General features: G+C 30.0%; 2 protein-coding genes and 1 long non-coding RNA gene across 5 annotated transcripts; 1 reads left to right on the top strand and 2 right to left on the bottom strand.

Annotated features, from left to right (window-relative positions):
* Positions 1–17,785: 17,785 nt before the first annotated feature.
* Positions 17,786–30,343, bottom strand: LOC129980668 (uncharacterized). Its single transcript, XM_056091049.1, has 10 exons — positions 30,195–30,343; positions 28,328–28,449; positions 23,379–23,542; positions 23,078–23,176; positions 22,895–22,997; positions 21,615–21,690; positions 21,445–21,496; positions 21,322–21,344; positions 19,162–19,234; positions 17,786–17,968 (listed from the first exon to the last, which is right to left on the bottom strand). The coding sequence occupies exons 1-10, from the start codon at positions 30,341–30,343 to the stop codon at positions 17,786–17,788; spliced, it is 1,044 nt and encodes a 347-aa protein (XP_055947024.1).
* Positions 30,344–45,290: 14,947 nt separating this feature from the next.
* Positions 45,291–121,223, top strand: LOC129981070 (solute carrier organic anion transporter family member 74D-like). Of its 3 annotated transcripts, none has more exons than XM_056091716.1 (9): positions 45,291–46,032; positions 96,697–96,783; positions 101,774–101,968; positions 102,989–103,153; positions 104,268–104,463; positions 106,612–106,795; positions 108,520–108,695; positions 112,529–112,593; positions 120,138–121,223. In XM_056091716.1, the coding sequence occupies exons 1-9, from the start codon at positions 45,396–45,398 to the stop codon at positions 120,479–120,481; spliced, it is 2,049 nt and encodes a 682-aa protein (XP_055947691.1). In that variant the 5' UTR covers positions 45,291–45,395; the 3' UTR covers positions 120,482–121,223. The 3 variants fall into 3 exon arrangements, with proteins under 3 accessions (XP_055947691.1, XP_055947690.1, XP_055947688.1); XM_056091715.1 differs by lacking the exon at positions 45,291–46,032 and adding an exon at positions 87,369–88,084; XM_056091713.1 differs by lacking the exon at positions 45,291–46,032 and adding an exon at positions 94,601–95,461.
* Positions 60,169–60,705, bottom strand: LOC129981071 (uncharacterized). Its single transcript, XR_008785287.1, has 3 exons — positions 60,624–60,705; positions 60,339–60,437; positions 60,169–60,261 (listed from the first exon to the last, which is right to left on the bottom strand). It is a non-coding gene; the product is annotated as an uncharacterized LOC129981071 (long non-coding RNA).
* Positions 121,224–121,870: the final 647 nt, after the last annotated feature.

Raw genomic sequence — 121,870 nt, 5'->3', positions numbered from 1 at the left:
ATGAAGAATAACAGTGGCTTCGACAGTAAAAACAGAGCATGATGGGTGAAGTTGGAACAAGAGAATGGAATTGATAAAAACACATTCAAATGAAGTATTAGAAGACCATTTTGAACCGTGTGCAAAAATAGGAATAAAATTCATATATTCTTCCCTGTGGTGCGTAAAAAGTTGTTCGTAAGCTGTAGGAGTCATATTAGATTTGTCAAAAGTTTTGAATGGATTTAGATACATTATACTTAAGATTTCCATGGGATGAGATGATGTTTTAAAATCGGTATAACATGAATATTAGTCATACCTAAGCCATTGAGAATGTTTGTAGCTCTTGAGAAAAATGAAGGAATGATTCTTGACCTTGCATTTTGCAAGCGATGTTTGAAACGATTTTGTTTGTAGTTAAAAATTGGATGTGATGGATGCAAAGTCTGAGAGCAGAATGATGAACAGGATACAATTTTTTTAGCACATTTTGTCTTGCGGAACCATAAACCACACATCCATAATCGATTTTAGAGAATATGGCTGCTCTGTAGACTCGAAGTAATGATGTTCTGGAAGCTCCCCCCCCCCCAAGACATATTTGAAAGGACTTTCAAGATGTTCAAAGCTCTTTCAAGTTTCTTACGTAAATGTAAAATTTGTGGGCGGAAAGTAAGTTTTTTTTTTTTTTTTTTTTTTTTTTTTTAAAATCAAAAATCAGTCCTAGGAATTTAACCTCATTTTCAACACTGATGGGTTGACCGTCAATCTTAATCTCAGGTTCCGGATGAAGTCGTCGCTTGCGACAAAAGTGCACACATGTGGTTTTAGTCGTAGAAAAATTAAATCCGTTAAAGTTGGACTATTTTTGTATCTTATTTACTGCTAACTGCAGTTGTCTTTCAATAAAACTCATATTATCCCCTGTACAAGAAATTTACAAGTCGTCAACATAAAGGAAACCTTTCACAGAAGAAGGAAGATGTTTTTTAAAATACCGTTTATTTTTAAGGCAAAGAGTATTACACTGAGAATACTGCCCTAAGGTATGCCTTCCTCTTGAATAAAATAGTCGGATAACTGATCCCCAATTCTGACTCTAAATTTTCTAAGTTCTAAAAATTTTTGTATGAAAAGGGGCAGGTTACCTAGTAGATTACAGTTGTACAGATCGCAAAGAATGCCAAAACGCCAAGCGCGATCATAGGCTTTTTCAATATCGAAGAAGATTGATACTGTGTGCTGTCTACGAATAAAAGAATTACGTATTTCAGTCTCCAAAGCAAGCAAATTATAAATTGTGGAGCGTCTCTGTCTAAACCCGCTTTGAAAGGGACTAAAAACTTTATTGGTTTCCAAATAATAAATTAGACGCTTATTAACCATTTTTTCAAGGAGTTTACAAAGGCAGCTAGTGAGCGCAATGGGTCGGTAGTTGCAAGGGTTTGACGGTTCTTTTCCTGGTTTGAGAATTGGCACTATAATAGCATGTTGCTATGAGGTTGGGAAAGAGTGTTCATTCCAAATTCTGTTATAAAGTAATAATAAATCGTGTAAAGATGTGATTAGAAAGATGTTTTATCATAAGGTAACTGATGTTGTCAGGACCTGGAGAGGTTTTATTCATTTGGGAAAGACAAATGTTTTAGTTAAAATAAAGTGAAATGTGTGTTATACGGGGCGTATGAAAAAGCATTAAAATTAAGTTTTTGCTTTTCTGCTGCACTTTTGTGGTGTGAAAAAGGAGTAGAATAATTTCTATTTGAGGTATGAGCTAATGCAGATGCAATACAGTTAGCGATATCTTGTAGAGATGTAATTGCTAGTCTATTATTGTACAATATTCTGGTATTTGAAGATTTAAATATACCACATGTTTTTTTGTCACTCTTTCCCATAATTTTTTACTGGTTATGGAGGAGTGTATACTGCTGATATATTGTTCCCATGATTCTCGTTTACTGCGCCGTTGTATCCTTCTTGAATTAGCCATTGCTTGCTCATAACTGACCAAATTTGAATTTGTTGGGCTGCGTCGAAAAAGTTCCCAAGCTTTCCATTGTCTCTTATATGCTTTTCGGCAATCATCATTCCACCAAACTTTTCTATGTTTTCTGAAATTATTTGAGATTTTAGGTATTGAATAATCGGCCGCGGCAGTTAAGTTATCGGTGATATTTTTAACTGCAGTATCTATACTTTTATTAATTACTATTTCTTTTTTTATGTTTGCCATAGATTGAAATTTAAACCATATCTTGAAGTGTGACTGCCAGATGGGGTTTATCGTCTGCTATCAAATATAATCAAAGGAAAATTATCGCTATTGTATAGGTACTTGTCAACTTGTGAGGAAAAATAAGGCATGAGGGGTGGACTGCATATAGCAAGATTAACAGTGTGAAACGTTCTGGTCGGTTCGTGAAAATAAGTGCATTGATCGTTATTTAATAAACAGAGATTGAAATCGTTTAAAATCTTTTCAATCTGTAAATCTCGATCTGTAATTAACTCCTTCATACCCCAGAGTGGACTGTGACCATTCATGTCACTAGGACAATAAAAGGTTCTGGAAGTTGAGAAATGAAGTTATTAAGACTCGTCTGATCGACAGATGTGTTCGGTGGAAGATAAAGGCTGCAAACTGTAAATAATGAATGGGTGTGGATTTGAACAGCTATTGCTTGCAAAGGAGTATTTAAGGTTAATGGAGATGAAAGGAATGAGCTCGAAATCAGCAAGGCTACTCCTCCCGAGGCCAATTTTGTGTACAATATTATAATGCTTTAGTGAAATTGTATCTCCTGGGTTTAGGTACGTTTCTTGAAGTGCAATGATGGAAGATTGATATGCGTTAATTATATCGCTTAGATCTGAAACCTTATTTTTAACGCCACCGCAGTTCCAAGAAATCAGCTTTGATAAATTTTGGTACATCAGTAGTTGAAAACGTTAAAACAACATGCTGCGTAGGAATTAGCTGATCATTACGTTTGATGTAAATACGGCGTTCTGTACAAACTTTTTGTTCAGACAATTCCTGAGCTAGTTCTGACTCAGTGTGGTGTTTGAGACCACGCTCAGAAATAACTCCGCGAAAAAAGTTTAAATTTCTGTGCACAGAAGCGTTAGCTTTTATGTTTCCTAATTTAGTAAGTTTACTTAAAATTATTGCTTGTGAAGAGTTCGATACTTCTGTTAATAAGTCTCCAGATTTCAATTTTTTAACATTTTTCACTTCTCCAATATGTGACTAAATAAGCTTATGAACAAAAAATGGTGAAATTTCTTGAAATGTTTCAATAGTAGACATGATAAAAAACTTTGAATCATCAGTAACAACGATGTGATTAGAAGAGCCCATGCAAAACAAATAAGAGTTCGAGTTCCAACGGCACCGCCCACTATGCAGCCATACAAGGGAAGGCAAGTACCGCCTCTGGGTATTTCCAGCCTCGGCATCCACCCTAGTGCTGGCCGGAACCTATACGCTAAGGGGCATTTCCGGGAACGTTGACCACCCTTAACGCCAAGCCCCAGAAGTTGACCACTTTCGCTTGATCCCCTTAAGCAAACCAGTCAAATGTCTCGGATACCAGCCAATTGATACATCAGGAACCGAAATGTACCACCCGTCTTAAGGGTCACCACGCTCAGCAAACACGTGGGGTTTTTGGCTGTCCATGAGAAGCAAGAAGCAAACAGAGCGACGACCACTTCTCATGGAGAGCTCCCTCGTATACCGTCGAGGAATGAGAGGATGAAGTAGAGAGAAGGGGCGGGGGGGGGTAGGAAGAGAGAAGAAGTTGAAGGGGAGAGAAAAAGGTTAAAAGATCCCTGGGTACCTCGGCAATGGGACACCCGTACCCACCTAAAGAAGGAGAGCCCCTGAGGGGAGAGAATTTAAAACAATAGGCCATGTTTAAATTATTATCTATCAGAATAAAATAATAAATTATTATTTTGAATTCCATTTTTAAAAATTTTAATTAGGTGCAATTTACTGTTTGAAATATTATTATTTCATATAATTAGCAGAACAAACTATTTCACGCATGTGAAGTTATTGTTTATTTTCAAAATACTGTTGTTTTTTTTTTTTCTTCCCATAATTGCTAAAGTATTCTAATTTTGACAAATCCATGTGAACATGTAAAAGTCACAAACCAACACTCTTGAAATCAGTTATACTAAAATATTTATTAATTGAAAGATTTATTTTTTATGGGATATATAACATAATTATGAATTGATTTTGGATGGAATGTCATTTTAAATTATTCTCTTTGATTTTCTAAATTAACTTTCCAATAAATAAACTTTCTAAAACATTTGTTTGAATTTTCGACATATTTACAAAGGAATGCCCAGCTAGCTTTCCATAAATTCACCAATGCAGCTAAAACAATTTACATTTCTGTAGAGATGAACAATTTTTTTTCCTTTTTTTTATAACAGTATGCAGCTAAAAAGTGTTAAAACAGGATTCACTAATTTTGTGGTATAAGATTACTATATTTGGTTTGTAACTAATGAATGCCATTCTTGAGAGACAAATGATATTTTTGTTAAATTTCATGCAAACAATTAATATCAGATTAATGAAAAAGTACCAAAAACAATCTAAATTGTAGAACAGTAATGATGCAGATTTCACATGTGATGTACAGAATGAATTAATCATTTTATGGCAATAATAATGATCATTTTGTAGGGATGTAAAGGCAGGACGTCCTTGATTTTGGATTTTATGAGTTATATATATTCAAATTTTATATCCTGTATTATTTGTATTAACAAAATCTCTTACGACAAGCCAAGTTAGATTTATCTTGAGCTTTTACCTCATATTTTTTTTTCTTTCTTTTTTATCATATAGAATGTTTAATAACTTTTCAGCAGTTTTTCAAACCAACAACACTTGTTTCTGGAATGAGATTCCAAAAATTGCTTAGAAATGTTTTTGTGTGCTGTATTGCTGATTTCTGTTCTATGAGTTTTTTAAAAGTATTTTTTGAATATTTCAATAATGATAAATATTATATGGTGCAAAACGATATATAAATGATACAGTGTACCATAAAAAGAGTAAATTCTTTAGAATTGTGCTGCCATAGAAAACTAGACAAACATTGTTATTTATCTAAATAGTTGAAATATGAAGTTATAAATGTATTTTTTAATTATTAAAATGAAATAAAATTTCCATAAAAATCAAAGGCAAAGCAATAATTGGTTAATGTATAATTTGAATTATCCAAGACCTAATAAAGAATCATATTCATATTTTAATCATCAACTGTGCTTATAAGAAAAAACAAGCAAATAAACAAATCGTCAAATTATTACAGACAGTAAAGCAATAAATTATAAGGTACTGTTATAAATATGTGCTAAATTTGAATAAATAATTTATCTTAAAGTAGCATTTTTTCCATTATAAATCTATTAAAACACTGATTATACTGCAAACCTAAGTATTTAAATATTTTTTGATCCTGAAAAATCACCAGCTTGATATGCATCTTAAAAAGTCTTGATTCTTAAGTTTAATAGTTGCTGAAAATATTGTTAAAATTAGCTGTATCATAGTGAATGTGTTTTGAATGAAATATTGTTCTGAATTTTTCTTCTGACTTTTATTTTCAAATTAATCTTCTGCCATATAATTTTCTTGAAAGTCTTTTCACTGATGCCAACAAATGGCCATACAGAGATACCAAGCCAACATCCCGTTAGACCTCCAATGTAGCTAAAGAGTTTCTATTCCTAATTGGGGCAAAAACAAGAAACAATTTAAATCCTAAGAAATATATATTTTTTCATGAGATGCATTACAAGAAGTGTTCTTATTTTGTAATAATAATATACTAAAGCAAATACACAGCATACTTTATGATCACAGATGTTATTCTCAACTTTCTAGTATACACAATATAGTTTTTCATATAAACTGAAATTAAGGCTCTTTCTATGTATACTTTCAAAATTATTTTTTTATAACTTACATTCATATGCTTTCTTTCAATATTTGTATATCATTTTGCATTTGCAGAATATTGCAGGATATTAATGCAATAGTAAAAATGTCACAAAGTGGCATTTATTATTATAAATTTATTAATAAAAAATATTTCTGAAAATGCAAATAAGAAATGTGTATTTTAAGTATTCTGTTTTTAATATTAATGTGCACTAAGTGTTTTTGTACTAAATTGATAATATGCTAAGCTTTATTATCAATATTAGACTATTAGAATATTCTGTTGAAGAATTGTAACACTTTATTTCGTGAATCAGGAAGATAAATATTCTTTAAAAATTTATAACAAAGACTTTTTGTCAAGTCAAAATGAATGTTAATTTATAAAATAGGCAATTTAATTGATTATTAGAAAAATAATTATATATCTCAAAGATTTCATTTAAAGCATTGATTCTTTAATTTTTGGATATAAAAAAAAGATTTATACATGTAATTGTGTAATTGTAATTGTATAAGATTTGTAAGATCTTCGTTTTACTCGTTCAAGGTTGAATATTTTTAGCATTTAGAATATACTTTGATTTCTTTTAAAAAAAACTTATATTCTGTGAAATTCTCTATTTTTCATTTTATTTCTGTTTTTTATCGAGTGTTTGACTTTTAGGTTTTACTATTATGGAATGACCACATTTTAAAAGAAAGCACAAGAATAAACTGACTGCAAACCATTTCAGCTTCATTTGCACAATTGATTATATTTATTAATTATTTCTAAAAATAAAGAAAATGCTTAGAAATAATGATTAATTTTCAAGAAATGATTTTAGAGAGACATCTCTTGGTCATTGTTAAACTAGAAACAAATCAATGCGCGTCATCCAATGCAGCCAGAAGTAATTAGGAGGAGTTTTCCCAATGATACCCTCTCTGTATCAATCAAACTTTCTACTCCGATTTTCCCGAAGGGCACACGAATAAAACTGAATGACTGGGCCACCGTGACAGCAACCATGGCGGGAATCGTGATTGAGTCTTAAGAGCCCTTGCCTTGGGAAGTACATTTCATCATCAATGGGAAGTAGCCAATCTTCACTTCTTTTATACCCACCAGGATGACGTGAACCAACCACCATACCGGAAGCTTCTTATCCTCATTTTCTAGGTGTCTGCGCACTGGGAGCAATACTTCTCTGTAGTACATCGAATACTCTCTAATAAAGGTCTTATTTCTCTCCCATCCTCAAAAAATTATGGATCTTGTGCCGTGAACGCCTTGTATGTCAATGACGAGCATTAGTTACGAAATATAGATCTTTAATATCTTAAATCTAACATTTTTTTACTAAATCGAGCATGCGAATATGTAATTTGGATTTATTTTTTCCGACTGATTGTAACTAAAATGTGACATGTTGTACATACATTTGTTGTTCCATTATACCCGATTCCATTGATTGAAGTAATTTCGTTTACATATATATCAAAGTACAGACCGACAGATTATCAAACCCTTTGACATATTTAGTTCAATCATTTTAGATGTTGAGCCATGTGTTTCAAATTTTATACCCCCCCCCCGTGTAACTAACCTTTTTAATTTTGAAGTTATTAGGTTCTCTTGAATTTGAACAGCGGATCTCCTTTGAATAAATTTCATGAAAAATTGCCAGAAATCTATAAATATGCTCTAAATTCCATATACCAAATTTCCTCCATTTATATCAAAGCCTTTCTGAGAGTTATCGTGTTTACAAAAAGACAGACAAACATGAAACCAAAAAGTGGTTTTCAATTTTAGAAAGGCATAGCAAGTGGGGATTCATCAAAATCTCGAGTTCGAGTTATTTGACGTGTTCAATACTTTCTCTATACAACGTTTGCGAGGAAATCAAAAGAAAGCATACTCTGACAACATCTTGAATTATTTGATTATGCCCTTATATTTACTTTATTATTGATTTTATTCAATAGTCTTGTATGAAGATTTGAACAATTAATCAATGGGTGTGTTTTCCCAAGATTTTCTCGCATATTTTCTAATAAACTTGTCTTACCAGAGAACACCTTACATGGCATTGGCGTACAATAGTTACAAAAAAAAAAAAAAAAAAAAAAAAACTTTTGGCGACTCTACCCTTTTTATTGAATCTATCGTGTCATCCTTAGTAAGTTATACCTGGCATGCGTTAATAATATCCAAAAATCAAATTTGTTGTACACGCATTTCTCTTAATCGATTGAAAAAAAAAAAAAAAATGGCACAAAACTGCACTTGTAGCCACAAAATCCCAAAACAAATTTGATATATTTAAGTCGTTGCATTTTTGAATTATTGCGTTGATATGTTTCTGAAGACCGATAGACAGTCAACCCGTTTTTAGATTTGGTTCAAAATTTGACAGAATTTGAATTAATATGATAAATATTAAATCTGTGTACCAAATTTTATCTATCTAGCTATCTTTCCTTTGTAATTATCGTGATAAATTATATTCTAACAGCCAAACAGACGGACTTCCTCTGAACAGATTTTACTCAAAATTTGATAGAAATCTGCAAATTTGGTGCAAAGACCGTATATCAAGTTCCCACTATCTATCTCAAAATGTTATTGAGTTATTTTTGTCACAATGCAAATAGGCATTTTCCAAAAAGGTGTGTTTCGAACTGAGGGAGGTCTCAAACGTGGAAATTCGACAAAATCTCGAAATGGAATTTTTTGACGATAACTATACCTTCTATATACTACATAAACGAGAAAGTAAAAAAGAATGTCGTGGAAGCATGGCTTAAATAAAGGAGATGTTGTCATTGATTATAAGAAATCGTCAGTAATTTGTCTAAAGGTAGTTTTAAGGAGAACAGAGGCATAAATGGAGAAACTATGATATCATCATCACTAATAAGATTTTAGTTTGGTTAATTACAAAGTAGGAATACTTTCATTATTTTTAATCGGAGATGTATGGATGGAACGAAACTAAACAGAAAAGGAATTTTAAATTGCTTCTAGTAAAACAATTTGTAGATTTACGTAACAAATATTGGAAAACATCAAAAGCATTTATTTATACAGCAAAACACACGCAATGTAAATGATTTACTAAGAACATGAAGGAAGGTTAGTAGCAACATAAGAAGGATCTACAATTATAATACATATGACGTAAGCGTGTAACATCTGGCGCATGCGCAACTTTGACAGCTTATATAATAGCAAATTCTACTTCAGGATAAAGGGGGTGAAGGAGAAAATAAGCATTGATATCTAACAAAATTTATCTTAAATAAAGATATAAAATAGTTTTTTGGAAAAACAAATATGGATACATCGTTGGACAGGTAAAATTTTTTAAAAAATCTACTCATATATTTCTGTTGCATATAGTTATTGCAGGCATCTTTATTTTCGGAGTAGTTATAGAAAAACTTGTGGATAAATATGATAATGCCAGTAAAACTCCCAGACTTGATAGAAGAAAAGCACCATACATGTGATAAAGATAATGCATTGCAGGACTTTGCAGAATACTTGCGCTATACAAAACCGTCTTTTATTCTTTTTATCCATGATTGAATTTTCAAGCTGATTCAAATTATCACTGAAATCTCTTTTAAAAGAATATGCAGTATTCTCAAATGATGCAATTTTATTTTCAACCTCCATCTGGGAAAGAAAAAGAGAAACATGAAAAACAAATGTTTGCAGGGGTGTTTGTGCTCCGGGGAAACCCCGGAATTCCGGGGATTTTGAACTTCGATACCCGGAAATTCCGGGGATCGTCGTTCAAAAGGAAGTAGGAATAATAATGAATTATTTATTTTGATCTGGGTAATTTTGTTTGCTTTGAAAGCAGAAAACGCAAGGTCAGTGTGTGTGGTGAAAACTTTTCCTTTCTTTCTCCAAAGGCAGTGATAATGCGTGGAAAGGGGGGAAAAACTTCTTTTTTGTTCTTTCCTTATGCGAGTTATGACTCATTCCCCCGGTTCTCGGACATTCTCTTCTGGATTCTTTTCGGCAAGTAGGCGCGGCAGAAAAAAAAGGGAGAGACTTCGTTCGACCAGATGTGCGATCACGTGACTTGGGTTCAAAGGTCTTAATTTTGCAAAAAAAAGTAATTCTTTGAACTTTTATAATTAGGTCATTCAATACTTCATAATCGTAATTTTTCATTTCTCCCCCCCCCACCCCCTTCTCGAAACTCCAAAATGTCGGTAGTAAGTCCGTAAAAGTTTCAGGGGATTTTTTGGGGTCCCACAAACACCCCTGTGTTTGAAAATCTAGTATTCTATAGAATACTTTGGTAAGGTATGAAATACTTGTTTAATGTCACTATATCGTATGCATTGTATATCGTAAGTGTAGTAGTATTTGAAGATGCTAATTGCATGAAAAAAGAAAATGCAATCCAAAATGTTCAGATTGTAGTATGGGTTTCAGCTACAAATAATCAAAGAAGAAATTTTTAGCTTTTTTGAAATTTTTTTATATTTTTGGATTTTTAATATGTATATTTACGATAACAGCCATTTTAAATACTTTTTTTCATCTGATATTCTGGATCTCCCAGTCTTATCCATTTTTTTAATGTCACCGAAAAGGCTGGAGGAATTGTTAATGAATTTCAGATTTGCAAAGAATAAGATTAAGCTCACATTTTTCAGAGAACATTTGGTAATAAGGGCATTACAGGAACCGGGCTGAAATCGACAAAGAATAAATTGATGCCAGCCTACACCATTTCACGGAAGCAGATTTTGCTTTGTAACTTTTATTAGTTACTTTGCTTGCTATACATAAAACTTGCATAAAATTTCGTAAAAAAAGTGCTCGTATGTGGGAAGATATAAATATTTTTTTTTCAAAAATCACGAATTTTCCCACATGTTTTTTGCTTCTGATATCCAGAATTTTCAATCAAATTATTTGAAACTTACACAATAAGTGAAAATATACGAATATATTACTTTGTTTAAATCTATACTTATTTATTATAAGATGAATGTATATGTATGTGTATGTGTTGGCACTCTACAAGTCCGTTTAGCTGTAGGTCATTTGACCTAAAGTTATTTAACTTGACGCATGTATACCTTGACGTCGAAAACGTGCACCTCGGTGTGATTTTTTAAAATTTTTTTAATTAGAATCCTAATTAAAAATTAAGTGAAATTCCGGCATTTTTTTGCGATATCTTCCGAAAATGTAACCGTGATTTTTACATCAAGTCAAAGTTAAAAAAAAATTATATTTTTAATGACAACAATGTATAAACCTTGTTAATTTAATATCTATTTTCAATGAATTTTTTTAAAAAAATTAATTATATTTTAAAACAATTTATTTTCCACAAAATAAAAATAAAATTTAATCTTACGAGCACGTTTTGAGTGTGCAGGAGAAAATAGCTTTTATCAGCACGTTACCATCACGTTGACAAAAACTCAAACTGAAAGATTAAATTAACTCTTACTGAAAACTAAATCTAGGAAAGTTCAATGTTCAGCAAGTGTTTGTATGAAATAGAATAAATATAAAATATGATATTTTCTTAAAAACAAAACCCTGAAATTTTTTCTCTGACATTTTAAAATGTCTGTATTATTAATTCAGTTTTATTTAAGGCATAAATAGTTTTATATATATAAGATATCTACTCTAATCAGGGCCTAACAGTTTATTTCTAAAACTTTATATATATCTAATAAAAGTGATCTAAATGAAATAAATAATTACATTTTATGTAGTTTGAATCAATAAATGTTCTGATGAATTGCTAATTTCAATTTTTAGATAGATTCTCTATTCTGTGAGTCACATTGCATAAAAGATTGTTAGATTGCAGGAAATGGATAGATAAAAGAATTTCGAGAATGATTTCATTTTGCATTCACAGCGAAAATTTACTTCGGACACTTTATGCTGCAAGATATCTGGAAAAACCTCTCAAGACAAAGGAATGTAAATTACAACATTGATAAAGAACTATGATACAATATGATAAGATCGGCAAAGTTTGTTAGAAAAACTTGGAATCTCTCTCTATTCATAATGCTTTAAAAAGGAAATATGACATAGGTTCGTTGATCCTTAATTAAAAGAATTGGGGAAAAAAATTGAGAAATATTGACTTTTGGAGCAATAACATGAAAGATAAAAATATGTAAAAGGATTTGCTTAAACTGATTTCTGTCAATTTTGTTACACAGGCCATATTAGTGATAAGAAGTGCTATCACAACTTTTAGAGGATACTTTGTTCTAAACTTGTCCGAAGAACAGAAATTCATACGACGAAGTTTTGGATAAATTCTGCAATCTCTCATAACTATTTAACCTTTTTGACTCGTCTTTTTCACGATTAAAATTTTAAATCTTATGTAAAAATAGTCACTTCTACGATTGGCCATGTAAAAGTAAGATTTATTTACCCAATTGTAAATTGGGTCTATTGGTTATGGGTTCAGTTTTGCACAAAAATTATGCAAAAGCGAATTTCCGAAGGTGGTTCTGAATTTTTTTCCAATTATAGAAGTTTATAATAATACTTACAAAAAAAAAAAAAAGAAATATTACTCAAGTATACAGATATCCGGTGTGTGATAAAATTAAAGTTACTATCATTTTATTCAATTACATTCTATGAAATTTTGCTACTCTTGGATATATGTATGTACTAAATTCATTTTATTGCATGTTTGAATGTGGCCTTTGTTTCTGCACAAGAAAATTTGTAAAGTTCTAAAATTCATATATTTTTTCTTTATTCGATATTTTTTTTGTTTGAATTTAATTTTGTAGTTACAGTTCTTTGATCGATTTCTTTTTAGATTATCAAGTTTTTGATTATTTGATATGTATATTTGATTGATATTTCATTCTAATGGACCTATTTAATAATTATATTATTCACAACAAGTTCACTTCGCCAATATAATTTTGTTACTTATTTTACATCATATTTGTTGCATTCGCCACAGTAATTGTAAGATTATAATTGATATATTTATATTTATCACGTGACTATGTCTTACACTTGAATTGACCGAATTGATACCTAACAATCAAGAGTGTACTCTGGAGAATCAGAATCTCTCGCAATTCAGAAGTAACTAAAGAAAGCATGAGTCATTGATGCTGTGTTGGAATTAATAATCTGACAATTACTGCTTTATTTCTTTAAAATATTGCTTTTTCCATTATTTTAGTAATCTTAATAATACTTAACTTTTATCCTCAAAATAGGGCTAATATAAATGCAAATGTTTAATGTAAGAACACTTTTTAAATGTAAATTACATATCATGAAACGAAATCTCCTGAAGATTTCAAATTTATGGTTAAGTAGTTCTAAATTCCATTTCTATGTATTTTATTAAATAGTAACTCTTTTTTGTTGTTATCTAAAATGTTATTTTAATATAAGTGTGGTGTGCAAATCTTAATGGAAACCTGGTTATCCTGTCAGGGAGCAAAAAAAAAAAAAAAAAAAAAAAAATGCTGTGCACATTTTCTCCAGGGAGCAAAAAAATTGCAATTTTTATTAATGATATCGAACATGTAGCATCTTTTTTTGCTCTTTACCTTTTGTTTAATAAATAGACTTTACAAATAAGTCACATTTGTTTTGCTTCTGACTTTTTATTTTCCTGAACTTGCATTATCCTTAATTTTTGGACATGAGTGTATTTAAAAATTTGAAAATTAGTTTGTTTTGTTCCTAAAACATATGATTCGCTCAACAAAGATAAAGAATTTTATTATCTGCCCTTATGCATAAAATTGTTCCATGAATGAAAGAAAAATATGCCATCATAGCTTCGCTATGGGGATGCCGAAGTGTCACGAACTCTAATGAAAAATTGGTGTGGGTTTTTTATTTTCGCTTTTGGCAACAACAGATCTTTTCGATTTATTCTTTTTTATCCTTCCTTTTTTTCTGTTTACTTTTTTCTAAATGACTTTTCTTTCTTTTTTCTAGATAAGAAAAGAGTGGCTATTAAGAGAGAATATAGTTTTTGGAAAATTAAATGTTATTCGTAAACTCTTAGGCAGAGGAGACGAATGATCTTACCTCAACAGCATATAATGATAGAGTGAATGAAATATCTTATGAAAAATGTTGGTCATGATGAATATTGCTTTGCATAGATAGGGGAAAATAGTTGTAATAAGTACAGAAAATTTTAACCAGGAATTTATGAAGATCAAATCATATTTGTCCACATATGATTTTCTTTCCGTGGATTCTTTAACGAGAAAGAACGAAAAGTACGGATCTCATTTGTTGTTTTCTAAAACATTTTGAGTTATAATAAGACTAAAAATTATGCTGAATTAGTTAACAGTGTATTCAACAGTTTTATTGACCGTTGTTGTATTAGTATAAAAGTTCATTACTATTATTTACTAAATATTTACATCATTTCCGTTAAAATCTTGTAATATTAGTGAAAAATAAGGTAAGCGATTTCATCAAGACGCTAAGATGATGGAAAATTAATGCATGGACAAATGGCTTGCTTATATTATGGCAGATTACACATGGAATTTGCAAAGAGTCTACAAAAATTGTCTCAGGAAAGTAGTGATAGAAAGCTTTTGGAATGGAACAAAATAACTTTAACTTTTGTTTTTATTGGATTATTTTCATTTCTAATTTTTACTTTAATCTATACGAAGCATTTTAATTTACAAAAAATAAAAACATGAGATTTTAACTAGTCTCAGATGTCCCTGAATCCAAAATATGCATTTCTGGCATTGCGTCTGTCTGTCTGTGAACACGATTACTTGAAAACTTTTCGAGATGTACCGCTGAAACTTGGTATATACTCTGGTGTGCAAAATTTAAGCAACAATGTAAATTTTAACAGGTAACCATTAAATTTCAGAAAAGGGGGTTATTGCGATCAGTACAATAAACACGTAGTACAATGAACACAAATGTCAGGAACAAAAAAATCATAGGTGACGTGAGTGTACGCAAAAAGTGTACAGTAGGCACGCGCAGCTCAAGACTACAAGGAATGGAAGGACGGCGCAATTAAAGACATTCGCTGCAAGTGCAAGTGAGTTCGTTCTGAAATATGGTTAGAAGAAAACACCTGGACGACTTCACACGTGGAAGAATGATCGGAAAGCTGGAGGAGGGGCGTAGTTTGACCAGTGTAGCTGAAGAGTTCGGAATCAACAAAAGTGTCGTTTCGCGCGCTTGAATAATTTTCCAAACCATAAGTACAGTTTTAAAAAGGTTGGTGGTGAAAACCATAGGAAAACAGCTGTAGTGGATGACCGATATATCGTCCTGTAGGCGAAAAGAGCCCGATACTAGTCAGCAAGTGCCACTGCTCAGTAACTGTGTACAGCAAAAGGGCGACAATTGTCGCGGTTTACTGTGGTCAGACGCCTCCACAAAGGTGACTTATTCGCCCACCGTCCTGAATGCTGCATCTCTTTGAAGGTTGACCATCGGTGGCATCGTTTAGAGTTGTGTAAGGAGCAAAAAAACTGGACATCTCATCAATGGAATTGTGTCCTCTTTACGGATGAGAGTCGTTTCAGTGACACAAGTGATTCTCAACGCCATTTGATTTAGAGAGAGGTCAGGACACGATTTCAGCCCAGTGACAACACTGAAAGAGACAGCTATGGTGATCCTGGAGTTGTCGTCGGAGAGGCATTATGCTGAACTGACGGACTGAGCTCCATGTTTTCGACGGAGGTTCTGTAACCGGAAATCGCTATTGTAAGGAAGTGATCTTTCCCCATGTGCATCTGTTGCGAGGTGCTATTGGACCAGACTTCATAAGCAGTTACTGGAAAGTGGAGATATCACTCGAATGAATTGGCGAGCATTCTCTCCTGATTTAAATACCATAGAACATGTATGAGGTGCTCTGGGGAGACGCCTTGCGGCACGATGACTTCCCTCCTGGGAACAACCCAAAAACTGAAACAGATGCTGATTGAGGAATGGGCCCTCTTATCTCAATAACTGTTGAACAATCTGGTGATGAGTATGAAGATACGATTCGAAACAACCACTGCAGTAAGGGGAAGGCATATCCCATACTAAGAAACATCTCCTTGTTATTCTTCCTCTTGGACAGACAATCATGTGTAGCGATACTATGAATTCAATAATGTCTTTTTTTGTTTGATTCCATATTATATGCATTGTATTCATTTTTGCACAACTATACTTTCATCATCGTTTAAATAAAAAAATTCTGTCTCTCATTTCTGAATTTCATATCTCTCAGATGATTTCTCGTGGAGTTACGGTAAAAAAAAGCACCTGTTGCTTCAATTTTGCATACCACTGTAGAATTACCATCAAAGTTTTAAATTTCAACCAAATTGTGAACGAAATCCGTCTAAGAAGGTGTTTGTCTGGCAGTTAGTACAAGTGAATTCGATAATTACAAAACTTAAAGATCTAGGTAGATAAAATTTGGAACAAAACACTGTTTATCAAATTTTGAACCAAATTCTTCAAATGGTTGACTGTCTATCGATCTGTACATTCGCATGCAAAAGTAAGTAAACGCAATGTTTTAAATCATTGAAATTCATCTTAAGACTACAATTGTAGATTTGCGTTATATTATATTTAGGTATCAATCAGTCAACAAAAAAGTATTCAAAATGCATATTCTGACAATAGATTTAATAAAAATATTAGATTCACATCAAAAGTCTATATTTTCTAACAATTTCTCACCAATATCATGCAAGGGACTCGTGCACTTACCGAAGGCCCTAACATTTATGCGAAGGAAGGGAAATGAGATCATTATTGAAAAATATGCAAGAAATTTTCGGTGAGACCAGTCTAGCTATTTAATCAAAGTGCCATAGCTAGACTGGAATGTTACTTTTTGTTCCTCTTTATAATCGAATAGAATTTTCACAATATTTATTAAGGAAATGGTTTTAAACTAACTCATACATTCTAATTCTAATTTAATGTATAAGCGTAGAATAAATACTACTGTCTTATTTCGCAAACAAGAAGAGATGATCAGAAAAAATGATGTCATATTTATTTCAGTGCATAAAATATACATAAATTCAATCGAAAAATCCAGGTACTAAAATATTTGTCCATGCTATTTGTTGTGAATATCATTTTTTTTGTTTTAGTTAAAATAGAAGTAAATTAATATTTTAAATAAACCATTGGAGTTTCGTTTAAAAAAATGATATTTCGCAAATATGAAGTTGTAGCTTAAATTTGATTTCAAAATATAAAATTTTCCAAAATTACTCCGAGATACCTAAATCTATACAAATTCATATAATGAGGTAGAAAAAAAAAGCTGCTATTTTTTTAAATGAGTTTCATTTGAATTATTTATTAATTTTGAATTAGTTTTGAATGAAATATGATTTCAAATTATTTTTCTTGATTTTCTTCTTTATCTTGGTTTCCAACAGAAAATCTTTCTGAAAGAAAAGATAAATTCATATAGATGTCTATTAATATCTCATCTAATTTCCAATGCAATACAGCAATTTAATTTTTACATGGGGAGAAGGTATGCCCCCTTTCTTGTTATATCTATAACAGCCCAAATGTGCATTCTACATCAGTCTTAGGCCACTCCATTTTATGCATTAATAAACTATCTTTTAATTAGGATTTCTTTGTTTGGTAATTTTCATAAATCAGTGAAGATTATGGGACAAGCAAGAGTATTTAAATCTTTTGTGAGCCTAAAATTTTTCTGCTTTGTCTGTGTCTTAAGAAGCATTTCTTCATAAGTAGATTAGTGGATTACTGGTTGGAAATATTTAAAAAAATAATCTGTATCATAGCGAATGTGTTTTAGATGACATATCGGTTCGAAATGTTTTTCTGAATTTTCTTCTTAAGTTAGGCTTCCACCAAATGATTTTTCTCAACGTCTTTTCACTGATGCCAACAAAGGCCCACACAGAAACACCAAGCCAGCATCCCATTAGACCGCCAATGTAGCTGAACAGTTCCCATTCCTATGTTGAAAAAAAACAACAATTTAGAAATTGGGAAATATTATGGAATGTATTTAAAAATACTTTCATTTTGTATTAATAATGATGCAAAACAAATTAAAATATATTTCAAATTCTCAGATGTAGTTTTGAACTGTTTAATACCTTGAATCTAAATCCCATATTAGTTTAAAAAGAAATATATTGCTTATGAATTTTGAAATCCAACTATCTAATATAAAAATACATTTTGTATAATTTATATAAATGTGCATAATTTGGTATTGCATTCGTATTTATAGAATATTATTATCCGAGGAAAATTTTATTAATAATAGTTAGGGGTGAATGTTTAATATATGAATATTATTAAAATATTTTGAATTTAAAAGTTACTTTAAATATTTTTGAATTGAGTTTGATTTAAGAAAATAGATTCCTTTAGCTTAGAATGTAAAAATGATTGTATTTCTTTTTAATTGGATTGATTAGTGATTAACTAACAAATCAAAACAATTTCGTTTTGGTTTGATATAAAAAATTATAGCATCTAGATTTTTATTTTATCAAAACATTTTCGTGAGATCTTTTTCCCAACCTTCTTTTGAAATTCTTATTGTTAGCATATTTTGTTTAAAAATAAAAATATGAGAAAACATATTTGAATGTGAGATCCATATTATGGTTAAAGTGTTTATTAATGTTTTTTTTCTAAAGTTATTAAGCGATAGTAATTTTAATTAGAAATACCCAAATAACTAAACATGGAAATTTAAAATTGATGAATTTATTGGCAAGTTCATCAATTTTACGTCTCAATTATCAACATGTCCTTGTAAAGAGTTAAAAAAAGTAAAATATATATATACACAAAATAAAAAAGAAAAAGCGTCTTTAAAAATTACAATATAGTTGCCAGAAATTTTGACATAATGTAATTTATTTAAAACTATAGTCATAATCTAAGATTTTATGAATAAAAACAAATTCATAAATTATTTTTATTTCAGAAAAAAGTTATTAACCTAAAAATTATAATAATTTTTAATAACTTATTTTTCACAGCGTATAAAATTCGTTTCTTAATTAATGAAATCTGTCTCTAAAAACATGTTGGATATTGATGTTTACTTTAATGCTGTTCATTGCTTTTGTACATTCAGCCTGAAATGTTTTTGACTATACATTACTTAACATTGAAGGTAATTACTCACATTGTACAACGGCAGATGTGATACAATTGTAACATCGCGATCTCTGATATAAAGAACAACTCCAATTCTATCCCTGAAAAATAAAGAATATTATTACATGAAGCAATTTTAAATTTTAGATTAAAAAAATCTTTTTTAGTTTGAAAATTTTCAAAATATATAACTGGTTATTTTAAAATGTAGTTTAAATAAAGTAATTTTTTATTCATTAGTGAATTTCAATTGTTATTTCAGATGAAAGTAATTATTTATGCAGTTTGTTAAATATTGAAAGAAATGCTCAGAAATGGGATGAAACACACTTTAATCATTATAAAAAAGCTCAATGTGTGTGTGTGTATGAAGATTGACGCTCTACAGGCCATACCGTTCGATCTACAGCTACCAAATTTGGCATGTGTACACCTTGGATGTCCGGAACGTACACCTCGGAGCGAGTTTTTTGAATTTTTTATTAGAATTTTAATTAATTAAAAATTAGGGAAATTTCAGCGTTTTTCCACTATAACTTTCAAAAATATTACAACACAAAATTGAATTTTATATTAAATTAAAACTTAAAAAATTATCTGTTAAATGATACCAGTGCTTTAACCTATAAATTAAATTTCGAATTTTAACGAATTTTTAAAAAAATATTTTAACCATATTTTTCAATAATATATTTTGCTTAAAATAAAATTTAATCTGCATGAGAGCACGTCAATGGGGGAAAAAAATCAGCTTTTATCGGTGTGTTTATCATCACATTAACAGAAGTTCAAATTAAAAAAATAAATCAACTATTACTGCACATAAATATATATGAGTGCAATTTTCATCACTTGTCTGTATGAAGTGAAAAACAATGTGAAATATGATATTTTCTAAAAAGTAAACACAGGAAAAGTTTTCTACGATCTTTTACAATATCTATATTATTAATTTAATAAGACAGTTTAATTTAAGGCAAACCTGGTTTAATATATATATATATATATATATATATTTAATCACTCTAATCAGCACCCATCAGTTAATTTGGGGCATACATCTGCTAACAAAATGGTCTAAATGAACCAGAGAATTGTATTTTATGTAACTTGAGTCAATTAATGCTCCGATGAATTACAAATTTTAAATTTTCACATAGCTACTCTGCCCTTTGAATCATATTTAACAAGATATTCTTGAGACATATTTTAAATAAAAATTGTTGAACAATCAACTAAATCAATGATTAAAACTGAATAATATATGAAATTTAAATAGCACTCTTTTATAAAAACTGGCTATTTTGGACCATTTCATCGACCGTTTCAAAGAAAATAAGCCAATCTTCTGCCAGGGTTTCTCGACAATGATTGGCCTATGATTATGAAAATGTTAATTATTCTAAAATTAATATATAAAAACTTCATAAATCGATCAGATTTGATTTGCGTTAGATGATTAAAAACTTTTTAAGATTCGTTTCTAGCTGAAGCCCAAGAATGAAGATATTTTTATTACAGTGAATAAATTTCGTGTTGCGAAAAGTTTTGACAGGCCAGCTTCCAATTTATACTTTTTCTGATGTGGATGAGAAAATTTTTTGACTGATTAATAAAGAATTTTAATTTTATTAAAATTTCTCAGTAACTATAATTAAAAAAATTTTTTACTCATCATAATTAAGAAATTATAAAAGAATTTGTTTCCCACAAAATATTTGGAAGATTCTGACGTTTAGTTCTTTTTCTTTAGAAAGTTTTTAAAATAATTTTCTTAATAGTATATTCAAAATCTGGTTTCATTTCCAGTTTATTTCCGAAGCATCATATTATTTGTCCATGAAAATAAGTGATGGCGCATATATATATATATATATATATATATATATATATATATATATATATATATATATATATATATATATATATATATATATATTGCAACATTTGAAAATATTTTGCTGGAAAATTTGGTCAAGCTCAAATATTTAATTAAGAATAATAAATTTCCTTCAAAAAATTCTATTCGCATTAAATTAACATTTTTCAACCTTATCAATAAAGGCAATCTTTTAAATGGTTTTGGTTTTCTTACGATAATTCAATGGGCAAGAATGTTAATATTCCAGCTGAATGTTAAATTAAAATTATTCGCAAAAGGCTGCAAGTAATAAAAATAAAATCTTACCTGACTGTATAAAACTTTCTGTTCTGAAAAGTAGAATAATACCATATAATTGATGATGTAAATTCGTGTAAATGCGTTAGATGAAATACTAAACATCTTAAAAAAAATCAAATATTCCCTTACCGAAAACGGCGTAAAAAGCGTTTCTTTAAACCTGTATGTATATTTCAGTTTCCTAAATGAAAAAAAAAAATATATATATATATAAAAGAAAAGTTTAATTACAGCGAACGAAAATGTGAAAAATATAAAAATGAATAATAAATAATATTGCTTTAAATTGTGAATCTTACATGCAACTTGGTTTGCAATTTTCTTTGCAGAATTCAAGACTTTTCTTAAATTCTTCATCATAACAATGAGGTGTCCCTAGAAAAAAAACTTATAAATTATTCATTGATTTGAAGAAGTTAAATTTTTATTAAAAACTATTTTTACTGGGAAATTATTATTGAATTTTTTATCTGTTTATTTCAAATTGCAGTTCATCAAATCCTTTAAGAGGGAATTCTGTGGGCAACGAAATGATTCATCTAACTGATATTCATAAGTGTTTTTTATTTCGCTATTCTATATAGAAGTACATGGTCTTGTTTAAAGATTCATTCCTATTGATTCAATTATCATAAACCATTCTATCATTTCCAAGGTATTTTCTAACGAATTCATAACTTTTTAGGTTGTCAAAGATATATTAAATTTCAAGCCATTTCTTATTATTTCATAACAAGATTTATATTGTCATTGATTTTTTTGGAGTATAAAAATTATATTAAATAGACATAAACTGTTGTATTGGAAATTAATTCTCCCAGTTCAACAATTGCAAGAATTGTATGCATTCGCTTTAATTGTTTGATTGTGTAAATTTTTTTCGATACAAGCACTCATCAATGAAAATTTTTAAATAGTATTTTCAAAGACATTATCAATATATATTTTAGCGAATTGAGATGAGTGAGGATAGAACATGGGCCCTTGTGGCTCGCAGTCCAGTAACATAACCAGGATACATAAGCAATTACTCGTGACGCATAGTGGTTAACTGGCTTATATGCTATTCACTACAGACTCTCCCTCCACTGAGTCGATCGATATGATTGTTGAGTGATGATCTATTTATTGACTGTTGAGTATAATGCGCCTGTACCCATTTGAGTAGCGCCAAGAGTGTGTGTGGGTGAATGGTTGCTGATGCTGCGTCAAGTGAGTCTGACGACTTTGGGTTGCTGCGGCCTTTTGGTGTTGCTGCGTCAAGTGAATCTGACGACTTTGGGTTGCTGCGGCCTTTTTGTGTTGCTGCGTCAAGTGAATCTGACGACTTTGGCTGCGTGTAGATGACTCCCCAACAGCTGTGCGAAGGTTGAAGGTATCACGTCCGGGTCACCAATTTAGCGAATTGAGATGTGTGAGGATAGAACCTGGGACCTTGTGGTTCGCAGTCCAGTAACATAACCAGGATACAGAAGCAATTGCTCGTGCAGCATAGTTGTTACATGGCTTGTATGCTATTCACTACAATACTTAATAAGTTCCTTAAACACTATTAGAAATTACAACTTCATTAACTTACCTTTCGGACATAAATTTTTCCACTTATAAGAAAACATCGTCAGATACTTTTCACACCCAAGACATTGTACACTATGAGCTTGCTCACAAAATTCTCTACACATCTGAAAGATAAGAAAGAACTGTGATTGGTAAATCATGTATATGATTTCAAGAGTGACTGAAAAAATGTGATCTAACTAACTTCCTGTGACCGAGGCCCAGTTTTATTGTTCTTTTTCCATAAGGCATCATAATCGGTACAATTAGTAGCATAAGGATGTGGAAGTAGATATTCCTCTTCCTGAAAGATGAAATTGGATTTAAAAATGCTAATAATTATTTTCGTAGAAATAAATTTATTGCAAAAGCATTGGTGAAATTAGTAAATAATGATAGTAAATGGCCTATTTTAAATGAATTGAGATTTTTTGTACACCTTTTAAAATAGAGATAACTGGCAAGAATGAGAACAAAGCATAAATATATGTAAAATGATTTCTTACAAAACGAAGAAATATCTCGTATTTGTACCCGCTTCTTAAAGCGTGGCCATACTGAATAGGATTTTCCGGCACTAAAGGAGAGTGGATTGAGAGGAACACCTGGGATTCAACCCAAGGATAGAGCGTCTCTTCTTTCTCTTGAGTCATGATGGCTATTATCATAGCTTGAAAGAAAGAATTGAAAATATTTCTTAAAAAATAAATATAGTTCAAAATCTTAAATACAAAGTTAGAAAAAAAAATAGTATCAACTCATCTGTATGGAATGGTTTTCTTATTAAATTGTTATGTTCTTAAATTATTGATTGCATAAATATGACTCCACCTCTTTTTAATTTAAAAGAAAAAAATATTTGTTTGTCATAAAATTAAATACTGATTTTTGTTCAAAAATATTTCGTTTCGGATATTATAGCATTTTTCCATCTTTCGGGCAACAAACGAATTCTGAGAAAGCAAACGTCTGGCTGTTCAGATGCAATAGATTTATCAAGCCATTTTTTTAATCTGTGTGGAAAAGGAGCCGCTCTCTAAAAAGGGCAATATACATGGAACTAAAAAAAAATAGCAGTGTGAAAGAGCAATATCTGGTAAATACGGCATGTCAGGCAAAACATTCCAGCAAAGTAATTCTAAATTTTCTTTCGCCGGTATAACAGCATTTGGGGGAGCATTGTCTTGGTGTGTGGATGGGTGTCTTGTGTGTGTGTGTGTCACACACACACACACACACACACACACACACACACACACACACACACACACACACACACACACACACACACACACACACACATCCATCCCATCCCATTAGGCATAATTTATGTAGAAGCAAGAATCATCGCCGAGGTAAGTTAGTCCACGATACAAGAGAAGAGCGAAAGAGCGCGAAATATTTTTCGCCAGTGATTTTATACTATGAGATTCTGATAGGGATTTCTTTGATATGTGTCGATTTAGGTAAGAGAAATATAGGTATCTTTTAAAAGATTTGCTTAGCATGACATATTTTTATCTCTTCATTCGGAGCGTGGGAACTTGCTGATTAAAGTCCTTTTACAGAGCTTCTGTAGGATTAATTAAAGAAAAAAGGGGGAAATTGTAACTGGAAATAATGTGGCCATTTTAGCAAGAAGTTATTATGTGTTAAATTAAGATAAAAATTCGGAAATTAATTAGAGATTAAATTATATATATATATAGTATATATATATGTACACACACACTGCGTAAAAAAATTAGAAAGACGCTAGATAAAAAAAAAAAGGATTTTTTTTTATTTTTTTGCAATTATTTTTATAAGAATTATTTTTTAGATCATTCGCCAAAAAAAATCTGAGTATCATTACCATGATATTTAAAAATAAAGTATAAATGACAACAAAAAGGGTTTCTTTCATTTGAAACCGTGTAAAAAAAGTAGCAGAACAGTTATAAAAAAAAACAAAATATAAGTGGTTTTAGTAAAGAGTACTCTTTTCATTAGATTTTATGACTTCGAATATTCTGTTTGGAAGTGAATCATGCAAAGATTGGATTCCTGTTTAACAAAAATTAATCTACGAGGTATTTAATGCCACTCGAAGCTCAGAGAGCGATTCAAACTGCTTCCACCAGCGTATACTCTTCGAACAAGTATTGCCAGACATTTTCTACTATATTCAGAGCGGGGCTTTTAGCTGGCCATGGTAAAATCTGCAGATTTTTTGCAGTGAGCCAATTTTTAACTCCCTTTACGGTGTGGATTGATTCTCCATCTTGTTGAAGCATCCACTTTTCTCCTCCTAATTCGGAGAAATGAGGAAGAAGCTCAGAATTCAGAACATTAATATAGTCTGTATACTCCTGCCTAGCATTGAGAATGACCAAACTTGTTCTTCCTCCATAACCAACTGCTAACTAGACCATCAAACTTCCTCCTCCCATTTGTCTAGAGTAATGTTGTTCTGCATTCTTCAGACAATGCCAATAGCATCGATAACTGTCTGGACCATCTAAGTTAAATCTCTTTTCATCTGAAAATATCACGAAGACCATTCTGTGGTCCATGACATGTGTTTCTGAGCTCAAGAGAAATTATTATTAATATGTGTTTGTTTCCGCTTTGGATGATGCCTCCATTTTTTGTAAACGAAACTTTTGGACGTTTGGATGTAGTTGTATATTGTTTGCTTGGACACATGAATAAGTCCTACTTGATTTCGAGCTTTTGCAACACTTCCACTACTCTTTTTGACCTCATGTGCAAGTTTTCTTTCATTACGAGTTTTTAGGTCTAACAGTCTTCTTTCTTATTCCGTTTCTGTATGGATTTTTAATAAAGTTAGAAACCGTAATTGGGCTGACGTGCAGTATACGAGGGATCTCTCTAATACCTTTACCTCATTTTTGCATGCAACAACGGGATCCTTTTGAAAAACTTTTAAGGGTATACCTCTAAGCATTCTGAAATGAAAGCATCAGTGAAAATTTTAAAGAAATATGTTTTTTCTGAGGAAAAACAGTTTAAAAAAGTATATACTTACTGTTTTACTCGTGCACATTCCATCAAATAAAAAAAATATAGTAGATGTCCTTCTACTTTTTTTGCACACTGTAAATCATATATTCTCATTGTTCTAGTTATAAACAGTGGTAGCTGTTTCATTTTTAAATGAAAAAAAAAACATTGTTAAATGAAACCTACATAGGAATCTTTTAGCCAGAATAAAAATATAAAAGAAAATTTACAAAAAATGACTGTCCTTCTCCTTTTTTCATGCAGTATATATATATATATATATATATATATATTGGGCATTGATGAGCTATGTCACCAGGACGCATCATTGTTTTCAGTTGCTTAGAATTTTCGTAATGAATCCATTTTTTTCTATCACATGTGACAATACTATTCAGAAACTCGTTTATTTTCTGTATTTTAAGGAACAGTTTGAATACATTTTTTCGATGTTCCATATCCCTTTTCCTCAATCCACATGAGACACACTTTGCTTCTGAATAAGGCCAAATGCATGCAGACGTTGTGAATGCTTGGTTGGTATAGCAGCTTTCATATAGCAGCCAGTACCGGTTGCATTTGACAAGGATCTTCACCATGCAATTCTTTCAATCTTCATCTTAGATTTTTTTTGGTGGTTTCCCATGCTTCTTATCACCCGTATTGAAATTAATATTTTTAAGTTCCCGAAACCAGTAAAAGGTTTTTTTAAAGGTTATTTTCAAACCTTTAAAATACAATTTCCCATATTTATTTGCAAGTAATAAGTACTACTAAAGCCATTTTTTAAAACTGGCGAAATCATATTTATAAAACCAATATATAAAAATTTATTATATCAAAAAGTCATTTGAAATAATCATACAAAAGTATTGTTAAATGTCTACAAACTCTACTGCTATGAAAATATAAGGCTTATATATTTTATAAGAGAAAATAGCCGGACAGAAATTTTATATCTGTTAAAGTTGCCATATTAGTCTCAAGGAGTATCGTGAAATTAGGATGAACAACAACATGAGCTTTTGAAGTAAGTTATCATTATATTCTTATGAGGGACCGATAAATAATCTTTTGCTCTACGTATTGAAAAGAAGAGTAGTAAAATTAAAGCCAACATAAGGATTTTGAAAACAAATTAGTAAACAGATTGGTTATATTTTTAGAATTGGAATAAAGAAAAATAGATTGCAACACCTGCCAGAACAAACTATTTATTATTCTATAGAGTATAAATTTCTTTTTGTTTGCGCAATTGTAAATGGAAATTAAAAATTTAGACATATCATGATTGCGTTTTATATCTTCATCATATCGGCAACTAGAGAGCATTTTTTTAAAAACAACAGTTGTTCTGAAGAGATATGTCATCTTCTTCTCATAATTTTTAGAAGAGATTATCACGTTGTAAATGCGCAATTGATGATTGGAGAAAAAAGGCAATTTAAAACTTAATGGAAATTGGAATATTCGAAACGAACTAAAAGAGTTTGCTAGTTTTTCAACAAATTTAAGAAAAATATTAATGCGATTATTAATACGAAATTTAAGAAAAAAAATATTAATATGAAATATTAATACTTCGGAAATGGCTATTTGATATTCATTCATGATGTTCAATAAATGATGTCATGATAAATGTAAAATGAATCGCGCCAATACAAATTGCATATCATAATTATATAAGAATGTTATTACGACATGAAATCTCATTACTTTTAACGCTAAGAACAATTCCTTTGCTTTGTGAATTTTTTTTTGTATTTTTGCTTTACATTTTCTTTAATAAAATAATTTTAGTTCTACAAGAATTTTCATTATGTTTTTCATAAATGTATTAGGGACTTTAGTGTTTTAAACATTTCCTTGAAATTTTTAATGGAATATTATTTTTTGATCAGAGGGTACATAATTCTATATAGCATTTGGATTATTCCTTGCTTATTTTCCTTCTATCAACAATAACTCAAATTTCTGGACATAAATGGACCATAAGTTAAAAAAATGAAATACATATCTAAGGTAATTATTATGCAATTTGCGATGGAATAATTTTTTAAATATTTGAACATTCTTTTAATGTTGTTCACCATGAGGCAATGTTTCGACATTTTAAGTTAATGGAGACTAAAAACAAGTTTTAGGGTTGTGGAATGTTGCCAATTCATAATCAAATAGATAGTGGGCATGGATAAACTAACTGCCCAATTGTAACACTTCTTAAAATTGACTGAATTCAATAAATTGAAAGAAATAAGCGATAAGGAGATTTTATAAAAATAAACAAACAAAAAACCTCTGACAAAATAACTAATAACTGATGGTAAATTTCAGATATGATTGCATTTTTTTCTGTAAAATGAATAATGAGTACACATTCGGCATTGATTGAATTATACTAAATTCAAATGCTTGAATTGGCTTTATTATTTATTAGGTTGTTACTTACTATCTGTATCAGTTGCACCCAGTTTGTTAGGTTCTTCTTTACTGAAGATATGAAGATTATAAGAGTAACATCTTGCATATAAAGCGATTTCCAAAGAGTACACGTAAGTTACCCTCCACGTCCTGAAAGATAAAAGAAGGGTACAAAATAAGAAATCACATGATTATCTGATATTTTGCATAAAGTCATATTATATTGCAATCATATCAGTCATATCATATTAGTTTACAATTAGAAAATAGGGCCAGAAATTTATTTAAAACTAAAGGGTTACACCCACTGCTCATTACACTCGCCATATATTTATGCATTTCTGCTGGTAAAAAATTATAAATACATTCATTAAGGAAGAGTGGGGTGGGGGGATTCGGCATATCTAAGAGAGTTTTTTAATAATAAATTTAGTAAGGATTTTTCACTGACCAGTTTTAAATATTCTTTTAGTGCTACCATTAAGTGTGAAGTGAGAGCAATTTGTTTCTTTTTACTTTCTCGTATCCGAACTATAGAGAAAGTACCATCAAAAAATTCGAATCCGAGATTTTGACGAATCTCCACGTTTTAGACTGCCCTGAGTTCGAAAAACATATTTTTGGAAAATGGCCGTCTGTCTATCTGTGACAAAGATAACTCAAAAACTCAAAGACAGATGAAATTTGGCATCCAGGCTTTAAAACCAAATTTGTAGATTTCTATCGAGTTTTGAACCAAATCCATTCTGAGGAAATATGTCCCTCCTGCTGTTCGAATACAATTTAGCATGATAACTACAAAACGAAGAGAGCTAGATATATAAAATTCGATAACAGATTTAGAATCTTTAACATAGACGTCTACCAACATTGGATTGAACGTCTGTCGGTCTATACTTTCAGAAACATACAAACGATCTAACTCAAAAACGAAATGACATAAATATATCAAATTTGGTAAGTGATATTGTGACTTTCATTGTCGTTCTATGTCAAATTTTTGTTTTAATCGGTTGGAAAGAACGCTTCTGAAAGCGAAATTTGATTTTAGGATACTTTTGACCATATGCTAGAGATTAATCGCCAAAAAACTCGCCAACGATGGAACGATAAATTCTGTAAAAGGGCTAAATTCCAGTCACAGGTTGATATTTCTTAGCTATGGTACCTCAATGCCATGCAAGACGTTCACTGGAATAACATCTTTACTAGAGAGTATGCGAGATAGTTATGGGAAGACCACTACCGCTGGTTTGTTTTTGTTACTTTTTTCAAAATAATCAATTTTAAAAAAAAAAGTTTCTTTGCGTTGTTTCCGTTTATGGCTGGTAATTCCACGTGTTGGTTGAGGGAATTCCATGCTTTTGCCTTTGAACTGAAATATTATGAATTAGAAGTAAAAATACTATTTTTTATGAACTCTAATGGGTACAGTTCTAGAGACGGGTACCATTTGGCGATTTCCCGCCAAATTTTTCTCGCCAAGCCCCGCGGACGCTGTAATCTTCAGAATTGTATTTCTCAATATTGACTGTTTTCCAAGAGATTTTTTTCTGAAGATTACAGCGTCCTTGGGGCGATGACAGGAGAAAAATTTGGCAGGAAGTATACAAAAAGAACAAAAATAAGAATAATTATATTTAATAGAATATTATAATATTATATTTATATTCAGAATATTATAGAATAGTAGAATTTAGAATATTATAATTATAAAATAAGAATAATTATATAAGAAATAATTAAAAATAGCACAATTTGAACAATGTTAAATTTAAAAAAATGCACAAAAATAACAATACAAATTTTTTTAACTCACCCGATTTAACGATGTGAATTGCGTTAATTTACAATAATGCCCTTCTCTTCTACAAACCTTTCCTTTCTGTTAATACCATATCCTGCCCGCATTCACCACACTTCCATCAGCAATTAAATCCATTTTCATGCACCATTCAACACACGCTTTCGCTACCAAACGTTCTAAATCGCAAAAACCCCTCAATTTAAGGGATTCCTCATTTGTCACATTCATACCAGCCATTTTACACCAGAAGAAAAATCGACGAAAGTAAGAAAAAAAAAATTTACAAGCAGAAGAAATCCAATCGTCAATTAATTGAAGAGAAAATCTTTAAATTCCCCACGAAAAGCTGCCAGCACAAGAGAAATCGAAGAAAGTAAGAAAAAATACGTTACAAGACTTTGGGAGCAGTAGAAATTCCCCGCGAAAAGCTGCACTTATACCTAATTGGTTGATATTCAAAGTCAATTCATACCTGATTAGTTTATAATTACATCACCCCATTCTCTTCACAGGGTTGCCATACATTGCAGGCGTAGAGTGGTTGCCATATTGGCAACTTTAGCTTTAAAATTTGGCGCCAAACTTGGCGGTACCCGTCTCTAGAATTTAGCCCTCTAATGTATATTTTACATTACATTTACTACATATTTTGCGTATATAAAAACACATTATAAAATTAGTGACCATTATTAAACAAATATACGATAGAAAGCATCATAAATGTCATCATAATGTAGCAAAGCATGATGAAACATAATTGCATGTTTGACTTCCGATATTCATTGATAAATAAAGAAATCACGCTCTTCTCTTAATAAATCATTTGAATCTCCATGTTTTGTCGGTTTTAACAGAGCATCAAATATATACGGTTATTCACTCGATTGCGCTTCAAGATACAGTGGCAGTCAAAAGTATTCGTTCACCGAATTTTGAAGTGGTCATCGCTTCATAGTATTTTATTTATTATAATGCGCCATTAAACACAGATACCAGGCCTTGTATCCTTTATTTTTGAGCAATTTCACCAAAAAAAGTTTTCTTGTAAAACAATTACAGAAAAAAAAATAAAAAATAGAAATTAATTATCAAAACTTTTGTGTCAAAAGTATTCGTACACTTAAGAAATGTCCCTAAAATTATATAATTTATCACATTTTAATACTTAGAAGGATACCCCTTCGCCTTAATTATTGCTTTCATTCGACTTGGCATTGAATCTACTAACTTCTTTGTGATATCTGGTGTAATTGATGCCCATTCTTCCAATATGGCGGTTTCCAGCTGATTTTTATTTTTTACTTGTCGATTTTTGATTTTGTCGTCTAAAATACTCCACAATTGTTCAATAGGATTCATGTCTGGTGTTTGTGGAGGTGTGTTGAGTCTTTCGGGAGTGTTATATAATACCCAGAGCTTAGCATTATGAGCTGTATGCTTAGGGTCGTTGTCTTGTTGAAATATGTAGTTAGTTTGAAGACCCATTCGTGAAGCGCTAGAATTCAAATTACTTTTTAGAATGTCAATGTACTTTTTGTGATCCATAATTCCATCAATGAGGTGCAATTTATCCACTCCATGTGCGCTCATACACCCCCAAACTAGAATGTTACCACCGCCATGCTTTACTGTCGCACTCAAATTTTTTGGTTGTAGCTCTGCATTCTTTTTACGCCACACTATTTGTCTGCCATCAAATCCGAACACGTTAAACTTGCTCTCATCCGAGAATATAACCCTGTTCCAGAAATCAGGATTTTTATTAACATGTTGTTTGGCGAAAAACATACGTTTCTTTCTATTAACTTCCGACACAAAAACTTTTTTCGAGATACTCGACCATGGAATCCTGATTCGTTAAAAGTGCGGCGTATAGTACTTACCGAGATCGAAATTCCCTGTTTGAGGAGTTCTGCTTTAACTGCCGGGGCACTCAATTTTGGATTTTTCTTAATCAATCTTACGAGTAAGCGTCTGTGCTTACTGCTGAGTATTTTTGGGCGTCCACTTCGTGGAATATTTTCAACAGTATTGCGTTGGCAATGTCGATCTATAACACTCTGCTCTGTAGATCGTGGTCTTCCAATAGCAAGTGATATCTTTCTTAAAGAGTTACAGTTATTATGTAGTTTCATTATCAGTTTTCTTTCAGCAAGAGAAGTTTCTTTTCTCTTCCGAGCCATCTCAACTTAAAGCTGTATGATTTACAACAAAAAATGCAAGTGTTAAAGCTAGTAAACATAAGAATGAAACAGATCACGCGGTAAAAGTAAGAATAACATAACATCTCGCCAAATATATTCCCACAAACGATATTTGGCTCACAAATTGTCTTAATTTTATTATTTTACAACTTGAAATGTGGATGTATGAATACTTTTGAAGCACGAGGTTTAGTGGTGAAATTCAAATTCTCACTCTATCAAGAAGCTCTTTATGACCAAATTTAAAAATTTCCTTTTAAAAATTCAAATTATTCATGTAACAACTTGAAAGACATTAAGAGTTTTTGAAGATTTCTATTAATTTTTGCGCAATTTCAATTTTTATTCATTTTTGAAGTTAGTAATTTAAGTGTAAGAATACTTTTGACTGCCACTGTAAATAATGAAACAGTTCTTTCTTTCGGTTTCAAATAAGAGTATCGTTTCTGAGTATGAATATATTTAGTTAAAAAAATAAAATAAAAGTGCGAATGGTAAGAGAAAAAAAATTCACTCTATTCATCAAGAAAAAGCAACCAGATCAAATTTATTTGGGTATACGCATTAAGTATTTAATGTGTATCGGCAAATTAAGGCAGAATCAGACCTTTATAAAAATATCTTTTTACTTTTTCGTATAGAAAACTGAAAAAAGAAAGATTCATCAAGATTTTGATGACTCTCTACTTTTTAGATTTCTCTGAATTTCTAATACAAATTTTTGAAATTATGTTATGTTTCATTTTGTCCATCTGTGAATCCAATAAATCAAAACTGATTTCAGTTAGACAGATAAAATTTGGTATGTGTTTAATAAACTAAATTTGTAAATTTTTTAATGGAATTTTCTGCGAAATCCATTCACAGGAATTTCGTTGTTGGCTGCCCGAATACAGCATATTTACAAAATGCAATGAGCTTGTGGTGGAACCTTATAAGCCAGTTAACAGCTGCACTACTCGAGCGATTGCTTTTGTATTGTGGTCATGTTACTGGACTGCGAACCATAAGGTCCCAGGTTCTATCCTCGCTCATTTCAATATGTTACATTGATGACCTCGGAGGAAGAATCTTCAACCTTCGTACAGCTGTTGTGGCGCCATCTACCCGCAACCAAAGTCATCAGACGCACTTGACGCAGCAACCCAAAGTCGTCAGATTCACTTAACGCAGCAACATCATCAGCAACTACACGCTCTTTATAACGCTTGGCGCTACCACAGGCGCATTAGAATCAACAGCTAATACATCAGCACTCAACAGCCATATCGTTCGTCTCACCTCCGACTCACTGGAGGGAGAGTCTGTGGTGAAAGCTTATAAGCCAGTTAAAAGCTACAGCTTATACAAAAGCTACGCGAGCAATTGCTTTTGTATTGTGATCATGTTACTGGACTGCGAACCACAAGATCCCAGGTTCTATCTTCGCTCATTTCAATCCGTTACAAGCTGGATGAAAAAGAAGCCTATCTGTCTAAACTGTGTACTTTCGTCTAATTTTGAATTACATTTTTCTGGACGTCTGTATTTGAGCCGTCTGTCGATCTGTACTTTCGCATGCATGTTAACAATATAATTCAAAAGCACAACGATTTTGATAAATAAAATTTGTTAATTTTAATAATAAAAAATTAATTTTAATAAATAAAATTTATTAATTTAAATAAATAAAAAAAAGTTTTAGCATTTTAAGAGTAGAATTTTATAAAATTTTGCATTAAATTTCTCAAAAGGTCGCTGTTCAGCTTTTGCTTATGCATATAAACGAGCAAACTAAAAAAAAAAAAAATACTTGGGTTGAAATGAATGAAATTTTACATATAAAACTGTATTTTTATGTCAAATTTTGACTTCAGTCGGGACAGAAAACGAAGGCATCCAAGATGTTTACTTAATTTTCTTCATTATGCTGCAGAAGCACAAAACTTTCAAGTGTGGATCCTTGAAAATAAAAATGTGAGCACTAGTAGCGTGCTTGGATTTACCCAATATCCACGATTTTTAAAGGGAAGAAAGGCGGAGGAGGGAAGGGAAGCAGATTACATGATTGTTAGAGAACATGCGAGAAATATACAGGGTGATCATCCCCGTTGATTTACCTTTTTGATCTTTATGGATCCATGGAAGTCCATTTGAAATATTCCATACTAGCTTCCTAGATTCTTGCATTTCACTTTCAAAGAGATATATCTACTTTTAACATTTTAAATGTTTTTTTTTTGTTCATAATCTAATTCGATGATACTCTTCATTTTGGAAATATGCTGTCTTACTTATTTAACTAAGAATACTTGAGATGTTTGCGGATTATGTGTAACTTTTTGTATAGAAGTATATAAAAATCTAATATAGAGAAGCTTTTAATGATTTGATTCCAGCTTATAATGATGAGAAACAAAAATTCGACTCCGTATGACGCATGGGCATGATGATTAATATGTTAATTTTTTTTTAATACGCTTTGTGTATTGATATTTCACCAACTTTGAGTCCTATTAGAACGAAACATTATCAAAGAGACAATCAGAAGACTCCTGCCTTTATGAAGATTTACCTGCATATACGAAAACGGGTAGAAAAGTTTCCGGTCTAACAACGAAAATTAAAAAAAAAAATCTGTTTAAGGATTGCTTTATTTTTCAGCGTAGTAGCGGTGTGACAATGCTTGGATCCCTTCTTTTCAAGAGCTTTCGTCTAAGGCTTTAAAGTAGACATTCGTAGCCGAAATGATCTGGTATCAGAATAGAATTTCTTTTCAGACAGAATTTTTTTCTAATTGGAAAAGAGGCTGTAGTCTGAGGGGGCCATATCAGGAGATAGGTTGAATGAGGAAGAATTTCAAGCTTCAGTTCATGAAGTTTTGCCATCACAATGACAGCCTTGTGGACGGGAACATGGTTCTGGGGAAACAGGACTTTCTTCTTGGCCAAACAAAGTCTTTTTTTTTTGTTTATTTCTTGACCAAATCTGGTTTTCTTTCTTTGACTTTGGTATGTAATTTATCCAGAATATTAGAATAATATTCAGCATTGATGGTCCTGCTTTTTTAAACGTAATCCAATAGTGAAATTCCCATAGGGTCCCCAAAATTTGCTGCCATAACCTTTTTAGCTGATGACGCACTTTTTGTTTTCTTTCGTCGTTCTCTATCCAACATTTTGATCCCTGCTTCGTCTCTGGAATATAGTGATTGATCCATGTCTCTTACACAGTAAAGAAATGCCGCAAAAAATCAGTTGGGGTTGAATTGTACAGCACGAAACATTGTTCCGATATCGTCATGCGCTGCAGTTTTTGATCCAAGGTTAACAAATGCGGCACCCATTTTACTGACAACTTCCTCATACCTAAAATATCCTGTTAAAATATGATGTGCTCGTTCTTGGGTTATAGCCACAGACTCAGCAATGTTTTTGTGAACATTTCTAACGTTTTATAGTGGCTGATTTTAGTCTTCCAGAATGTTCCATATCCAGAGTGTTTGTATGACCAAGTTTAAAATCTACAACCCATGTTTGAACAGTTGTGAACGAAGGAGCAGATTCCTCCAGTGTAACATCTAGCCCAGTTTTAATATCCGTTGGAAATAAGCTGTTCATATAAAAAAATATTTTATCACAGCTCGCACTTCAGTTTCTCCCCATATTTGGCTAAAAACCAGGAAGAAAAATTTTAAAACAATATAGAATAAAAACAACCAACTCTTTCGAAATACGTAAGAAGTATTAAACAAAGACGGCAATTTGAAGTGCCTTAGTCAAAGTAACTCAGGAAGCGCCACCTCTAGGCGAGGCCGAAAACTTTTCATCCCACCCTCGTAGATTTCATCTTTTCGTATCTGATAATCATTTTGAAGGGTACAATTCGGATGATTGCAATTTCTCTATTTAAAAATAAAAAAAGATTTTAACATTTTGATATTTATTTCTGCGTTGCAGTACTAAATTGCCAATTTTCATCACGATGAAAACGAAATATAATACATACTTTGTGTCATAAAAGAAAAACATATCGTTCTTTCTACGGCTAATTTTGAATGTAAGTTGTTGGATTGCATCTTGTACCTCTGCAGTAATATTTTCTGATGAATTTGTGTAATATCCAAATTTAGGAATCTGGAATAATAAAATAAACAATTCTCAGATTAATATTACACTAACATAAATACTTTGCATTGAAAATTAGATTTGTTTGTATTACTTCTAATTAATATTTTACTGCTAAGGATTTGGAAGAATATAAAAGTAACTTTTTCATACTATTATTGCTCTTCTCCTTGTTGAAACTTTAGGAATAAAACACAATTTGCATGGTAATTTAGTCGACTTATTATTACCAAAAGCGTATGACTTAGTCTATTTCTAATTTCACAAGAACTCTTTATCTTGGAAGAAATCTACTTGCCTCCAGTTCTGAAATATTGCCGACGCACATAAATGGATGCTTCTGACAGAATTCTTCTAAGTCGTTCGGTTTTTCACACAAATGAGGATAACGACGGCAGAAATAGGTTCTATTAATCCTGGAAATCATGATAAAATCAACAGAAATATAAACAACAGAATCAACAGAAATGTCCTAAAAAAAATCTCAGTATATTTGTTAGATGTTAAAGTATTCACAAAGTATCACTTGGGTGAATATCATTTGGGTAAAGTTCATTTTTGATACACAATGAACTTCACCCAAGTGCTAAGCTACTAGTCGTTGCAATATTAATATATTTTAGATTCTTTCACCCATTGTCCATTTAATTTCAAGTTTTTAAATGAGGATCTTTTATTTAAAACTTGTAACTTCTTTTAAAATTCCTTCCTCTAAATAAGCAATAAAAATTAATTTACAATAACAGAACTAAGGCTCTAACTTTGACATTTTTGTAAGTTTTTAAAGATTTCAAAAGCATACGAATGCCAGACCATTATGACGACATTTAATATTTTTCCATACTTCTTTTAATTATTTCAAAGAATTCTACAAAACATGACTGTATTTACAATTTTAGAGTCGTGTACGTTTGAATATTTAAAAATACATTTTAAACTAGAATAATGTTTTGTGGTAAAACTGATTAAAAATATCTGCTTTTATAGTTTTATACTTTTTTTAAAGTTTTCCTCTGATTGAGTGTGTAAATAACACTCGATTTTATGAATTAGAATGAATGGCATATTTTTTTAAACATAACAACAATTAGTCTACGAATTCACTCGATGGATATAAAATGTTTAAAAAGTCGTCATAAATGCTTTAATAACAAATTGTTTTAATTGAAAATGACTTCAGACCCATCTATATTTTTGATACACTAGCATCCATCTAAGTGAAACCTTTAAAGTCAATTCGGCTGTATTTTTTTCTTCTAAGTAACTTTTCTAAATACTATATACAAATACATAATATTTCATAATGACGCACAGGCCACTAAAGATAAATACCAACAATGTTAAAAATTGATGCCTGAGATTTATTGATAATAACAGCAAAAGCTGATTGAAATGGTATCCGACTCTTTTAAAATATAGAGCTAATTTAATTTTTGATGTTAGTTTGATTTTCTCAGATCGGGTAATTCATTTATTAGAGCAATTTATGCAAAAATTCCGTGTATCTTTCTCAGTTAATCAGATTTTATAATTGTATTTAGTGTCTGAATTGAGTTTTCTAATTTATAATTTCTAAGAATTATTCATCAGCTGAATATCTTCAGTACAAACGCCGTTTCGAAAGAAGAAAGGACTAGAAAGCGTTTTAAGACTCTTTTTCAGTCTTCAGCACCATCAACAGTACATATCTTTGGTTAATGACTAATGAGGAAACAATATATATTTATAATGTAAAACACATATTACTTGAATCAGAGTCGTGGCCGAAGAAAGACACTTTTGTAATTTTAAAACTTTAAAGCTTTTATTGCATCCCGGAAGGCATAATCTATATACAACAGGACGAGTTGTCTATCTACAACATGGCAAAAGAGCGAAAAAAAAAAAAAAGGCAGAAAAATTTATCCCCGGTCATTATATACCATGAGATTCTGATAGGGATTTCGGTACACGTGTCGAATTAGGATAGGGAAATCTAGGTATCTTTTAAAAGAATTTCTTTAGATCGACAAATTTTTATCTCTTCATTTGGAGCTTGTGAACCGCTGATTTAAGCATTTTTACAGAGCTTCTGTTGAATTAATTAAATAAAATAAGGTGGAATTTAATTTGGAAATAAGAGAACATTTTAAAATAAATATGGGTTAAATTAAGATAAAAAATTAGGAAATTAATTAAGTTTAAGTTAGATTTTAAAAATATTATTACATATATGTATATGTATCTTCAAAATTAACAAAATAGAACATTTTTAGCATAACAGTTAAGAAGAAAGTAAAGGTTGTGAAGGCAACGAAGACATGTGTATTTACACTTACTAATATTACATACACTTTATTTACAGGATAATTACTCTTAATGATAGAATAAAAAAATTATTTGCAAGCATATTATTAAAATCCGTTTTTATTTAATTTTTCCTTACTTTATAAGATCTGAGATGGACACCATTACATTTAATTGAAGAAATAATTTTTAAGATATTCACTGATATTTTAAAGTGGACATATCTTTTGAAAGAAATAACGATAATAAATAAAACCAGCGGCAGTGGTCTCCCCAAAATTTTCTCACATATTCTCTATTAAAGTATGCATTTACATTAATTATTCTTTTGATTAATGCATTTGATTAACATTACTTTAATGCATTTGATAATGCATTTGATTAACATTACTTTAATGCATTTGATTAGCATTTACTGAATCTATCGTATCATCTTTGGTGACTTTTCTGGAGATTAATTCCTGGTATGTGGTTAGTAATATCGAAAATCGAATTTATATATTAAATATATAGATACGTCTTTTCCAATCGATTGAAACTAAAATTTTACACATAACTACAATTGCAGTCAGAAAATTCCACCAAAATTCATATATTCAACTTACTGCGTCTTTGAGATATCGTGTTTACATTTTCTGAAAATACAGACCGACAAATGGTCAATCCCTTGTTGGATTTGGCTCACAATTTGACAAGCGTTTAGATTGTAGATGATAATTTTGTGTGTCCAATTTTATCGACCTAGCTCGCTTCCTTTTGTAATTATTGTGCTCAGTTATTTTCGAACAGCCAAAACCCTTCCTCCGGGAGGGTTTTGCTGAAAATTCGACAGAAAGCTACAAATTTGGTATTAAGACCATGTACCAAGTTTCACCCATCTAGGTCAAGGTGTTTTTGAGTTATCTTCGTTACAGATAAATGGAAATTTTTCAAAAATGTGTTTTTCTAACTTAGAGAGATCTAAAACGCGAGATTTGACAAAATTTGTTCGAATTTTGATGATTATTATACTTTCTCTATACTACATATATGAAAAAATAAAAAAAGTAAGATGTCTAAAATGGTCACATAATATCTCGATTTTATTTTGCAGACACGCTCTATTGGATTTCTTTCAAAATCCTAACGAAATCTATAAATTTGAAGTAGATACCAAATAATATGTTTCATTCTTTTTGCTCAATGCGAAGTCCACGGTGGCCTGGTGGTAAGGTCTTGGCTTGTGAACCATAGGGTTTCAGGTTCGAAACCCGATTCCACCAAAGAATCGTCGTGTAAGGGGGTCTGTTGCACGTTAAATCCGTCATGCCAAACGTTCTACCGCTGATGTGGTGTGCGGATGCCAGCTCAGGTGTCATCCTCGTCATCTGACCGCGGTTCAAAATTACGAGTTCCGTCCCAAAAAAATAGCCCTAGTTGTTGCTTTACAACGAGACGTTAATATAACTAAACTAAACTAACTTTAGCTCAATGCATTTTAGAGTTAATGTGTTCACAGATAGATTTATACAATTCCAAAATATGTTTTTTTGTACTCAAGAACGATGAAACTTAGAGATTCATCAAATTCTTGAGCTCAAATTTTTTTGATGATTTCTATATACTTTCATTTTGTATATTTCATGTACGACAAAGTAAAAAGAAATATAACTGTATCAGGTTTAATATTACAATCAAACATAGTGTTTGAGTTTGATTAATTATATTGTGAACATGCCTGTTCTATATTTAACCAAAAATCAATGGAGCGATGGAAGTCGAATTAAGCAGATATTAAATTTTTAGCTGCTTTAAGCGAAAATATTTATCTCAAGAAGTTTAAAAATATGAAATAATACGCTAGAAAAATCTTTAATATAAATACATTATGGAGGAATTAAGATACTTTTTTAAAGTTCAGTACTTACATATTTCTGTTGCATATAGTTACTGCAGGTAACTTGAAGTGGCTTGGTGTTGTAACAGCGATATTGGTTGTTGTCGGATATGTATAATAATAAGAATAAAAATCCAAAGATTGATAGAAGAAAAATACCATACATGTAAGGAAGATTATATACTTAAAGGCTCTCCAGAGAATTCGTGTTAAAGAAAATAATCTCTTTCTCCTTTTATTTTTAGCAGAATTTTCACTATTTACTGTAATGGTTTTATATGGATCTGTATGACTCTCAGAGAATGGAGATAGATTGTCATTTTTCACCTGTTAAAAATATAAAATATAGGTTATAAAATATAGGTGCAGAATATAGGTATTGATTAAAATAAATTTCAGTAAGATAATTAAATACTGGTTTTTTTTTCAAAACAGTTGTTCAAGTGGCTATAATTTTCTTATAAAAAAGAATAAGAGGCAAAGATTTGAGCTTAGCACAGAAGACGGATTAAAAATTTGGTTGCATTTTAATTGACTCTCCTCATTTTCATATAATATTCATGCGATTTTTATCTCGGTATCGTGTAAAGTATTCTTTATGTACACCTTGAATTCATTTATTGTTGTACGAAACGGGATCGTTAAGGTAATTTTACGACGCGTTTAAGCGAAAATACATTATTATGACACATTTAATGATTGAAATGAAAAAATGATTTTAAAACGATTAACCCTGTTAACTCAAAAGGCTTAACGATATTAATACGAGATTTTTGCGAAATGTTCGACATTCAGAGTATCGAACAACATTCAACATTGAGAAATATGTACAATACTATCCGTTTCAGGATCCCAAGACTGGCACCTTTCGACGATTGTACTTCATTAAGAGGGGTTCACAGAAAGATGAGCAGCTATCACGCTTCCAATTCTGTCAATAATCTGAATTCACTTTAATGTTAAGTGTAAACATCTCCTTCTTTCTTTTGTCTCTCATTTTTTTTTGACGAAATGTCTCCTGACACATGCGCAAAAACGCGCATTGTTTCCGAATCTGAAAATGAAAAATATCATGTGTTCATACGGAAATAACGATATGCAGAATATAATACGACTATTAAACCCACATGAATGGCTAAGAACATGCTTCACTGTATTTGGTTTGAATATTTCTTAAGACGACAGAACCTTTAATATTACTTATAAAAATTTCTCTACTGAAAAGAATGATTGAGAAGAGGCATAAGAATTGAATGTATTCGAAAATAAAGAGACTACCCTATGGCTATGCAGAATCTTAACCGGCCGGATCAACGTGGACGCCAATATAGGCTGCCACGAAACAACCGCACCCAATATCTAGGTACAATAGTGACCCATAGATAATCAGAAAGACCAATTGGTGATAATCAATCAACGCCTCCTTCACTTTAAAACCTTTTGGATCACCACATAGCAGAATAATTTCTTTAGAAAGATTTACTTTGACTTACGCATTCACCGGCAATTCCTCAGTTACATTGAAAATACATTAACTCTTTCTAGGGCTGTAGGAAGTATGCTTCCCACCAAATTTATCAATTTTTATATGAAATTATGTAGGTTGGCATAAGTTCTGACACATTTTTTTAGAAAGACAGAAACTTAGATGCTTCAGTTCTTTATCTCACACAAAATGATGTGTCTTGATTTGTTACTTAATTATTAATTAAATAAATTAATTAATTAATCAAATTAAATTTATCTAATAAGCTAAATAAATCCCTTTTCTTATTCTAATTTCAAGCCTAAAATATTTTAACATAATATTTAACATATATTTTAACGTAATATTTATTATTAACATAATATTTAACATAATATAGAAAAAAATGGCCCTTTAAATGGTTAAATTAAAAAAAAAATCGCAATATACTGAAGATAATTAAATAATTTCTTTCAAAAAATTGGGCAAATGAAAAATTACTTATCTAATTCCAGGTAAATAAATGCAGAAATTATTTTTTTTGACCAAAGAGATGACAGTTGAATATTATAATAAATTTTTAATTGATTGTTTTTCTCAGTTTATTGATCATTTACGACTTTTGCAATGCTAAACTACACATTTTTTAATTCTATTCTGGAAGTACGCGATAAAATAAGTTGAGAATCACTGCTGGAGAATTAGAAATCTCAAAAAAATTATGACACTTGAAGACGCCCTAAAATCTCAATAAATTTGTGGCGATAGAACAGAGAATTTAATTTGCATGTTTTAGCAATTTTTTGAGGAATATGGGAAAAATCACCAAGAAATAGACATTTATGGCAAAATGATATTCAAAAACAGAAATAATTAATGGAATTCTCAAACTGGCATTTGTGGTTCATTTCAGAGTCTACTTTTCCCAAAGTCACATCTATAATTTCCTAAATGATTGGACTATTATAGATGTTTATTATATAGATGTGTGTTAATATTACTCGAAATGACAATAATTCGTGTGATAAGACCGACCTTAGACACATTATACATAAACCTTAGACACATGACTTCTTCATGTCTTCATAAAAGTTTAGGGATTTTTAAGACAGAAAAATATTGTTGGTTTTAGGCATATATTGTGTTTATGACACATAGTTTTGGTTGCTACAGTTTGCAAAGGCCATAAATAAGTTTAAATATATGTTGTTAAAATTTATAAGAAAGCATTGATAAAAAGATGGTTATGTTTTTCATTCTAGAAAGATAAAAACAGAGGATAAAATTCTTACATTTTGAGCAGCTGATCTCCAGGAGTTATTCATTCTGAAAACTTGCTACAAATTTTGCAAGAAATGAATTAAATAAAATGCACCAAAAATGCAGATAAAAGTAAGTGAATCTGAGATAAAGTCTCAGAACTAGAAGGAAGAATTTCAGTACTACATATAGTGTTGACGAAAACGAAGTTAATACGAGAATGGTTTACTTATTGTCTGTTTGGCATAAACGTTATTTATTTTACATTAAAAGTAGTTCGTAGCACTCTCTTTCATCAAATTTTAACCCTAATTGACTTATTGCGTGCGTTTCATCTAACGCTATTGAGTTCAAATTTTCATTTAACGTTATTATTTAAACAGTTTCATGAAATAATACCGCTTTTACTGAATTCAATATCATAAAAGATAGAAATGGACAGTTTTAGTCCAGCAGAACAACGCATTATCATGAAAAAAACATGTGAGCATTTTTATTTCTTTAATTAGTTGGGATGGTCAGGAAAATATGCACTATATGATGCAGCCGGACATTGATCCGGCTAAGGTAGAAAGGGGATGGGGGAGTGCCAGTTGGAAATTCTTTTCTCGAATTTAAATAAAAGGTTATTATTCCAGGAGAAAAGTCTACATTAAATAGATATTAAAAATATTTTCAAATGAATCATGAAGAGTTAAATTATTTTAATACGGCCCGAAGAAAATAAATAAAAATACCTACAATTTTTTATTTGAGTGAGATTATTGAAATTATTATAATTCTCAACTAGTAACTGAGGAGAGAATATTTGATAAAAATTTGACATCGAAATCTACATTATTTTTCTGTAAAATTCAGCCTATAAGTTTATCTGTTTATAAGTTTATTTGTTTATAAGTTTTCTGTTTATAAGTTATCAAAAACTTTTGTTTCACAAATAATGTTTTATAATAATAAATGGTTTCTCTAATGTTACTATTCTGAAAAAAATTATTCAAGCTACATATAAAATTAACAATTTTTAATGCTTTCTGATATTTTTTAAATTTTATGTATACTTATAAAGATAAATATAAATTTACAACAGGCATTAATTTTGATATAGAAATTATTATAATTCTCAACTAGTAACAGAGGAGAGAATATTTGATAAAAATTTGATATCGAAATCTACATTATTTTTCTGTAAAATTCAGCCTATAAGTTTATCTGTTTATAAGTTTATTTGTTTATAAGTTTTCTGTTTATAAGTTATCAAAAACTTTTGTTTCACAAATAATGTTTTATAATAATAAATGGTTTCTCTAATGTTACTATTCTGAAAAAAATTATTCAAGCTAAATATAAAATTAACAATTTTTAATGCTTTCTGATATTTTTTAAATTTTATGTATAATTATAAAGATAAATATAAATTTACAACAGGCATTAATTTTGATACAGAAATTATTATAATTCTCAACTAGTAACAGAGGAGAGAATATTTGATAAAAATTTGACATCGAAATCTACATTATTTTTCTGTAGAATTCAGTCTATAAGTTTATCTGTTTATAAGTTTATCTGCTTATAAGTCATCTGTTTATAAGTTTTTAAAAATTTTTGTTTCACAAATAATGTTTTATAATAATAAATGGTTTCTCTAATGTTACTATTCTGAAAAAAAATTATTCAAGCTAAATATAAAATTAACAATTTCTAATGCTTTCTGATATTTTTTAAATTTTATATATACTTATAAAGATAAATATAAATTTACAATAGGCATTAATTTTGAAACACTTAAAGACAAATGCGAAATTCAAGCAAAAGTTATTTTTTTCCTAAAAAAAATCGATAAAAAAAATAAATATTTGATTAAGATTACAAGCGAACTTCCTTATCAATCAACTGTCGTAACTATCGCATTTGACAGATAAAGAAGTTGATAAAGCATGGTGCAAAGAATTTTCGGGCAGAGTTTCATTAAGGTTTTTATCAGTTGTACTAGCGAAAAGTTTATAATATTGTTAACAATTGACTTCAGATAAAAAAAAAAGCTGTATCTGCCCTCTCATTCATTCTGTGAAAAGTTATTTCTTCCATTTGAAAAATGAAATTTTCGCCGGTCCCTACTGAAGATAATAGTAGCAATGAAAGTAAAAATTCAGAGGTGAACTTGTGTGGTATTGGAAGATTCAAGCCAAGATGGTTACAGAGATTTGCAGATCCAAAAGTATATCTTGTCATCTTCTGTATAGTTGGCGTCTTAGAAGGCGCATATTTTTCGTACTTTGTTGGTGTGTTAACAACTTTAGAGAAGCGTTATGCTTTTGAAAGCAAAACATCGGGTATTATTTTAATAGCTGACAGCATCAGTGCTACTTTGTTGAGTTTGCTTGTAGGCTTTTATGGTGGGAAAGCACACAAGCCCAGAATGATTGCTATCGGAATGATGCTGGTATCCGTCAGTTGCTTTTTAACCACCGTGCCTTATTTTATCTATGGACCAGCTCTTCATTTTCTGGAACGAGAAACTTTGGGCACGGATCAAAAGAGAAAAGAGTTTTGTGATTCTGATATGAAAGAAGAAAGATGTGACAGCCTAAACAGTTCTCCAACAACGCCAGTTGTCTGTATTTTATTTCTGGCGAATTTAATATGTGGATTTGGATATACAGCCTATTACACTATTGGGGCTCCTTACTTAGATGACAATGTGAGGAAGAAAAATTCTCCTATGTATTTCAGTAGGTATAGTATAAACGTTTAAAAATCAAATTTGCATATTTGATTGCATTGTTTTCATTAAAACGGTTATAAATTTAAACAATGTGTTTCAAATTAACATACAGTATAATTCCTCAGAACCATTGAAGTAATGGTGAAATGCACAAGAAAAGGTAAATACTGGGTAGTCATTCAGAATTTACCTTTTCAGGTAACAATCAGAGTTTACCTTTTATGAGAAATGCAAGAAGAAACGTTTAATCAGCACTTTATAATAATATACAATTTTTCACACTTATTCCTTGTATTTATTTCGATAAATTAATTGATATTAATTAATAATTGATATTGATATTATTTTATTTTCATAATTATACTTATCTGAAGTTTTGGAAAAGGGCAATTGAAATAGTGTATAATATTTTTTACTGTGATTATTATTCAAAGCATAGATATGGATTTTAATACTATGCTTTTCCTCCACATGTAACCTTGAAACTTTATAATAAGTATTATTTTATAATATTAATAACGTATTTATTCCAGATGTAAAATGCAATTACCACTTTTTAATGACATATGCCTTACAAAATAGATTTATGCTTACATATTTTGTTCTTCATGTCTTCTATTTATTCTTCAAGTTAATGAATATTGTTCTTGAAGCTAATATATTCAAGTTAATAAATTTTCCCTCCCTCTGTAGATAATTCTGAGAAGTCTCTGGCCCTTGCGATGCTGTTATTCTTTAATTGTTTTGTGTGATGTAAACGATGGAAAACATAAAGTTTTATAACCGTAAATCAGGCCAAAAAATTTTATAAGATTATTTTGATACAACAGCAAATTGGTGATTAGAGAAAGTGTAGTAAAATACATTAAGAGCACACTGAATGTAAGGAAACTAACAAAAAGTGTTGTAAGAGCCTTTTCATACATCGAGAGCATACGAAATCTGCGGGAACTAATTAAAAACGTTATAAGCAATAGAAAAATATTATATATAAAAGTATAGAAGTGGGATAATATAGTCTTGGGTCTTTTTTTGGTTATAAATAAGTAAAGAACAAAAAAATCAATTTTGGAAATTTAGGAGAAATTCCTTTAATATATCAATATTAACTTATATTACTTATGTTAATACTATTATTAATGTTAGATCAGTATGTATACATGTATTTTTAATTAGAATGTTTTAGAATAGAAACTAACAAAAATGATGCATAAGTCTTTTGATATGTTAAGATAATACAAATTTTGGAAACTAATTAAAAGCGTTATACAGGGCCGGCCATCTGGGGGGTGCGGCGGATGCTATGCACCGGGGTCCGCGATTGAGGGGCCCCGACATGATCAAAAACTAAAATTATATTCTGAAGGGTAATAGCGGAATGGAAAGAAGGGATTAAGAAATTTAACTGGAGCAACAGATGGGTTTTGAACTATACGAAGTTTACAGATATATTACAGTTTAGTGTAAGTGTGCAACATCTTATAATCTTAAAGTAAACATTATAAGTTTACTTCACCTACTGTTAAATTGCGTTTATAAATATAATTATTCATACTATAAAATATTTAATATTGTTAGATATAATCATGTCAATGCCAAGGAAGTATCCATCTATGTGTCAAGACTTGACTTCAAAAAAAAAAAAAAAAAAAAGAAGAAGAAGAAGAAAAGCTAAATTTTAAAAAATCATGAGTATGTGTCTTTTCTTATCTACAAAGTAATTCTGGCAAAGAAAATGCTTCGATTTCAGAAGTTATAATTCAAGCTTCAACTGGCGAAAAATGTTCCTCACACACTACACAATCTTGCAATAAAAGAGTATAAACTGTGAAAACCTTTGAAGAACCATATGTGTATGCAAATATGATTGAATCAGAAAATAATGACAAAAATGACATTAACAAATGTGATCATGTGCATATAAGTGATTCAGGTTTATGACCAAGCACTATAACTGTTATGTTAAAAATGTTTTCTGTTAAAAACAGACCTGTGCGACACAAAGGAGTTTTTGCTAAGAGTGCTGAAGGTAGATTATTTTCAACTACTTGTTACTTTTTTTTTAAAAAAGTGCCAAATGGTGAATTGCAGCTTCGCAGCTGGTTGATTTATTTAAAAACGCAAGACTCGGTATTTTGTTTTTGCTGTACATTATTTTCCAGAAGAAATGAAATTCCTCTATTTATAGGTTCCACGATTTATAGGTGTCTATAATAATTGGAGATAGTTATAAATTGTAATTCAAGATCATGAGCGTTCTATCTGTCACTTAATTCATTTATTGCTTGGAAATAATTACTGAAATGACTAAATTTACTCTCGATTATTGATAAAACAAATCAAGTTAATATAAATAATGAAACGGAATGATTTAAATTGTTATTTCAAAGAATTGTAGATGTAATTCTATTTTTAGCATGTAATAATCTTCCTCTTCGAGGAAACCATGGAATAATAGAAACGTCTAATAATGGAAATTTTTTATTCGAATTATTAAGTAAATACGACTCTGCTTATGGATGGATCATGTACAAAAACAACAAAAAATAGAATTGCGTATGATTTAGCATATACATTACAAGAACAAATTATTCCTACGTTAGGAAATGAAGATCTTAACAAAATTAAGGACTATATAAAAAGTAGCCATATATTACAGTATCCAGATAGATTCTACAGTTGATTTTCATCAGAAAAAACCAACTTCCGGTTTTATTAGGTATGTCAGTTTTGAAGGGAAAAGATTAGGCATAAATGAGACATTTATAAGGTTTATTGAAGTTACTGATGTGACTGGAGAAGGACTAGCAAAAGCTCTATTAGAAATATTAAGTGAGGTTGATTTAGATATTATGGATTGCATTGGACAGGAATATGACAACGGTAGCAACATGAAAAAGAAATATAAAGATGTACAATCTAGAATAATTGCTCTAAACTCTCATGTAATTAATGTGCCTTGCCTATGACATTCTTTTAATTTATTAATTTGTGATTCCGCTTCCAGGAATAAATATTGTAATTTTTTTGGATATTGAAACGTTTATATTGCTTATTTTCTGCATCTACAAAAAGATGGGAAATTTACATTACTCTTAAACCATTATATGACACTCGTTGGAAAGCCAAAATAGATTCGGTTAAAGCAGTGTATATACAGTTTGAACAAACTTGTAATGGATTTATTGATGCAAATGACAAAAATACAGAGGTATCCGGAGCTGAAATTCTAATGGATTCAATACAAGAAATGATATTTATTTTTTGTTTAATAGTATGGTTTGCAATAATTTCCAGTATAGCACTATCAATAAACTATTTCAATTAAACATAATTATTCTCGACTGGGCTTTTAATTTAGCCAATAAAATTAAAACTAAAATACAAGATTTAAGAACAAAATGTATAACTCATTTTTAGACGAAGCAAAAACGATAGCACGTAATTTGAATATTCCAGAACATTTTTCTGAAAAACGAATTTGAAAAAGTGAAAAATTATATTTCGAAACAGCAGAAAATGAAATTATAGAAAACCCGGTTGAGGAATTTAGACGTTATTTTTTTTAACTCTGTAAATGATACTGTTATTGTACAGATAAAAGATAGATTTTAAAGTATTTCAAGTTAATCACCGATATAAACATTCTAGAAAAACACGAGTTAGAAAAATGTGCCCAAAACTTTGTAATGTTTTATGATAACAATGTAGATGAAAACCTAATCCAAATAATTGTTTTGCTACGGGATTTGATTTTGAATGAAAGAGATTTAAATAAAGCTCAACACATATTGCAATATTGACTAATTAATAATTATAATTATTTATTTCTAAATGTATTAACTATGTTAAACTTTTTTTTTACATTGCCAATTATTATAATAAATGCTGAGCGCTTTTCCAACAAATTAAAATTAATAAAGAAATTGTCTTAAATCAAGCATATGCGCATAACGTTTGAATTCACTTGCCACACTAAGCATCGAAAAAGAATTGAAAAAAAAAAGGCAAAATTTTTTCTGTATCTATTTATTTTTTAAAACATTAAATAAAATAAATAGAGGTAAAACTTAGTAAGTAAATAAACTAAACTAAAATCAACAGAGTTTTATAAAAAAACTTATTTTTTTGCAAAACTCTATTTATTTTAACTTGGATTTCTTTTGTGTAAAAAAAAAAGTTTCTGATACACTCATATTTATTTTCTGTATCTTCTAGCGTTAAATGCATAAAAATGTCATATTTTGCGTCGAATACTTTTTTAAAGATAAAAAGTAATTGTTTCATTAATTTTGTTCCAAAATTGAAAATGAAATTATTGTTAGTTATTGAAATAAAAAAAAACATTGGGTTTATTTGGATCCGAACACAGTGTGTGCATATTAGAAATGAGTGCATCAGTAAGCTTAAACTGACTCAATTGCCATCTAAAAATGTGTGAGAGAAGATGACGTGTATTAATGTAGAAGAATTTTCCACAAATTGAAATGAACTGATGTTGTCTTTTGAATAAATAATCTGTTATTAATGAATTTACTTTTAAATTAGGATAATATTACTTTTATTTCATCCAAAATATTGATTTTATTGATGACGCTATAAATCTTAACACTAATTATTACAAATTAATTTTATCATTAATAATTAACACATGTGAATTCTAAAGGCACGAGCATTTTTAAAAATGTAAAATTATATATCGTCTATTGATTTCTTAGTAAGATTTTAATTAAGAAGATTTGAAAATATAATTTTGATACTTTTTACTTTTCTGAAATACTAAATGTTTTTGCTGCGACTTAGTATAATGTGTTCAATATCAATCTTGAGTTCAAATTCTATTAGAAACTATTGCCCTGTTGTTTGATAGTTATTACTCGCGATTAATAAGTTCGGTTTGAGTTTCTTATTACAATTTAAAAATAAAATGTTATTTAGTTTTTTATATAATAAATGTTTCTCATTATTAATTTATATAATTGTAAATTTTTCTTAGAAAGAAGCACAACTTTTTGACTTTTTTTACATGGTTATGAATGGTTTTGTGTTTTATTTCCTGTTGAAGAGAATGAATAAATAAAAAATCAGTTAAAGAATATGTAATTTAGGTAGGTTTCAAAACCACACATCTTCAAATTCTGATAATATTTGTGCTTTCAGACATTATTCAAACATGCATAATGCATTTATTATTTTATAAAAGTATTAATAAATCAAGTATATCAATATGTAAATGAAGAATAACACTAATGTCTTAGTTCGCAAACAAGACGAGATGAGAAGCATAATGACGTCGTATTTGTTACAGTGCACGAAATATACATAAAGTCAATAAAAAAAAATTCGGTACTAAAATATTAGTCCATGTTATTTGTTATGAAGTACAATCTTTTGTATTAATTAAAGTAAGAGTAAATTACTATTTGAAGCAAGCGATTGGATCCTTATTCTTTTAAAAATATTATTTCGCAACTATGAAGTTACAAATTAAATTTGATTTCAAATTCTTATAAGATTTTCCAAAACTTCTCCAAGAAACCTAAGACTTTACAGAATCATATAATGAAGGGGGGAAAAACTGCCACTTTTGGAATTAGTTTTATTTGAAATATTTATTAATTTTGTGATTAATTATTTGTTTGGAATTAAATATGATTTCAAGCTATTCTTCTAGATTCTTTTCTTAATCTTGGTTTCCAACAGACATTCTTTTTGAAAGAAATGTTAAAGTCATGAAGTTTTCTTAAAGAGATGCCTACAACATCGCATCCGACCTCCAATGCAGAGAAGCAATTTATTTTTCTGCATTGGAATAAAGAATAACACGTAGTTGCTAGATAAATAGCAGCCAAAATGTGCTTTCTACATCAACTTTCGGTCTTATATTTTATGCATTAACTTAATAAAATATTTTAAATCAGTATTTCTTTTTTTATTTGTAACTTTCCCAAATCTATGAAGATTATAGGACAGGCAAAAGTATTTAAATTTTTTGTGAGCCTAAATATTCTTCTGTATAGTCTACATCTTAAGAATCATTTCTTCATATGTGGATTAGTGATTGAAATTTTTTTAGAAGTAATCGATGTCATAGTGAATGTGTTTTAGATGACATATCGATTCGAAATGTTCTTCTAAATTTTCTTCTTAAGTTAGGCTTCCACCAAATGATTTTTCTGAAAGTTTTCTCACTGATGCCAACAAAGGCCCACACAGAGATACCAAGCCAGCATCCCATTAGACCGCCAATGTAGCTGAACAGTTCCCATTCCTATGGTGAAAAAAAAACATTTTAAATATTGGGAAATATCATGGGGTGCATTAATTTTAATTAATAATACAGTCATTTTATATTAATAATACAGTGAAACCAATTATATAAATAATATATTTAAAATATATAAGAAACAAATTAAAAAATATATAAATAATTTAAAATATATTTTCTATATAAATTTCTATATATAAACAAATTTAAATAAATATATATTTAAAATATAATATAACCTCAAATGCAGTTCTCAACTATTTTGTACTTTGAATCTAAATTCTCACAATAGTTTAAATCAGAATCTATTGCTTACGAATTTTGGAATCCAACCAGCTAATAATAATAATAATAAAAAACAAAAAACATTTTGTATAATTTACAAATATATCCACAATATAGGCATTGTATTTATATTTACAGAATATTATTATTCGAGTAAAATGTATTAGTAATAGTTAGTAGTGAATGTTTAATATATAAATATTAAAATATTTATACAGATTTTTCTTGTGATTGTGTATTAAAATATTTTTGAATTGAGTTTGATTTAAGAAAAGAGATTCATTTAACTTATTATGTAAAACTGATTAGATTTCTTTTCAAATGGATTGATTAATGATTAACTGACAAATCAAAGCGTTTCGTTTTGATTTGATATAAAAATTATAACATCTTGATTTTTATAATCAAAAATTTTTCGTGAGGTCTCCTTTCAACTTTCTTTTGAACTTCTTATCGTTAGCAAATTTTGTTCGAAAATAAAAATATTCAGAAAGTTTATTTGAATGTGAGATCCATATTATGGGTTTAAGTGATTATTAATATTTATACATCGCTTATGAAATTTTTTTAGTAATTTTAATCAGAAAATCCGAATAAGTAATCATAGACTTTAAAAATTGACGATTTTAAATTAATTTAGTGGTAAGTTCACTCCCCACACAACATTATAGAGGGTTAAAAAAGTTAAATACATATATAAGATAAAAAGAAGAAACAGAGATGAAAACTATAGCGTAGTTGCTAGAAATTTTGGCATAATGTAATTCGTCTAAAACTATAGTCAGTATCTACGCTTTCATGAAGGAAAACAAATCCATGAATTATTTTAATTTTAGAAGAGAGTTATTAATCAAACAGACTTAATAATTTTTTAAACTTTTATTTTATTTATTTCCCGTATCCCATGAAATTCGTCTCTTATAACATGTTGGATACTGATGTTTATTTGAATTTTTTTGGTTGCTTTTGTGCAACTAGCCTGAACCGTCTTTGACTATACACTACTTGATGATCCATTGATGATAATTACTTACGTTGTACAACGGAATATGTGATACAATTGTAACATCACGATCTCTTATATAAAGAACAACTCCAATCATATCCCTGGAAAAATAAAGAATATTATTATATGAAGCAATTTTATATTGTATACTTGAAAATTCTTTCTTAATTTGAAAAAATTTCAAAAACATTTCAGATTTTTTAAAAATGAGGAGTAAATAAAGTGATTTCTTTTTCATTAATGGATTTTAATTATTATTTCAGACCAAAATAATTATTTATATAACTTGTTAAGTATTGTAAGAAATCCCCAGAAATGGGATGAAACACATTTTAATAATAAATCAATGTTTGCTTTAAATCTGATTTGAAGCTAAACTTATTAATACAAAATGATGGAAACACATTCTTTATGTCATTATTAATTCAAAATGCTGTTTAAATACTTTATTTTAGTCATATTGTGGTTTTTATTGGTTAAATATACTTTTGGGGGTCTGATCATAAAATTGAGAATAGAAACTGGTAATTTTCCCTTACTTAGATCGATTCTTTCATTTTCCGTGAAATGTATGTGAAATATGAAATATAAGAATTTGCAAATTCAAATATTTTGTAAATTATACAGCAATTTTATTAAAAAGAGATGCATTCCGTATATTAAATATAAGGGCAAAATTTGACTATATATACGAAATAATGGCAAAGAAAGAGTCAAAAACATAGTTTTAGATATTAATTGTCTTAAAATGTTTTATAGTTACTATAAGTATAATCGTAGCTTGCAAAACGCGATGATAAACTGGCTGTCAACGTAGTTTTTCACCTTGTTCTCTAAAAAGTTGTAGGTGTTGTGTGAAAAGAGTGAGTTTTAGTGATTTTGCGTGTAAATAAATACAAAAATGTAATTACTTTTATAAATTCCCTACCGTAAATATTAATTCTATTAACTTAAAACCACGAGGACTCCTATCTTGCCCTATTCTCCCTATGATTCTACAATAATGAAGATATCATTGGCGTTTCATTTGAAGAGTATTTGAAGCAAATCTTTAGTAAAAAGAATAAAAAAATTCTCGAGGGTTGATGTTACAGATGTATAACTCCAAAAAATAGCCAACATTTAGACAATATTATTTTATAGAATGTTTCCGTTTTCATAAAATGTGATGATTTTTTATAATATAAATATTTTTTGATTAAATCTGCAATTTTTAATGATACACTTATTAATAATAGTGCTTTAAGAAACATTGGCTTCAGAAATCTTGCTTAGAATTAGAAAATTACATCTTAAATAAAGTTGGTAATCATATAATCTCTACTAATAATAAAGGCGAATTTGTGTATGTCTGCTTCAGATCAAACTTTGGATCTTGAAAAATAAATTTATTAAAACACTCACTACAATTACACTCACTACAATTTATTTAAAATTTAAATTAATTAAAAATTAGTGAAATTTTGATGTTTATTTACTATAATTTCTATAAATATTACAGCACAAAATGATTCTTACATCTTAAAATTCAATGAATAAATTTTAAAATATTTTTTCTATGTAATCTGTTCCAATATATTTTTATTTTTGTAATGAAATTCAAAATTTCATTTTTTACAATTATTCTATTCCAAAATTTCATTTATTGCATAAAATTATTTCATTTTTTTAAATGTACTCAATAAAATTTTACTTCCCTTAAGACATTAATTGCAACATATTTTTTGCTTTTCTTCAACTGGATATCATAGTGTTTTTAAGATTCGTTTTCAGCTCAAGTCCAAAGAAAGGATATTTCTATTACAGTTAATAAATTTCGTTTTGCGTGAATTTTTGACGTATTAAATTTCAAAACTTTATGATGTGGATGATGACATTGTTTTTTTAATTCAAAAGTAAAAAATATTAATTTCTCTTAAATTATACTATTTAAAAATGTTTTTTTGGATATTGCAACTAAGAAATTATTAGTATTTTCGAAAATGTGGTTTCATTTTCAGCTTATTTTCGAAATATCATATTTTTTCATAAATAAAGTTTGCCGTTCTTCTAAATATTTTGCTTAAGGTCGGTCAAACTTAAGTATTTAATTCAAACTAGATAATCTTAAAATCTCTGTTAAGAAGTAGGTAAAACTCTTTGGATAAAATTCCTTTTGCATTAAATTAATATTTTTCAACTTTATCAAAAAAGGCAACCTTTAGAATGTTATATTTACCTTGCTATGATTTAACGGCAAGAATGTTAATATTCTTGGCGAATATTAACTTTAAATTAAAGCTTTTCGCAAAAGGCTGCAAGCAATAACAATCGAAACTTACCTGACAGTATAAAACTTGCTGTTCTGAAAAGTAGAAGAAATACCATATAATCAATAAATTAAATGAAATGTTAAAAGTTCTAAAGTAAAAAAACATTCAAATACTGTCTTACAGAATACGGCGTAAAACGTGTTTCTTTAAATCTGTATGTATATTTCAGTTTCCTAAAGGAAAAAAAATAAAAAATAAAATCCTTAGAAAATTTTTAATTGAAACAAAACAGGATATAAATAATATAAAAATGTGAAAATAGATTTCCAATTTCTTTTGTTTTTCAGTGTTACTTTCCTCTGTCATGGTTTTACTTTGATTTTGAAAATATAGTTCTTTTTCTGGTATTGTTTATTTACAGCTAAATAAGCAAAAATAAATTCCTCTCTGGATGTAAGAATGCTTTGCTGAGATTCTAAAATTAAAAGAATCTCTCTAGATTAAGATTTTATTGATATCCATATTTGATCAGTTTGCAATTTATAAATTCAATGAATGCAGAATTTGATTTGTAGCAATGCTTTTATCATCTTCAAAGTATGCATTGTCGAAGAAATTGTCGATGATTGGTTGGCAGCTCTAATTGTATGTAAATCTAGAATATTTGCACTATCAAACTATTAAAAAATTCTAGGAAAAGATACAGGAAATAAAATGTCATCAAAATTTTCTATAGTTTAAGTAATAAGTAAATTGTGAAGTTTAGATATTTTACAAAAACATGCAGAAAAAATTTGACAATAAGCACTGTTAAACATAGCGTTGTAATAAAAACTACACCCGTTCCAATGCATTGCAAACACAAGGAATTTATGAATATCTCTCGTTTAGTATTATCGTTAAAATCCATTAGATTCTAAAAACATTTTTAAAGGGGCTTATTTCATTAGAACTTATACCACAGGGGGGGGGGGAGCACCTCGAAAAGAGGATGAGATGCTTCCAGTATGGTGACTGGATCTAGCCACCCTGGAAGATACACAAAAAGGTGGGGGATCTGGCTCCTCCCATCGATGACGGGACGTACTTCTTTCGGGAAGGATTGTACCTTGGCCGGTGATGGCCCTTAGGATTCAACCACATTTCCCGCCAGTGTTGCTGTTGCGGTGGCTCGGTCATTCAATTTTCTTTATCCGTGGGCCTTCCGGCGGGTCGGCGAATCAGTGATATGACTTCATTAGGACTTAACTTTTAATATGTCGATGTTTATAGGCTGCCATACTATTTGTAAATTACAAATAGTATGTCAGCCTATAAATAACATTAATACGTAATTCAAAAATTATTGAAAACGCTCTACAGGATAAATGATTGGATCTAGAATCATCAAATTTGCCATATAATTACTACTTGATTCATAGATACTCAATAAGAAAGGGATTTTACATTTTTTTAAATTTAAATTCGTTTAAATCTCAACTTTTTCCATGAATAGTTTAAGAACAGTCTATTGTACAAACGTTGTTTTTACTTAGCAATAAAATAAATATAAAATTGCTTTTAATCATACCTTTTTATTTTTCTAATTATAATAAATTTTAAAATTGATTTTAAGAGATTTTTCCGCTAAATTTTTCATCATTTTATTATTAAATTTATACGTTTGTGCATTGCAGTGATATTAAATATACTTTTTTTGCGCGGTATCGTTGCTATTTTTTTAAAGAAATGTTTAAATTTAAAATTAAAATAGAGGAATCGAGGCTTATATATTATTATGCTAAGAAGTATAAAACTAATGACTCGAATATTTTAAATTTTTTTAAAAAAAATTTATTGCTAGTGTAAAGGAAGCTGACTCATAGAAATTCAATAGTTTGCTTTTAAGACTGATTTCCACTTTTAAAAGGAATGAACTTCAGTTACTTATGTGTCTGTGCATCACTTAATTTTCCCTTTTCTAAATTAAGGATGCAGCTGTTATGGTAATGGATTCAGTGTCTACTTATCCCATGTAGGTTGGTAGACATTGAATTCAGTTGAATTCTAGTTTTGAGTATATAATTCTAATTATGAATGGATCTTTCTGTTAAAATTCTGGCATTAAAATTGGTAGACATTTTAGACTTTGGTAGATATTTTATATCCTAACACTTAACACTACACCACACTATCGTTTCTAGAGCTCAAATGACCGTTTCAGGTTTGATATAGATGTAGGTGGACTGTATTTAAAAAAATTACAAAGATATTTTAAACTATGAAAAGTTTCATTAAATCAAATTTGCATATTCATAGCAATATTGTTTTTGCTTTTTATTCTAATGCTGTGCTGAAATTTGCTTGGCATTGTTTTGTTATTTTTTATATTTCTCCAGAATGGAATTTGAAATGAATAATAAATAATATTGTTACAAACTGCAAATCTTACATGCAATTTGGTTGGCAGTTTTCTTTGCAGAGTTCAAAACTTTTCTTTAATTCTTCATTGTCACAATATGGCATTCCTGTAAAAAAAGGTTATAAATTACTAATTAATTTGAGGAAATTAAATTTTAATTAAAATTATTTTTGATGGAAAATTATTGTTGAATTCTTTATCTTTGTATTAGAAATTTCAATTCATCAAATAATTTTAAGAGCAAATTTTATGGGTAATGAAATTCGTTGTTGATTATAAACTTTCTTATTTTGTTGTATTAACCTTAAACCTTATTTTGTTGTTCATTATAAACTTTCCATATCCTTTCTGGTTTAAAGATTCATTTTCTGGTATAATATTGATATTTTAACGTTTCGATAATATTTTTTAAAGAATTCATAGTTCCTTTAGATTGTCAACGGTTAATTTATTTATATTAACGTTCCGTTTCTAAAGCAACACGAGGGCTATTTTAGGACGGACCTAGTAATCTGGAACCGCGATCAGGTGACGAGGACGACACATGAGCTAGCACCCCCTCTCCAAACTTTTGCGCCACACCAGTGGGAGGACGTTTTGCCTCGACGGATTTAGCATGCACCTGACCCGCTTACACGGGTCTAGTGCAACGCTAAAAGTGCGGTTCTTCGATGGAATCGTGTCTCGAACCAGAAACCCTCAGGTTCCGAAGCTGAGACCTTACCATCAGGTCACCGCCACTCCAAAGATACTCGAGGAAGAGTCAAAAAGTAAGGGGACGTTTGAGAAAAGGTGCATTTAATGATAAAAAAACTGAAACATACATTCTTTTTCTATATACCCCTCCCCCAGGACTTCAGCGCACTTTTCCCAACGTTTCAGAAGTTTTTTGATTCCGTCGGAAGAAATGTTTTTCTGTTGTATCAATAACCAATTTGGCACCACATTAACGATTTCTACATCGGTTACAAAGGCTTTTCTTCATCTCTTACAAATCTTCTTCCCCTTAGCACTTTCTTTAATGAGCAAAAAGCACGAAAATCGCTTGGGGCCTGGTTTGGATTGTATGGCGGGTGTTCCAGCTCTTCGAATTCCAACTGTTTTATTGTTTTGAACGGTCGTTAGACAAAATGTGATCGAGCGTTATCTTGCTACAGGATTACACCTTTTCGCAGTTTTCCACGACATTTGGATTTGATAGCAGGTTTCAATTAGTTCGCAGCACATCACAATAGTTACTACTATCCACAGTTTCGTCTCTTGTGATGAAATGAATGGATAATACACCTTCCATGTCCCAGAATAGTGTTAGCATAATTTTATCAGCTGATGACTGACGTTTAAATTTCTTAACTTTTTGTGATGATGGGCGTTGCATTCGACGAATTTCAGCAGGTTTAACACCTTCCGCAAACAAAAAGCTAATTGTTGCCATGATTTTCTCTTTGGTGCAGATCGGCAATTTAGCTGCCACATTTAATGGTCTGCTACACTCCATTGACTAACGCGGGAATAAGACTCACACATTGAATAGAAGTTTTGCTAACTACAATATTTCAGTGCTGGATACTAGCAGTATTACCAAACGCTGGGGAAAGAAATTGCAAAAGTCCCTTTACTTCTTCATATCAAACTTCATGCCGTTTTTCTACCATTTCAGACCAAACTTTATATTGTCATTGATTTTTTGGAAAATAAAAATTGTATTAATTATACATAAATTTTTCTATTAAAAATAATTCTTACTGTTGAATAATTGCAAGAATGGTATGCATTCGCTTTAATTGTTTGAATGTGTAAATTTTTTTCGGTATAAGCATTCACCAACGAAAATTATTAAACAATATTTTCAAAGACATTATCAGTATATAATTAAAAAGTTCCGTGAACTCTATTAGAAATTACGACTTCATTCACTTACCTTTCGGACATAAATATTTCCACTTATAAGAAAACATCGTCAGATACTTTTCGCACCCGAGACATTGCATATTATGAGTCTGCTCACAAAATTCTCTACACATCTGAAAGATAAGAAATTTGTGATTTGTAAACCTTGAATACGATTTCAAGCTGATAGAAAAAATGTGAACTAACTAACTTCCTGTGACCGAGGTCCAGTTTTATTGTTCTTCTTCCATACGGCATCATAATCTGTACAATTAGTATCATAAGGATATGGAAGTAGATGTTCCTCTTCCTGAAAGGTGAAATTAGATTTCAAAATGTTAAAAACTATTTTTGTAGAAATAAGTCTAATGTAAAAGCTTTGGTTAAATTAGTTAATGGTCTATTTTAAAGGAATTAAGATTTTCAAAATATTAACTTGAGAAGTAACAGGCAAGAATGAGAACAAAGCATAAACGTATGTAAAATGATTTCTTACAAAACGAAGAAATATCTCGTATTTGTATCCGCTTCTTAAAGCGTGGCCATATTGAATTGGATTATCCGGCACAAAAGGCGAGTGGACCGAGAGGAACACCTGAGAATCAACCCATGGATAGAGCGTGTCTTCTCTCTCTTGAGTCATGCTGGCTATTATCATATCTTTAAAGAAAGAATTGAAAATATTTCGTAAGAAATAAACATAGCTCAAAATCTTAATCACAAAGTTAGATAAAAAAACATTGCAGCAATTCATCTGCATGGTATGGTTTTATTACTAAATAATTATGTTCTTAAATTATTGGTAGTATAAATATAACTCCATCTCTTTTAAATTTAAAAGAAAAAATACTTGTGTTGTCATTAAATATTGATTTTTTTTCAAAAATATTACTTTTTTGGATATTGCAGCATTTTTCCATCTTTCGTGCAGCTAACTAACTCTGAGAAGAAAAATGCCTGGTTGTGAAGATGTAATCTATTTATTAAGGCGTTTTTTTCATATATCTGTGAAAATAGAACCTCACTCCAAAAAGGCCCTCTGTAAGGAGCGAAAAAATAATAGTTTGAAAGAGCAATATCTGGTAAATACGGTAGGTGAGCCAAAACATCTAAGCAAAGTGATTCTAAATTTTCTTTCGCTGTTATAACAGAATTCGGGGGGGGGGGGAATTGGAATAATATTGATCAACCATAATTTGTATTTTTCCTCATTCATGATATATAAGTCGATTGGTTCTCTCTCCAGGACTTCCCAAACAGGGATACTTTAATTTGAATCATCCTGTATGTTAGACGTGGATAAAAATAACTATGCAAATGTGACGCTGCTAAAAGTGACTAAATTCAATAAAATTAAAGAAATAGGCGATTAATGAGCTTATTTATAAATAAACAAACAAAGCCCCTCCCCTAACATAACGAGTAATCGCTGATGTTGAATTTCAGATACGACTACATTTTTTTTACTCTAAAATGAATAATGATTACACATTTGATAATGATTGAATTATACTAAATTAAATGTTTGAATTGACTCTATAATCAGTTAGGTTGTTACTTACGATCTGGATAAGTTGCATCCAGTTTGTTAGGTTCTTCTTTACTGAAGATATGAAGGTTATAAGAGTAACATCTTGCATATATAGCGAATTCCAAAGAGTAAACATAAGTTACCCTCCACGTTCTGAAAAAAAGGGGTACAAAATAAGAAATCACATTATTATCTGATGTTTTGCATAAAGTCATATTATATGAAGTTTACAATTAGGAAAATAAAAGAAGAAATTTATTTAAAACTAGAGGGTTACAGCCCTGTTTACTCCTTTCGCTCGCCATATAGTTATACATTTCTATTAATGGTAAGAAATTATAAATACAGCCGTTAGAGAAGAGTGGAGGAATTTCGCGCGCCTAAGAGGGCTTTGCAATAGTAAATTTAGTAATGATTTTCACTAACCAATTTTAAAAAATCTTTTAGGGCAACCATCAAGCAGTGAGAGTAGTTTCTTCTTTTTTTTTTGTTTTAGACCCTTTTTTTCAAAATATCCAATTTTTTAAAAAGTATATTTGTGTGGTTTAACCTCTATGGTGGGAAATTCCTCATACTGGTGGAGGGAATTTCACGCTTTTTGCTTTGAACTGAAATATTGTGATTTAGAAATTAAAATACTATTTTTCATGAGCTCTATTTTATATTTTATTGATTATATTCATTACTTATTTTACTGATATAAAATGCTCATTATTAAAAGAATGAACATTATTAAACGAATATAAGATAGCAACGCATCATAAATGATATCACAAGATTGCAGAGCATCATTAAAAAATAATTGCATGAAACCATGCTCTTCATTTGAGTTTTGCCGGAATTTCAAATATATATGATTTGATTTAATCTTTATTCATCCCCCCGGGGGGCACCTCGAAATGAGGATGAAAAGCTTCCGGCATGGTGGTTGGTTCTCTCCACCCTGGAGGGTACACGAAAAGGTAGGGTGCTGGCTTCTCTCATCGATGACGGGACGTACTTCCTTAGGGAAGGGTTGTACCGTGACTGGTGATGGCCCTTAGGACTCAATCATAGTTTCAGCCAGTGTTGCTGTAGCGGCGGTCCTGTCATTCAATAATTTTTATCCGTGTGCTTTCGGGCGGGTCGGAGAGTCAGTGATGTGACTTAATCTTTATTCATTCAATTGCGTTTCAAGGTAAGCACAAAAAGAGTTCTTTCTTTCTGTTTCAAATAAGGGTATAGTTTCTGAGTATAAATATGTTTAGCTCCAAAAAAAATGGGACTGTGAAAAGGAAAAAGCTCACTCTATGTATCACGAAAGAGCAATTTATTTGTAGATAAGCTTAAAATAATTAATTAAGGCGAAATCAGACTTTTTAAAAATGTCTCTTTACTTTTCCGTATGGAAAGTTAAAAAGAAAGATGAACGAAACATAAGTTTAAAGTTTAAAGTCTCCACATTTTAAGTTCGTAATATGCATTTTTGAAATTATGTCTATATTTCATTTTGTTTGTCTGTGAACCTGAAAAATCAAAACTGCTTTCATCTAGACAGATAAAATTTGGTATGTGTTTTATACATTAAATTGTCAAATTTTAAATTAGAATTGTCTGGTCATCTGTATTTGGACCGTCTATCAGTCTGTCCCTTCGCAAGCATGTTAAACATCATAATTCAAAAGTACAATGATTTCGATAAATAAAATTTGATAATTTTAAATGAAAATGTTTTAAAATTTTAAGAGTAGAAGTTTATAAAATTTTGTATTAATTTCCTCAAAAGGTTCATCGTCTGCTTTTCAGCTCTATCGTACGGATATAAGCGAGGTAACTAAAAAAACAAACTTGGATTGAAATTAATAAAATTTTATATGTAAAACTGTCCTCTTATATCAAACTTTGACTATAATCGGAGGCAGAAAACGAAGGAATCCAAGATGCTTCCTTAGTTTTCTTCATTATGCTTCTGAAGCACAAAACTTCCGTGTGTGGGTCTCTCAAAAGGAAAACCTAAGCACAAGTAGCATGCTTGGACTTACCCAAGATCTACGATTTTTTTGAGGGAAAAAAAAATGTGTGGTGGTGGGTGGGTTGGTAGGGAGATTACATTCTTATAAGAGAATATGCGAGAAAGATGAAGAGTGATCACCCTCATTGGTTTAACTTTTTAATCTTTATGGATTCATGGAAGTTTATTTAGAATTATCTATACTAGCTTCATGGATTCTTGGTTTTAACATTTTATATGTTTTTTCCCATAATCTAATTTAATGATGTTCTTCATTTTGGAAACGTGCTGCTTTACTGATTTAACTAAGAATCTATAGAATACTTGAGATGTTTGCAGGTTATATGTAATTTTTTTGTATAGAATTATGTGCAAGGAAATTTAATAATATGGAGAGGGTTTTTAATGATTTGATTCCAGCTTATAACATTGAGGAGCAAAAGTTTCATATCCATATAACGCTCAAGCATGGTAATTCAGAAGTTACAAATTTTTATTAGACTTTTTGTACTGATATTTCACCCATTTTGAACTATATTAAATAGTTAACGCTATCAGAAGAGAGTTGCATTTATGAAGATTTATCTGCATGTACGAAGATGGGTAGAAAAGTCTCCGGACTAACAAGGAAAATAAAAACATTCTGTTTAATGATTTCTTTATTTTTTTAACTTACGTAGACTTCCAAAGACGTACACTTTCACCAGCGGTGCGACAATGCTTAGATCCCCTCTCTGAAAGAGCTTTCGTCTGAGGGCTTAAAGTAGGCATTCGTCGCTAAAATGACTTCGGTATCAGAACAGAATTTTCTTCCAATCAGAATTTTTTTTTTGGTTTGAGAAAGAGGTTGTAGTCTGAGGGGGCCATATCGGAAGAAAAGGGTGCATGAAGAAGAATTGCAAATTTCATTTAATGAAGTTTTGCCATCACAATGGCAGACTTGTGAACGAGGGCATTGTCCTGGTGAAGCAGGACTTTCTTCTTGGCCAAACAGAGTCTTTTTTCTTTGATTTTGGAATGCAATTTATCCAGAAGATAATAATAATATTCAGCATTGATGGTCCTGCTTTTTTCTAGATAATACAATAATGACATTCCCTTAGGACCCAACATTTTTTTTTTTTGCCATAACCTTTCCAGCAGATGGCGCGTTTTTTACTTTTTTGATGCTGATTCGTCCTTCACTACCAACTGTTTTGATTGCTGCTTGGTCTCTGGAATATAGTGATGGGTCCATGTCTCTTTCACAGTAAAGAAACGCCTCAAAAATCAGTTGGGTTTGAATTGTACAGCACCAAACATTGTTCCAATATCGTAATTCACTGAAGGTTTTAATCCAAGGTCAGCACACGCGGCACCCATCTTACTGACAACTTTCTCATATCTAAAATATTGGTTAAAATATCATGCGCTCATTCTTTAGATATAACCACAGACTCAGCAACATCTGTCAATTGCAATCGGCGATCATTCATAATGTAACTATTCTAACAATTTTGTGGTGGATTGGTATGAGTGAGGATAGAACCTGGTACCTTGTGGTTCGCAGCCGAGTAACATGACCACAATACAAAAGCAATCGCCCTTCTAGCGTAGCTGTTAGCTGGCGTATAAGTTTTCATTACAAACTCTCCCTCCAGTGAGTCGGAGGTGAGACGAACAATATGGCTGTTGAGTGGGGATGTATTATTTAGCTGTTGAGTCTAATGTGCCTGTACCCATTTGAGTAGCGACAAGCGTTATGGCGAGTGTGTGTGCGTGAGGGGTTGTTGTTGCTGCGGCCTTTATGTGCTGCTGCGTCAAATGAACCTGACGACTTTGGTTGCGGGTAGACGGCACCATAACAGCTGTACGAACTTTGAAGGCTCATCGTTCGAGGTCACCAATGTGGCGGATTGGTATGAGTGAGGATAGAACCTAGTACCTTGTGGTTCGCAGCCGTGTAATATGGCCACAATACAAAAGCAATTGCCCGTGTTGCGTAGCTGTTTTAACTGGCTTCTAAGCTTTCACTGCAATTTCCTCTCTAGTGGCTGATTTTGGTTTTCCAGAACGCTCCACATCCAGAGTGTTTGTATAACCACGTTTAAAATCTACAACCCATGTTCTAACATTTGTAAACGAAGGAGCAGATTCTACCAGTTTAACATCTAGTTCAGTTTTAATATTCATTGGAGATAAGGCTTCTATAAAAAAATATTTTATCACAGTTCGAACTTCAGTTTTTACCGCACTCGGCTAAAAAGGACTGAAGAAAATTTTAAAACAGCACAGTATAAAAACAATCAAATACAAATCTTTCGAAGTACACAAGAAGTACTAAACAAAGACAGCATTTTGAAGTGCCTTAGTCGAAGTAACTCAAGAAGCGCCACCTCTAAGTGAGACCGGAAACTTTTCAAACCCAGTCTCGAAAATTTTATCTTTTCATATCTGATAATCGTTTGAAGGATGCAACTTAGATTATTGCAATTTCTCTATTTATAAATAAAAAAATATTTTAAAAATTAGAAATTTATTTCAGCGTTAGGCTAATAAATTGCCAATTTTCATTACGAAGAAAACGAAATATATTACGTACTTTGTATCAGAATAGAAAAACATATCATTCTTTCTACGGTTAACTATAAATGTAAGTCGTTGGATTGCATCTCGTACCTCAGTAGTAATATTTTCTGATGAATTTGTGTAATATCCAAATCTCGGAAGCTGGAATAAGAAAAGAATCAACCCTCTGATGAACACATCTTTTCTTCTTATTGAAACTTTAAAATAAAAAAAAACAACCATTGACATGGAAATTTGGTTAAATTATTATTACCAAAAGCTTAAATGACTTAGTCTATTTAATAATTTTACATGAACCTTTATTTTAAAAGAAAAATACTTGCCTCTAGTTCTGAAATATTACCGACGCACATAAAAGGATGTTTCTGACAGAATGCTTCTAAATCATCCGGTTTCTCACACAAATGAGGATAACGACGACAAAAATAGCTTCTGCTAATCCTGGAAATAATAATAAAATCTACATAAATATGAAACGTATCCTAAGGGAAATTCTCAACATATTTGCTAGATGTTAAAATATTCGGGTTGATACACAATGAAGTTCACTCAAGTGCTGAAACTAGTCGTTACAGTATTAAGATAGTTTAGATCCTTCCAGTAATCATCCATTTTATTCCAGGTCGTTAAATGTGCATATTTTATTTAAAACTTGTGACTTTTCTTGAAATTTCTTTCTAGAAAAAAGCAATATAAATTAATTTAGAATGATCCAGCTTTGTCGCTTTTATTAGTTTTTGATAATGATGATGTCGTGTCCGTGTTATATCTAAAAGGTGGTGCAGTAGCATCTGAGGGTAAAGACCCCTGAATGCCAGGAGGCAGAACTTTTAGCTCATATGAAGATGACACTCACATGCACAATTCCTTTCTACGGGGGGGGGGGCTACTTCACACACCTCACAGATAGAACACAGGTAATCCATGTCCGACTCAGGACTCGAGCCCGGGACGTCCAGATCACGGAGAAGGCACGTTACCTAAAACCCAGGACGTCAGTAAAAGTTTTTAAAAGTACAAAAGCATATGAGTGCCAGATCGTTATGATGGCATTTCTGCATACTTCTTTCCATTCTTTCAAATAATTCTAAGAAACATTATTGTATTTATAATTTTACGGTTACATTTAAAAACGTTTAACGGTGCTTAAAACCATTTAACGGTTTAAAAACGTAAAACGTTGGTACGTTTAAATATTTAAAAATACATTTTAAAATAGAATAATGTTTTGTGGTAAGACTGATTAAAATTATCTGCTTTTATAGTTTTATACTTTTAAAAAGTATGTCACTGACTGAGTGTGTAAATAACACCCGATTTTATGAATTAAAATGAATGGTACGTTTTTTTTTTAAATATGCCAATTAGTCTGTAAATTCACTCGAGGGATATAAAATGTTTAAAGTGTTTAAAAAGTTAAAAAGTATTTGTTTTAATAACAAATTATTTTAATTGATAAGGACTTCAGATTGAGTTACATTTTTAATGCACCAACTTCCGTCTGAGTGAATCCGTTGAAGTCAATCCGGCTATATTTTCTTTTTCTAAATGCTGTATACATATATATAATATTTAATAATGACGTACATGGAACTAAACGTAAATACTAACAATGATAAAAGATGATGTCTGAAATTTGTTGATTATAACAACGAAATGCAATTGAAGTGGAATCTGTCTCTTTTAAAATGTTGAGCTAATTCAATTTCTGATGTTAGTTTGATTTTCTCAGATCTGGTAATTCATTTAGTTAGAGCAATTTATGCAGAAATTTTATGTACTTTTCTCAGTTAATCAGATTTTATAATTGTATTCAGTGTATGAATTGAGCTTTCTAATTTATAATTTTTAAGAATTTTTCATCAGATGAATTATTTTTTTATGAAAAAACCCCTTTTGAAAGTGGAAAGGACTAGAAAGCGTTTTAAGGTTCTTTTTCTCTCTTCAGCACCACCGCCAGTATATATCTTTGGTTATTGACTACGAGGAAACAATATATATGTATATATATCTTCAAAATTCTATATGTATATACAGTATGCGCCAAAATGTACAGTACTGAAACTTGCACATCTCGAACATATAATTGCGTTTGTCGACGTGGTATATCTCCAGCTACACGTGTTCGCAGTTGTGAAAAGGAAGTTATGTTGTGCAGTTATTGTTGGAAATGGTCTCTTGATGGCGGAAAACGTATTTGTAGTTGAGCATTATTTCTGCTAATACGGAAGTGGTCGGGTAGATGAATCGAGTTTGGAAAAGGTGGCAAGGTGAAAAAGGTTCCAAGAGAAGCTTAATAAGACGTCAACGAGTTACAGAGTTATGCTGTCTGTTATTGTGATATTTTGCCGTCATACTGTGTCAACGGCAGGGGAATGCTACAGGAGAGTGTGTTCTACAGTGAAGATAAAACAAGAACTGTGCCTGCACTACGTGAGAGAATCATGCCTTTTTGCAGAAATATGCAGCAAACTTTGTTTCAGTATACGTTTGAGAATCTGCGTGAACGATATGAACAATAAACTACTGAAAGGCGTTGCGCACTTTGAATACTTACATTACGCCTGCCGTGGTAAATCAACACGCTAATAGTGTGTACACATTTTAATTTCTTTTGAGGAAAAATAAACTCACAAGTGATAATAATGTAATTTTATTCATCTTTTCATTTCAGTACTATGTAATTTTGTTCATCTTTTCATTTCAGTACTGTATATTTTGGCATATACTGTATATGTATATGTATCTTAGAAATGACAAAATCTGACAAAAAATGACATTTTTGGCATAACAGTTGAGAAGAACGTAAAGGTTGAAGATGAAGTTATGTTTATTTACACTGACTAATATTATATACACTTTATTTGCAGGATAACTCCTTTTAATGTTAGAATAAAAAAAATTATTTGCAAGCATATTATTAAAATCCATTTTTATTTAATTTTTCTTTAATTTAATCTGGGATGGATAACGCTAAATTTAATTGAAGAAATAATTTTTAAAATATTGCACTGATATTTTAAATCGGGAATATTTTTTGAAAAGAATTGCGATAATAAATAAAACCATCGGGAGTGATCTCTCCAAAATTTTCTCTCATACTCTGTAATAAAGGTGTTATCGTAGAGAACGCCTTGCATGGCACTGGTGTACAATTATATATATATTATTATATTATATATATATCGACATATTATAGCTTGAAGAGAATATAGAATTTTTACTGAATCTATCGTATCGAGTTATTTGGCTATTAATCCCTGACACGCGGTTAATAGTATTATAAAATCCAGCTTAACATTAAATGTATAGACACTTTTTTCCAATCTATTGAAATTAAAATTTTATACATAACTACTATTGCAATCAGAAATTCCCAATAGATTTGATATATTCATTGCGTCTTTGAGTTATCATGTTTAAATGTTTCTGAAAATACAGACCGATAGATGGTCAATCCCTTGTTGGATTTCGGTCACAATTTGACAGGTGTCTAGATTGTAGATGATAATTCTGTGTGTCCAATTTTATCTACCCAGATCGCTTCTTTTTGTAGTTATTGTACTCAATTATATTCGAACAGTCGAACAGACAGACTTCACCTGAGTGGGCTTTACTCAAAATGTGATAGAAAGCTACATATTTGGTATTAAGATCATGTACCAAATTTTATCCATCTAGATCAAAGCGTTTTATAGTTATCTTTGTCAGAGATAGATGGAAATTTCTCAAAAATTTTGGAAATGATTGAAATTTTTCGAACTGAGAGTGATCAAAAAAGTAAGATTTGTCAAATTCTAGAGCTTGAATTTTTTGGTAATTATTTTACTTTCTTTATACTACATATACGAGAAAATGAAAAAGTAAGATGTCAATATTGGTCACATATCTCTATTTTATTCTGAACACCCCTTCGATTGGACTTCGGTCAAAATCTTATCGAAATATATAAATCTGAAGTAGATTTCATAAAATAAATTTCATTCTTTTAGCTCAATGCGTTTTTAAGTTAATTTGTTCACAGATAGATATATATAATTCCAAATATATGAGGCGTTTATTTTGAAAATGGGACTAGTCCATTTTTTTGTTATTGCGAGATATTTGAAGGTTTGCATTTCAATAAATTAAAAAATGTTAATAAGTATTAATAGATATATTTTTTGTATTTTGTGGCACCAGATAATTTAAGTTTATAATCCAATAGTGTTTACAGTGTTAACTAAAAAAAAAAAAAAAAAAAAAAAAGAGATTTATTATAATTAAATGGACTTGCTTCACTTTTAAAATTAATGAATTATTATAAACGTTCATTTAATTAGGAAATATTTCAGTTACATCAGTCTGTTTTTTTAATAATAATAACAAAATACTATTCAAAAGTTTACAATTGTTTATTCATTCGAAAAAAAGTGAAACAAAACAAAGAATATTCTTGAAGAAAATATTACATAATAAAAAACAAATCAGTTTTATTAAGAATTTCAGTAAAATTATACATTTTCAGTTTTTACGTAAGTATAATTAAATTGAATTTTATTCTGTATTTAACATTTTAAAATGTCCATGATGAACAGAAGTTATATATGGTAATAAATCCATCCTTTCTTTGCATTTTTCAGATGTAATAGATATCCTTTTTTTTTCATACATAAAAGATAATTTTATATTTCTGAAATCACTTAGTCTTCCTCGTTGTGGTGGCAAATCGATAATTTCAAATTCAGCATCTCGTTCTATCGAAGTTTTGTAGTACATTTTGTATGGTGCATCCCTTGTAAATCTGATTCAGCATATGAGCCGTTTATTTTGAAAGTGAAGCAAGTCCATTTTTGAAAAAAAAAATGGAGATAATGGTAGTAGAGATAAAGCTTGTTATGATCTTTTTTTATGCGTAAACAATTTAAAGTAAAAAAAAAAAAAAAAAAAAAAAAAAAAAACAGATTCTAGTATTTTGAAGATGGCAGATGGCTCTTAACAAAATTATTTTTGACCGAACATTTTACGGCAAAATTTAGCTTCGGTTACTGTATGGTGAAGCAAATGTGGCCGTTTGATATCATGTCTGAATTCTAGGTGTTTCTATCTATCTATCTATCTTTGATAATAAAAATCGGTGGTTGTACAATGTTTCATAAATAATAAAAAGTATTTCTTAATTTTGTGTTTTAATAATAATACAGCATCATGTGTGCATCTCTGACCATATCTGCTTCTAATTAGGCCCGCTTCAAATATGCATCAAAATACAACTGCATCCAGTTAGGCCCGCATCTAAATAGATCTGCATCTAATTAAGCAAGCATCAGATCGGCATCTAATTAAATCTGAATCTATTTATACCCACAGATATAAACTGGATATTTTTAATATGCATCTAATAAGGCCCGCATCAGATCTGCATCAAATTAGATCCACTTCTAAATCGAACTGCATTTAATTAGGCCTGCATCAAATTTGCATCTAATTAGGGCTGATTCAGATCTACATTTGATTAGAATCATATCTAAATAGATCTGCATGAGGTGTGCATCTAATTAGGCCGGCATCAGATCCGCATCTAATAAGACCCGTCTCTGAATAGATCTGCATCTATTTAGGTCTGCATCTAATTAGGCCCGTATCAGTTCTCTCATCTAATTAGAACCGCATCTAATTAGGCCTGCATCTTGTCTGCATCTAATTAGACCCCAATCAGATCTGCATCTAATTAGATCCCTATCTAAATCTGCATCAGTTTTGCATCTAATTAGATAGGAATCAGGTCAGCATCTAATTAGGCCAGCACCAGTCCTGCATCTAATTAAGCGCGCATGAGATCCGCATCTAATTAGAACTGCATCTAATTAGCCCCGCATCTAAATAGATCTGCATCTAATTATATCTGAATCAGGTCTGCATCTTATTAGGCCCGCATCAGAACTGCATCCAATTACGTCTGCATCTATTTAGAGCTGTAAAAAACTAGATGTATTACAAATCCGCATCTAATAAGCCCCACATCAGATCCGCATCTAATTAGATTCGCATTTAAATAGAGCTGCATCTAATTAGGCCTGTATCAAGTCTGCATCAAATTAGGCCCCCACCAGATCCACATCTAATTAGATCCATATCTAAATCTGCATCAGGTTTGCATCTAATTAGAGCGGAATCAGGTTTTCATCTAATTAGGCCAGCATCAGTCCTGCATCGAATTAAGCGCGCATGAGATCCGCATCTAATTAGCCCCGCATCTAATTATATCTGAATCAGGTCTGCATCTTATTAGACCCGCATCAGAACTGCATCCAATTACATCTGCATCTATTTTGAGCTGTAAATATCTAGATGCATTCAAATCTGCTTCTAATAAGGTCCACATCAGATCTGCATCTAATTAGATCCGCATCTAAATAGAACTGCATCTAATTAGGCCTGCATCAAATTAGGCCCTCCCCATCAGATCTACATCTAATTGGATCCATTTCTAAATCTGCATCAGGTTTGCATCTAATTAGAGCGGAATCAGGTCTGCATCTAATTAGGCCAGCATCAGTCCTGCATCGAATTAAACGCGCAGGATATCCGCATCTAAATGGAACTGCATCTTATTATGCCCGCATCTAAATAGATCTGCATGTACGTATATCTGAATTAGGTCTGCACCTTATTAGGCCCGCATCAGAACTGCATCTAATTACATCTGCATCTATTTAGAGCTGTAAATAACTAGATATATTCAAATCTGCATCTAAATAGAACAGCATTTAATTAGGCCTGCATCAGATCTGCATCTAATTAGATCCATATGAGCCGTTCATTTTGAAAGTGGGGCAAGTCCATTTTTGAAATAAAAATTTAGATAATGGTAATTATAGATAAAGCTTGTTATGATCTTTTCATGAGAAATCTGCATCTAATAAGGCTAGCATCAAATCTGCATCAAATTAGATCCGCTTCTAAATAGAACTGCATCTAATTAGGCCAGTATCAAGTCTGCATCTAATTAAGCCAGCATTAAGTCTGCATCTAATTAGGCCTGCTTCAGACCTGCATTTGATTATAGCCATATCGATATAAATCTGCATCAGGTGTGCATCCAATTAGATCTGAATCCGTTCTGCATCTAATTAGTCCCGCATAAAATCTGCATCTAATTAGGACCGCATCTAATTAGATCTGAATCAGGCCTGTATCTAATTAGGGCCGCATCAAATCTGCATCTGATTAGAACTGCAAGTAAATAGATCAAATTAGATCTGCAACTGATTGGGCTAGCATATATGCATCAAATTAGATCCGCTTCTAAATAGAACTGCATCTAATTAGGTCTGCATGAAGGCTGCATCAAATTAGACCTGCATCAAGTCAGCATCTAATTACGCCTGCATCAGATCTGCATCTTATTAGATACATATCTAAATAGATATTCAACAGATCTGCATCTATTGAGATCCATATATAAATAGATCAGCCTTAAGCCTGCATCGAATTAAATCTGATTCAGGTCTGCATCTAATTAGATACGCATCAGACATGCATCTAATTAAATCTGCATCAAATTTGAACTGCATGTAAATGCATCTAATTAGCTGAGCATCAAAATAGAACTGCATCTAAATAGGCCTGCTGCAAGTCTGCATCTTATAAGGCCTTTATGAGGTCTGCATCTAATATGATCCATATCTAAATAGATCTGTATCAGGTGTGCATCTGATTAGGCCCTCATCAGACCTGTATCTAATTAGGCCGGCATCAGATCCGCCTCTAATAAGGCCCATCTCTAAATAAATTTGCATCTAATAAGATCTTAATCCTGTCTGCATCTAATGAGACCCGCATCAGACCTGCATCTAATTAGGCCCGAACCTAATCAGATCTGAATCAGGTCTGCATCTGGTCAGGCCCGAATTAGACCTGCATCTTATTATATCTGCTTCTTATTAGAATTGCATGTAACTAGATCTATTTAGATCTGCATCTAATTAGGCCTGCATCTAAGTAGAACTGCATATAACTTGATCTAATTAGATCTGCATCTAATTAGGCCCGCATCAGATCTATCATCTAATTAGATCCGCATCTAAATAGAACTGCATCGAATTAGGCCTACATCTAGTCTGCATCTAATTAGACCCCCATCAGATCTACATCTAATTAGATCCATATTTAAATCTGCATCTGGTTTGCATCTAATTAGATCGGAATCATATCTGCATTTAATTAGAGCAGCAATAGTCCTGTGTCTAATTAAGCGCGCATGAGATTCGCATCTAAATAGAACTGCATCTTATTAGGCTCGCATCTAAATAGATCTGAATCAGGTCTGCATCTTATTAGGTCCTCTTTAGAACTGCATCTATTTAGAGCTGCAAATAACTAGACATATTCAAATCTGCATCTAATAAGGCCCCCATCTGATCTGCATCAAATTAGATCCGCATCTAAATAGAACTGCCTCTAATTAGGCCTGCATCAAGTTTGCATCTAATTAACCCTTTATCAGATTTGCATCTAATTAGATCCATGTGAGCCGTTTATTTTGAAAGTGGGCCGAGTCCGTTTTTGAAATAGAATTTAGATAATGATATTTATAGATAAAACTTGTTATGATCTTTTAATGCGTAAACAATTCAGCTCTTAACAGTATTGAAAATACTGTTAAGAGCTAACTTGAAAACAGTATTGAAAAGTCCATCTTAGATTGAAATTATTTTTATTACGGCAAAATTTAGTTCTGGTTGCTGTATGGTGAAGCAGATGTGGCCATTTGATATCATGTCTGAAATCTAGGGCGTTTCTATCTATCCATCTTTGATAATGAAAATCGGTGGTCGTACAATGTTTCATAAATAATAAAAAGTATTTCTTAATTTTGTGTTTTGATAACAATATGTTTACTTTCAACGCTGTTGTTCAGTCCAGTGACAATGAAATAAATATCCTTGATCATATATTTTTGTTGCCAGGACATTCATTTTACCGAACGATCGTGATTTTGGAGTGGTAGAACTGGAAATCCAGAAAAACAGTTTATTGTATATTCCCCAGGTTTACTATAAAGTATTACGAAATTGTCGAAAATATAATAAATGTTTAATACATGAAAAGAAACGCGGATGTTTATTTTCAACCCAACCTCTGGAGAAAGCGGTTTAAAAGAAATAAAAATACCGATGGAGAAACCTTGAATTGTTTGACTGTAATATAGGAGACCGCGGTAGCCTGGTGGTAAGGTCTAGGCTTGTGAGTCATAGGGTTTCAGGTTCGAGACCCGATTCCACCGAAGAACCGTCGTGTAAGGGGGTCTGTTGGAAGTTAAATCCGTCATGCCAAACGTCCTCCCGGTGGCGTGGAGAGGGGGGTGCCAGCTTAGGTGTCGTCCTCGTCATCTGACCGTGGTTCAAAATTACGAGGCCCGTCCCAAAATAGCCCTAGTGTTGCTTTACAACGGGACGTTAATGTAACTAAAAAAATTAAAAAAAGACTATAATATTATAAATATTATTATTATTATCGAATATAACATTATATATAATAATATCATTATTATTGAAACACAAAATTAAGATATAGTTTTTATTATTTATGAAACACTGTACAACCACTGATTTTCATTATTAAAGATAGATAGATAGAAACACCCTAGATTTCAGACATTATATCAAACAGCCACATTTGCTTCACTATATAGCAACCGGAGCTAAATTTTGCCGTAATATATTCGGTCATAATTAATTTCAATCTAAGATGGACTTGCACTACTTTCAAAATCAACATATTTTCAATACCGTTAAGAGAAAAACTGCCATCTCCAAAGTACTGGATTCTGATTTTTTTCCCTTTAAATTGTTTACGCATGAAAAGATCATAACAAGTTTTATCTATAACTACTATTATCTATATTTTTATTTCAGAAACGGACTTGCCCCATTTTCAAAATAAACGGCTCATATGTTTTTTGTATTCAGGAAAGATGAAACATAGAGATTCGTTAAATTCTCGTGCTCAAATTTTTTGATGATTTCTATATACTTTCACTTTGTATATAGAAATGCCATCAAAAACATATCTTGTAAAAAAAACCAAGTCTCGCAACTCAGTTCTTCTATCGTAAAAAGTTGTGAGATCCATGTAATACCAAGTCGGTCAATTTATTCAGTCCCTACTTAAGGGGCCTTCTGTCTTAAGTTATTACGTAATTAGATAGCCTAACAACATCTTATAGAGACAAGATGGTTTTTTTTCCAAACCACTCATTCTGTCGAATATTTCAGATAAGCGTAAATGAATATATGTTAAAGTAACATTGGATATCATCGACACTTCGTATATGATAAACAACAGTACTTCTTTCAAATCTGATCTCAGAACTTGGAGCACTTCATCAGAAAGTGGCTTGTACTTCGGTGTTTCCTTGTGTTCTACAGGCAGCTGCAATAGTCTATGTATAGTCAATCCATTCACATTGAATGCAGCTATTCCTGTTGGAGCACTAACTGCCTCCTTTTTGTTTAAATACGTCTTAACCCAAACTTTCCGAGTTTTTATTAAAAATCTCTTTCCAGTGCCACCAGTTCCACTCACAAAACAGCGTAAAACGTCAACGTTATTATCTGTTGTGTCCATTTTATTTGTGATCATATCGAAGACTCTTTTTTGATCGGCATTAAGTTTTGCGATCACACTTTGAAGATCAGTTTGCTCTGCTTCAACCAGATTGATTTTCTGAAAGTCACCCATTGCGTTTGCAGCTTCCACAGCTTCAAATTGAATTATTTCAAATTAGATATTGTTACAAACCTATAATTTTGCTTCCCAGCGAGAATTGTGTCATCATAAGAAAGACCGTTTAACAGTAATCTGTATTGGATGTTGTCGGATGCCGAGCCAGTGATCCCAGAGCTTGGTGACAAACTTGGCGACCATTTGGCGACGAATTTGCAGACAAAATGGATAATACTCGAAACTTCGAGAAATTTATCGATCCGTCCATTATTACACGCATATTTTAGTTTTTACTCGATTTATACACTAAACACTAATTGTATTCTAAATATGAAGCTTCTATGTGTGCTAGAAGTGCCTTAGAGTTTTGATGATCGGTCAGTCAGTCAGCCAGTCAGTGACAAAATTCACAAACTTTGACTATTTATAATTTTTAAACTACTGATTCGAATTTAATTAAATTCGATATATACAGTGTTTATATAATGCCTGCTTGGTTACTGAAAATTCAGACTTCTAGTTTTATTCACAACGAAGTTATAGGGAGTCTAAAATGTCCTGAACTGCTCCGAGAAAAGGATGGTGAGGCCGTGCCGCTTGTTTTTGCTCGACTTGGCGGGCAGATCATCAAAAAATTATTGTATATTTCATGTACGGTATATATACTTTCACTTTGTATATAGTATATAGAAATTTTATATAGAAATCATCAAAAAATCTTTGAATATTTCATGTACGGTAAAGTAAAAAGAAATATAACTGTAGAAGATCTAACATTATAATCAAACATAATGTTTCAGTTTGATTAATTATATTTTAGGCATGCCTGTCCTACATTTAATCAAAAATGAATGGAACGATGGAAGTCGAATTAAGCTGATATTAAAATTTTTAGCAACTTTAAGAGAAAATGTTTATCTCAATAAATTTCAAAATATGACCAACCTTTAATATAAATACATTATGGAAGAATTAAGATACTTTTTTAAAGTTTTGTACTTACATATTTCTGTTGCAAATAGTTACTGCAGGTAACTTGAAGTGGCTTGGAGTTGTAACAGCAATATTGGTTGTTGTCGGATAAGTATAATAATACGAATAAAAATCCAAAGATTGATAGAAGAAAAATACCATACATGTAAGAAAGATTATGTACTTAAAGGCTCTCCAGAGAATTCGTGTTAAAGAAAATAATCTCTTATTCCGTTTATTTTTAGCAGAATTTCCAATGCTCACTCTGATGGTTTTATATGGATCTGTATGACTCTCAGATAATGGAGTCTGATTATCATTTGTCACCTGTTAAAAATATAAAAAACGTAAATAATGGGGTGCAGAATGTAAATATTGATAAAAAATTAATTCTTATAAGATAATTAACTGCAGATTTTTCAAAAGAGTTGTTCTGATTTCATTTGAGTATAATTTCACTATAAACAGCAATAGGAGGCGAAAATTTCTATGAAATACAAATTTTAAGACAAAGATTTGTTTTTTTCTTCTTTATTTTCATGCAATAGGCATGCGATTTTCATCTAGGTATCATGTAAAGCATTTTCTAATCACAACTTTAACTTATTTATTATTGCTCGAAAAATGATGTTAAGGCAATTTTACGGCACATTTAAATCAAATGGACATTATTACGATACATTTAACGATTTAAATAAAAAAGAACGATACCAAAAGTATTAACCTTATTAATAGAAAAGTAATAACGATATTAGTATGAGATTTTCAATAAATATCCGACATTTAGAATATCTGAACAGCATCCGGATCAAAAGATATCATACAATACTGTTTGTTGCAGGATACCGAGACAGGCATCCTTCGACGATTGTACTTCACTGAGGGGTGGTACGCAGAAAGTTGAATAGTTATTAGCCTCTTAATTCTGCAAATAATCTGAATTTACCCTATTGTTAAATATAAGCTTCTCCTCTTTTCATCTTTCCTCTCACAACTTTTTTTTGATAAAATAAACGTCTCTTGACGCATGCGCAAAAACTCAGAGGATTTTCAAATACAAGAATAAACAATATCTTGTGATGATAAGGAAATAACGATATAGAGAAAATGCATAGTATTATCAAAAGCACATCATTGGCTGAGAGCATGTTTCACAGTATCTAGTATGATCTAACTTAAGCTGATAATGTTATTAATAAAAATTACTTTACTTAAAAGAATGATTGGATTGAAAGTAATTAAAGGTGACGAAAGTAATAAAAGTATAATTGAAGGTACTTATAAATAGACTGTCCTATGGCTGTTCAGAATCTTATACCGGCCGAAACAATGTGGCTGCGACCGGGTGAATACAGGCTGCCACGAAACAACTTCATCCAATACCAAGATACAATAGTATTAGAGAGAAAACCAGAAAGACCAATTGGTGACAATCAACCAACTCCTCCTTCACTTTAAGGCCTTCGAATCACCACACAGCAGAATTATATCTTTAGGAAAATTTTCTCTGACATAACCATTCGTTGAAAGGTCCCAATTTACACTGAAGATAACTAAATAATTTCTTTAAAAAAATTCGGCAGTTGAAAAGTTACTTATCTTATTTCAAGTAAACAAACGCAGAAATTATTTATTTAACCAAATAGATGACAATAGCATATTATAATGAGTCTTTAACTAACTTTTTCTCTCAGTTTATTGGCCATTTACATCTTTTGGTAAGTCAGACTTCACATTTTTGAAATCTGCTGTAGGTGAAATATGTTGAAAATCACTGCTATAGAATTTGAAATTTCAACTCAAATTTGACCCTTGAAGACGCTCCAAAATCTGAATTCATTAGAAAAGAAATTTTATTTTGCACGTTTTAGTAATTCTTCCAGAAATAGGGACCTCTCCAAGAAATAGGTATTCATGGCATAGTGACATACAAAATTAGAAATAATTGAAGGAGTTACTCAAATTGACATCTGCAGTTTTCCTTTGTGTGTCTACATTTCCTAAAGCCACATCTATGATTTCCCAGAGGATTGGATTCTTATTGATGTTTGCTATATGGATGTGTGCTAATATTGCTCGAAATGACAAAAAGCCGTGCGATAAGAACTTAGACACATTATACATATGATGGCTACTTCATGTGTTTATAGAAATATAGTGACTTTAAGTCAGAGAAATATTATTGGCTGTATGACAAATACTGTGTCTATAACACACTGTTTCTGTTACTACAGTTTGCATATATCATAAATGAGCTTAAACATGTTAAAAATTAACAGGAAGCATTGATTAAAGACGGGTGTGTTTCTAATGCTAGAAAAAATAAAAACAGCCAATAAACAGCGCTGGTTTTAAGTTATATGTTGTGCTTAACCACACACAATTTTTGTTACTATAGTTTGCATATACCATAAATAAGTTTAAACAAATAAAATTTAACAGAAGGCATTGATATAAGTGATTACCATGCTAGAAAAAAATAAGAAACAATGGATAAATTTCTTACTTCTTCAGCAATTGGTCTTAAGTAACTATTCATTCTGAAAACTGGCTACAAATTTTGCAAGAAATGCATATAAGTAAGACTCAAATTCACCAGAAATGCAGATAAAAGTAAATGATTTTGAGCTATAGTCTCTAAATTAAAAGGAAAAATGCCAGTGCTACATATAATGTTGACGAAAATGAAATGAATACGTGAAAGAGGTTTCACCTATTGCATGTTTTGTCTAGACATTCATTTTTCATCAAAAATAGTCATAACCCTGTATTTCATCACATTTTAATCCCAGTTGGCTTGTTGCGTGTTTTTCATTTAACTCTATTGAGTTTGAACTGTCATTTAATGTTATTACTCTAGCAGTTTCATTAAATAATACCGTTTTCAGAGAATTAAATGTTTAAAAGACAGTAATGGCCAGTTTTAGTCCAGCCGAATAACACTTTGCCAGAAAAAAAACATGTGAGCATTTTTATGGATTTAATTAGTTGAGATGGTCAGTAAAATGTGCGATATATCATGCAGCAGGGCATTGATCTTGATAAGGTAGGAAAGGGGTGGAGGTTAGTTATTTGGATGCAAATAAATTCAATATTATTAGTATTCAAATAAATTCAATAACTTAAAAATGCAATGATATAAATAAATGAAATGTGATATGTAATCCTGTGGCTACAATTGTAATTTTATGTCAAATTTTGGTATCAGTCGGGTGGAAAAAAAGAGTCTAAAATACAAATTGGATTTTCAGATACTTGTGTATTAACTGCGTGCAACGGATTGGTCGTCAAAAATCACATGATGGGTTCAATAAAAATGCTAAATTCAAATCAATGATCAATATTTCGCAACAATTGTCTGACAAAGTCATGGAATGCATTGTTGTTTTTATCCAAAATCGAAAATTTTATGTGAGAAGAGGGAGATAATACTTTTATTAAAGAATGTAAGAGAAAATTTCTGGGAGATTATTCCCCTTGGCAAATGAAGCATTTTGTTTCAATGCTTTGTGAATATATATCCTCAAACAAACAATATTTATTTTTAAATAGAATAACTTAAATAGAATAATAGAATTTTAAATTTTAAAATCACTTTCAAAAAGGCAGGAAATTTCTAAAAGAAGTGAACCTCTTTTCACCTCTTTTTTATTTAAAAATAATGAATAATTTATGAGCACAAAAAAGGAACACGTTCAAGCATTAATTGATTGAAAAAGTCGTCTTGGAAAGAAATGATAGCTTTATCTGCTTTAGAAAGTATATGCATAGCTAAATGATTAAAAATAAAATAGGTTTAAAAAAAATGTAACTTGGAAATTTGAAATAAACATATTTTTAATGTAGAGTAAAAAAACACATTAAAATTGGCTGAATAGAAATGTGTAAAGCAAAGCATTAATTAAAAGGAAAAATTTAGAAAAAAAATTGAAAGATTTATTTTTTCATTAATTATAAAAATGAGAATATATGTGTACATATGTTGGCGCTTTACAAATCAACCAGAGTAGTAAACTTGCACTTGCGCATGTACATTGTAGTAGAAATGCAGACTTCAGAGTGATTTTATTTGAAATTTTAATTAGAATTTTAAGAATTTAATTAGAATATTAAGATTTAAGCAAAATTTTGAAGTTTTCCCACCGTAAATTCCGATAAATAGATCAACAGATATTCAAAATATTATAATACTAATTGTTTCGGAATAGTGATTGCTCAATTTTCCTTCTAATATTTTAAATTAGTTTTGTCTGCATTCAAAAAATAGCTTAAGAATTCTAAATTAAATCAATGTTATTATAAATGCATATTCAACAAATCAATTTCATATTTTTGAGAATGAAAAAGAACTTCATTTCAATAATCTGGCTAAAATCTTCGATTTTGAAAAGAATTGTCTATGAGTTACAAGGCATAAGAATCGGCTAACCGTGTATTAAACAATGAAGCTTTTTTTTCAAAGTGAAAATTATTTTAAGGTTTTTGAATCATAATTATTTTCTTTTTGAAATTTAATATCTTATTTGATTAAACAATTTTTGAAATTATTGAAAATTATATAAAGAATACTTACTGAAAATTTCTTGTTTCTTATTTTTTGCATTACATGCTTTTTGCTGCAAAATACATTAGATTTTATGTATTTAAAAGAAATACATTATTTCTAAAAATAAATATTTCATCCTAAATTCTGAATTTTCTTATATAAAGAACTGTCTATCAGTTTTTAGGATCATTATACAATTAATTGTAGCATGTTCCATATCAAGAAATATATTCGTGTAACTGTTTTCTAAATGCAACCGATTTGTTCTTCATAAAGAAATTTCAATTCTAAACTGAATTTTAAAATATATAATTCTTTTTACTTTAAATATGATACTTACTTTCACGTTAAGAAAACTTGGGGAGTGGAATTTGTTATATTTTATGGCATGGATAAATATGATTAATATGTTGTAATTAATAATTAAACTATGCTAATAATTTAAGAATGAATAATGTAATGCGTAATTTCATGTAAAATAATTTCAATAAACATTTCTTTCATTTAAAACATTTCTTTCGTGTGACATTAGAAAAAAATGCTCGCTGTTCATTCTATTTACTTTATCTTTAAATTCATCTTTTTGAAATTATTTTGAATTTGTTTTGCTTCTGTTAACCCTTTAAAGGGCCATTTTTTTCTAATCATATTATGTTAAAATATTTTTAGGCTTGAAATTAGAATAGGAAAAGGGATTCATTTAGCTTATTAGATAATTTTAATTTGATTAATTAATTAATTTAGTTAATTAATAATTAAGTGACAAACCAAGACACATCATTTTGTGTGAGATAAAGAACTGAAGCATCTAAGTTTCTGTCTTTCTAAAAAAATTTGTCAGAATTTATGCCAACCTACATAATTTCATGCAAGGATTGATAAATTTGGTGGGAAGCATACTTCCCACGGCCTTGGAAAGGGTTAAATTTTTTATCTAGTTACATTTTTTTAAAAGAATAAGTTAATTTTTGTGTTTCATGAATTATTACATTCAATAAACTGCTTTTTATTGCCCATATTAATGCTTAATTAAAATATAAAATATAAAAATATATAAATTAAAACAACTAATTAAAATACTTTAATTTCAGTTTAAAACAATGTTTCAATTTGTATTCAAAATTTTCAATTGTTATTTGAAAAACTGCGTCATTTATATGATTATCACATTACGCTCTTAATAACACAGCATTTCGTAATCTTTATTTATCTTTAGCGAAGAAACCGGCTGAGTAATTTTAAATTCATCTTTCAATAATATACCAATCTTTAAAAGAGCGAAACATATGCTTACTGCTTAGTAATCATTAAAAATTTGACAGTTAAGCGAACTTCACATCTAAAGGGTGTTTTTCTCCCATTTGCTTCAAAAAGCTTATTCTTATCTCTGGCTATACTTTTAAGTTCTTTAGACTGTTCACAGACTGATTCTTTAATCCAAAGCTGTATTGAGCAATTGTCGATACATAATATATATTTCAAAAACGCAGATGAGATCTGGAGTTTTAAATCATCATTCTTTCAGTTTCTTGTACGAATAACTCTGTTACAATCATTAATCATTAAAAATGATGAAGTCTGATTTAAAGAATGACTACGATTTATACGAAATTCTTGAAGATGAAGATTCTCAGTGTCGGGGATTTAGAGTTAAATGCAAAGGGAGATTCAGCAACCCTAAATTTTATTATGCATTGTCGAATACAGTTGTTATTTTAGAAGGTATTTATTTCACATACTTCATAGGAGTGATTTCTACCTTAGAGAAACGCTTTGAATTCGGCAGTTTAGTCTCAGGATCTATTATTATCGCAGATAGTATATGTGAAATATTGGTGAGTTTACTGCTTGTCTGTTTTCCTTGGAAGTCGTTCACAATTAGCAGCTCAGTATTTAGCAGTGCCGTTGTGTCGATGAGTTGCTTCATGTGCACAGTTCCTTATTTTATTTATGGACCTGCTGTTCATCTTCTGCCCCAGCAAACTCGAGATATTTCTGGATCATCATATCATAAAACTGAAGAGCAAGAAAACTTCGTAAAATATGTGGCTATTATCATGCTATTTCTTGCTAATTTCTTGCGTGGATTAGGAAATAAAGAGTGCTTCCTGAAGACATTATTCCATTTTGGAGATGCAAAAGGCAAAATGTTCGATTACAGTGAGTATATTTTGAATTCTTCACTACAAAAATGTAATTATGCATTTTGAAAATCGAAATATTTCATTTGATTCAATGCATATTGTTAAACTAAAAGAAAATTCAGTGTCTTATTTTTTTAGCTTTTAATTGTCAAAATTGAAATTGCTTCTGATAAAAATAAACAAATGGAGAATTAAAGAGCAGAAAAGATTTCATAGAAAGATTTCGATTATGTGTTTCCTAACTAAAGCATTATATTTATTTGAAAAGCAAAATTTAACATAGAAAAAAACTTTATTTTTGAATTTTGCCCAGATGTTATATGAAACTTTAGCTAGTTACTTCATGATTCATTCTTCATTTACACTCAATGGAGAAATTTTACACTTCAAAAGAAAAGTGTAAACTTTTGCTGATGAATAAATTATTTATCTCTATAACGAGAGTTCAAATATTGTATTTTTACCAATAGAAATCTTTTATTATATCACTATAACATTTTAGAGAGTTTAAGTAGATAATAATTTAATCGTACTAAATCTGGACCATTTTGGATTGCAACTATCCTTTTAATCAAAATTGCAATAGCTTTTTAAACTGAGATTTTCTTAGCTTCATAGTTTTGTCATACAGTAATTATAATGATTCATTTCTCAATATTCAGATATGGAAAATCCATTCATTTCATGAATTTCAACTAGCTGACAGTTGAACATAATTCTCATATTCAGAAAATTCACATTAAATCTGATAGTATATTTTTCCTCTGGAGAATTTTTGATGTCAAATATTTTAAGAAAGCTGATAAAGCTGTTTGTGAACTTATTCTAATCTGCTGATATCGTAAAGGCCCTATTTTCCTTATTTATATCATATGTTTATACAATCCTTTTATTTATTTAAAAGCTTATTCACCATTCAAGAAAAATCCAGATATCTGTGCTTTAGGAAAAATATTTCCACCAGCTCAAATATATTTAGAGTTAAATTCTGACTAATTTGAAACATTTAAAATAATTTTTATTTTGCTGTTTATAATTTTTGTTTCAGATCAAGGATTTTGAATAATTTAACACTCATTTTAATAACATTATTCCTATTAGTTTATTTAAGGATAGAAATATACATATAAGAAGAAAATAAAGCGTAAATCGAAAAGTCAATCAATCAATCAATTTATTAACGACATTTTTTAAAAATAAAATATTACAAATCAAAATTAACTTTCGAATTATTTTTTCTTTACTAAGACAAAAATAAATAAATAAATAAATAAATAAAAAAGAAATAAAATTCGCTGTTCATATAATTTCAACACGCTACATTCGCTACCACTTGTAGATGGAACAAAATTAATGAAGCCCTAATTGTTGTATATTAAACTCCTCAGCAATCGGTTATTTTGTATACCTTAATTCATATAATTTGAAATTGTTGCCAATTTTAGGAAAAAACTTTGCAAGAAGATTCTGGCCATTCATAGATATGTTGCTTAACGACCTGATATGCATAATAAAGCTATTTATGGAAGACACTATTTTTTTTCCTGTCGAAAGTCAAGAAACATTTATGACAGAATCATTAGGTTTTAATTTCTTTATTTTATAAGCAACTCAAGTGATTTCATTGATACATTTTTTATTGTTTTATAAATTTTCCTTTATTTATTATAAATTTATTTTTTGTATTTTATTAAATCAAGACATTTTTAGTACTTATTAAGGAACAAAACAAATATGTTTTAATAGCTTGTAGCAGTTGGCATTACGCTATCTTCTCTTTTGGAAAATATATGGAAATACATGATTAGGTACACATCCCATAGTGCACTGCGATCGTTAATAAACTGAGATGAGATGCTGTTCTGTGAGGTGCGCTCGTTAATGTTTTGCCTTGTCTTTTTTTGTGTGAAACGTGAGGATTAAAGAAATGTCTTCGAAAACATACGTCCTCTTGCTTCCACTGCATGGATCATAATGATCATGATCCAGCATAAGCTGATCAAATCTTTTAAGTAAATTTCGCAATGAACTATATAGTTCTTTACTGGAAAAGTTAGTGCTTACTAAATAGGAAATACTTAGTTTTTAACCTTAATCTGATGTTTTAACATTTATTTTAAAATGAATGCTTTATTGTCTGGGCAATTGTTAAATTTATCGAATTGTAGACTTAAAAAATTTGAGTTGAAACAGTAAGAAAACAATTTATTTTATGCTAAAAAAAAACAAGCACAATTTTTGAAAAACTTTAAGGATATTTCAAAAATAAATTTTAAGCGGTAACAGACAAGGTATTTGATTTTGTTCTTATTAAACAAGAATATCAATAGGGTGATATTTCAAAATGCATGCAAAGCATTAAAAAATCATATGCTGCTTTTTTAGCTTGCTCATCTGGTATTCTTATCTAATAATGATAATTTGTTTTTTATCTCTTTGTGTTTGTTTTGTAATATTTGTTGATTTTTTTATTACCATTTCCATCTTATTCAGTAATATTCTTATTTCTTATTTCTTATATCTCTTATTTATATTTTTAACGAAAGTAATTTATCAATAACAGTTCTCTGCTTCTGTTTCACTGACAACCGTTACAATTCATTCGATACATTTATTAGAGACTTGCCGTGTTTTATCTCTTTTGGTTATCTCAAACTTCATCGAGGCTAGGGTCCAACCCATTAAGATTTGATTAAGAAGTCGATTTCTTTTTTTCACTGGCTCAATCTCCAATTCCTTATCTATTACGTAATTGTTTATACACTTGAGGAATTTCCTGAAGTTATAGTAAATCGGATGTTACAACTCAGGGTATGCAGCCAATTCTTTTCGATGTTTTCAAATTTAACTTAAGAAATGGAACACAACTTTACTGCCGTCCCCTCCACCGATTCCGAATATGAAGAATCTAAAGAAATAGAATACAAATGTGGCATAGGAAAGTTCAAGCCTAAATGGATGCAAAGATTTGCAGATCCGAAAGTCTATTTAGTTATCTTTTGTACAGTGGGAGTCCTTGAAGGAGCGTATTTTACTTATTTCGTCGGTGTTTTGACAACATTGGAGAAACGGTTTGGTTTTGAAAGTCAACTCTCAGGTGTAATTTTCATCGCTGATAACATAAGCGCTACATTAATCAGCTTCATAGTTGGTTATTATGGTCAGAAATGGCACAAGCCAAGAGTCATTGCTTTTGGTATGGTAATGGTATCCTTGAGTTGTTTTATATGTACCATTCCATATTTTATATATGGTCCAGCTTTGCATCTTTTGGTGAGAGAAATACATGTGACAGGTGATAAAAATCAAGAATTCTGTGAAGGAGAGGAGAAAATTGAGAATTGTGACAATACAGTTAGTTCATCTAAGGTACCAGTTGCTACAATTTTGTTTCTGGCGAACTTCTTGTGGGGTTTTGGATATACAGCTTATTATACGATTGGGGCTCCTTATTTAGATGATAATGTTAAGAAGAAAAATGCTCCAATGTATTTCAGTAGGTATACGTTTTCAGTACTTTATATGATGTGTATAGTCAATACTAATTATGAGCATCATTGCATTTCTTTTCTCATATATTTTACTATTTTATATTTACTCCTTTCTTATAATTTTCCTATTTTATTTATACATATTTTAATATCTACTATTTTTCTGTTGTTTGACATTCTGAAAAATTTTAATGTAAATGAGCCAGGGTCCAATCGTCGGTTTTGTTCTTTAATGGCCTGTTATTTTATTTCGGGCTTTCTTATCGGAAGGAGCATCTTTCCCTGTTTGACTTCGGCTTAAGCAGAGTTTGGATGTTGTAGGTACTATTATAATAAGTTTCGATAGTATTTCTTTTACAATGATGCTGTTGGACCTTTGTGTTATTTTTCTTTATACAAAACCAGTAGTTATTATCATACCGTTAAGGTATTTCTTTTGGTAGTATAATTTATCAAATCCAAATGTATGACAGTTTTATTACCTTTAAAAAATAAGAAAATTGCATTTAATATTATTTGGAAATTTTTTAGTGCACATTTTCGAAACGGGAACATAATTGCTTATTGCAACTTAAAGAATTAGAATGTTTAGTCAAGGAAATGATAAAAAAGTTTTTATTCAAATGCAATATTTTTACAAGTAACAAATGAATTGCATCAACAACATATGAAAAAGGGTTTTTTTTTCTTTTCATTGTATATTTGTAAGTTATTTTTTTCTGCAAAAAATTCAATATTCCATATTAAATCATAAAAAATATTCATAATTAAGAATGATTTCATAAAGATATACCATTTCAATCATATGCATTCGTTGAGAGACAGTGTATCAGCTGAAGTAATGCATATAGATATACAATAACATATCCTTATTAACATGATATTAATAACTCATTGATAAAAGAAATACATATAAAATATATAATATTCAATATCTCCTCTTGAAAATTCTGGTTAATTCTTCTGCAAGTTATAATTTATAAAACTTCTTAATATTAATTTACTCAAGAATGATCGCTATTGTTATTTGTAATATAGATAATCACATATAATTTTTGCCAATGACTGAAATACACGCACGCACGCAAACACACACACACACACACACACACACACACACACACACACACACACACACACACACACACACACACACACACACACACACACACACACACACACGCACACATTTTGTGTATAAAAGAAATGTTTATTAATGAATATATTAGTTAAAAGCATTTTATTTCAAATAAAATATATTCAGAATTGTGAGCATTTACTTTTGTATAATAATTTTGATACAAATGAAGTACTGCAATAGTAAATGGCATTAAATAATGTGATGTTAATAACGTCATTTACATCTTATTGATGGGAATTTTCCTTGAATTAAAGGTTTGCTAAATCATTTTAAACGTGATAAATATTAGAATGAAAATTTTCTTTGAATTAAAAACTTGAGAAAAAGTCCAAATTTTACTAGAAATTAAGAAGTATTAAGATATGGTTGTTAAAATAATACAAATAAATACAAATAAGTTTCCTGTTTATGTGTAACAGAATTTTTAAAAAATATATTTATTTTGTTTCCCCAGATTCAGATTAATAATTTGTTTTTCCTTTTCTTTATTTCAGTAACATAAGCTTTTCAATATTCCATATTAAATCTGAATATTTATTCGTAGATGAGTTATATTTACATCATAGATTTTTCTTTCGAATTCATAACGTTCTTTTAGAAGAAAATTTAAACATTTAAATAGATGACTAAAATACTAGTTGCCGGCGTCCTTGCATAGGGGTAGCGCATCTTCCCCGTGATCTGGGGCAGGCATGGTTGTTCTTCATCTGTGTTCTATCTGTGAGGTGTGTGAATGTGCCCCCCCCCTGTAAAAAGGGATTGCGCAAGCGAATGTGTGAGTTTCATCTCCATATGAGCAAGAAGTCAGATTTCTGCCCTCGGGAGCTCAGGGGTCTTTACCATCAGAAGCTACTGCCCCCCTCTTTCCGTGGTAACGCAGACACGACATCATCATCATCAAATATTAGTTTAATTCAAATTTTAAACAAAAAATATTTTATTATACTTTTATAAAAGTGTTTACATACACATTTGTATGCAAAAAATTTTCTTATGAGTAATGAGATAATTTAAATTTATAAGTTGTATTTAGAAACCGAAATAGTTTAAATGTAACATTTCAGTTGTTGGAAAAGTACATGATATAATATATTATACAGGGTGGCCGTAAAATAACTTTCCCTGTTTGGTGGCATCTGCAGCTAAAATGAATGGACGAAGTTAAACCACATTTCATATACAGACTGTGGAAGGCATGGGAAGATAAATTACGCAGAAAAAAATTGGTACCAAAAATTGCTGATAGGGGAAATACTGGTGCTGTGAGAGTACAATTATGAATGAATTCATGAAACTCACAGGAAATAATCTTTTATTCATCAATAATGAGGTTCCCTGAACAGCGTACAACATTTTCAAAATGCTGACCCTCCCTGTGTACAACATATTGCATACGGTGTATGATGTACTCTACTGTTGTGTGTAAAGTGTAATAACAGCCCGTCTTATATTCTGTATATAAGACATACAGGTTTGCTTAAGAGCAGACACGGTATTAGGTTGTCTTTACGCTGGATAGGTAGGGCCCATATTAAAAACACATTAACAACCGATCACGAACAGTCAAGAACACATCAATAGTCAAGAACGAACTGCTAACAGGTCGTCTGATCTTTTGTTTTTACAAGGAATTCATGTACTGTTGTCATGCACACACTAGGAATTTTATATAATCTATCCAGATATGCAAATTCCTGGTACGTACTTGACAACAGCTCCAATATTTTTCCTATCGGCAACTTTCAGTATTAACTTTTTTTCCCTGCGGAATTCATTTTCCCATGCCTTTCTCAGTCTGTATATGAAATCTGGTTTCATTTTGTTCATTCGTTTTAGTTGTAGATGCGGCCAAACAGGGAAAGTTATTCTATGGCCATCCTGTATTAATCGTAGAGAATAGAAATCGAAAAAGGAAATTTATTTTTCCATTATCTAAAAATAATTTTGAATTTTTTTTCTTCAAAAACCTATAGACTGATATACACTGTCTCTATGAATTGCCAAAAAAGATCCTGGCAAATATTTCATTTTAATTCTTTTATTCCAATTGAAAGGTCAACCGCTTGCACTGAGTCACCGAGGAAAGCAGTTTCCCTTATATGTAGGAGATCGAATCTGATTTAACCTGAAGTGCTATATCAGATGCTTCGGTTCGCTTTGATCAATTGATAAGGCCTTCCTTTTCCTGAAAATTTTTTTATGATGAATTCTTTACAATTACAAGGAAATCAAAGTGGGATAAGAAACATCATATACGAACAAGCATAAATATTTAAACTGTTGGATGAATGAATTTTACTCCAGCCAACATTTATCAATAAAAAAATATCAAAAAAATATCTAGCCAGAAACATGGTAATGTTTATAATTATGGTAGCATGGTGATATTAATAATTAAGGTAGCATGGTGATGTTTATAATTATGGTAGCATGGTAATGTTTATAATTAGGGTAGCATGGTAACATTTATAATTATGGTAGCATGATAATGTTTATAATTAACTCCTCAATATTTATATTATTGTAAAAAATATTTTTAATTAGTGCAAAAATAATTAACAGTTTAAAATAAAGTTAAGGACTTCAGAATTATTTTTCCTTTCAACCTTTTTCTTTGTAATTGAAAGCATGAAATGGATTGAAGCGTATGTTCTATAGAATGTCAAATACTTTTTATTTGTCACTTAAAGTAGAAATATTTTTAAAAGCCAGTGGTTTTGATTGATTTTCTGGGTAAATAATTCAAAACTCACTTATTTGACTGTGGAACAACTCTTAGTTTTATTGGAAATTCGTTAATTATTACTTGAAATTCTTGACAAAAATAGTGCTCTTTATTTTCAATTTCCATTCTTGAATTACTCAGTGATGATAATAATAAACCCAATTTAAATAATCTTTCATTCTTGGTATAGCTATAATAATGTGATTTAAAAAGTATTTTTAACCACTGCAATGCAATAGAATAACTATTTAATGAAAGATATTGTTATAAAATAAAGTTCCAAATATTTTTTGAAAGGCTTAGTAGAAGCACACGGAAAAAAAACTGTACGAAATTAAACTGCGATCACTGAAACAAATTTTTGAAATTTTTATGGTGCAAAATGTATTTTGAACATTGATATGTTCGCAAGATATTTAGGAAAATGTTAAGATTTTTTTTTTTTAAAAGATTAATTAAAATTTTAAGGAACTTATTTTTAGTTAGCACATTTAGCACTTATTTTTTAGTAAACAAGCTTATTTTTAGTGAGGGCCTAATAAATGATTATCTACATAATTCGACAGATGTAGGACTAATTTTCTACTCTTTAATATGTTCGTGATTTACAGATATAGCTCTAGTTTATAAACGTCATCATGTTAAAATTTTTCTTTACTCTAACTACATCATTTAAATTTATAATTTATACTTATTTTATTAATAAGTATAAATATTTTTAATTTATTATAAGTGAAATATTTTTAATATAATATTTCAAATATTTTAAATTTATTATATAACATATTATTAAAACATTCCTAATGTTTTATTGGGTAAGAGAATAAATGGAAAAGTATAGAAATAGGAACTGGAGGTAGAAACCTAAAGTTTCCATTCCTAATGTCCTAAAATTCCTAATGTCTTAATGAGTAAGACAATGGAAAAGTATCGAAACAGGAACTGGAGGTAGAAAGCTAAAGTTTCCATTTTTTTTCTTTCTGGTTTACAAAGTATAAAGAAAACATTGTAATCGGCAAAAAATTCGAACATGTGATCTTTGAAGATTATCCACATTTCAGTTGTCCCTGAATTCCAAAAAACACATTTTTAGCATTATGTCTGTCTGTCTGAGAAAACAATAACTCAAGAACACTTTAAGATAGGAGGCTGAAATTTATAAAATATGACTATATTTGTAGATACTTTTCAAATTTTGAAAGAAATGCCTTTATAAGAAGTTTGTTTATTTGGCTGTTTGTTTGTTTATTTTGTTCCTCTATACAAGAAAACTCAAAGAGTTTGGTAAATAAAATTTGAAACACATATTTATCATTTAAACTGTAGATACTTCTCAAATTTTGAACAAAATCCATCAAACGGTTGATCATTTGTTGGTTTGTACTTTCGCATGCACGTAAACGTAATAACTCATAAGCTCAATGACTTAAGTCAATGAAAGTCATTTATGATATTTTATGACAATTGTAGTTTCGTTTCAAATTTTGATGTCAGTTGATCAGCAAAAAAATCGTCCAAAATACGTATTATCGCTATTGTAAAAATTTTAGATTTCAGCAAAAGATCTATATATCGTAACTATCGTTCATTAATGACATGGATGGTATTCGCAGCCTTACCCAAGATTATGAATTTTACGCAGAGGGAGGGAAGCAAGACCTGTATTGGAGAGTATGCGGGAAAGTTTCGGGGTAACTGATTAATGCAAAATATTACATAATCTGAAATCTTGTGAAAGAATAATTATGAAAGGTGTTGAAATACTTGAATACTATCTAAAATTTAGACTTTAGTATGCGGGAAAGTTTCGGGGAGACCATTTCCACTGATTTAAACCAGTATTATTCAAAAATCGCTATATTGATAGGCCGATGTGCGTTTCACCAGCAAATTTCTCGATGTGATCTTTATATCTGCGGGGTGTTTTCCCAACTTCATTTCTTACAAAACAGAAATGAAGCCTTTAAAAGTCCTCTAATAAGGCAACTTTATACCGTGCATGCCCTCCTAAATCAGAATTTTACCTGATTATTAGGTGCTACTTTAGGTGTCATGATCCTCTTGGACCATAGAAAATGCCACTCTTCCGATTTATTAGGAATTTTTGTTGTATGAACTTTGCTAAATATTTTTTTACTGGATTATTGATTCTAGGATCACTAACTGAATGTGAATTCTTGATTGTTAGACCTCGAATTCACATTCAATTGTAAATTATTAAACTGCCAGATAAATAAATTTTGCCATTCAATAGATGTGAATCAAATTTTTATTAATTATTTCAAAACATTTTATTTTGGAAGAATAAATTTATCATTATCACGTAAAGAAATAAGGTTACGAAGCTCTTTCATCACAGTTTCAATTAGATTACAGACATGCTTAAAGAAACTCCGCTAAATAATCGTTATCTACAGGTACATTGATATATATTTCTTATTTTTTTCATATATTTTAAAGTACATTTTTGAAGATAAAGCGTTTAAAGATACCGAAGAAATTGTCTGTTATTTTTTTGAAAAAGAAAATGCATGAAACAATAAAAAAGCATTAAAAGCACGCATCCCAATTTTTATCTGGCTTTATCAGCAGAATTGAATTGGTGTTGTGGCCTAAGTAGAATCACAGGTTGTGATAACCGAATGATGGTTAGATAAGAAAAATAACAGCTTCGAGGGGAGGGACTCATAATTCCAATATTGTTGCGTCTAATAACTCTCTCTCACAAAAAAATCAGGAATGACTATGTTATGTCTGTGACAACAGTTATCTATTCCTCCGTTACCATTATGCAATGTGATAAAAGAAGATTAATTAGTTTCTTTTAGTGTCTGTGTAGAATTTGGGCGCCTGCAAATTAAGGTTTAAAAATGAATTCTGGTTTTAGAGCTGTTCCTACAAGCTTTCGAATTCACCCATTGACTGTTGTTTCAAAAGACTACCTTTGCGGATTTGGTAGATGGACTCCAAGATGGCTGCAAAAGTACGCAGATCCAAAATTTTACCTAATAGTGTTTGGTGCACTCGCAATTCTTCAAGGAGCTTATTTCACATATTTTATTGGAATTATTTCTACTTTAGAAAAGAGATTCGCCTTCAGAAGCAAAGTGACTGCCTATATTATGATAGCTGAGAATGTGACACCAATAATTGCATGCATGTTGCTAGGTTATTTCGGAGGCAAAGTTCACAAACCCAGATTACTTTCCTTTTGCATGTTTCTTGTTGCTGCAGGCTGTTTTTTGAGTGGATTACCATATTTTATATATGGCCCGGGATTGCATATTATTTCGAAAGATACAGTGACACTTCCTGAGAATAGTAAAAGAGAGTTTTGTGCGTATGGAGGCAAAAGCGAGCCTTGCAATTTGAATGAAAATGTCAAAACTCACCCTGCTGCCATCATTATGTTCCTTGCCAATTTTCTGAATGGGTTTGGGTATATAGCTTTCTATATTGTTGGGACTCCATACCTTGATGATAATGTCAGGAAGAAAAATTCTCCATTATATTTCAGTAAGTACAAAAGTTTGAGTTAAGCTTAGGTTTTAACAGAGCATACCGTATTTACTGTTCTAAGTAATTTGTTTACAATATATTTATTCAGTCATTCTGCAAAGAAAAATAATTTAAAATAGAGAAAACGCATGTTTTTATTTATTTTATACAATGTATATTGATATAAACACAGTAATCTCATATTCTTTGAAATTTCAATTTGTGCTTATTAAACTAATCAACCTAGTATTAAGTAATTTATTTACTATATACTTATTTAGTCATTCTACAAAGAAAAATACTTTAAAATAGTGATAACACATATTTTTATTTATATTATACAATGTATATTGATATAAACACAGTAATCTCATATTCTTTGAAATTTCAATTTGTGCTTATTAAACTAATCAACCTAGTATTAAATGAAGCAACTGTATGATACAATAATAGGAATATTTGATATTCTTTCTTTTGATTCGTGAATTCGGCAAATTTATACATATTTTTTTCTATCAGTGTTAATTAAATTCATGATATAAAATACTACTAATTATAAATAATCTAAATAAATATTGTAGTAACTGTACCAATAAATTCCTAAGTATTGTAATTATTAAAATTTTATAGATCACAAAATTATATTGAAATGAATGGCAATAATATTTTTTATAAATTTGGAAATTCAAAACCATCTAGTTTCTATCAATCTATGTTTCTTATAGATTTTGCTCTCAAAATATTTTCCAGTCTTTATTATGTAAATGTAAAATTCATATTATTAATATATATTTTTGACATGTATTGAAAACATATTTTTTTGTTTCTTATTTCTATATTTAATTGCTCATGAAAATCCTTTTCCGTAAAAATGAATAAATAAAGATAATACAATAAGAGGAAGCACTATGAGGATGCACTTAACTGGCTAACTGGCAATATTACAGACATGCGTCTATATTTTAAATAATTAAAATTAAAATTTAAGTCCACATGTTATAATGAAACGTGTTGTATTTCAAAAGTAACGGAGAAATTAATGAATAAATGTATCAGGCTTTTGCATTTTTAATAATATGAAAAAAGAGAAAAATGATGGTAGTATTATTGGAATTTTGAAAAAAATATATAAACTTAGAGTTGCTTTTTGATTCAGAATATTTTTTACATATATTTCAAAAATGTTTCTTGATCTTTTTCTGTAAATTTATTTAACGTATTTTGAACTAACTTTCATTTTTTTACTTGGTAAGGTGCCATGGCTGCTTTAAGGATATTTGGGCCTACTATTGGGTTCCTGTTGTCTTCATTCTGTCTCAAATATTATGAAGATCCATTCTGTAAGTCAATATGAATTAATTATAATTATTTAAAAGAAATCTCATTTAATGAACTTTAATATTGTTAAAATTTGCTATTAAATTCATAATATTCTAATATTGTTAAAATTTGCTATTAAATTCATAATATTCTAATATTGTTAAAATTTGCTATTAAATTCATAATATTCTAATATTGTTAAAATTTACTTGTTGCTGTACGAAATACAAAGAAAGTATAACAAACGCCAAAAAATTCGAACCTAAGATTTTGACAAATTTTTGCATTTTCCAGGCCACCTTGAATTCGAAAAACACATTTTTTTGTATTACGTCTGTATGTGACAAAAATAACTCAGTAACGTTTTGAGTAAGACTGATAAAATTTTGTATATAACTCATACATCAAATTTGCAGATTCCTATCAAATATCTATCTATCTATCTGTGCATGTGTGTATGTGAGTGTGTGCTGAAAAATTATGTACACATTGTTTCAGTAGTACTAATTCTATTCCTAAGCAACTTATGATTCCACCAATTTAAAGAGTTTTCATTCAGAATAAAAATTTTATTGTATAAGGAATAAAGATCTGGAAATCTCTTTAAAACCATTGCTTTTCTTTTTTACTCATAAGAATTCGATATCTAACTGTATTGTTTAGAACTGGATCAATACATACAAGCAAAATTCTATTTTTAAATATGAATAACAGTGGTGAAAAAATGCATGGAATATGAAATAAATTTTGTTTTTTGCTAACTAAAATATACACCCAATTTTGGAAAATGTGTAAATATGTGTGCAAAATATTAAATATTAAGAATCATGACAATGATATAAATTATTTCTCGGCATTAGATAAACCATCTAATCTAATTCAAAGCATATTTTTTAAAACATTGCCTAACAAATTATTTTAACCTCATCTAACCATTTCCCCTTAAAATATAAGAATAAAGAAGAATCTTTGAAAAAAATATATAAAAAAATTACCGAACACAGTAAGAAAGGAATAATAAAGTATTATGGAAAAACTTAAATTTTGTAAACACAATCATATTACACGCATTACTTTCAAGTATTTATTCATCACAATACCTAATGAAGACAGAAAAACTACTAAAAAATTTAATGAGCAGCATCTTAGTTAAATTAGGTGTGAAGTAAATAAAAATTAAGTGACTTCTGTGAGATGACATAAAATTTTAATCGAAAATATTTAAAGCAAATCTGAAAGAAATCATTATGAATAATTATTTTACTTTCTAAAGAATTTTAAAGAATATTATTTATAAAATAATATCAAATGAAAATGAATTATGGATATCTATATAGACGGTCTGGTGAGATTTGTTAGAGTATATGGAGAAATATGACTAATGATTGTATTTCTATGAATTTTGTAAGAAAAATTAATTAAATTATCGATTTAAAATAAACCTTTAGTCTTACTTCTTTTACATTCTTATCAATTTCTAAAATACGTTTTAATTTATAGATAAATAAGTTCAATCTCTGTTTTCGTATGTCTTCGTTATATTTTTTAAGAAGATTGTTGGATGTAAGTAAAAATAAATAAAAGAATAAAATAAAATAAAAATATATAATAAATTCGTAAACATTCTAAAAGAGAACACGAGAGAATTATAATCTGTGCTTTGCAAACTTATCTCTTTTTTGATTTAAACAAAGGATTAAAAAATAATTTCGGGGAAAATATACGCATGCCTGCGAAAGTTTAAACATCTTTCTTGAATTTGAAATTTCTTAACCACATGGCGTTACTAATGCTGATAAGTGTGTATTGATACAATTTATTATTTTACAAAGATTTGTTTTTTTCAATATAAAATTTCCATAATTTAAACTCTTTAAAAGTGATACTAGGCAGAAAAAACTTAGCTTACCTGTTCATAAATAAGTGATTAATATTAGAAATTCTTGACTAATTCCTTAAATGAATGAATTGATTTTAAAACAATTATAGACTAAAAGCAAGCCATAATTACGAAGACAGTACTGTTTTAGAAAATAAATAAAAATAGTTCACATTTCGAATTTTTTAAAAATCCGATTCTAATCTGAAAAAGTTTGCACGAGATCTAGTTATCTATGAAAACATGTTTGCCTTAAAATTCAAATTTCTATCTTTAGAAAGCCTTAAACATGTTAAGCCTTCCAAAACTATCTCATATTATTCTTGTATATGAGATAGTTGTTAAAATCAGTATTTCATATTTCCCAAGGCGAATTCTTTAGTATTGCAATTGTTTATGAAATACGCGGAAGAAATTTTAATGGCATTGATAATAGAAACGACTCGTGCCATTGACATCATTGTGAGATGCAATATTCGACTTGTATTTATCTTGAAGAAGGCTGAAGGAAAATGAGATAAATATATCTAAAAATTAATGAACTTTTTTTCTGCTTGTAATTTATATAAACGTATTGATTTAATCGTTTTGATATAAGCTTTGGAGCATTTTTTATAGCGTTTTGATAAGCATATTTCTGCAATCATTGGATGTAGCAAGTTCCTGCAAGATCACTCATGAAATAGAAAGGAGAAAGTTTTGTGTTATCTCCCTTAAATGGCATTGAGAAGTGTGATAAAATAAATGTTTTGTGAGAATTTTCAATCAGCAGAGTTTTATATCAGTCAACTATGAAAGTTAAAATCTAAAAAGTATTAATGCCTGAAAATATTTTGAGTATATCGATGTTTCCAGAACTATTCTTTATAAATAATATTATCGTATTAAACAACCCCTTCAATGTATTAAAAATAAATTTATAAAAAGAGGCAAATTTATTGTATGACAGTTTTCCTAATAACATCAAACAATGCCGGCGTCCTAGCATAGGGGTAGCGCATCTTCCCCGTGATCTGGGCGTCCCGGTTTGGGCATGGTTGTTCTTCCTGTTCTAACTGTGAGATGTGTGAATGTGCCCTCCTGTAAAAAGGGGTTGTGCAAGCGAATGAGTGATGCGTGAGTAGTCAAGTCGTACTCTTGGCCCAAGTTGGCTCTACGATAAAAACAAGAGGCACTTCCCCTTAGGCTTAAATCGGCTGTCTTTCAACAGCGGGCTTGTCCGTGGCAAGTGCCATAAGAAACAACAACATCAAACAATATGTTCTACTAACATATTATACTTTAATGGCGAATAATTGTAAAAGTAGAGTAAGAGAAATTAGTTAAATATTAAGAGCATCAGGATTTCACTTCGAATGAAACTTCAAATATAAGATATTGATCTAAATCAATGCCTCTTTAAAGTTTTTTTAGGGTGACTCCTGTCTGTGTAAAAAAATCACCTTTCTTCAAAATATCATTGGTGAGAAAATTTATTATTATTAATTAAACCACACTGAAAATTCCCTATTAATTTATAATAACTGAAAAAATTAATATTTTTGGAAAATATTATTGAAATTGTTTAAATCCTTTTTTTTAAACTCTCAAATTACAAATGTAAAAAAGTTGTGTATAAAAGAGCCACGTGATAAATTTTTTGATTGTCATTCTTTTTTCACACAACACTACATATTCTCGAACCATAGTTTTTTTTTCGCCACAGAATATCTTCGAACTTGGAATCTCCAGGATTCCCTTCTATTAAATGGATGTATGTGGAAAGATTTATTAAAAAAAGTGTTAAAGACGAACCATAGTTTGAGAATTCATGAACTAAACGAGAGGAAGGGATATTATCACTGAAATTGAGGTAATGGTTCCTCCTCCAATATAAGAATTGAAAGTATTTAAGATTTTTCAACAGTTTATCTACTTTGGGGGATAAACCATTATCTTCTCTGATATTAATCTGCGTGATAAAATCACCAGACATTTCTTTTTAGACTGTATGATAAAAGTACCAGTCATTTATGCTTAGTCTTTATAATTTCTATTTACGACAAACAACCATATTTGATATAAATTTTGATACAATTTGGTATAAACTTTTTAGCATAATTTTTGTTTTTGATTGACTATTTATTAGACAATTATTTTGAATAAAAGTAATAGCTTTTGAATTAAAATATTCTTTTTCATGGGCACTTAAGATATATGCGTCTGTGCACAAAAAAATATGAAGCAATAAGGCATTAGAACGTAATCGAATCATTTTAAGAACTCTACATCAATTGGATATTCTTTGCAATAAGTTTAGTTTAATTTCATTGACTTCTCATTTTTTTTATGCACCACCGAGGTCATTTCGATAGAGACGACGCAAATTACGGTTAAAAGAATTATCATCTCTTTCACCATGCTTCTACACCACACCAACAGAAGATGTTTGATCCTCGACCATCGATTTCATATGAAGGCACAAATGATACTCGGTGGAAAACCGGAATCTTGAGCCCTCCTATTCCAATTACGGTTAAAAGAATTATCATCTCTTTCACCATGCTTCTACACCACACCAACAGAAGATGTTTGATCCTCGACCATCGATTTCATATGAAGGCACAAATGATACTCGGTGGAAAACCGGAATCTTGAGCCCTCCTATTCCAAAATCGAGATCCTATCACCAATTCACCACATATACATATTTACTTTATGCTATTTATTTCTAAATAAACAAACGAGTTCACAACTTCTAATTTTAAATTCTTTTGATTTTCCATTTCATTTATTTAATGAGATTTTAGTATTAAAAATTGCTTTCAGAAATATCTTATTAATCAAAAACCACAGAAATTAATTAGAAAATTATTTAGAATGAAAGGAAATTAATTGAATAATTAATGGAATAACAATTAGAATGCTGTTATTAAGCCATTAATGAAAATTAACTGAATAACAATAAAAGAGAATTTATAAAGAAAATAAAATTTTAAAGAAACTATTTACCATTAAATTTGTATCTTTTTGTCTGGTACAAAATGGATTTAATTGTTTAACTATCTCGATTGCTTTTTCATAATCACTTTTTGATAAAAATCTCCTTTACAAATGGGGGATGAACGTTGAACAATGATGTATTCTTGCAGATGATCCAGGGATCGATCCACACAATCCTCGATGGGTGGGTGCTTGGTGGATGGGATTCTTCATTCTGGGAGCGGCCATCTTTGTTTTTACCATCCTGCTGGCACTCTTCCCCAAGGAGCTACCAGAGCGTTTCAGATCCGAGAAGAAGGAATTGAAGGACGAAGGAGAAAAAGACGAGATGCCGAAGCTGAAAGGTTGGAAAAAGTTTTTTGTTCTAATGAGAAAATTGAAGTTAATACAAAATAAAACGAATCAATGTGTAAATTGTATAGTTGATTTTTGAGTGAAGAAAATTCACTATTCATATGATAAAAAGTTTTTTAAAAATGTATTTGTAGAATTAATTAATATAAATTATTGCAAGCAAATAGCCAATAGCAAAATATAAAAACAGGTTGAATGCATCTGGAGATTTTAAGATTTTAATGTTAATTTTCAGCTTGGAATTTTTAATTTTTCGTTTAAAAAACATTCAAATTTGAAATTTATTGCAATGATTGTCCTTTTCATATTTTTATGTCTGATTTCAATTTAAGATATAATATTTGATAAACACAGATACCCTTTGACTATATTTGATTAAAATTTAAAGCTTAAGATAGAGAGAAGGTTAGTTGCTCTTTTAATTCCAATTCCATATTTAAAAACTCAGCTAGAATTTTCAAAAACAAACTAAAACGAAAATGAGTTTAAAATAAAAGTAGATATTATGAATGGAATATTATAGCTATAAAATGCGTCACTTGATTACAAAATATGGATTCATAGCTAAAAGAAAAATTTCTTAATTTTTATTGAATATTATTTTTTGTTCATCTTAACAATTGAAAATAACTCAGCATATATCCATACATTTCCTGATCAGTACACACTGACATCTCTTTCTAAAGGCAATCTGCAAACATTTACTCTTTTTTTATTGATTAATATATAAGATAAAAAGTATTAATTCAGCCTGTTTTACCTTTATTTAATAAATTTTTATCTTTACAATTATTATACTTGATATAATTTATTCGGAAATCAAATGAATCTGTTAAGCTGAAATTATTAAGTAACAAACATTTATATCCTGTCACATTTATTTTAATTTTTCTTCAAACGCTTCAATTCTTAATTAATTTTGTATTTTTATTTCCCATTTTTTAAAATAAAATTCTGCAATACTAGATTTTCTCATCATATTTTTACACATTATTTTTATTGATTTTTAGATTTTCCTCAAGCAATAAAGAGATTAATGAAAAATCCCATTTTGGTTTGTCATGTTATTAGTATCACATTTCAAGTAAATGGATTTGCTGGTTATTTCGTATTCATGCCAAAATTTATGGAATCACAATACCAACAATCGGCATCAGAAGCCAGTCTTTTCTCAGGTGAGTTTCATCATGTTTTCAATGCTATTTCATAAAAAAATAATAAAAAAAATCTGTTAACAAAATCCGTCCAATTCACGTTGATAGAGAAATTTTAAATTACATTTTGTAATTTCAATCTTTTACATTTTAAAACATAAAATATATAACTGAATTAAATATCATTTGCAATATTATGTAAATATAAAATTTGTAAATGTAAATAAAAGTTGTGATGTAAAATATGTAAACATCAAATTTGTAATGTTTTGTAAATTTCAAAGCAATAAGGAAGATGGTTGATCATGCATAAATATCTATAGTAATGAAGTCTTTTAATACTTTTGGATTGGTGTAAGGATAAACTACATTATGTCTTATCGTCTAGTTGTATTAGAAATACTTGTTTTTGACAGTGTTAAATGAATTATAAGTGTTAATGAGGTAACCATACAAAGGTTAAATTTATATGGTTATTGTTTAGCTGATATACTAGATGATAATAAAATGGTTTCTCCTGTTTGGAGACATCTGCAGTTAAAATTAATGAGTGAAGGAAACCAAATTATAAAAATTATTGATAAATAAATTACACACGCACGCACACACACACACACACACACACACACACACACACACACACACACACACACACACACACACACACACACACACACACACACACACACACACACACACACACACAGTAATACTGTTAGGAGAGGAATGAAAATGGGTCACAATAAGCTCACAGAAAATCGATCATGCATTAATGTGCGAGTAATTAAGAAATGTACATGCAGAAGTTAGTGATCGACACTGTGAAACTTACAGAAAATAATCTTTTATAAATTAATATTATAGTTCTCTGTCCCTGGTTCGTTGTATTGGCTTTACCTGTATACATGATATGATACCAGTAATTTCTCGTATAGTTTTTATCATTATTAATCCATTTATCACTTTTGTAATGCATTTATATCCTCATTCCTTTAAAAAATGTGCATATGAAACTTGATTCCCTTCAACTGATAAATTTTAATTGCAGATACCTCCAAACAAGGGAAGTTATTTTATGATTGATTTCTGCAATTGATTTGTGCTTGATATAAATTTCTTTTATTCTGAATTACAGGTGCAACAGGAATACTTTCTATGTTATTAGGAGTACTATTAGGTGGATTTTTAATAAAGAAATTCAAACCTAGACCAAGATACTTAACTGGGTATATGGTTCTGGTCGAGATCTTTTCTGTCTTTGGACTTTTTGTTTCTATTTTTCTTGGATGCGATCGAATATTGATGCCTGGAACTAGTGTCAACGAAGATCAGTAGGTATATTTTTACATTTCTGTTTGATTTATAAATCAGAATTAATAAGTATAAAGCAGTTTTTTAACTTATTGATTATTTGAACCTACCACAGACTATACAGGGACTTTTCTAAAATACAACAGAATAAAATGAAACAAAGCGGTGAACCAAATTAGTCCTATTAGCAAAGGATATTACACGATATTTCAGCAATGTTGTTCTATAATTTGAATGTCGGTTAATATCGTGAAAATTTTGTTGCAATATTGTTGAGCATTCTATGATAATTTGGAAATGCCCAATAATATTGTTATGATATTTTCTCATTTTTGAACGGCATTCAGAATATCTGATGGCATCGTAAATATATTGTATAATAATTTATGCTAATTGGGATTGCATTTGTTCATATAGTTCTAATAATGAACAACAAAATATTTAGATTCACGAAGCAAGAATGACAAAATATATATCAAGGTTTCTAAATCTTTATCTGATTCTTCTAATTATTTTTTCTTCTGTTATTAATTGTTTTATATGTATACAGTTGGAGGGTGTTATATTTATTTATTCGGGAACAATATGATAAATCTAACTAAGAGGCTAAAAAGTAGAGAAAATTAATTTTTACAGATATCTGTAACTTCAAAACTTCCTGTAAAATCTGTTGTGAAAATGTTTTTGAAATTATTAAACAAAATAAATTAAATTGCCAAAATATTTCAAATTATTGATAAATTTTTAAATTTATATTGAGATGCACAATAAATATTCCCCACAAAAGTAAATTTATTCTTATTTTTCATCTGCAGCAGATATTAAAAACAAATATGAAAGCAACCACTTAAAATCATGAATACTCAAAACTATGAAATCATGTGATACGGCAGGATACATCTTTAGCCTTTATAAAATGATTTTTTGATACCGAATTAATTCAAATGAAATTTCAGATAAATATTTGTTTAAGCAATATTTAATAAAAAATGAAAATCAAGAGCTTTTTGGAAATATTGTTTGTGATATTTCAAAAGAAAATAAGAAAATGGGATAAAATTAGAATATAATGATAAAAAAAGCTTAAATGTAAAGTTTAATAAAATTAGTCAAATTAAAGGAGTAAGCATTCAATAAGTTGCTTGATTTTTAAATAATTGAAGAAGTACCAGAAAACAAAAATATAAAGAATCGTTAAATTTAATCGAAGTAGTATTTGCTTCAAAGGCAAAATTCTCTCTGAACACTAACGATTATCAAAATATTCATAACGACGAGTGTTCAATAGTATTCCCCAATGTTGATTATTTAGAATTCATAAATTAATTTTTGCTACATTAAACGAAACTGCAGAGATAAATATTGCCATAAGAATTATCAAGAATTTGTAATTCTCTGATGAGTAGGAAAGTAAGCTTCAATAATTTTGTGAAATCTTGATTGATTATGAAAAATTAAAGAAAGAACTGATATGTTTATATTTTTAATTAACAAAATATTTAATGCAACAAATTGTATTAAAATAATTTTTGCATCCAACTGATACAATGATAACTTTTCTTTTTACCAATAGATGGCGCCACAACCAATAAGAGAAACACTTATATTGAGTGCATGAAAAATTATTTTTATTTAAGGAATACAATATTTGTGCATATGCTAAAATTGCAAGATTTTGTGGTGTTAATAAGAAAACAAATGACCTTTTTCTTCTCAATTTTTTTATAAGGGAGGAACTTTCTTTTAGCTATAGTCGCGATTATTTCCCACTTATGTTTCTAATGGGTTATCAAAATTTAGTTCAGAGTCTTTAAATTTGTTAAAACGATCCCAGAGAGAGACAGAAAAAAATGCATGCACATCTCATAATGAAAGAACTTCTGTACTTCCGTTTACATATCCTATACATAGAGGCATGTCTCTAGTTTTCAAAATTGGGCTATTTTATCATTTCTTACTTTTGTTTATCAACTTAACATTATGGATGAACATCAGCACCAAATATTTTGACATACTTTCTTATTAATAACAGATATTATTTTTTCGAGAAATCAAACCTTGCCCCTATTGTTGGATAAAACGAATCTTTATTGTAGAATATCAGAAATTTATTCATTTTGTAAAATAAACTTCAAATATGAAAAAGTATATTTTTAATTCCTTTTTAGAACTCTGAATCTGTATAATGAGTGCAACGCTGGTTGCGGTTGCACAAGGAGAGTATTCGAACCTGTCTGTGGACCAGATGGCGTTTCCTCGTTCTTTTCCCCGTGTTTCGCTGGATGTCCAAACACAACAGGAATGATTTCATCTATAATTCAACCAACAATAACCTCAGCTTCCAATGCAACAGTACTTGATTTTTTTTTGAAATTTGAAAAATATACATTAATATGAAATTTAAATTTTATGCCTAAAGTATCGCCATAATACTTTATTTATTTTCGAATTTACAGTTTATAAGAAGTGAGATATTTTTTGGAAGAATTTGAATAACAGAATATATATAATATAGGAGACTGAAAATGAGAAATAAACCAATACATTTTCAGTCGTTTGTTAGTATAAATATTGTAGGATATATCCATGATGTCTCATGAATTGGAATATTGATAGATAGAAAGCGAAAGCTAGAAATAGCATATTGTAGAATACAGATTTTTCCTTTTTTTTTTTTTTATAATGCATCACGATTTTAATATGAAAATTCCTTCACAAATGTTTGTAACTATTCCACATTATATTAAAATGCTTTTGAGTTTATATTTGCTTTTATTCCATAGTGTTGAATGAAATTCTTCAAACATCAATTATATTTCGATGTTTTCTTTGAAAAAAAAAAAAAAAGAAAAAGACAGTTATATTATGGTCATGAAAAATATGGCCATCTAATTTTAAAAGTACAGTCTATCCTAAAAATCCATTCTAATTTTTTTTTAACTCTTGGAATTGCTGAAAAAAGTTGGAAAAATAGATCAAAATAGCTTACAAAAGAATTGTCTTCTTATACTTAAATTTTCATCATGTAATTTTTCATGTTATGTAAGAAATATTGTTGATTTTTATCAAATGTTCAGTTTTGTCCAAGCTGCATCATTTTGTTTTCTTTATTGTATCAAAAAAATTGGAGGAAGTGGCAGTAATATTTATTGTGATATAACAGTTGCTTCCCCCCTCTCCCCACGTTAAGTTATATTTAATCACTATTTATAAGCGGCAGACACAAATACTTTTGCCCAAAATGAAATTCTATGTACATAAACATCTATAACAGTGTAATAATGTGATAATATTGTTATAAATTTTTAATATTGCATTGCTGAGCAGGAAGTCGCCTAATAAGGAAAATATTTTTATAGATATGGCAGAGTGATTGCCGAATCAATGATCACCAGCCTCGGTGTCAAACCTGACCACTATTTAAAGATTTAGCGACAGAAATTAAAGAACTCGAATAGCTTCATTAGGATTCGAAATCTAAGTGTGTTCTAGAGCACTTGGTATTCTGTCAACGGAACCTATAAAATGCGGTGGCGCACAGATGAGAATCAGTCGGACGGTAGTCAATTGATATAAGCTCACGCTAGTAGTTCAGCGCAGTCTCTCAGCGAATTCTTTATGGGCTTATTATACTGTTAGGGTTTTTTTTCTCCATTTACTGCTTTTGTACTGCTGTTTTGTGTACTCTTCGTTCGTGTTTGTTACTTGCATATCTTTTTTCCCGGTAGAATAAAGCGTCTGTATTTTTTACTGAGCATACTGTAATTTCCATCGCACACACACCGATAAATTTCGGATATTTTCCGTAAAGGCATAATAACAGAGCCAGAATAATTATATTTAAAAAAATTATACTTATTTCCTATGTAATCATATGTAGGAGATTTGAAGCTTTACGAATTCATTCCCTGTTTTGTTGGTACTTAAACAGATATTATCACCAAAAGAGACTTGATTTTTATTTTCCTTTGATGTAACAAAAAGGAATTTGAGTATAAAATTCTCTTTAAAAAATAGGTATCAAGAAATTTGTTTAAATATTTTATAATCATTGGCAATTTTATATTAAAATTTAGATATTTACCGACTGTAAATGCGTAACTGCAGGGAACAGTACGTATGAAGTTTCAAATGTCATCAGTGGATTCTGCTCAACAGGCTGTACCATGTTCATGGCCTACATTATCATGCTTTGCGTCAGTAAATTTGTATCATCAACTGCAAGAGTAGGGAACACATTAATTACATTCAGGTAAGAAGCATTATTACAATGTGAATTTAAAAAAAATCATAGAAATTGTAGATGTTTTATATTTGTACATTACATATGGATAATAAAGCAGTTATAAATTATGTATTGGATATAAAAAAAAGTAACATCTTTTTAAATAGAACAGTTAAAAAATTCTAATACTATTTTATCTTTAATAATAGTTTAATTTTATAAAGTTTATCTGAATAGTTTGATTTTAACATTGTATATTCTATTGCCAGAAATAAATTAAACAACATTTCTATCTCAGAACAATTATTATTCCTTTTGGACTAAAATTTCTTATAAATTTATGGATATTCTTGTGATTTTCAATTATTTAGATACATCGAATGCTTTATGTAGCTCTAAAATTCGAAAAATACTAATTAAATTTGTAATTTGATTATCGTTTTAAAATACTAAGCAAACTTATATACCCCTTCAATTAGGGAAGATTTACAAAATTACTAATTCATTGAACCCTTAACCCGTTATGATCCACAAAGATTTGTGAAAGATATTCCTACTTAGGAATGTGTCGATTTGCAGAGTAGAATGTTTTAGGGTACGCGCAGCTAATTCTTTGACTATTTACCTGTAATAATGACCGCTCAAACATTCAGCAATGATACCCATGAAGCTTATGTTCAAATTTAGTCCAGTGAAATAGGTATAAATTTCATCCTACAAAAGTAATTTGCTAAAATATTTCAGATTTCTATTTTGGAGCTTATAATCAGTAGCAAGTAATTCAGCTCATGCAGTGGCCAATTCAATCCGAGATCTGAATTGCATTGAGCAAGAAAAAAATCTTCTTGCAAAACGTGTTTATATTGTCAGTCATATTTTTGTCAAACTTAGATTTCCCAGAACAATAGTTTATAGTCGTGCTGATCATCAATATCATATAAGGCTGCGGTGGTTTGATGGTGTGGTGAATGCTTATAAGGTAGTTAACAGCTACGCTGCACGAGCATTTCCTTTTGTATTGTGGTCATGTTACTGGGCTGCGAACACAAGATCCCAGGTACTATCCTCGCTCATTCCAATCCTCTACATTGGTGACCCGGACGTGATCCTTCAACCTTCGTACAGCTGTTGTGGCGCCATCTACCCACAGCAAACCAAAGTCGTCTTATTCAATTGAAGCAGCAACCCAAAGTCGTCAGACTCACTTGACGCAGCTACAGTATCAGCAACCACTCACCCACATACGCTTGGCGCTACTAAAAATGCTGAAATGGGTACGGGCGCATTAGACTCAACATCTAAAACATCACCACTCAGCAGTCATATCGTTCGTCTCACCTCCGACTCACTGGAGGGAGAGTCTGTGGTGAAAGCTTATAAGCCAGTTAACAGCTACGCTGCACGAGCAATTGCTTTTGTATTGTGGTCATGTTACTCGGCTGCGAACCGCAAGGTCCCAGGTTCTATCCTCGCTCATTCCAATCCTCCACAATGGGAAGTTCTTGGCTTCGGGATCAGAAGGTTCCGTCTTCGAGACCCGATTTCACAGAAGAGATGCCGTGTAATTGGGCATGGTGAACACCAAATCCGTTGGGGACAAATGCCCTCTAGTTGATATGATGCGGAAGCTTAGAGATTCGGTATTGACCCCGGCTCAAGCTCGCCATCCTGTCTCCGGCTCAAAATTACGAGGTCCGTCCCAAAATAGCTCTAGTGTTGCTTTAAAACGCATCGTTAATATAATTGAACAAAACTAAATTAAAATATCACATAATCATAGATATCTCATTGTCTAATCACTTAGAATAGTAACAGCTTAGACATGTAATGATGCATGTCTGCATTTATGCCCATGAAAGAGGGTAAACTTCATTCTGGGAATCGAAAGAGCTAAATTACACAATACTTCTATTTTAGAGCACGGATAGAATACTCTAGCAACATGTGATATATTGCTGGCCAGACAAAACATTAGAGCAGTTTTGCAAGTATAATAAATTTCAGTCGTGTTGATCTTAAAGAATACACATAACATATCATCACGCATTGTTGTATGAGTTATGTTGCTTATCGAGGTGGTAACATTTCATGTTGATGAAATGTTATCTACTTGAGGATGACTTCTTCACACAAAACTGATACGTCCATTTTTTTAAATATTTTTTTTATTTGTTCAAACGTTTAAAACAAATAAATCATTTGGTAATTTGTGTCTGGTTATAAACTAAATTCAGTATTTATGTGTTTAACATTTTGTCTAGTTTTCAACAAAATTAATTCGGAAATTTTTTGAACTATCGATATTTTCGGATTTTTATTTAATTCATAAAAATTAGTGTATTTCTAAATTTGAAAATAATATTAATCATTAAAATGAAAACAGAAACGAAATTCACTCTTTAAATAAATTTTAGAAACAATGGTTAAAATGAATTATAGTGAAAGCTTATAAAATCTGAAAAATAAGATGATTTAGGATATTTTTTTGAATTGAAGAGCAAGCTGTAAATATATGCAATTTGAAACAGTATCTGTGAACTCTTATGGAATATGTCATTTAATAATATGGTTGTTTTAATACGCTTATATAAATCTTAGTCTAATAGTGAAGCATGTAAAATGAGTGATTAGTGAGATAGTTGTATGTTCATTTAAACAAAATATGTTTTTTATTAGTATAGTACGTTTAACTCTATTGTGTATAAATTTCTAGAACAAATACGGCATATAATATGAAAAGAAATAACATATCATATGCAGAGTCGTAAAGATTGTTATTACGAGGTAACTACCATGTGAATATCTTTTGGTTCATGAATACTTCTGGTAAATGTGTGGTTTTGTTTGCTAGAAATCTTTTTACAGCTGTAGGCTCTATTTTACGCTTGATTATCTCTTGAATTGTCTTTCCAGAAAAATATTGCTATTACTTTTATATAAAAAATTGTGTGTAGTACTAACAGGGATGTTCAATGTGGTTCCAATCAGCTATAAAGTTTTTCATCTCGATAACTTGATATTTAGACAATATTTGAAAAGACTTTCTTGTATCGTTACTTGGCAGACATGATCACCAGTTCAAATGCTATTACTGAGATCACTTGGATAGTTTTGCATATGATTATTAAATGGATAATGCTGAATATATTGTCAAAAGCATAATCATATTACTGACTCTCCGACCCACCCGAATGCACACGGATAAAGAATACTGAATGACTGGAACGCCGCAACAGCAACATTAGCGGGAACTGTGGTTGAGTCTTAAGAGCCATCACCGGCCACGGTACAACCCTTCTCGAAGGAAGTACGTCCTGTCATTATTGGGAGGAGCGAAATCACCCATCTATTTATGTACCGGCCAAGGTGGCGAGATCCAACCACCATATCGGAAGCATCTCATCCTCATTTCGAGGTGCCCCCCCCCCCGGGGAGTCTTGTCAAAAGCATATTCGTAATTCTCGCTGTTATACAAGATTTAACATGAATTTTGAGAACACTCTTTAAGAATGTTCATGAATACATGAGGGCACGATACAAAGTTATACGATTGTAAGTACAATATAGATTCTATTCAAAATCTTAAACGTTTTTGTGTATTTAATAAATGTATAAAATGTTTTTAATGAAATATATATTTTTCTGTTATGCGCTTTCATTTCTCATGTGCCGTATCTGCAAGAAAATATAATGATCAAGTTTCATAGCATTATGATCCGAATTTTTTCGAGTTCTGAACGCCCTTTAGAGTTTTGTTAGATTTATTAATAAAAGCTCCAATTTTGGAATTAATGAATTTGTCCTATATTTTTGAAAATGTATATTGTTTTTCTGAATTTTCTTCTGAATCTATTTGACAGGTGTGTTGATGCTAAAGACAAGAGCTTTGCTTTAGGAGTCTTTGGAAGTGTTCTGGCAATGTTTGGTAATAAATATTTTTTATTAATAAAATTTGATTCTTGCTAGAATATTTAAGTTTATTTAGGCAATTTAAGTTATAATTTGCTATATTCGTAAAGGTATGGTTGTGTGATTGTATTATGAAACTGAGGCTCGAATTTTTTTAATATAAAAAATATCATATTCATATAGTGTTATTCTATGATTTTAAATAGCTTCATATGAGTCAATTAAAAGAATCTTATTGTATCCCGACTTATTCTCGGAAAACAATAAATAGTAATGAGAATAACTATCACCGGGAAAGAATTTAGGCTTAAAAATTGAGACAAAATGTTAAGTTCAAATTTAATTACGAATCCTTTTTTTAAAACTAGACTATTATGAATGGTATTTAAAATCGTAGAATAACACTTTTAGAGCAGGATTTTTTTTGTCAACACACTGTGACAGATATGAAGGTACTCGCATTTTAAATTCTAAGTTTGCATCTTTTAAAAATTTACACCTGATCTAATTCAGCCATCATAAAGTTCAACTGTCTTTTTAGTTCTTTTATCTTTTCAGACCTTTTACCCTCAGATAAATAACTTTTTATTTAAACTTGAAACACCAACTTGTTTGAACTTCCAGCCCTCCCACCTTATCCCATAACATGCATGGGGGCTATTATAGAGGCATGATTTGGTGGATTGGTTGGAGCCAAATTTGGTGAATTTCTTGTGCCAAATCTGGCACAAGAAATTCACCAAATGGTACAACTTAGCCAAATTTGGCTAAGTTGTACCATTCGAAATGTTAAAAGGCTTGTTTTGAATAGGCAGTACAACAACTTAAAACAAAAAAAGAATATACTTGTCGATATATGTTTTTTTCTGGCCAAAGTATTATTCGGCTGCCCTATGCAAAAAGTAATTGATGAAAACCTTAATTATTTTTTCTGATCTTAAGTTGAAAATAATTTTAACCACTAATGTGATTAGCAATATCATTCTGAAAAATGTGATTACTTCACTTCACTTACTATTTATTAGCTTTTCAATATATCTTGATACTTCTAAGGCACTATATAAATATAAATAGTTAGCTTAAATATTAATCTTCGTGATATTTAACAGACTTACCGAAAGTATGCTTTTGTTAATAATTCAGTTTGATATGATTAGTTTAATAAGTTTGTAGGGCTAATCATTTACTTTTCTTAACTACAGTCGTTAAAAATAACCATAGCATTCTACGGCTTCCACGTATAAATGAAAAAAATGACGAAAAAATACAAATGACGAATTGAAACTAAAGAAATTTTAATTAATGATTAGCAAAAGGAAGTTTTGATATAAATAAACTACTTTTGTAAAATTTGAATTAAATATTTCAAAGTAATATGACGATTATTTTTTATTGCCAATGTAAAAAAAAAAATGATTGAGACGTATATATTTTCGTAATTTCAAAATTTCTATACACAATTTTACTTGAGAGGAGATTCATTATTTAAAAATCTCTGATGTAGAAAGTTGTTAAATTGAATGTATGTCTCAACAACGAACAAAGGAGATTGCAATAGTAATTGAGGTGAGCTTTTTCTGCTTTTCTTTGGTCTGGAATTAGAATATCATTTCCGTGTGTAGTGGGTTTTGGACAATCACTAAGCCGGATGACAGGTGGAAAATACAATTTATTTACAAAAGAGCCCCCACATAGGTTGCAATATTACATAAGCTTTACATGTACCCAGTGTCCTTCACAAAAACGATACAGGCATGTAAGTAAATACATACCATTTTGTTAGGAAAAAATAGTTATATATTTATTCTATTTTACCTATTTTTTATAATATATTTCCTTTTGCTAAATTCGAAAATAATGAATGCATGTTGTTTGGTTGGAAATAAGAATAGTTTTATATAAGAATAGTTATTATTATACATATTTTTATTTTATACTAGCCGCCTTTGGCGACCAGCCGGTTCGCCAATCTTAATGTTCGTTAAAATTTTAATAATTAAATATTTTATGCAATTCCAACTTTAATAGATTCTTCAGCAAAATATTTTAAAACTTCAAATTTTGATAGTCATATAATTCACGCATAATATTATAAAGGCCTTCAGTCATAACGTGATATGTATCTCTCTAATTTTCTGTTACCCCTCGTAGAATTTATGCTTTAAATTAAAGTGTAAATGATTAATCTGCAATTCATATAATAATATTTTTTACTGAAACAAAGCATTTTTTTTAAATAATATGATTACTGATAATAGAGTCACTGAGCGTTTAAACTTTATGGGCACTAAAGAATATCTTTCTTAATTTATGTAATATCTCAAGAATTTGTCAACAAAATTTTCTCAGATTCATCATGAACAGATCGATTAATGAACAATGTTTCATTTTAAATGCATTAAACACTAAGAAAATAAAATGAATCGTTTAAAATAATCGGTCTAAAACAGGTTTAAAAAAACTACTTAAAAAACAATGTACTTAAAACTATAAGCATATACAAAAAAATATATAACTAACATAAATACAATTTAATTACAAAAGCATGCAACTAACCTAAAAAGAATTTAAATCATTGAAAACAGGTTTAAAAAAAACTACTTAAAAACGATGTAAAAACTATAAGCATATACCAAAAATATATATATAACATAAATACAATTTACTTACAAAAGCATGTAACTAACCTAAAAATAATTTAAATCATCTGTTGAAAGTGGTTGCCATGACAACAATCAGAACAATGCGCATGCGTGAATTTTCTTCGGAAACTTCTTTTCCCTTTCCAGCTGTGTTGCCATAGAAACCGGCGCACAGCTGTTTACACGTTTATGTTTATCTATTCATATTTTATAACATCTAATCAGAGTAACGGTGAATATCAGTGTGTTCGTGTTCGTCAATAAATGTTAATTTTTTTAATAACATGATTAACGAAAACAGAGTCACTGAGCATTTAAACCTTATGGGAACTAAAAAATATCTTTCTTAATTTATGAAATATCTCAAAAATTTGTCGACCAGCCGGTTCGCCAATCTTAATGTTCGTTAAAATTTTTATATTTAAATATTTTATGCAATTCCTACTTTAATACCTTCTTCATCAAAATATTTTAAAACTTCAAATTTTGATAGTCATATAATTCACTCATAATATTATAAAGGCCTTCCGTCATAACGTAATATGTATCTCTCTCATTTTCTGTTAGCACCCGTAGAATTTATGTTTTAAATTAAAGTGGAAAGAATTAATCTGCAATTAATATAATAATATTTTTTACTGAAACTAAGAATTTTTTTATAATCTGATTAATGAAAATAGAGTCACTCAGCGTTTAAACTTTATGGGCACTAAAGAATATCTTTTTCAATTTACGTATTATCTCAAGAATTTGTCAACAAAATTTTCTTAGATTCATCATGAGCAGATCGATTCATTAACAATGTTTACTTTTAAATGCATCAAACACTAAGAAAATGAAACGAATCGTTTAAAATAGACGGTTTAAAACAGGTTTTAAAAAACTACTTAAAAAACGATGCACTTAAAACTATAAGCATATACAAAAAATATATAACTAACATAAATACATTTTAATTACAAAAACATGCAACGAACCTAAAAAAAATTTAAATCCAGTCCGCATCCATTGATAAGAATTCGTCAACACAATGCGGAATTCAGAACACAAAGCGCATGCGTGAATTTTCAACGCCAGTTACGTAACGCAAATACGTGATTTTTTTTCTACGCCAGTTGGGGTAACGCTATGCGGATTAGAAATTTTTAATTTCCTTTATTCTGTTTTATTTTAATTCAAAAGTACTTCAGAATGAATCTGAAGGATCGATTAATTAACAATGTTTAATTTTAAATGCATCAAACATTAAGAAAATAAACAGAATCGTTTGAAATAATCCGCCGAAAAACACTAACCCTAGCCTCATTACTGTTGGGAGAAAAAAGCCTTACTCATTTGGCGGTGGCGAAAATGGAAGATTTTTTTGGCGGAAAAGTTGGCGGTGGGGAAAATGGAAGATTTTTTTGGCGGGAAAGTTAGTTTTTAATTAATAATTAAAATTCTAGTTAAAATTTCAAAAAAAGGGACCCCAGGTGCACATTTCCGACCTCTAAGGTATACATGTACCAAATTTGATAGCTGTATGTCAAATGACCTGGCCTGTAGAGCGCCAACACACACACACACATTGAGCTTTATTATAAGTATAGATATAGATAACAATTCCTTTAAATCGAATACTGATAATTTGGGAAATATCTTTTATTCATACTGGAACTTCGAAGTAGAATGGAACAAATTATCGGGTAAAATAAATTTTAAAATGATGATTAATTATATTTTTAACAAAAAAGAAATAAAATCAATAGGAAAAAAAATTAATCATCTTATTTCGACATAATGGGGCAAAATTGATGGAAATATCTGGCAAAGGATATAAAGAATATCAATGGATACAACGAGAATTAAATCTTAGAAATAACTAGAGCATGGTTTTAACAACAACGAATTGGCGATGTTCAATGCTATTACTAAAATTTTGCTTTATTCTTTAATTTATGCATTAACTTGCATGTATCCCGTACATACTTCCTAACATTTAAAATCACCGGTATTATTTTGTGCCATATATATGTTAAACGCTTTAGGGAATTTAATTTTGGAATCCATTGTTCATCTTGTAGAAGGGAAAAAGAGCATGGCATTACAACACAGTATAAGGCACATACAATTAGATGTATGTGGCAAACATAGTTACATTTGTCATGTGATTGCTATGTTATGTTAATTGACATTACGCAACATATTCTCATTACTTGATATATGTATATGTAATGAATTCGAATCCTGTCGGCTAAATAATATGTAACATATTTTGGTTTAAGTAGAATGCAGATTTGAAGCAGTGAAGAGACTTGGTATTTTTAATTTCGTTTTATTCTATTCCGAGTGGCAGGCATGATTTTTTACAAGGCGCAGCGTGACACAAAGGCAGAAGTAAAGAAGAAACAAAAAAGGGTCGAACAAATGATCACTAGTCTTATATAATCTAGGATTTCTGGCCACGCGTCAATGTGGTGACCTTTGACACCTTTTCAAGGGCACAGAAGATATCACTTTCATTTGATACGTAGTACTGATGGCGCATTATTTTTATATTTTTACAAAGGTATTAATTAAACCGAAAGTGGAATTGGACCACGAAATAAGAGAATATTTTAGAATGAAGTTAAGATGGGCTAAATTAAGATAAAATCTTGGAAATTAATTTGGATTAAATTAAGAGTTTAAAATATCATTATATGTATATACGTCTAAATGAAAACAATTTTAGATCATTCTTTGTAAATACAAAGAAGTATTGTATCATGGAAGAATGATGCAATACTTCTTGAAAAAAACTAATTACACCAAATTACACGATGTTTTGAATAAAAACTAACACGAATCGACTTCGAATGTTATGTGGTCACTTATTTGTTTTACATTTAAAATATTACTCAGGATTTAAAAAATTAGTTTCATTTCACAAAATGGATAATAAGTGATTCATCTTTTAAACTCAAAACAATGAATGTTTACACAATTGGCGGAGGTAGCAATTGTTATTTCTTCGTATGAGAAAAATTTATTAATTTACTTTACATTCAAAACATTAAAGTTAATTTTAAAGCATTTACTTAACAGTTAATTACATTTCATGGTAAATGAAGGATATCTATTTTAAATTCTAAATAATTAATGCTTATGCGATAGATGGAAGTTTCAGAGATTTTTATTGAAAATTTTCAGTCAAGGAGTATCATCTATAATTTTTTACACAATTTTTTTTTAATGATTCAGAGTCAAAGTTTTTTAAAAATCAATTTTTGAAATATGCGAATAGAATAGCTAAAATATAACAGATATATAAATCTTTCGCTAATGCTTTATATACTTGTACTAAAAATTTGTTTTGTTGTCTGACTTTCTGTGCTAAATAACAAGCATAAACCGGATCAAAAGCATAAGTAACTTGCATCAGTTACTTATAAATGTATGAGGATAGATGTTGAGAAAATTTGTGTAATATTCGTTTGAATTAGGCGGGAGAGCTATGAAATGTATATAAAAACATGTCTATAGTTTAACTTGAACGTATCATACCTTTGAAAACATTAACGAGGCATGTGAAATTAAAAATGAAAATCATTAAAAAAGTGTGAAGATTTTTTTTTGAAGATGAATTGTGAAATGAGAACACTGAAATATAACAAAAAAAAGAACTAAAAAAAATATATAAATATAGTAAAAATATAGAAAAAGAAAAGTTTCTTTCAATAGTGGATACATATTTTTCGATGCTATGAAAATTTAAATACTTCAATAATAATGAAAGATACCCAAAATATCAAGAACACCCCAGCAGTAGCGTCTATGCTAATTCAGTCGATTCTGGGTGACACTTTTGTGAAACGCTTATTGCTGTCAGCAGTTATTTATATAAATTACATTTGAGAAAATGAAATATTATTTTTAAAAATTATTTACTATTTAAGCAAATTTTCCTTTTCATAGCACTTGTTGCATTTATATGCTCACATTTTACTTTCTGTTAATTACTATTTACAAAAATTACTGTTTTTGCAATTTTTTAATTTAATTTTTTTTAATTTTTTAATTTGTGCATTCACGAAGAAAATACAATTTTTCAATATTTTCAGAGCTTTATTCTATGTTAAACGGCAAATTTAACGCAATTTTTTTCCATTCATCGGTTGTATCCATTGGTAAATATGCGAAAAATTAAATTCAAGTTTCCATAATATTTATTGCATAGTCAAAGAAAAAATTATTATGTTCTTGTTAGATAAATAAATAAATATCTTAAAACTTTTTATTAAATTTATTAGAATCATATTTGTATATCGATTACGAACACGATAACACATGAACGGGAAGCGTTTGGAAAATGAAATTTAGCATGCTGTCTTTAAACAAAGCATTGATTTCTATAAAATTTTAAATGAAAACTGCCATCAGAAAGTCAATACATCCGTTTTCTCTATGTGAAGATAAGCGTGATAATGTAAAAACGTAACAAGTTGGATAAATGGTCTCTTCTTTCCTGATACAATTCAACTTTTTTTATTTAATCAATCCTGTATGCGCTCTATAAAATTACTGACTTCAGCATTTTCTCATGCTCTAAGTGAAGAGATGAAAATCCCTAATGTTTACAGCATCTTTTAAATATACCTAAGATTTCCATTCCTAAGTCTACACGTTTCAAGGAAATACCTATAAAAATCTGAAAGTAAAATCACTGAAGGGAAAAATTTCGGTCTCTTTTGCTCTTTGACGCATTGTAGACTGACGCATCTTTTAGGATCATTTATTTCTTGTACATATTATGTCTTATTTTTATAAATCGAAATTAAAATTTCAAAAGGTTTTTTTTATTCGGCCACACAATTGCTAAAATATGTTTACATGCATATTATAAAATATTTTCCTGTGAAGGATATATTTATAAAAATAAGTATCTGTCTATTTCCAGCATTTATTCCATATCCACTTATATACGGAGCTTTGACAGACTCCACTTGCTTAGTATGGGAAGAAAGCTGTTCCAAGACTGGCAATTGCTGGCTATATGACAGTGACAAATTCCGTTACTACTTACATGGAATGTCCATGTTGCTGATCAGTATTGGAATCTGCTTCGACATTATAGTCTTCTTTCTCAGTGACAGACTGACTAACTTTTATGGGGAAGATGATGAAGACAAAGCATCCGAGGACAGAATAGCGAGATGGATTAAAGACGAAGAAGAAGAAGATATTATTTTCACCAAGCGTTCCAAGGAAGAGCCAGTTGTTGAGATGGATCCTATTATGTAGTTTTCTAAGAATTGGTGAAAATTGTTTTCTAAGCTTATGAGAGTACAATTATTTATGTGTGTTATTAAATGTGTATGTGTTGGAAGAAATATTTTAAAACATTTAAAAAGAATTTGCAAATGATATTTAGATCATATAAAATAAGTAAATTTTAAAATAATTTCTTCTACACATCTTCAGACATGCTTAATTTTTCACATTCAGTAAATTCATAACTTTTATCTATCAGTAGTTGAAAAAGAAGTAAGTTGGAACGATCTTAAGCCATAAGTTAAACTTTCATGAACGTAATGTTTCGATATAGAAAATTTTTGCAAAATAAAAATTGTAAATAAGAATTAATGCAATGTTTATTATTATTTAAATATTAATTACAATGTTAATTAATATTTCTTTTGTTGGCGAAATAGAGTAAGGTATATATAAGCTGAAGAATAATTTAATTGAATTTGATAAATTAAATGAAAAATGAAAAATTATTGAATTATGGCAAAATTAAAATTATTAATATAGGGGCTTTTCTTTAAAATTTATCGGTTATAGCATTATTCATTTAACATTTTTGAAATTTTAAAGGTTTAAAGGCACTCTTTCTCAGTTTTTCAGTTTCTCAGTTCTTCAGTTTGCGTAAATTAAAATGTAAAATATCGCGTATAAATTGTTTTTACATTCTTGTATCTGTGTACATATCTATTTTATATAATTTAATGTTCAACTTTTGATTAAAGACATATTTTGATTTCTTGAAGTTGAATTTTTGGTTATATTGATTTACGCACAAACTAAAAAACACACAATTAAATTTTTAATATTAAAAATATTTTTTTTTTAACGAAGAATGATAATTAGAAATTTTTTAGAAATACATATTAATATCGCTTTCAATTTTTCTAATACCAATGATTACTTTATACAAATATACTAATTACCGATTCAGCTATTAATTGAATCAATTAAAGCAAAAAATTACTAAAATAATTGAAACTTATTTTGTTCGGATCATATCCTTCATCGTAAGCTCTTTGAAATAAACTTTCAAACTGGTTCATTTATTATTTAGTATTTTGTTTCTGATGGCAAATCAGTTATATTCTGAAATAGCAATTTTTTAAATAGCGATCTCTCAAGTTAATTCTTCTACTTGTTTTAATGTTTTAGGAAAACCAAAGTTTTTTATAGTTAGATAGAGTTTTCTCATTTTTGTACAAGCATATCAATATGCATGCGATAAAACTAAGCATGCGAGAAGTATTAATTTCTTTAATTTTTACTTACCGGATATAAAATAAAATAAAGCTTAATATCTCAATTTTGCACTATGCATTTTAATAAATTTTTATTTTTCCTTAAATTTAACATTCCTTAGGTACTAGAAATTCAAAATTCAAG

Source organism: Argiope bruennichi, chromosome 8 (genome assembly GCF_947563725.1).
Source record: "Argiope bruennichi chromosome 8, qqArgBrue1.1, whole genome shotgun sequence".
Taxonomy (NCBI): Eukaryota; Metazoa; Arthropoda; class Arachnida; order Araneae; family Araneidae; genus Argiope; species Argiope bruennichi.
This window is presented reverse-complemented; position numbering and strand designations above follow the sequence as displayed.

Coding starts and splice junctions, on each gene's coding strand:
- LOC129980668 (XM_056091049.1), bottom strand. CDS start 30,343: ATGGCTGGTATGAATGTGACAAATGAGGAATCCCTTAAATTGAGGGGT. Junction 23,543..28,327: donor GGGTGCAACTGATACAGATA/GTAAGTAACAAC, acceptor CTTTCTTTCAAG/CTATGATAATAGCCATCATG. Junction 22,998..23,077: donor CTGGGCCTCGGTCACAGGAA/GTTAGTTAGATC, acceptor CTTATCTTTCAG/ATGTGTAGAGAATTTTGTGA.
- LOC129981070 (XM_056091713.1), top strand. CDS start 94,816: ATGAATTCTGGTTTTAGAGCTGTTCCTACAAGCTTTCGAATTCACCCA. Junction 95,462..96,696: donor AAATTCTCCATTATATTTCA/GTAAGTACAAAA, acceptor TTACTTGGTAAG/GTGCCATGGCTGCTTTAAGG. Junction 106,796..108,519: donor CCTCAGCTTCCAATGCAACA/GTACTTGATTTT, acceptor ATTAAAATTTAG/ATATTTACCGACTGTAAATG.